We start from the raw sequence: 122,799 nt of genomic DNA, 5'->3' as shown, positions 1-122,799 counted from the left end.
AAAACCATAGAGTTTGGGGGACATCCTAAAGAATTGTGACTGACTTCAATAGATGCTTACGGTGCCCTGCCCCCAGAAGCTCCCAGGATAGACAGCAGAGGTCTGGCAACTCCTACATGTACATCAGACTCTGCAATCCTAAGCAGAATTGCACCCTTCTAAGGCTATTGAAGTCAATTGACTTAGAAGGGGGTAACTCTGGTTAGGATTGCACCTTTAGTCTATCATGATAGGGTCTTAAAAACAGCTACCCATTTCCAATTCCCTTTGATTATTTGATGCCACAGTTAGGATTGCCATTTATCTGCTGCTGGTGGGGAGAGCCCTTATGGCACCCCCCAGCTCACCCGCTGACACTCAGTGGGGCAGCAAAGCAAAATGGGGGTACGAAACAGCAACCTTTTGACACCATGACATCACTTCTGGCTACATAACTGGACTGGAAGTGACATCACTGAATCCTAGGAGTCACCCTAGGATTGCCAGGTTAATAGAGCTCTTGGGCAGGGGGTGAGGGGAAGTTATTAGGAGCCAGGATAATGTGGCATGCCTATGTCACCGTGAGAGCTGGAAATAAACATGATGCCTCTAAGTCACCCGGAAATGATGCAAGCATGTCAATGACATCGGGGTGGAGAACATTCTGATTTGAGGGCTAAACTCTATGGTTTGAAGCTAATTCTACCATAGAGTTTTGCCCAATAACCAGAGCATCGCTCCCCAATGTCACCAACATGCCTGCATCACTTCTGGGTGACGTAGGCATGTCGTGTTTATTTCCTGCTCCTTGCCTGTTGCGGGGTGGGGGGGACATTCTTCTCTGCTGGCCATCTGGCTGGTGCTGGAAACCGGAAGACCCTCCACATGCCGGGGGGGATCTGGGAATCTAATTTACCCAAAGCTCTATGGTTTTTAGCATAGAGTTTGGAGTAAAGCCTAGAGCACCACATGCTGCTGTGACATTGCTTCTGTAGCTATGAGCAACATCACAGCAATGGAAGGTCACCATTTGGATAAGTCTCATTCCTCCCACAATGAAGCTATCAACTAAAACAAAAGGTATCTAATGGCAAGGGCTTCTCCAATACTGTATTATATAAACAACTGTTATTAAGCAGGATTGCCTTGGCTGAATTTTTGCACAGGTCATATTTGTTTTTTTGTTGAAAAACTTTTAGGCCTCTAAAAATGTGAAGTCTAGTCTGCCAATTGGTAAATCCAGTCTAGAAAAGTGGGGGGTTGCCATAGATATAATTTTAATTTACATTAAATCACAGGGGAAATAGCATGAATAGGTCAAGTCACGTGAAATTTAGTTATTTCGTTTTCGAGTTACTTAGTTTTTTTAGGTTGATTTTTGAAATTTTCGTAATTGAGTTCTGTTTCCTCCTCTCGGTTGCCATTCTGAAACCTAACAGCTTTTCTGTTGCTTGCCTTATCGCTGATTATCTTGAAAAATAAATTGAACCTGAATGTTCCCTGTGTCACTGCGATCAGTGTTCACCTCCGCTCTCTGTTACATCTTTATTCCGAGCTCTACATTTTCATGTGCGCTGGACTAGAACTAAAACTGGAAAGAACTTCATGTGAAAGAAAAACTGGCCTGCTATTCAGATACCAAAATAATGCTAATGTTACAGTAACATAGGCATGGAATCTGCCATTGGGCTCTCTGCCTGGGATGAGAAATGAGTGTTTTTTAGGCAAGCAGATGCTTGCATCCCACAGATTTCTGACCCAGCAGCTTCTCTCACCCTAATGAGGAAGGAGATGACTGCTTTGATACTTTATGAAAACTATTTAGGACAGGGGCGGCCAAACTGAGGCTCAGGAGCCATATGTGGCTCTTCGTGTGACTCTCAAAACCCACGCCACCCTTTTGGCATTTCTCTCTTTAAATCATTTCTCCAAACCAGCCAGCAGCTTGGAAAATGCATTTAAAGTTAAGGTTGCTTTCTTTCCACCTCTCCCTCCTCCCTCTCCCATCTATTTGCCTTCCTTCCTTCCTTGCAGCTCTCCAACATCTGACGCTCATGTCTTGCGGCTCTCAAATACCTAACGTTTATTCTGTGTGGCTCTTACATTAAGCAAGTTTGGCCACACCTTATTTAGGAGTACCTTTGAATAACCCATAAAACAGTAACCATCCATTGGTTATGTTCAAACATCATGAGAAACCAGGGTTTAGAAACCAACATTTGATCATATTCTGGTTTATTGGCATCCAGAGGCGGGCTGTACAATAAATTGTGGTTTGTGGTGGGTACTCAATCCACAGTTTGTACCCCACTCATTAACTCTGGTTGTTATTAACTGACTTCTTGTGTCTGAATGCAGAATTCCTTTTTGTTCATCATTGCCAGTTTCCTGGATACAGAGTAAATCTAACTGCTCTAACAGCATTCAGTGGTTTATGGTGCCCTGACACATTTAGGGGTTTAGATAAAAATATGGAGCACATTGGGGCCAAGAATCCATCATTAGCCACAGTGTGTGTGTATATATAAAAATTTTTGCCACTGTGTGACACAGAGTATTGGACTGGATGGGCCGTTGGCCTGATCCAACATGGCTTCTCTTATGATCTTATACTCTCTCCCTGCTAGTGACGACTCAATCAACGACTGTAGCTCCACCATCATTCCAAGGGAAATATTAAGACAGGGGTATAAAAGGGTCCTACTTAGTCATATGTTTTTATTCAGCATGACAATGTGCATAACAGAAATTGCTCCATGCAAAACATTGCTGCACTCAACAACAATTATAACTGAGCTACAATCGCACCCCATAAAGAGCACTCACCCTCCTTTTTTATTTTTTAAATAACATGAGCAATACATAACAAATTATATAACAGTAATATTCCAGGGGTAATAAAAGAATAACTAACCAGTACAACAATTAGTAGTAGAATGCACCATTCATTCCTCATACACCAAGAGACGGTGATTGCATGTTTCTTCCCATGCATTTGTTTTATTTGTGAGAGAATGCAAGGTTAAGGAATTCAGTGAGACAGCAAAAAAGAACAGGAAAGGGAAGATGCGGGAAAGACTTGTTTGGTTTTTCAGAGCAAAAAAAAAAAAACATTAGGGAATGTGGTGAAGTGGCTAGATAGAAAGGTGAAGAGGTGGAAACGAGAATAATCAATTTAGTGAAGAGCAGGCTGAAGATCTCCAAAGTGACTTGACTTCCTGGTGGCTTTAACCTTTCCCAGCCCAGTTATTATAGCCAACAGGCAAGCAGGCTAGGCTTGCCAATCCCCAGGTCCCAGCGGGGGTTCTTCCACTTTCCCAGGCTCCTTCCCGCTCCAGTCAGCTGGCCGGTGGGAGGAAGCCCCGCCCCCAGAGGACCATGTGCCTTTCCACCTCCGGAGGCTTCAGTCTCCGAGTGAAAGGCTTCCTCTTGGGATGGTGTGTCTATGTGTACTTTGAAGAAGTTGGCAGCAACACGTGAGTAGAGTGGCCAATCCCTCGCTTCAGAATCGCCAGAAACGGGGTGGGGGGGAGAGGGAAACGTCTGCTGAGCACTTCATTATTCCCTAGGTGGAGATCGATTCTCATAGGGTATAATGGGGAATTGATCTGAAGGTTTCGGGGGCTCTGGGGGAGCTGTTTTTTGAGATAGAGGCACCAAATTTTCAGTATAGTATCTAGTGCCTCTCCCCAAAGTACCCTCTAAGTTTCAAAACGATTGGACCATGGGGTCCAATTCTATGAGCCCCAAAAGAAGGTGCCCCTATCCATTATTTCCTATGGAAGGAAGACATTTAAAAAAGTGTGCTGTCCCTTTAAATGTGATGGCCAGAACTTCCTTGGAGTTCAATTATGCTTGTCACACCCTTGTTCCTGGCTCCACCCCCAAAGTCCCCAGATATTTCTTGAATTGGACTTGGCAACCCTAAAGCAGGCTCATTGTGTAGCTGTGTTTTGCTAGCAGCAGGGCAGTACAGGAGAACTCAGGATGGTATCTAGTTGTACTCAGGGCTTTTTATGTAGCAGGGACTCCTTTGCATATTAAGCCACACACCCCTGATATAGCCTATCCTCCTGGAGCTTACAGTAGGCCCTGTACGAAGAGCCCTATAAGCTCTTGCAGGATTGGCTACATCAGGGGTGTGTGACCTAATATGCAAAGGAGTTCCTGCTACAAAGAAAAGCCCTGGTGGTACTTCTCAAACATGGGGAAGGAGGCAAGGCTCTCTAACTGGAGGTTCTGTGTACAGCAAACAGTGACACGGTACCAAAGTAAAAGCTAGAAATTTCCTCTAATCAAGATAAACTGACATTTGGTAGTATTGACAGGACCAGAGGCGTCACTAGGGTGGGTTGCACCCTGGGGTGTAACTGATTCAAGTCACCCCCCCCCCATTGGGCATCACCCCTTTTGGAGGGCTGCGTCACCCCCTCCGCACACAACCCCGCCCACTTCACATGGCCCCTCCCTCATCCACCCTCTGGTCACATGACCAGCCCCCGTACTCCAAGATACCAGTTTTGCAGCATTTAAGTTTCCCCCACTCACCCACACGCTTTTAGCTGAGCCGGCGGCAGCGCAGCCCCGGTTTCAGAATCCCGGCCAGCCCACACACAGCAGCAGCGTTCTAGTCCCAGGGCCAGCCCCTTCCTGTTGGGGGGGGGGTCATGGGTCAGTGCCTGGGGCCAATGAGAATGCTCTGGGGGAGGGCCGATGGCCCCCTTGGCCCCGCCCTAATGACGCCGCTGGACAGGACACTGTGATTGTCAGCAATGTTCCTGCCTGGCTTACTGGAAACATGAGAACGGAGCTAGGGGACTGGGGAACAAGCTCAAGTCTAGTACCCTAGTGAGAACTATAATACATAACAGAAGCCAAGCTTCCACCTTGCACTGCTTGGTTTTTTAAGGACACATTAGTCTCTCTTCACAAAAATGGCAGAGTTAGTTGCAGGGCTTTTTCTCTAGCAGGAGCTCCTCTGCATATTAGGTCACGCCCCCCCTGACGTAGCCAATCCTCCAAGAGCTTAGAGGGCTCTGATTACAGGGCCTACTCTAAGCTCCGGGAGGATTGGCCACATCAGAAGGGCGTGGTCTAATATGCACAGGAGCTAGTCAGTATCAAGTTCTTGTCCTCAAGGGATGTAGCGATAGGGCTGCCAGCCTCCATGTAGAACCTGGGGATCCCTTAAAACTACAGCTCATCTCTAGACTGCAGAGACGAGTTTCCCTGGAGAAAATGGCTGCTTTGGAGGGTGGACTCTAAGGTATCGTACCTCACTGAGGTCCCTGTCTTCCCCAGGCTCCATCCTCAACTCTCTAGGAGGTTTCCAACCTGGTTCTGGAAACCTTACCCACCACTACCTGCTGGTGGCCAGAGGGGTACGGGCAACCATACATAGCAAGGTGCAAAAAATCTCAAGAGCTGTTTCAGTTTTCCCGCAAAACTGGATTCAGATGTCCAATTTAAACCAACGTCAGCACTTCCCCCAGGTAGGTTAAAAAGGCAAGGTCAGACAGGCGCAGCTGCCGCCCGCTCCGCTCTCGCACTAGGGCTGCCAATCCCCAAAGACAAAACGAAAAAGGGACTAGCAACGGAAGATTGCAGACTAGGAGGTAACCGTGCTAACGGACCACAGATATCACAACAATAAGGCTGCTTAAATGCACTTCTAAGTAAGCATTTATATAATAGAGTCAAGCAATTGCTGATACTTCTTTATGAACATACATTAGATAACAAAAGTGATGTACGAAATCAATTTATATACATCAACTCATACAAAAAAGCCTGGCCCACTGACTAACACAGACCCAAAAGTCCATATTTTGCTAAGGTGCCAAAGTTCATAACTCCAGAATTAGTAGTACTGTGACACGATTCTGGTAAAGTCGTGTTTCGATGGCAACTCTTCTTCTGACAAAAATTACTCTTTCTGGAACCGCAACTCAAGACATTCAAAATGCAAGTCAGTATCCAAGGTAGCCGTTCTCTTAAGTGGCCATAGCCGCAAATAGTAATTCAAACCTGGAAGCAGTGCTCAGAAATAGGGTTGCCAAGTCCAATTCAAGAAATATCTGGGGACTTTGGGGGTGGAGCCAGGAGACATTAGGGGTGGAGCCAAGATCAAGGCTGTGACAAGCATAATTGAACTCCAAAGGGAGTTCCGGCCATCACATTTAAAAGGACGGCACACCTTTTCAATTCCTTCCTTCCATAGGAAATAATGAAGGATAGGGGCACCTTCCTTTGGGGCTCATAGAATTGGACCCCCTGGTCCAATCTTTTTGAAACATGGGGGATATTTTGGGGAGAGGCACTAGATGCTATACTGAAAATCTGGTGCCTCTATCCCAAAAAACAGCCTTCCCCCAGAGCCCCAGATACCCGTGGATCAATTCTCCATGATTTTCTATGGGAATACATCTCCATAGGGAATAATAGAGTTCCCAGCAGACATTTCCCTCCCCTCTCCCTGCTTTTTGATGACCCTGAAGTGGGGGGAGGGCCTCCAAACTGGGGGATCCCCTGCCCCCACCTGGGGATTGGCAACCGTACTCAGAAACTAGATGCCAAGTTGCTGGTTACTTACAAACCACACCGACAGTCTGTGCTAGTCTTTTTTGTTTGAGTTGATGTATAGAAATTGATTTTGTACATTTAAGCAGCCTTATTGCATTTAAGTGCATTTAAGCAGCCATATTGTTGTGATATTTGTGGTTCGTTAGCATGGTTACCTCCTAGTCTGCAATCCCCGGATGGGGGCAGGCCCCCCCCTGGTTTGGAGGCCCTCCCCCGCTTCAGGGTCATCAGAAAGCGGGGGTGGGGGTGGGGGAGGGAAATGTCTGCCGGGCACTCCATTATACCCTATGGAGACCGATTCCCATAGGGCAGGGGTGTCGAACTCATTTGTCATAGGGACGGATATGACATAAATGAGACTTTGTTGGGCCGAGTATGTGTGTAGCTATTTAAGATTAGGTAGCAGAGGTATAAATTTTATACAGGGCAGAAACACAAAGATTTAAAAAAAAAAAAAACTTAAAACATGCTTAATACATTAGTACTCGTCGGTCTTAAAGATGCTTTCTTTGTATCTCTCCCATGGGATCCAGGGAACTGGGCAAAGGAAGCTCTGGCTCTTTCCTTCCTTCCCCAGGGGACCAGGAGGGGGAGGAGACTCAGTCAATGGAGAAGAAGATGATGAAGAAGAAGATATTGGATTTATATCCCGCCCTCCACTCCGAAGAGTCTCAGAGCGGCTCGCAATCTCCTTTACCTTCCTCCCCCACAACAGACACCCTGTGAGGTGGGTGGGGCTGGAGAGGGCTCTCACAGCAGCTGCCCTTTCAAGGACAACCTCTGCCAGAGCTATGGCGGACCCAAGGCCATTCCAGCAGGTGCAAGTGGAGGAGTGGGGAATCAAACCCGGTTCTCCCAGATAAGAGTCTGCACATTTAACCACTACACCAAACTCGGGTAAAAACAGAGACTTTGCTCTGTAGCTCCTGTGTGATTGAGCAAGACTTGCAAAGCAAGCTTTTACGTAAAGGAAGCAAGAGAGAGGGAGAAGGAAGCAGATGACAGCCAGTTGCTCGGGGGCCTGATAGGAGCCCTCCAAGAGCCTGATTTGACCCCCCAGGCCGCATGTTTGACACCCCTGCCATGGGGTATAATGGAGAATTGATCTGCGGGTGTCTGGGGCTCTGGAGGGGCTGTTTTTTTGAGGTAGAGGCACTACATTTGCTGCATAGCATCCAGTGCCTCTCCTTAAAACACCCTCCAAGTTTCAAAAGGATTGGGCCAGGGGGTCCAATTATGTGAGCCCCCAAATAAGGTGCCCCTATTCATTATTTCCAACGGAGGGAAGGCATTTAAGAGGTGTGTGGTCCCTTTAAACGTGATGGCCAGAACTCCCTCTGGAGTTCAATTATGCTTGTCACCCCCTTTATCTTGGCTCCACCCCCAATGTCTCCTGGCTCGATCCCCAAAGTCTCCTGGCTCCACCCCCAAAGTCCCCAAGATATTTCTTGAGTCAGACATGGCAACCCTATCTCTCACTCACCCCATCTTCCAATGTCTCTGAGACGGATCAAATAGCTACCAGTAGGGAGGTGATAACAAAACCTTCTGCTGCACCCCTCCCCTACGTTTTCTGGCGTCTGAGCATGGGAGCACACAAGCAAGGCCGATTGGCGGTGTGAATCCACCAGTCCAATCTAGGTACTCATTTTTTTTTTTAATTACTGCCACAAAGCGCGTGAACGCATAAGCACATGAGCTCATGGCCACTAAAAATGTAAGGGAGAGATACTCAAACTGTTCTAAGGGGACGGTGCACAACAACCCTGCAAACATGCCAAAGCAAACACCGTGCAATATACAGTCGCCTTGCTCAGGAGTGTGTGAATGGGATTTGTCCACTCCATTTTGGGGCAACGCAATTTGAGACAACTCCCACGTTCACGGAACTGCCTGCCTGTACCCAGCCAAGAGTCTGATTCAGCACAAGGCAGCTTCATATGTGCTCATATGAGGTAAAGGTAAATGTAGTCCCCTGTGCAAGCACCAGTCATTTCTGACTCTGGGGTGATGTTGTATCATGACGTTTTCACAGAAGACTTTTTATGGGGTGGTTTTGCCATTGCCTTCCCCAGTCATCTACACTTTCCCCCCAGCAAGCTGGGGACTCATTTTACCAACCTCGGAAGGATGGAAAGCTGAGTCAACCTTGAACTGGCTACCTGAACCCAGCTTCCGCCGGGATCGAACTCATAAACAGAGATCTTGGACTGTAGTACTGCAGCTTTACCACTCTGCGCCACAGGGGTCCCTATGTGAGTCTCAGGGGTTATTTCATAGAAAAAGAGATGTCAGAGCTCATTAGCACAACTCATTTGCATATGCCATCCACCCCTGACATCACTGGAAGATGTTCTAAATTATATCAGCTCAGCATTTACCTTAAAATGCATCTTGAATTATAATTCTCATAATAAAACCTTACTCCCATCAAACTTTTAAAATTACTTTCCCCTATGTGGTCACAGTGACAGGATGAAGATTTCCATCTGTGGGCTTTATGTTTTGGTTCTTTTCCCATTTTTGTTGGGGGAAATATTAGAAAGTTTATCTTATCTTAGAATTCAGCAAAATTCTCACAAGGGGTTTGAACAATGGAGTCCAGAAGCAGGGGGTTTTGTTTTTGTTTTTGGTTTTTTTTGGGGGGGGGAGGTAAGAAAGAAAGAGCACAACAAAATTTAGAGGTTTTGGAGCTCCGCTCCTGTGAGCTCTTGCCCAAAATGAAGCCTGGAGAGTCTATTGACTATTTCATACCTACCTCACTACCTTAGCTAGCTATCTACTCTAACCAATTCTTCATTCTTTCTTTTAATTCACTTCATTCTTCATCCATTCACCGACCTTCGTCGCTCACTCCTCACTTACTCACCAACCTGTCTAACTCATCTTTCTAACTACATAGCTATTTAACAGAAAATTTCTATTTTTCCCCCCCTTAAACTTCAACATACAACCACAAAACAGCTTGATACAATTCGGGTAACCGACTGAATATCAATAAAATGTTACATCACTAAAATTGTATTCTCGGTTAACACAGCCTTTAGTCTATATAAAGATAATTTATCTGTTGCATTTTCAAAGTATTAACTTCTACATCAAATATCTATAATTAGATTAACCAGCTCGTTTTCAAGAAACTGCAATATGGGTAACATTGTGAGTGCCCTTTCTGTCCAAGGGTATCTTCTAATTTTTCCAATACTGGGAACCATCTTTCAAAATAATAGCTCATCTCTCACAGCATGCTATTTGTCAAAACTTAATTCATATCCACTTTCCTTCTGGCCTCAGTTCAAGGTGCACACTCTCACCTGTCACGTCCTTCATAACCTGAAAATTTCATACTTCTTTTATAAGCTCACATGCCAATATAAGCTTGTTCGGCAGGGACAGCCCGGTCAGCTGGTGCAGGCATCTGGAACAAGGGCATGTACTTTCTTGGTGGAAGCTCCAGTTCCTTGAAATTGACTGTCTGAAGATACACAGAAACCTACTTCATTACTGGCTTTTCATGGAGTCTGCAAAACTGTCCTTTAAAAAGAAAAAGGAATGGTTGGTAGCACTGTAGCAGGGGGGCTGGGCTGAGCAGGAATGCACAAGAACGCCATTCCAGCTGGCTCGGTGTCAGGGGTTGGGGCCTAATATGCAAATGCATTCCTGCTATGGTTGCCAATTCCCCAGGTGGAATGAAATAGTCAAGAGCAAAAGCTACTGTGAAATCCAGCCTCTATATAAATAATGCAAAATTAGTCCAAATTTCAAGAAACAGATCACATATTAATTTTTAGACAAGTACATAGATCAATTCTCTGAACGGATTGAAATTATTCCATTTCACCGGAACGTTCCCAAGAGAGCTATGACTTCGTATTGTGAGACAGAAAGGGACTGGTATTCTGGTGCTACCGTTCCTTATATTCTACCAAAAGTCTTATACTTGTCTAAAAAAATAATATAATGAACTATATCTTGAAATTTGGACAAATTTTGTATTATTTGTATAGAGGCTGGATTTCACAGTAGCTTTTGCTCATTATTTCATTCCGGTTTGCCGTGATTCTCTTTTTTGGTTATACAACCCTCAAGTGGAGGCAGAGGAGGCCCCCCCCCCCACTTCAGGGTCATCAGAAAGCTGCGGAGGGGGCAAAATGTCTGCTGGAAACTCTATTATTTCTTATGGAGACATTCCCATAGGAAATAAAGGAGAATTGATCTGCGAGTATCTGGGGATCGGGTGGAGGGGGGCTGCTTTTGAGGTAGAGGCACTAAATTTTCAGTATAGCATCCAGTGTCTCTTCCCAAAATACCCCCCCCCCCAAGTTCCAAAAAGAGTGGACCAATTCTATGAGCCCCAAAAGAAGGTGCCCCTATCCTTCATTATTTCCAATGGAAGGAAGGCATTTAAAAGGTGTGCAGTCCCTTTAAATGTGATGGCCAGAATTCCCTTTGGAGTTCAGTTATGCTTGTCACAACTTTGATCCTGGCTCCATCCCCAAAATCTCCTGGCTCCACCCCCAAAGTCCCAGATATTTCTTGAATTGGACTTGGCAACCCTAGTTCCATCTGGGCTTTTTCTACAAAAAGAAAGCACTGGTTGGTAGCATTATTAAGAGAAATTCTCTTCATTCTTCTTTCCCCACTTCCACCCTGAAATCTAACAAACCATTTATGTTCCTCTTTTTAGGAATCTGGAATCAGCTGCTAATCCATTTCATTTTTATCAAGGAAAATCTGAAGAGAGAGCAATCTAACCATAGTTACAAAGAGTAAATACTATATATATATGAAGGTAATATATTTTCAAAAGGAAGCATGATAACAGACTAGCAGACATCATGGTAGATACTTTATTGAGAACTTGTTGTATGAAAAGAGAGTGTTGTAATAGTAAAAATGTTTATGGATGTTATTTTAAATTTATTTTTTATTCGCTTTTCCTTCTTTTCCTACCCTTCCCCCTTATACTTTATCCTGAAAACCCAATAAATTATGATAGTAAAAAGAAAAATTTGAAGAGAGAAGGGGCAGGAAGGGAGGTTTTGCAACGTTTTAGAATTTTACTCTGTACATGCTCAGAGGCAGGCAATATCTTCCCAAGCTTTCTTACCCCTTTGCCAGAGCACCACCCTCTGGTATGTAACATAAAACAATTGTGCAGGCTGAAGTTTAAAAAGGTGCGTTGATTTCAAAGAGAAATAAATCCCTTTATAAAGCAAAAAAAAAAGAGGACATGAATCAATGGCTTTATCTTAAAAAGTGGGTTTTGGGAAAATAAATTCCCCTCCCCATAACACCACTAATCACTAGCCGTTTTATGTAATGTGTGGATGTTCTGAATATTTAACCTGAGGACTGAGATGCAGGAAGCCATCACTGAGCAATGTTCAACTTTGTGACAATTTGACATTCCCTAATAAAAAGGTATTATGTACAGGGGTGGAATTCTAGCAGGAGCTCCTTTGCCTATTAGGCCACACAGCCCTGATGTAGCCAGTCCTCCAAGAGCTTACAAAAAAAAGAGCCTTGTAAGCTCTTGGAGGATTGGCTACATCAGGGGTGTGTGGCCTAATAGGCAAAGGAGCTCCTGCTAGAATTCCACCCCTTATTTTGCAGCTGCTGTTTTGAGAGAAACTTTCCCTAATAGACCATCACAGCTACAAAACTGGAGGTAATGATCAGTCACAAGAGACAGCACATTTCAAACATGCATCCCCCCCCCCCTCACCCGCCCCGCATTTGGTTAGCAGGTCTCAAGATAGTTGGCACACAGACAATTAACACAGCTGATCCCTTCAATTAAAAAATAATAGTGGAGAAATGGTAATCCGGTAAATAAAGCTAATGAGGCATTTGCTTCCTATTACAAAACTCTCTGCCTATCAGCCAATGCAAAATTAAACATAAAATGTTATTTATAGAAAGTAGCCCTTAAAAATAACCAGGAGCCCTAGAGTTCCCAAGTGGAGGTAGAAATTATCATATAAGAAGATGAACGTCTAAAATCCAATAAAGCTTCAGGCATCGATAGATTTCATCTTGAGTTTTATTGGGGGGGAAGTCTAAGTTAGTCCCTTAGCTCACTGCTGCCTTTAATGAGATTTCCACCAGAATGCTGCTAACATCTTGGTATTTGTTTTTAATTCCTAAACAGAGAAGAGACAGAGTATTCAGAAAACAGGCTCGCAGAGCATTCCTAAATCAAGATGCAAAGACATTCACATCTATTCTAACTTAGTAGCTCTTATTTATTCATTTAAGTAATTTTTTTTCCCTACCGCCCCAGATAGATCATTAAGGTAATTTACAACGGTATCAATATACAATTAAGATCGACATAAAACCATAGGGCTGACAATCCCCAGCTGGGGGCAGGGGATCCCCTGGTTTGGAGGCCCTCCCCCCACTTCAGGGTCATCAGAAAGCTGATGGAGGGGAGGGAAATGTCTGCTGGGCATTCCATTATTCCCTGTGGAGACCCATTCCCATAGGATATAATAGAGAATTGATCTGTGAGTATCTGGGGCGGGGGGGGGGGCTGTTTTTTGAAGACGACGACGATGATGATGATGATGATGATGATGATGATGATGATGATGATGATGATGATGATGATCTTGGGTTTATATTCCACCCTCCACTCCAAATCTCAGAGTGGCTCACAATCTCCTTTACCTTCCTCCCCCACAACAGACATCCTGTGAGGTGGGTGGGGCTGAGAGGGCTCTCACAGCAACTACCCTTTCAAGGACAACCTCTGCCAGAGATATGGCTGACCTAAAGCCATTTCAGCAGGTACAAGCGGAGGAATGGGGAATCAAATTTCAAAATTGCACCAAATTTGCAGCATAGCATCCGATGCCTCTCCTCAAAACACCCTCCAAGTTTCAAAAGGATTGGACCAGGGGGTCCAATTCTATGAGCTCCCAAAGAAGGTGCCCCTATCCATTATTAACAATGGAGGGAAGGCATTTAAAAGGTGTGCAGTCCCTTTAAATGTGATGGCCAGACCTCCCTTTGAAGTTCAGTTGTGCTTGGCACACCCTTGCTCCAGGCTCCAACCCCAAAGACTCCTGGCTCCACCCCCAAAGTCCCCAAATATTTCTTGAATTGGACTTGGCAACCCTAAACCATTATGATGGTGCACTTTGTATATCTGGCTGCCATTATAAGAACATAAGAGAAGCCATGTTGGATCAGGCCCATCCAGTCCAACACTCTGTCACACAGTGGCCAATATATGTGTATACACACACACACATATATATATATATATATACTGTGGCTAATAGCCACTGATGGACCTCTGCTCCATATTTTTATCCAATCCCCTCTTAAAGCTGGCTATGCTTATAGCCGCCACCACCTCCTGTGGCAGTGAATTCCACATGTTAATCACCCTTTGGGTGAAGAAGTACTTCCTTTTATCCATTTTAACCTGACTGCTCAGCAATTTCATTGAATGCCCATGAGTTCTTGTATTGTGAGAAAGGGAGAAAAGTACTTCTTTCTCTACTTTCTCCATCCCATGCATAATCTTGTAAACCTCTATCATGTCACCCCGCAGTCGACATTTCTCCAAGCTAAAGAGCCCCAAGCGTTTTAACCTTTCTTCATAGGGAAAGTTTTCCAAACCTTTAAACATTCTAGTTGCCCTTTTCTGCACTTTTTTCCAATGCTATAATATCCTTTTTGAGGTGCGGTGACCAGAATTGCACACAGTATTCCAAATGAGACCGCACCATCGATTTATACAAGGGCATTATGATACTGGCTGATTTGTTTTCAATTCCCTTCCTAATAATTTCCAGCATGGCATTGGCCTTTTTTATTGCAATTGCACACTGTCTTGACATTTTCAGAGAGTTATCTGCCACGTTGATTTCCACTCACCCATTCTCAACAGATCCCTTTGGAGTGTCTCACAATCCTCTCTGGTTCTCACCACCCTGAACAATTTAGTGTCATCTGCAGACTTGGCCACTTCACTGCTTACTCCGAACTCCAAATCATTAATGAACAAGTTAAAGAGCATCGGACCCAGTACTGAGCCCTGCGGCACCCAAAGCATTTCTAGAAGGGAATCTAATTCTCTGACCTCAGTCTTACTGGACTGTATACTCTCTCTGACATACAGAGCCACCCCACCTTCAACCCTTCCCTCCCTATCCTTCCGATATAACTTATATCCAGGAATCACCATGTCCCACTGATTCTCCTCATTCCACCAAGTTTCTGAAATTCCCACAACGTCTATGTTTTCCCTCAACACTAAACATTCCAACTCACCAATTTTACTTCGAACACTTCTAGCATTTACATACAAACATCTATAATTTCCCAGTTGGGCCCGCAACCTTCCTCCTGCTGCCTTGAGACTTTGGCAGACACTCCATACTGTTTGTCACCATCTCAGTGGACAACTCTGATCCGTTACCCAGTAGAAAAGTAACAGCTAACCCTTCATCTCTTTGAGATGAGTCCTCCCAAACCAGAGGCTTTTCATCTCCTGTCGGCTTTCCCCCAAGATTTAGTTTAAAAATTCTCGCCATCTTTTTTATTTTAAGCGTCAGCAGCTTGGTTCCATCTGGGGACAAGTGGAGACCGTCTCTTTTGTACAGCTCCAGCTTGTTCCAGAAAGCATCCCAGTGCCTAACAAACTTAAACCCTTCCTCCCTACACCATAGTCTCATCCACACATTGAGACTTCTAATTTGTGCCTGTCTCTCCAGCCCTGCATGTGGAACAGGTAGCACTTCTGAGAAGGCTACCTTGGAGGTCCTGGCCTTAAGTCTCCCGCCTAGCAGCCTAATTTTTTCCTCCAGGACCTCACAACTGCATTTCCCCACATTGTTGGTGCCAACATGCACCACGACCACTGGCTCTTCCCCAGCACTGTCTATCAGCCTATCTACAACACGTGTAATGTCCGCTACCTTCACACCAGGCAGGCAAGTCACCATACGGTCAATACACTGTTTTGCCACCCAGCTGTCTACTTGTCTAAGGATCGAATCACCGACTACCAAGACCCCCCCCCCTCTCCCCCTGCCCAGGGATGGCTCCTTGGTGTGAAAGGATACCCGCTCACCAACTGAAGAAGAGGTCCCTTCTGAGGGAGCATTTCCCTTATCCTCAGCATGGTGCCCTGTTTCCTCTTGATCCTCAAGCTCCCTGGCAGCAATGGGGCTGCCACGTTCAGAGTGGGGCTCATCTAATACGTCCCCGAGAGTCTTCTCCGAGTGCTTAAATGACTGTCTCTACTTCTCCAGGTCAGTCACCTTGGCCTCAAGGGTACGAACTTGTTCCCTGAATACCAGTTGCTCCTTGCATCAAGCACACACCCAAGACTTCTGTCCTGTGGGCAGATAGCCATACATGTGACACTCAGTGCAAAACACTGGAAATCCCCCACCCCCCTTTTAAATCCTGTTTGTTTATGTGGTGCTCCTTCTGGATACTTACCTTATTGGGAACACAAGGAAAATAGGGATCTGGGTTCCTGGTCCTTACACAGTCCCCAGGCTAAGAGCCACAGGCCAAGAGCCCTTTAGCTCTTGCCCTTCGGCTCACGCCAAATGTTCGCGCCTCTGGCAAGGCGCAGCTTAATAATGCAAAGAGGGTGGGGCCTCAGTCTGCCCCAGGAACACAGCCACTCCTAATCAATCAGCAACAATCACCTTCAGCCCACTCAAACCAAACAAACAGCAGTTTCCCAGCAACTACAAAGTCAGAATTTTCAGCAATCGCACAGTCACACAAACTCAGAAATTCTCAGCAACTTCCCCAGCTGTTTAGAAAGCCAAACCTCACCCTTAGAGCACTTCTTATCTGCTCTTTCTCAGAGCTCTCTGAAATTATAAATATGTTGCAATTATTGGTTTGCTATTGAAGTGATTATGGGGTCCTTGTGCACCGGGCATATGTGGGCATACATGTTAGTAGAGAATGCACTTTTGCCGCTGATGAATTCTACAGTTTAGGCTTGTCAACCGTCCCAACAGTCTCTTGTTCCTGTTTAACTGAGCATGAAATGAGAGAACAAACTTGATTTCTCATGAGCATCATGGCTCCAACCAAACCCACACTCGCAGCAATAAAACCTCTTCTGCTTTGTATTCTTTAGCCCTGTTCATAAATTACAGTGAATACATACACCAGGGGTGTCAAACTCATGTGTTATGAGAACTGGATCTGACATAAATGAGACTTTGCTGGGCTGGGCCATGTGTGGCATAAAATGTAATGGCAGGTAGCGGAGATAGAAACGTTATAAAGGACACAGACAAACACAATTAAAGATCTTTAAAAACTTAAAATATGCTTACAAGATTAGCAGTCTTGCGATATTTTATTTAACAGTTGATAACTGACACCTCTTGCTCTGAATTATTGCAACAAAATCTGGAGACATTGTGCTGTAGCAATCTTGATGGGCTGTTCAGGTGTTTTTCAGGTGTGCATCTGTAAGTTGAAAGCCTACTTTTGATTTATTTATTTATTTCCTTAAATTTCTATCCCACCCTCTCCGCAAGTGGACTCAGGGTGGCTAACAGGCATTTATATTTACAATTTTAAATCAATAAACTACAGTTACAATTAAAACCATTCCATGGTGCTGTACCATTTCAATATAGGCGGGTTTTTCTTTCCTGATGGTGATAGGGTTGCCAAGTCCAATTCAAGAAATATCTGGGGACATTGGGGGCGGAGCCAGGAACAAGGGTGTGACAAGCATAATTGAACTCCAAGGAAGTTCTGGCCATCACGTTTAAAGGGACAGCACACTTTTTTAAATTTCTTCCTTCCATAGGAAATAATGAAGGATAGGGGCACCTTCTTTTGGGGCTCACAGAATTGGACATCCTGGTCCAATCGTTTTGAAACTTGGGCGGGTACTTTGGGGAGAGGCACTAGATACTATACTGAAAATTTGGTGCCTCTACCTCAAAAAACAGCTCCCCCACAGCCCGAAAAACCTCCAGATCAATTCCCCATTATACCCTGTGAGAATCGATCTCCACATAGGGAATAATGAAGTGCTCAGCAGACGTTTCCATCCCACCCTCCCCCCCTTTCTGGCGACTCTGAAGTGAGGGATTGGCCTCTCTACTCACAAGTTGCTGCCAACTTCTTCAAAGTAGCACAGACACACCATCCCAAGAGGAAGCCTTTCCAATCAGGGACTGAAGCCTCCGGAGGTGGAAAGGCACATTGTCCTCTGGGGCGGGGCTTCCCCCCGCTGGTCAGCTGACTGGGGGCGGGAAGGAGTATGGGAAAGCAGAAGAACCCCCGCTGGGACCTGGGGATTGGCAAGCCTGATGGTGATCATATGGTATCGTAGCTCTATATTGATGTGGGGTAGCAGTCCTCTCCCGGTTAGATATTAAAGGCCTGTCAGAACAGTTCAGTTTTGCAGGCCCTACGGAAAGTAGGGAGTTCCCGCAGAGCCCTTATGGCCTCCAGGAGAGCATTCCACATTTCTGATGCTGCCACTGAGAAGGCCCTAGCTAGCCTGTGTGAAGCATAGCCTGGCCTCCTTTGGTCCGGGGATGGACAGTAGATTTTGTGTCCCTGAATGCAGTGGTCTCTGGGGAACATGATTTATTGTCATTCATTACAGAAATCTCCTGGTCAATGCTTTGAGCCTAAGCCCCAGGGTGAAACATGAAATGGCTGGGCATTGAGAGCTTTTGTACATAAATTGCTCTGTGTGCTGGTCAGCCAATAGAGAAAATACAGGCTTTGCTCTGTAGCACCTGTGCGATTGAGCAAGCCTGGCAAAGCAAGCTGTGAATGCAGAAGGAAGCAAGAGAGAGAGAAGGAAGCAGATGACAGTGAGTTGCTAGCAGGCCTGATAGGAGCCCTCTAGGGGCCTGATCCAGCCCTCGGGCTGCGCCCATGACATATACTATCTGAACACTGATATTTTCTTTTTATGCATATTGAGTAATTTTCACATTATACTCAGTGCAAGTACAGCTGAACTTATGATTGAAACCCCACATTTATCCAAGTACTGCCCTCCCAATTTCAATTGCAGAGTGAATTTTCATTGGCTCTTTCTTAGAGTTACCATATTTTGAAAAACAAAAAAGAGGACATATTTCCTAGCTGACTACTTCAAATAAGTGATCACTGACATATCTCAGTTTAAATACTCCTAAACTGTGATCATTGCTATTAACAAGGAATATTTCTAACCTTCCAACCCAAAAAAGAGGACATTTCATCAGGGTTTGTTTGTTTTTTTAGGAGCTGGAATAGGGTTGCTAATCCCCAGTTGGGTTACAAACCAAAAGACAACGTGTTCTTTGCAACTGACAAGAAACGCTTGAAGAACCTAATAAACCTCTAATTCATTTCTATAGAAAAAGTTTACTATAGAACATAATTCATATTCTCAAAGGAGCTTATAGAAACATTTAGCAAGCAGTTGAAAAACTATTTAGAAATAAGCTAACAATCTTAAACTAATATAGAGTAGAAAAGTCCATCATACGACAGTCCTCAAAGATGCACTTCTCCAAAGTAGTGGAGAACCGCTAATGCCGCTGTAAGAAATTGAGTCACTGTGTGTAAATTATTTTTGAGCATTGGTTCCAGAGTATGGAAGTATATTAAACAAAGGAAGCCCTGAATCGAAACACGAATTTTTTACCTGGGAATCGTGTAAATCAATAATACTTCTCTTCAACATCTGAATCCTTTCATCAAATGAGATAAAATTGATTTAAAAGTCTTCGCATTGCTGCTTTGGAGTAGCGCATCTTTGAGGTCTGTTGTATGACAGACTTTTCTACTCTATATTCGTTTAAAATTGTTAGTTTATTTCTAAATAGTTTTTCAACTGCTTGCTAAATGTTTCTGTAAGCTCCTTTGAGAATATGAATTAGGTTCTATAGTAAACTTTTTCTATAGCAATGAATTAGAGGTTTACTAGGTTCTTCAAGCGTTTCTTGTCAATTTCAAAGAACACGTTGTCTCTTGGTTTGTAACCCTCCGGTGTTCTTCCCTTTGTGGTTTACACAATCCCCAGTTGGGGGCAGGGGATCCCCTGGCTTACCCCCCCCCCCACTTCAGGGTTATCAAAAAGCCAGCAGGGGGGAGGGAAATGTGTGCTGGATGCTTTGTACCCTATGGAGATCAGTTCCCATAGAATATAATGGAGAATTGATCCATGGGTCTCTGGGTCTCTGGGGGGCAGTTTTTTTGAGGTAGATACACCAGATTTTCAAAATAGCATTGAGTGCCTCTCCTCAAAATATCCCCCAAAGTTTAAAAAAAAAATTGGACCAGGGGGTCCAATTCTATGAGCCCTAAAACAAGGTGCCCCTATCCATTATTTCCAATGGAGGGAAGGAAGGCATTTAAAAGTCGTCCAGTCCCTTTAAGTGTGATGGCCAGAACTCCCTTTTTAGTTCAATTGTGCTTGCCACAGGCTTGCTCCTGGCTCCACCCCAAAGTCCCAAGATATTTATTGAGTCAGACTTGGCAACCCAAAAGAGGACGGACACCGAAAAAAGAGGACATGTCCTCTAAAAACAGGACCTCTCTTTACCCTACTCTTTCTTGCAAACAAGTGATGTGTGCTCATTGTAACATGTGAGCAGAACTATCAAACAGGGTTGCCAGGTCTGTGTTGGAAAATACCTGGAGATTTTGGGGGTGGGTCAGGGAGAGGGTGGGGATTGGGAAGGGGAGGGGAGGTGCCCCAGGATGGCACAATGCCACAGAGTCCACCCTTCAAAGCAGCCATTTTCTCCAGGGGAGCTGATCTCTGCCGGCAGGAGATCCATTGTAAAAGCAGGAGATCTCCAGGTGCCACCTGGAGGCTGGCAACCCTAGACCAGAAAGGGAAATGGTTCCCAGAGAGCCAGAGAATGCTGCAGTAAACAAAAGATCCCACATTCTACCTGATGATTGTTTTGGAATCAAGATAGCTATTACTGAGATTGCAAGCATTTTTTGGATTTATACACACACAATTAAAAAGGCTGGTTCCTCTGGGAGAAATTCTGCCAACAGTTCCTTCAAAATAAACTTGATTGAGCATGTTGAATGAAATACCTGGGCCCTAATTTTGTTTCTAATTAAATATTTATTCAGTACAATAAAAAGTTATACATAATGAAAAGAATATCTATAATAAGTAGAAGGCCAGCTTGTCTACACAACCCATCAAAGCCCTGTGAAATTAAAAACTCTGTCATGTTTTACTGCAAGAGCTGTTCTTTACTCAGTCATCAACCGTAATAAATCTAATCTGGAAGTTTCTTTGGTTTGCTGGTAGGCCATTAATTTCCCCAGGGCTTTTTTTGTAGAAAAAGGTCAGCAGGAATTCATTTGCATATTAGGCCACACCCCCTGATGCCAAGCCAGCCAGAACTGCATTCCTGTTAAAAAAAAAAAAAAAAGCTCTAAATTTCCCCAACATGTAGGTCTTTTACTTTGGTCAGTCATTCATGAATTTCAGGCTTTTTCTTTCCCAGTACATAACACTGGTGAAGAGCCCCATGGCGCAGAGTGGTAAAGCTGCAGTACTGCAGTCTGAACTCTTTGCTCACGATCTGAGTTCGATCCTGGCGGAAGCTGGGTTAAGGTAGCCAGCTCCAGGTTGACTCAGCCTTCCATCCTTCCGAGGTCGGTAAAATGAGTACCCAGCTTGCTGGGGAAGGCAATGGCAAACCACCCCATTAAAAAGTCTGCCATGAAAACATGATGCGACATCGCTCCAGAGTCAAAAACAACTGGTGCTTGCAGTTTTTTAACATTGGTGACCATGTGTAAAACCAGGCTAACCAGGTTTTGGTAACTATACGTAAAACTACTACTTGAAGATTTTTGGGCATATCCACTACATCAAGGGTCACCAGCCTTGTTAAGCCTGTAGTCACTTTTGGAATTCTGACACAGGGTGTTCAGTGCAACACAAAATGGCTACCACAAGTGACAGAATCAACTATAAAATGGCTACCACAGGAGGTGTAGCCAACTACCAAATGTTAGATCTATGCATAGCACAAAATGTTATGCATAAACCAATAGTAACTCTTCAACATTGCAAACAGTAGCTCTATTTACCAGAATGCCTTTGAAAACAAATGTTATTTTAAAATATTTTCTTGATTACTTTCAGTCAAGCAGTGAACATCCTTGTATGTGGTGGCAGGTGCTGCCACAGCAACATTGTTAAAAATCTGCACAATCAACTCTCCAATGGCCAATCAGAAGTCTTGCTGAGTAAAAGCCTCATCTGACTCCACCCACTTTCTAAAGAAATTCTTGGATGGCATGTAGAAAGGTGTCAGCAGGTACAATTTGGGGACCCCTGAGCTAACACAGCAAATAAAATGGACCATCCTTCCACCCCACACATGACTCCAACAGAAGAAAAATGTTCTAACATATGAACTTTGAGCCTCAGGGTGTTGACCCACAGTACAGAGGACTTCTCCTCACAGGATTCTCCCCCTCACCCATGAAGCCACAATAAACCAATAAGAGACACAGCCACATAGGTCCACACAAAACACACACACACAAACCCATACTTTTTATTTGGGCCAAACAAATTAACATGAAGTGTTTTACAAGCTTTCTAGCTCACCTGAAATCCCTCTCATGGATTGCTGCCTTGTAATGGCGAGAGGGCTTGCACGGTTCAATGAGGCTGTGGGCTATGCCATGCAGGGCCACCCAAGATGCACAGGCCACAGCTGAGAACCCAGACTAAATGTGATCCACTGGAGAAGGAAATGGCAATCCACTCCAGTATCCTTGCCAAGAAAACCCCATGAACAGAAACAAAAGGCTAAAAGACATGGCACTGGAAGATGAGCCCCTCAGGTCAGAAGGTGCCCAATATGCTACTGGGGAAGAGCGTTCAAGTAACCACAGAAAGAGTGAAGTGGCTGGACCAAAGCCGAAAGGATGCTCAGCTGTGGATGTGTCTGCTGGTGAAAGAACAGTCCGATGCTGCAAAGAACAATACTGCATTGGAACGTGGAATGTAAGATCTATGAATCAAGGTAAGCTAGATGTGGTCAAATAAGAGATGGCAAGACTGAACATTGACATCTTGGGAATCAGTGAACTAAAGTGGATGGGAATGGGTGAATTTAACTCGGAGGATCACTACATCTATTATTGTGGCCAAGAGTCCTGTAGAAGAAATGGTGTGGCCTTTATAGTTAACAAGAGAGTGAGGAAGGCAGTAATGGGATACAATCTCAAAAATGACAGAATGATCTCGGTCCGTATCCAAGGCAAACCATTCAATATCACAGTAATCCAAGTCTATGCCCCAAGCACAGTGTCAGGCTCTGTAACTCTATTATATTGCAAATATAGAATACTAACCAAATGAACTCTTTGAACTAACCCCAAGTCTTTCATTATGTTGTAACCATTTGATGTGTAAACTTTGTTTATGTTGCCAAAGAACAAAGGAATGCGACCGTTAGTAGATACCCCTCCTCAATAATTATTTTTAAAGACGAAAAAAGGCTGGTGGCCCGCAACCCTAAAGAAGCAAGAGATCTCCTCACTCGCCTGGGCATCGCCACAGACGACCTGAGAGACCCGAGAGAGGAAGAAGAAGAAGAAGAAACAGTGGAGCTCGGTGTGGACCCGGGAGAAGGAAGCTCAAGTAGACAAGAGAAAAGGCCAAGAACGGACTATTAAAGGGAAGTATAAAATATTTTGAGCTAAATTTAGCTATAAGCTAGAAGGGGAGGGCGGGATGCGTGCCCCCTGGAAGGTGGAAGACAGGATGATGGTTTCATCCAGGAAGTTGTCTGTGCCACAGGGGAAGGGAATGGGGGGGGGGGGGGGGGTTCAGTAAGAAGTTTGATGTAGATTCTTTAAGACTAGGAAATGCCTATGCTGAGGCATTAATCTCAACTTTTGTATCCAGCTATGAGTTTCCAATAAAGTATACATTGTTTCCAATGAATGCTGCCTTGAGATTCCATAGCCTGACACACTGATGCAGAAGAGACTGAAGTGGACCAGTTCTATGAAGATCTACAACACCTTCTAGAACACCAAAAAAGATGTCCTCCTCATCATAGGGGACTGGAATGCCAAAGTAGGAAGTCAAAAGGTAACTGGAACAACTGACAAGTTTGGCCTTGGAGAACAAAATGAAGCCGGGCAAAGGCTAATAGAGTTTTGTCAGGAGAACAATCTGGTCATAGCGAACACCCTCTTCCAACAACCTAAAAGGCGACTCTACACGTGGACATCACTTGATGGGCAACACAGAAATCAGATTGATTACATACTCTGCAGTCAAAGATGGAGAAGTTCCTTACAGTCAGTAAAAACAAGACCTGGAGCTGACTGCGGCTCAAATCATGAGCTACTCATTGCAAAATTCAGGCTTAAACCGAAGAAAACTGGGGAGACCATTAGGCCATTCAGGTTTGACCTTGATCACATCCCTTAGGAATATACAGTGGAGGTGAAGAATAGGTTTAAGGAACTAAGAGTTGATAGACAGAGTGCCTGAAGAACTATGGACGGAGGTTCGTGACATTGTACAGAAGGCAGCAATCAGCACCATCCAAAACAACAACAACAACAACAACAACAACAAATTTTATTTATATCCCGCCCTCCCCGCCGGAGCAGGCTCAGGGCGGCTAACAACACAGTTCAGGGTTAAATTATACAAATGAATAAAATTACATTAAACATTATAAACATTTAATTAAAATCTGGTTAAGTTTTAAAATTAAATTGATTAAATTTTTAAAAGTGCTAATGCTATGTTTACAAAAGAAAAAGAAATGCAAGAAAGCAAAGTGGCTGTCTAATGAGGCTTTACAAATAGCAGAGGAAAGAAGGAAAGCGAAAGGCAAAGGAGAAAAGGAAAGATTCACCCATCTGAATGCAGATTTCCACAGAACAGCAAGGAGAGATAAGGAGATCTTCCTGAAGGAACAATGCAAAGCAATAGAGGAAAATAATAGAATGGGAAGGACAAGAGATCTATTCAAGAAAATTGGAGAAATCAAGGGAACGTTTCGCGCAAAGATGGCCATGATAAAGGACAAAAATGATAGGGACCCAACAGAAGCAGAAGAGATCAGGAAGAGGTGGCAAGAAGAATTATACAGGAAGGATCTCAATGTTCCAGACAACCGTGACGGTGAAATCAATGACCTTGAGCCAGACATCCTGGAGTGTAAAGTCAAATGGGCTTTAGAAAGCATTACTAACAACAAAGCAAGTGGAGATGATAGCATCCCAGTTGAGTTATTCAAAGTCCTAAAAGATGATGCTGTTAAAGTGATGCACACATTATGTCAACAAATTTGGAAAACACAACATTGGCCACAGGATTGGAAAAGATCCGTTTATATTCCAATCTCAAAGAAGGGTAATGCCAAGGAATGTTCAAACTATCGCACCATTGCACTCATTTCACATGCCAGCAAGGTCATGTTAAAGATCCTGTAAGCTAGGCTTCAGCAGTATGTCGATCGGGAACTACCAGAAGTTCAAGCTGAGTTTCGGAGAGGTAGAGGAACTTGAGATCAAATTGCCAACATTCAGTGGATTATGGAGAAAGCACAGGAGTATCAGAAAAACGTATATTTCTGCTTCATTGAGTATGCCAGGGGTGGCCAACGGTAACTCTCCAGATGTTTTTTGCCTACAACTCCCATCAGCCCCAGCCAGCACAGCCAATGGCTGGGGCTGATGGGAGATGTAGGCAAAAAACATCTGGAGAGCTACCGTTGGCCACCCCTGGACTATGCTAAAGCTTTTGATTGTATGGATCATAACAAACTGTGGCAAGTCCTTAAAGAAATGGGAGTACCAGACCACCTCACATGCCTCCTGAGAAACCTGTATAAGGGTCAAGAAGCAACTGTCAGAATGGGATATGGAATAACTAATTGGTTTAGAATAGGAAAAGGAGTTTGGCAAGGATGTATATTGTCACCCTGCTTATTTAATTTATATGCAGAGTACATCATGCGGAATGCTGGCCTGGATGAAGCCGGGAAAAACATCAACAACCTCAGATATGCAGATGACACCACTCTAATGGCAGAAAGTGAGGAGGACCTAAAGAACCTCTTGTTGAGGGTGAAAGAGGAGAGCACAAAAGTAGGCTTGAAACTCAACATCAAAAAAAACTAAGATCATGGCATCTGGCCCCATCACACCTTGGCAAATAGAAGGGGAAGACATGGAAGTAGTGACAGATTTCACATTTCTGGGATCCAAGATCACTGCAGATGGTGACTGTAGCCATGAAATCAAAAGACGTTTGCTCCTTGGGAGGACAGCTATAGAGAACCTGGGCAGTATAATAAAAAGTAGAGACATCAGCCTGCCAACAAAAGTCTTTATAGTCAAAGCGATGGTATTCCCAGTAGTAATGTATGGCTGTGAGAGCTGGATGATAAGGAAGGCTGAGGGCAGAAGAATAGATGCTTTTGAGATGTGGTGCTGGAGAAGACTCTTGAGAGTCTCTTGGACTGCAAGAAGATCAAATCAGTCAGTCCTAAGGGAAATCAACCCACACTGTTCAGATGCTGAAGCTGAAGCTCAAATAGTTTGGCCACCAAATGAGAAGGGAGCACTCCCTGGAGAAGACCCTGATGCTAGGAAAGACAGAAGGCAAAAGAAGAAAGGGACAGCAAAATATGAGATGGCTGGACAGTTTTACTGATGTAACAAACACGAATTTGAGCAGACTTCGGAGGATGATGGAAGACAGGAGGGCCTGGCGTGACTTTGTCCATGGGGTCATAAAGAGTCGTAATCGGCTGTGCGACCGAACAACAAAAGCTCGCCTGAACTCTTTGTCAGACTGGATGTTACCAGACTGAGATTTTGGATGAGCTCGCAGGCTTGAAAAATACCACCATCAAAACCACAAGAATTCTGGGGAAATGTACCTAGTCACTGACATATGAACAATCATAAAGCTATCATCAGGGCAAGTCTCCAGAGTTCCTGCTGATCTATCTGATTCACTCCACGGGGCTTCTCCATCTACACAATTGATCTGTCATTTATATGTGGACAGCTGCCAAGAAAGGCAACCACGGCCTACTGTGGGAAAAGATTTACGGGAGAGTGTCGCTGGAGAAATTCACACTCCAGATGAGGTCGGCAGCAAGACCACCGAAGAACAAACACATTTCTCTCTTTCTCCCACACAGTCTGTCTACAGAATTAAACACGCCTAGAGTTAAAATGAAAGAAGGCACTTGTTAAAGTGTTCGACAGATGATACTCTTTTCTCTTATCCCCAGCTTTATTTTTAATTTATCACTCCCCCCCCCATTGTAAATGATGAACATTATCCATGACCTGGAATACTGCGATATCAGTTAAAAAGTGAATATTTTATTCTTTCTAGAACTGAAAAACATTTTAATGAAAAGGAATTTGAGGAGGAAGAAGCAATTAATTATCTCAACTGCCTGGGTCATTTCTACATTCCAGAGGTCAACCAAGGTTTAGAAAGAACCACCAAACTTCCCAGCAGAACTACTTACTCTTCTCACCTCATTCAGCTACCTAGCTCATTCTCATTGTAACCTACTCTTCATTAGCCTGTCATTCATTCCACCTACCTGTCCAACATACTTACCTACTCACACTGCCTGCTTGCCTCACTCATCTAACTTAATTCTCTCTCTTATTTCCCTACTTAGCCCATTCTATGGATCTACTAATCCAGGAGTATCAAACTCATTTGTTATGGGGGCTGGATCTGACATAAATGAGACCTTGGCAGGCCAGTCCATATGTATCATAAAATGTAATGCCAGTTAGCGGAAATATAAACTTTATAAAGGACACAGAAAAACACAATTACAAATATTTTAAAACATAAACTATTCCTAAAAGATTAGCACTCTTGTAATATTTTTATTTAACAGTTTCTGATAACTGACACCTCTTCCGCTGAATTATTGCTTCAAAATCTGGAGACAATGTCTGTGCTGTAGCAATCGTAAGTATGCTGTGCAGGTGGTGTTCAGGTATGTGTCTGAAAGTTGCAAACCTACTTTTGATTTATTGACATTAATTACAGAAATCTCATGGTCGATACTTTGAGCCTAAGACCCAGGGGGAAACATGGGCATTGCGCACTTTTGTACATAAATTGCTTCATGTGCTGGTCAGCCAATGGAGAAAATAGAGGCTTTGCTCTATAGCTCCTGTGCGATTGAGCAAGCCTGGCAAAGCAAGCTGTGATGCAGAAGGAAGCAAGAGAGAGGGAAGGCAGCAGATGACAGTGAGTTGCTTGCGGGCCTGATAGGAGCCCTCTGGAGGCCTGATCTGGCCCTCGAGCCGCATGTTTGACACCCCTGCATGAATCCATAAATCTGTCTCAGTTCTCTCACCTCTCTACCCAACTAACTGCACCTTCTTCCTTCAGTTTGTTCATTACTGACCTGCCCTCTTAGATACCTGACTCAAGTACCCAACTATAACCATCCATCTCTCACTACATCTGCCTCACACAGCCACCTCATTTAACTCATACTTAACTCTCTGCCTCAGCTCACTTACCAGATATACTTATCTCTCATCCCCCCCATCTCACCCACCTACCTCCTTACCCTATTTTCCTTCCTCACTCATCTATCATATCAATTCCATCTTTACACTTACCTGTAATCTTCCTTAGTCTCCTCTGTATTCCATTAAGTGCCTGTTTCTCTCTCCCTCGCATTTTGATTTACATACAGTGTATGTCATACACCGCCTCATCTATGTACATCACTTCTTACCTTCCTCACCAACAGTGCAAATCAATGCAGAGTTACTCTCATTCAGGGGTGGCCAAACTGCAGCTATGTGGCTATTTCACACATATTGTGTGGCTCGCAAAGCCCCACCACCATATTGGCCAGCTTGGACGAGGCAATTGTCTCTTTAAATCACTTCGCCAAGCCAGCCGGTAGCTTGGAGAATGCATTTAAAGTTGTTTTCTTTCTACCTTTTCCTCCCCTCTCTCCATCTATTGGCCTTTCTGCCTTCCTTCCTTCTCTCAGACATCTGACATTCATGTCTTGTGGCTCTCAAACATTTGACATTTATTCTTTGTGGCTCTTACATTAAGCAATTTTGGCCACCCCTGCTCTAGTCTAAGCCCAGTGAAGCCAAGCTCCTCTACATAGGATCACCTACTTATCTCACTGGCTTAGTCTCCTCCACTCCCACCATTCTCTGTCATCCAACATCCCTCACCATACTTTATCTGCTTACCTACTTTCCCCAGCTATCTCCCTCCCCTCATTTTATTCACCTTCCTCCCCATACAATTATCTCATCTTCCCCCCTCCCTTTTACCTCAGCTTTTCCATTTCACTTATTTTTCTCCCTTCCTGCTTCACTTCTCCCTACCTGATATAATTTATCTCACCTTCCTCTCACATCCTATTTCTATTCCTACCTACACCTCCTACCTACCTGCCCTCTCCTCCAAAGAATCTTCTTTCTGGGGACAAGGCAAATAGTTTAAGCCATGACATAGTCCATAAATGCAAGCCACATTTCAGTATACCATATTTACTCGAAAGGAAGACACACAAAAATGTATTATTGGACATTATGGTAACTTGTATGCAAATATACATTGCCGCTTCTTTTTTATGGCATATCCACTGGGGGAGGAAAGCCCAGTCCTCTATTTGAGTAAATACTGTAACTCCTTAAATGACAGAAGAGAAGAAAGAAAAAGGAGAAGGAAAAAGGAGAAGGAGGAGAAGAGGAGGAAGAGGAGGAGGAGACTGGATTTATACCCCGCCCTTCAGAGTGGTTCACAATCTCTTTCCCTTCCCCTCCCCCAGAACAGACAGCTTGAGAGAGCTCTGACAGAAACTGATCTTGAGAGAAGCAGCTCTGTGAGAACTTGTGACTGACTCAAGGTCACATCAGCAGATGCATGTGAGAATCAAACCTCCCAGATAAGAGTCTGCTCTCTTAACCACTAAACCAAACTGGGTCTCAGTTGAGCCTCAGGGTACAGTACATTTCCAGTTCAGGGAAGGGGCATTCTTATTATTCAATTCAGACATTACTGGAAAGTGACAACTGATTGGGAAGACACAGGATTAACCTCTCCCTCACGAACAGCCTATTCGCTGACTTTGTACTTCACCAGACTAGCTGCTAGCAGCCAAGAGGACCGGTGTGCCGCCTCGGCCATTCCTTGTGGGGGAGGGCACTGCTCCCGCTCTGGCAGCTGGCAGATCAATGAAGGCCTCTGCCCTGGAGGCCAATTAGAATCCAAGCGTCTGAGTCGGCTCCTTCCTCAGGTAATAAGGGGGGGAATCTATGCTCTTTCCGAAATGTCACCTGGTAAGAAGCCAGCTGAACAGCTGGATGCTCCAAGCTGGATTAATTCACAAAACCTTCAGGCATGTGCTCTGTCCGTAAGTTTTCAGCATTAATTCTGCTCTCTGCTCTCAAATATTTGAACAAAATATTTATGTCTGTCTGTCTGTCTGTCTGTCTGTCTGTCTGTCTGTCTCTCTCTCTCTCTCTCTCTCTCTCTCTCTCTCTCTCTCTCTCTCTCTCTCTATATATATATATATATATATATATATATATAGAGAGAGAGAGAGAGAGAGAGAGAGAGAGAGAGAGAGAGGCATAAAACAGAGTATTTTACAATGTACCATCTAGGAGTCATACAGGTACATACTAACATCAAGTTGCACAGGGGACAACTATTAATTCTGGGGGCTTGCTGTCTCTCACACAGGAGAAAGATTTACCTTCTCTAAAAGTTAGTATTTGAATGGGAAACTCTCAAGGAAGTCCAGGGTCTCTATGAAGCAGTCAATGGCAAACTGTCGCTAGTCTTGCTTTGGAAACCCTACGGGTCGCTATAAGAAAACTGTGGCCTGGTGGCACTTTAGACGCACACAGAAGAATGCTGGGAGGAGGGGAAGTCTGGCTTTGGGGTTTTATTCCAGTCAGGAGGAGATTTCAAGTGTCACACACCCATCTGGGATCGGCCAATGTGAGCAGGCTTCCCACCTGGCTGTGAGAAATCAGCAGAAAATTCTCACAACACAATTCTTTCACAATATTTTTATCCCATCCTCTCAGCCTGAAACACTCCTAAAACAGCTTACAAAATTTACAAATACTTAAAGGTGCACACAAACAATGGGCAGCTACAAACATTTATATTAGAAGAAACAACCTTTATACAGAACCTAAAATCAGAGCGATAGAAGCAATCACGAAAAAGCAGAGACTTGGTAGCAGGGGTGGAATTCTAGCAGGAGCTCCTTTGCATATTAGGCCACACACCCCTGATGCAGCCAGTCCTCCAAGAGCTTACAAAAAAGAACCTTGTAAACTCTTGAACGATTGGCTACATCAGGGAGGTGTGGCCTAATATGCAAAGGAGCTCCTGCTAGAATTCCACCCTTGCTTGCTTGAGAGTTCAGCAGCATCACCCCTGAACTAACCCCTCCCCCGTTTTGGCAACATAGCTTAGGACCAAAACAGATCCTGCAGTTGAAGGTGGAGAAAATCCCATTCCAGTAGGAACTCTTGAACTCAATACAGTTCTTGTGAGCCTCCTTTCTAATGCAGATAGATTCAGAGGGTAGCTGTGCTGGTCTGGAGAGAAGGGTCAGATTCGAGTTCAGTAGTTCAACTGAAAAGTCAACTGCGTCAATCCAGACATACAATAATTGTGCTCAAGTTTTAGCATTAAAAGCCTTAAGTGCTCCTGGCACACAATGATGACCTCTTTCAGAGAAATAAAAGCCAGATATTGCTGCAGCACTAACTTTAGCTACGTTAATAGCCATTTTGCGATGGTAGGCCCAAGTAGCGTTGGATTGAAAATAGACGCCCAGGTATTTGAAGCGCTTAATCTGTTCAGTAGCGCTTCAGAAACCAACAAGATTGGGGAGGAGGGTTTGGTATGAGCTTTTTTTGAGTCAACATTCCCTTTGCCAGATACCCAATGAAGGGAGTTTTCTCTCTCAAAAGTTAGTATGTGGATGGGAGACCCTCACGGAAGTCCGGGGTTGCTCTGCAGAGGCAGTCAATGACAAACCATCACTGTTAGTCTTGCCTTGAAAACCTTATGGGGTCACCATAAAATAACAGTGACCTGACGGCACTCTAGATATACACAGAAGAATGCTGGGAGGAGGGGAAGTCTGACTTATACCTGAAAATCTTGTTCTCTAAGACAGGGGTGTCGAACTCTTGAGGGCCAGATCTGACATAAATGAGACCGTGTCGGGCAGGGCCATGTCTGTACCTATTTAAGATCAGGTAGCAGAGATATAAACTTTTAAAAGGACACAGGCAAATAGAACTGAATTTTTTAAAAAAAAAAACCTTAAAATAAACGTGCTTAAAACTTGTTGGTCTTAAAGGTGCTTCCTTTGTATTTCTCTCGTGGGATCCAGGGAATTGTGCAAAAGAAGCTCTGGCTCTTTCCCTCCCTCCCCAAAGGACCAGGACAGGGAGGAGCCTCATCCAATGGAGAAAATTGAGGTTTTTTTTCTATACCTCCTGTGGGATTGAGCAAGCCTTGCAAAGCAAGTTGAGATGCAGAAGGAAGCAAGAGAAAGGGTGAAGGAAGCAGACAAGAGCCAGTTGCTCAGGGGCCTGATAGGAGCTCCATGGGGACCTGATTCGGCCCCCGGGCTACATATTTGACACCCCTGCTGTAAGGCAAATCTTATCTTTTCTAATGCTATCTTGAACGCAGGGTCATATTCATAAACTCTAATCCCAACACTTATCTTCCCCAGTTAACTTTATACACAAGCTGTCATATGTACAGCTACTTTCCCCACAGAGAATTGCAATTTTAACAAAAAAATTGATAGCTTATTTCACTGAAACAGGCAGGGCTCTTTTTCTAGCAGGAGCTCCTCTGCATATTAGGCCACGCCCCCTGAAGTAGCCAATCCTCCAAGAGCTTAGAGGGCTCTTAGTACAGGGCCTACTGTAAGCTCCAGGAGGACTGGCTACATCTGGGGGGAGGTGGCCTAACATGCAGAGGAGCTCCTGCTAGAAAAAGAGCCCTGGAAACAGGGTAAGGTACAATACTGACCATGACGGTTCAATACAAAGTGGCTTCATGGGGGCGGAGCATCGCCGGAGATCATGGCAGATGCGTGAAGGGAGAGCTCCGACTCCCACGGCCCCGTTTCCTTCCTTCTTAACTGCCGGACCAATTTAAAACTGCCCTAAATAATGAGCAAGCCTGAGGAAAAGAGCTCACCATCTCCCAAGAACCTAGAACAGCCGGCTAGGGCTTCTCTTCGGGGTGAAAAACCTCGCTGAGTATCGTCAGCGGCACAAATTGGGGAAAAAACGGTGGCTTCCCAGGACAATGAAGATTGGAACGAAGCTCACAATGAAGCTTCCATGGAAGAATTTTTTCAAGCGACTTTGAAATCATCTCTCCAAGCCATGGAAGCATCAATGTTAGAAAATGTGACTGCACAAATGGCTGTTTTACTGAACCCTATAACTGAACAGCTTCAGGACATTACAAAATCTCTCTCACAAACAGCACAAACTGCAGATATGGCCCTGAACTTGGGCATGGCTCTACAGGATGAAAATCACCAGCAAAACGACGGTATTCTTCAGCTTGAAGCCACAGTAAAACAGAATAACCTTAAATTACGAGGCTTTAGAGAGGAAGTGGAAGCTTCCATGGACTTAATCAATCTCCTAACACCATGGCTGACTCAGGAGCTAAATCTAGCTGAAGACTCTCCTTTAATCATACACAAAGCCTATCGCATTGGAAATGCTAAATCTTCTAACAGAAAGCTTCCTAGAGATATTTTGATCACATTGCCTGACCCATGTTTTAAAACTCTATTATTGAACACAGCCAGAGAGAGAGGATATCTAAAATACCAAGAATGCAAAATTACCATTTTTTCCAGATCTTCCTCAAGATGTGCTGTCCCTTAGGAGGACTTTGAAACCTATCACCACCAAACGACAACAGGCTAATATAAGGTACCGATGGATAATGCTTTATAAACTACAAGTAAAATACTCTGGCAAACAATACATAGCTACAGATCTGATTTCTGGAATGACTCTGCTTAAAGCTTTAAACTTGGAAGTTCCTACAGAACTATTGAAGAGGACGCTCCCACTTACTCCTGAGAAGCCAAGTAAGATCCCTGTCCTGGACAAGACCTAAAAACTTTGACTCATATACCTCAAGAGAACTCTTTAAGAATGAACACGGAATGCTGCCAGACCCACTGCTTGAAGAAGATTTTCTGAAGATGGACTTTATGATTATAAAAGAGGGAGGGAGGGGGGTAACGTTCTTCTTTCCTTGCCTCCAGTACAATAGTAAAGGTTTTGTATTTGGCATCTAGGAGCGAGTATATGTGGAACATTTGTCTCTTTTGTTTGGCCCTCCATGCTAAAAATTTTATTGATCTAGGGGATTTTTTCCCATATCTATGTTTAGTATACATTAATTGTCAGTGGATTGTTTCAGTTTCCTTATCTTGCAAAAGTTTCCGTTCCACTTCTAATTTTTTATAGGTACTTGGATTGCCAGTTTGTTTGTGAAGCAGTTCCAATTGTTTAATTTTTTCCTGTGTTTCCAAAATCAGGGGTTTTTTAAGTGTATTGCAAAAGAAGATACCAGACCTCTAACGACCGCTTTGGATGCATCCCAGATTGTGTTTAAAGAGATGTCATCTATGCTATTTTCCTTAAAGTAATTCTGTATACCGTGGGCAATTTGTTCTTTTGTAGAGTCATCCAGTAAAATGATTTTCTCAAATTTCCATCTTTCCTTGATTGTATTTGTCTGAATGGTTTTAGTGTACAGAGTATTGGTGTGTGATCAGACCATATTTTGATTCCAATTTGTATGTCGAAAAGAAGTTTCATTAAAGTCTGGGATAGAATTACATAGACAATATGTGTGTATATGTTGTGCCTTGTGGAGTAAAAAGTATAGTCTCTCTTGTTGTGGTAAAAATGACGCCAGGCATCATAAAGATAGGGGTCCCAACCCTCCCGCCCTGGCGGGGGAAACCAGGGTTTCCAGCCTCTTCCCCCGCTCCCCCCAAAAATGGAAGCGGGGGGGGGGAGGGGGGAAGGGCGCCAAAAAGCATGGCGAGCCGCCCCATCTAGGAGCCGCTTCTCTGCTTGGGAAGCGAAGAAGAGGCGGCAGCGCAGCGGCATCGCCCGCTCCGTCTCGCCCTCAGCAGCGTTGCCCGCTCAGAGAAGGGAAGGGTGGAGGGAGGCCAGGAGCGCGGCAAGCCTGCAGCAGCCGCCGCAGCACCCCCTCTACGGCCGGCGAGCCCGTCTTCAGCGCCCCCGCCCGCCTACGGGAGCATGCCGGCCAGGGACGGGAGTGTGAGCCCCTCGCGGGCTGCCGGCCGCTGAGCCCTCCCTGACTGCCCGGGGATCAGAGAGCTGGCCCGGGAGGCGGTCCGGCGTTGCTTTCTGCCAGATGGGCGATGGGGGCTGTGCCTAGCTGCAGGGGGGGGGGTTGGCGGAGCGAAAGCGGGGGGGGGGCGTGCAGTGCCGCGCTCAGGGGTGCAGGGGTGGGTGGCCTGCTGTGGAGGGCAGGGGGCTGCAAGGGCGGGCGGAGATGCCCGCGGTTTGGGGTGCTTAGTTTTCAGCCGCGCAAAGACGCGCCACTTGGCTCTGCGGGGGATGAGGAGGCAAGGAGCAGGGCGGCCCGTGAGCCGGGGAAGGGCTCGTGCTTGGCAGCTGGGGAGCGGGAGGAGGCTCTGGGGCATGTGCAGAGTGCGGTCTCGGACCAAGGGTCTGATTCAGTATAAGGCAGCATCATATGTTCATAAGCAGCTGGCCGCCTCCTGTCACCCCCAGCTGCCGCTGCCGCGCCTCCGCCAGCCCAGCCTGCAGCAGCTCGGCCACCACCCCCACCATGCCGAGGCCGCCGCTTTCGAGGCCCAGGAGAGCGCCTGGTGGAGGGAATGAAGACATTTAAAAAGGTGTGCCGTCCCTTTAGATATAATGGCCAGAACTCCCTTTGGAGTTCAATTATGCTTGTCACACCCTTGTTCCTGGCTCCGCCCCAGTGTCTCCTGGCTCCACCCCCCAAAGTCTCCTGGCTCCACCCCCAAAGTCCCCAGATATTTCTGGAATTGGACTTGGCAACCCTACATAAAGACCATATTTTCCCAAGAGGGATGAGATACCTGTGTCTGTGTTATGTGATTTCCTATGGATAGGTTGTACATATGTTCTATCTAGAGCCTTATTGGCTATCAAGTTAAAGTCCCCTCCCAAAATAACATTCTCATTTCGGAAAGCTTGTAGTTGCATTAAAGATTGATTCAAGAAGTCTAGCTGATTCAAGTTGGGAGCATATACTGTTGCTAATGTTAGGGGAAAGCTTTCCAAGCAACCTTTAACATAGAGAAATCTACCTTGAGTGTCAGACATGGTATCCTGCAATTCAAGGCAAAGGTGTTCAGCAATTAAGATGGCCACCCCTCTCAACTTTGAGTTCCCAGGGGCAAGGAGATTTCAAAACAGGGTGATATTTGGATTTCAGGAGAGTTTCCTGAAGAAACAAAATATCAGGTTTATCTTTCATAATCTGAGAAAGCACACGTTTCTGTTTGTTTTTGTTGTTTATACCACATACATTATAAGTCATAATTTTTAAAGGATTCATGTTGTTAATCAAGCGTCCTAAAACTTCGTTAAACTTCTACTAAGATCTACAAGTGTTCTCTCTTACTCTATAAATCCTATAAACTCTAAGCGCTCAGCTTAAATTTCTATGACAAGCCTATAATGTTTACGTTCGAAATACCTAACTATTTCTTACAGCTACAACTTTAAATTTTAAGTTTCTATAGTAAACTAAACTTTTATGAAATGTTACTATCTATTTTAACTAATCTGATTACACAGCAAATTCTACAAGAAACAAAACAAACACAGAAAGAATACACGTATTAATTTCGACTGCACGTACTACGTTAGCTGCACATTGGATAGACAAAAATCCCCCATCTACCCTAGCATGGCAACAAAGAATTTGGGAATACTTCATAATGTCTAAGATTTCTATACAGACCCAAAACGCTATGACAGAAAATTATGAAACTTTTTTTGTTGCCATTTGGTATCCAGTGATAAACTATTTATCTGAACAAAATATCTTGCTACGCAGAATGCTCTGCAGTAAGATGTTATATTTTTAATTTCTGCTGGTCCAAACTTACAAAGAAAACTGTTTATTTTGGCAATTCTTTGTAAAATGGAAATACCTACTTTATCTTAGTTTTTCATTAAATGTAGGGTTTTTTTTGCTATTCTCTTTGTTTATATTGAACTTGATATGTAAATTTTACTCAATGGAGAACACATCTGGAATAATGTTTATTGTATTTGAGCGATAATATCCAAATAAAGTTTGTAATTTTGAAAAAAAAAAAGCAGTTTCATTTGTTCCTCTCCCAGCTTTTTCAGAAATCCTTAGACTGTTAGACGTTGCCTGAAACCATTTTGAGCAAAATTTACATTGCTTTACTGTCCATTTTGACCTATACGCTACCATCTTCAAATCCAGTCAGTTTAGAATTTACATCTACCCTGGGCAAAACATCCACAGCAATTCTCTGTGCAGGTTTCCAGCTTCCCCAAACTGTATGCCATTTCTTTTTGTGAATTTACATCCATGGCAAATTTATAATTGTATGAGGTCATTCTTGCTTTTTTATAAGACTATATCAGAACATGATTCAGGAATGTGGTTTTGTAAAAGGAACAGGACTACAGTGTGCTGTTGTGTATGGTATTTTAAAAAGGTAGTCTCCTGTGCAAGCAGCAGTCATTTCCGACTCTGGAGTGACATTGCATCACGACATTTTCACGGCAGACTTTTTACAGGGTGTTTTGCCATTGCCTTCCCCAGTCCTCTACGCTTTCCCCCCAACAAGCTGGGGACTCATCTTACCAACCTCAGAAGGATGGAAGGCTGAGTCAACCTTAAGCCGGCTACCTGAACCAGCTTCCGCCGGGATCGAACTCAGGTCATGAGCAGAGCTTGGACTACAGTACTGCAGCTTTAACACTCTACACCACGGGAAAAACATGCACATTCCTGAATCATGTTCTGATATAGTCCTATTACATACTTTTGCCTTTTATTAAAAAAAAGCAAGAATCAATCAATCAATTTTATTTGTATCCCGCCCTCCCCGCCGAAGCAGGCTCAGGGCAGCTAACAACATAATCAATACAATAGTTTTACAGGTATTTAAACATAACTAATTAACACATTAATTAAAATTCTACTAAAACTCTAAAATCAATAAAAACATTAAAATTAACATATTGGTGCTATTATATAGATTCCACTAGCAGTTTCCCTTTAGTCGGTGAAGGCCAATCAAAAAAGGGTGGTCTTGCAGGCCCTGCGGAACTGTTCGAATTCCCGCAGGGCCCGCAGATCCTCCGGAAGCTGGTTCCATAGGCGTGGAGCCATAACCGAGAAAGCCCGATCACGGGTACTCTGAAGCTTTACCTCTCTTGGCCCGGGGATAGTCAGCAAGTTCTTCCCAGCTGACCTCAGCGCTCTCTGGGGTTCGTATGGGGAAAGACGGTCCCTAAGGTAGGCAGGTCCTCGGCCATATAGGGCTTTAAAGGTAATAACCAGCACTTTGTAACGAATCCGGGATATAACTGGCAGCCAGTGCAGTTCACGCAGCCCCGGCTGTATGTGCTCCCACTTTGGGAGCCCCAACAGCAGTCTAGCAGCCGCGTTCTGCACTAGCCGCAGCTTCCGGGTTCGGCACAGAGGCAGCCGCATGTAGAGGGCATTACAGTAATCCAGTCTCGAGGTGACCGTTGCATGAATCACTGTTGCCAGATCCCGACGCTCTAGGAAGGGAGCCAACTGCCTTGCCCGCCTCAAGTGAAAAAAGGCTGACTTGGCAGTGGCTGCTATCTGGGCCTCCATAGATAATGAAGGCTCCAGTAAAACTCCCAGGCTCCTGACCCGGCACGTGGCTTTCAGCAGCGCCCCGTCGAAGACCGGGAGACCCCATACAATTATAAATTTGCCATTGAAGTGAATTCAAACCCTGCTGTTTATACTTATGTAATACCATGTGCTTGGCTGATGTATTTCTAATTCTTTATGCTGTTTCAGGCTGCTGTAACCTTAGTGCTATTACATTGCTCATAAGAGGTCCCATCCTGTTGACGCAGTGTGTAATTCCAATGCCCTTAGAGACATTGAGAAATGTGGACTGTAAAGTCATAACACTGGTCATCTTCACCTAGCAATTGGGGGCAAGTTTACATGGCTCCCCTTCTCTCATACTGCAGATTCCATCATTGGAGATCTGCTGACAGTGCGTTGGATTTAACCCATTATGCCTCACCTAGACAAACTCATGGGCAGTTTCCAACATTTTTAAAACCTTTACAAAGAGCCAGTTTGGTGTAGTGGTTAAGTGCTCTTATCTGGGAGAACCAGGTTTGATTCCCCACTCCTCCACATGCAGCTGCTGGAATGGCCTTGGGTCAGTCATAGATCTCAGAGTTGTCTTTTGAAAGGGCAGCTTCTGGGAGAGCTCTCTCAGCCCCACCCACCTCACAGGGTGTCTCATGAGATTCAGAGTATAGGGCAGAATATAAATCCAATATCTTCTTTAAAAAACAGGCAAAAGAATTGTCCACAATAGTGAGAAAATTGTGAAATGAGCTTCCGTTAGAGATCAAGGCCCTGAGGGACCTATTACAATTTCGCAGGGCCTGTAAAATGGCGCTCTTCCACCAGGCCTTGAGTTGAGGCGGTGGGCATCTCTTTCCATCAGGCCCCTTCCCCACCCCCCACCAAGTGGCCCTGTATGACTACCAGTATTTCTCGGCTATAGCTGCTTATGGGTTCTGAATTTTAGATGTCTTTTAATTTGTAAATTTTAATGCTGTGGTTTTAAACATTGACTTGCGATGGAACCCATTCTGAGCCTGCTTGTGGGAAGGGAGGGATATAAATCCAATAAAATGAAATAAAAAAATAAAGGACTATAGGATGTCCTTCCCATTTTTGACATTGAAACTAAGAGGGATCACAGGAAACCTTTAATGAAATGATTAATCTTTCAGAAACTGCTTCTGAAAGCTCTGTGATGGGCTGCAGACTCCTACAGTATTAGATTTATGCAACATCCAAATAAATCCCCCAAAGACTTAAGATCCCAGCTTAGCTACAAAGACATTCCTTAAATCTCAATTATTAACGGCTATCCCAATCAGAAATGTTCAAGTAGTTGTGGATAATGTGGGAGTTTTGACTTCAGAAGGTATCTTTAGGCAAGGGAACACCGCAACTACTAAAAACACAACTGTACTAAGATTGCCAACCTCCAGGTACAGCCTGAAGATCTGGAATTATAGCTGATCCCCAAATGACAGATCAGTTTCTCTGAAGAAAATGCCTGTTTTGGAGGCATTACACCCACAGAGGTCCTTCTCCTCCCCCAAATTCTGCCCTCTAGGCTCCACCCCCAAATATCCAGGAATTTCCCAAGCTGGAGTTGGCCGCCCTAAATTATACATTATCCTTGTTCAAAACAGCCGCTGTTGGTGTAAACTGAAGAGCTGTCACATCACTGCTTCGAAAGAGCACTTCTACATTGTGTGTTCGCTGCAAACACATCTACAAAGACATCTGCCATCTAAGAGGGAGAATGATACAGATAATGCATCCACAAATCTTAAGACGACCCAATATGTGTATCCAGAACTCTTAGTGGGCCAGAGAATGAAACTTTGGACTAACCTGGAAGGTTTCTTCTCTTCAGTGGAGGCGAAGTTATCCCCTACTGAAGGAGAAACAAACATATATCTACATGTGACATCCACTCTTTATGCCTTTTGGGTAGGAAACACTGCTGGATATGCCGCAATAGCCTTTGTGTTGTAAAGTCGGGATCCTCTTCTAGAAATCTAACGAAGGAAGCTTTAGCTCTCAAAAGCTAAACCCTGAAAATCATGCTGGTATCTAAGGTGCTACTGGACTTGATTATAGCCAGGGGTGGAATTCTAGCAGGAGCTCCTTTGCATATTAGGCCACACACCCTTGATGTAGCCAATCCTCCAAGAGCTTACAAAAAAAGAGCCTTGCAAGCTCTTGGAGGATTGGCTACATCAGGGAGGTGTGGCCTAATATGCAAAGGAGCTCATGCTAGAATCCCACCCCTGATTATAGCTCTTCCAGAAATGCCACCAAAGTGGAATGGATCAGTTGGATCCAACCCATAGGATCTGCCTAGGTATTCCGAACAGGATCTGTGCCTGTTTTGCCGTACCAGATAGCAGTCTGTTTATACTCTCCTGGGATAAAGCCATTACTGAGAATGGATGCAACATACCTTGTACTCTCTAAATAAATGCTAAAATTGCTGTATTAAACATTACAAGTCTTTTCATCCTTACAACCTGCCCAGCACTGCTTAACTTACATATTATTTAAACAATCAGACTTGATGAAATAAAGAGAAGCAGGCCTGATTTCTTTTAAAGACATTTTATTAACTGCTTTAAGAAGAGTTTTAGTACGTCTGCTCCAGCACTAAAGAAATAAGCTTTATTTTGTTCATGTACAAAACTACATAGTACTTTTAAAGGTACCCAAAATCATGAAGCCTTTTAAAGGCCACAGTAACATCGTTTTGTAGTGATTTAAATTACGACGGCTCAAATCACGTTTTGCTTCCAAAGTGTTGGGGGTGGAGCCGAAGGACAGAGAGCACCGCTCTGCTCATGGGATGGAGTTCCGCTGCTTCCTCCCATCCCCTGAAAAAGCCGCTCCCGAGGAGACCCTGCTGGTCACAACACAACACAGTCTCGGATCCATTCCATGGAGTGAAGAAATACATTGTTCATAAATAGCGAGTGATATGCTCGACTTCATTGTACTGCAGAATATAAATATTTATTTTTCAATATACAATGTTATTTAGATACATTCCTCTGTTACCAAGCAGTAGTATTCTCTACGGTTCACAAACGGTTTTTGAATGGCCTGTGGGCGCCACGCTGTGGGGACTTTTGTGCAGGTGCGCTCTAGCAAGTAGAGTCATTATTGGGACAAATACAAAAATCCTTGTGGACTTCAGATTTTTTTTTTATTTGGAAGAAATACATTTTCAATGTCAAGCTCCTTTTGGACAATGAACAAGCATTACTGAGAGTAACTGTTTCTGTAGCTGTGAGCTGGAGAGGCAGGCCTTTAAAGAGTCAATCATACCCCCATACGATAGATGAATGGTAAAACATTCTGAATATTAACAGTAAATATCAAGGGATTAAAACCTCTGCACAGACACACATATATAAAGGGAGGGGGGAGGGGAAAGAGAACAGAACAGTATTGGAGAACCTCCCATCAGATGGGCAACTGGAACTTAACATCCACCTGAGCTTGTTTTGCTAGGGTTACTATTTCGGAGAGCTTCACAACCTAGAAGACAAAACACAAGCAGAAGTGACTTTATATTATTATATTCAAGCAGGCCCCCCCTTTCTTTTTTTTAGCAGGAATGCAGTTCCGGCTTGCTTGGCATCAGGGGGTGTGGTCTAGTATGCAAATGAGTCCCTACTGGGCATTTTCTACAAAAAAATGGTGACGTCAGGGGTGTGTGGCCTAATATGCAAACGAGTTCCTGCTGGGCTTTTTCCTACAAACCCCCCCCTGTGGAAACAATGGTGACATCAGGGGTGTGTGGCCTAATATGCAAACGAGTTCCTGCTGGGATTTTTCTACAAAAAAAACCCCAGTGTGAAACAATGGTGACATCAGGGGTGTGTGGCCTAATATGCAAATGAATTCATGCTGGGATTTTTCTACAAAAAACACCCCTGTGTGAAACAATGGTGACATCAGGGGTGTGTTGCCTAATATGCAAATGAGTTCCTGCTGGGCTTTTTCTAGAAAAAAAGTCCTGTATTCAAGTACGTATCAGGAGCATCTTCAGCTTTACAAGAATCATCCAAAAAAGGAGGTGAGTCTATAAAAGGGAATTCTTTGTTCACTCGTTTAGGAAACCAGCTGTAGAGAACTGCTATGACATGCTGTGAGGAAACCACTCGACAATTAGCAATAAGCCCACAGGGAACTGGGCTAGTTTGCTGGAACACATTTAGGCAGGGCTTTTTTTCTTGAAAAAAGAGGTGCCGGAACTCTCAAGAGGGAAATGAAGGAGACACACGGGTGCCCTTCATGAACTTTTAAACATTTTCTGAACATTTTGTTCCCACAAAGAGGTTCCGGAACTCAGTTCCACCAGTTCCCCAGGAGAAAAGCCCTTGCTCGGCTTTTTATATATATAAAAAACCCCTACGTGAAACAAGGGTGATGTCAGAGGGTGTAGCCTAATATGCAAAAGGATTTTCAATGGCTGCAGCCCACTTAAGATGATCTCCGTAAGACCCTACATAGCCCCACAGGCTATGGTAATCAGCATGTCAAACTAGATAATCAGCATGTCAAACTAGGGGTGGAATTCTAGCAGGAGCTCCTTTGTATATCAGGCCACACACCCCTGATGTAGCCAATCCTCCAAGAGCTTACGAGGCTCTTTTTTTTTGTAAGCACTTGGAGGATTGGCTACATCAGGGGGTGTGGCCTAATATACAAAGGAGCACCTGCTAGAATTCCACCCCTGATGTCAACTAACACCTGGCAGCTGAAACTTAACATCCATTTGATGTTGTTTTGCTAAGGCTACTATTGAAGAGTTTCACAGCCTAAAAGACTGACAAACGCAAGCGGAAGTATAAAGAGTGAGCGCATCTTCCGCTTTATAGTGATCATCCGCAAAAGCAGGCTGGTCTACGAAAGGGAATCATTGGTTCGTTGGTTCATTCAAGGAACCAGCAATAGGAACTTGGCTACCATTCCAGAGTCAGCACATCAACTTAATACTATGGGAAGGAACTTTGCAGACACTGACTGCCATTTTGCAACCAGCGATATCATCTGGGATCAGGCCAATAAAACACTTTACTGTAAATTACTATATTTCAGGGTTCCTGGAAGACATAAAACCTGTTGAGTATCAAACTAGTGTCTTTGATTATCTGGACTGAAACATACCGGTAGTTTGATTTGTGAATAAAATGATACCTGGATTGAAATGCAGTTTGATTTATAGATAAAATGATCTCTTCCCAAAAAGGTTATTGCCGGTTTCCTACTTATTAGAAACACTTCCAATAGACATCACGTGAGTTCCTAACAGCAAACTTAATGGTGTTGAACGTGTCAATAGGGGATTGAATGGGGCCACCTAAAGACAAAGGAAGGTTTCTTGCACACCCCATCTACAGATATGCAGAATCAGAGGTGGAATTCTAGCAGGAGCACCTTTGCATATTAGGCCACACACCCCAGATGTAGCCAATCCTCCGGGAGATTACAAAAAAGAGCCCTGAAAGCTCTTGGAAGATTGGCTACATCAGGGGTGTGTGGCCTAATATGTAAAGGAGCTCCTGCTAGAATTCCACCCCTGTGCAGAATAATAAATATACGAGAGGCCCCTGTGAACACACCCACTGAAAAACCTAGAAGAGTCCCAGGGCTTTTTTTGTAGCAGGAACTCCTTTGCATATTAGGCTACGCACCCCTGATGTAGCCAATCCGCCAAGAGCTTACTAACACTCCCCCTTCCAAAAAAAAGAAAGCAGCAGCAAAGGATTTTTTTCAAGAACTTTAGAGCTCACCATTTTAGCAGCTTCATCCAAGTCATCACAGGCCAGGATTTTCAGACCGCTGTCTGTTATTAAAGCTTTGGCATCATCCACTCGTGTACCTGCAGAGTTAAGATTTCATATTTTATGATCCCAGAGCAAAGTCCATCGATGGTAGATGCTAAGCTTCACTCACAATGCAGAGCACAACTGTGCTGTAGCACTATATTGTCGTTCTAGCCATCATTACGTGGCCTTGATAAAGCAGCTGCTGTGCTAACTTTCCTCCTAAATGGGGGACAAGCCACACTGAGACGTATTTTGAGACTGGAATTCATTTACTGCACTTATATCCCTCTGCCTTTCATTCCAGCAGGGGCCCAAAGCAGCTTACATCATTCAGTCCTCTATTTTATCCTCTGAACAACCCTGCAAGGTAGGTTAGGCTTAGATTGGGCGACTGGCTGAAGGTCGCCCAGCAATGTCCAATAGCAGAGTGGGGATTTGAACCCAGGAGTCCCAGATTCTAGTCTGACCCTCTAACCACTACCCCCCATTGGCGCTCACCGGATAAAAATTACCTTTGTGCCCAGGAGGCCCAAGTCTTTGTCACCAGCAGAGTCTTCAATCAGTGTCATGACTGTGATTCATTTAGAGTCACCAAGCCGACATTAGGGATAGGCATGAACCGCATTTTGGAGGTTCGGTCCATGCTCCATGACTGAACCACGAACGAATATGCTGGTTCACAAACCAAACCAGTTCATATTGGTTTGTGAACCATTTAAAGTGTAAACCCTTGCTTTCTGCACCCTGCGAAAAGTGGCGGGGAGCAGAAAGCAGGGGGTTTAAATGACCACAGCTGAGCCTGAAGCCATTTAAACCCCTGCTTTCTGCTCTTTGCGAACCACCGCAAACTGTATCAAAATGTGTGAAAGTTCAGGGCAGTTCTTCAGTTTGCAAACACTGCTCCACCAACCAGCCAAAATTCATGGCAAACTTTGGATTGTGAGATGGTTTATACCCACCCCTAGCTAAAGTCTCTGTAATCCGTGCTCAGGTTTGGTGGATCACAGCAGAAGATAGCAAGTGACTGCCATAAGCAGAAACCTTGATTCGAGAAGCCCACCATTGTCCTTTTAGAAATATGGTTTAAGGCAATAAGATACTCTCCAATGCCCAAGGATTTCATGATTGGATGGACTCATGACCCTCATCTCCTGTAGGCTTATTTAAACCATTAAAATCCTTGGGGGGGGGGGAGATAAAAAAGCTACATATAATCTATACAGATCAGCATGAAAGCAGAAGCAAAGAATTAGACCCAGCAAATGGAGAAGGAGGGGCTCACCTTGTAACCGTACGACAATAGGTATTCTTAGCTCCAAATCTTTTACCGCCACAATGATACCTTGCGCAATCACATCACATCGCATAATCCCTCCAAAAATATTTACTAGAATAGCTTGCACCTGTGCAGAGAAGCATCACATAGGAACAGACGATTAATAAAAAAAAATCAGAGAAGATTCCTCCCATACTTTCTTCGTACCAATAAAAAGGATAATCTCTTTGTTTGACAGAGCATCTCTGATGTTCCAAAAGATCACAGCGTCAATAACTGTTAATGCCTCCATTTTTACGCTTGACGCAACCAGGCAGAGCAGGACTCGGCTTAAGGCAAAACCTACCCAGATTCTTACGCTGCCTCATTCTCTCGCTCACACAAAATGGATGAAGAACTGGGTTGGTCTCTAGAAAAAAGGTGACCCTGACCTGGATGGCCACCAGAGAGAGAGCCTTCTCCATCGCGGCCCCCGATTGGTGGAACCAACTTCCAGAAGTAAGAGCCTTGCGGGACCTCGCCCAACATTATTTCAGCTCGCCTTCAACTGAACTTATAGTAGTATAAGAGGATACCCAAGAGGGCTGAATGACACCGGATATTAACAACACTAGCACCAAAGCTGTTTTAATTGTTTATTGTTTAATTTGTTTTAACTGTCAAATTCTAGAACTGGTGAATTGTTGAAACGGTTATTTATTGTTCCTATTGTTTTAGTGCTGTGAGCCGCCCTGAGCCTGCTTCGGTGGGGAGGGCGGGATATAAATCCAAAGATAAATAAATGGTATGGGCCAGACTGAGGCCCAGCTCTTGGAGGCCCTGGTTAGCACTTGGATGCGATTCCTCCAAGGAAGTACAGGGTTGCTATGCAGAGGCAGGCAAAGGCAAATCACCACTGAACATTGTTTGCCTTGAAAACCCTATTGTTTACTGAGTTAATTACAAGGTGCTGGTTATTACCTTTAAAGCCCTATATGGCCAAGGACCTGCCTACCTTAGGGACCGCCTCTCTCCATATGTTCCCCAGAGAGCACTACGATCCAGTTCACAAAACCTTCTGGAAGTACCTGGGCCAAAGGAGGCCAAATTAAAAACAACTAGAGAACAGGCCTTCTCCATAAAAGCACCCCAATGGTGGAACCAGCTGCCAGAAGAGGTGCGGGCCCTGCAGGATCTTAGCCAATTCCGTAGGGCGTGCAAAACCACCCTCTTCCGGCTAGCTTTCTAAGATGGAGCTTGGAATAAACACTACGTCATCATTAATATAACTGAGATAGCAGCATTATTAGATTATATTTAGACTGTTTTTAGATTATTTAAAATTTAATTGTAAATTGTATTGAAATGTATAATCTTTTTTTATTGTTTAACACGGCTTTTGCCATGTCCTGTAAGCCGCCCTGAGCCTGCCTCGGTGGGGAGGGCAGGGTATAAATAAAAAAATTATTTATTTATTTATTATTTATGGGGTTGCCCTAAGCCAGCTGCAACACAACAGCACTGAAAACCTGCAGACTTTTATCTTTTCTTGGGAGAAGGAACTGTTCTCTTCAGGGCTTCTTTTGTAGAAAAGGCCCTGCAGGAACTCATTTGCGTATTAGACCACACCCCCTGACACCACCATTGTTTCACACAAGGCTTTTTGTGGGAAAAGCCCAGCAGGAATTTATTTGCATATTAGGCCACGCACCCCTGGTACCAAGCCAGCCGGAACTGCGTTCCTGTGCATCCCTGATCATAAAAAGCCCTGAATGTCTTTATTATGCAAGACAACAGGGAGGAAAAGCATGTAAATACTCACCCTATAATGACTGTAAAATTATGTGCTAAAATTATCAAAGTTCAAAGCACTGCTCCATCATATTATAATAATAATTTTTAAAGCAAATCAGGTTTTGGGGGTTTGTCTCGCTGCTTTTAGGGATTATTAAACAGCCCATTACACACATCCAGAAATCTCAATTTATGTTCTTCTGCTACTTCCATGCAGAGAAATCTTATTTGCTTATCATCTGTCCTGTCCTAACCTTGTGATTATTATCTAGATAAGTGATTGGTTCTTAACCAAATAGGAGATAATCGCACTTGGTTCTTAACCAAATAGGAGATAATCAACACACGTGCAAATATACCATCCAGCACATTCGTATGAGTTACATCTGATATAGCAAAATAAGGCCAATCTCTTTACCTCAATTTAAAAAGCAATTAAATCTAACTTTTGCTGTAACTATAGAACCAAATTGGAGTGCAGTAGCACCTTTAAGACCAACAGAGTTTTAATCAGAGTGTAAGCTTTTGTGTGCTAAAGGCACACTTCGTGCTCACCTGGATTTTTCTGTAAGTGTTCCAATTTACAGTCCAAGATTAAAGTAACTGAGCAGAGTCCACTGACATCTGAACGGTGTCTGAACAGTTAGTTTGCAAACTCAGCATGAAAAAGTTATAGGGAAAGGAATGGTCTTGAGAGATCTAGTCCAACTGTCAGCTTGTTACTTATTCACTCCAATTATGGCTTGGGAGTGGAATCTTCCCGTAACTGTCATCTTTTAAGAAACTGCCTGGCACTTGGTGCATAGATTTAATGGAACGGTGGAACAGGCAAGGACTGAATGCATATAAATGACTGTATATTTTCCAAAGCTAGAACTGGCTATGTGATTGAGGGGGTGTCTTTTTTCAACTCTGGAAGCCAGGAGTGGCAAAGTTACATTTTCTTTCCCATGTACAGCATGCACGGGGCCCTTTAAGGCAGGGGTGTCAAATATGCAGCCCAGGGGTCGAATCAGGCCCCCAAGCAACTGGCTGTCATCTGCTTCCTTCTCCCTCTCTCTTGCTTCCTTTTGCATCACAGGTTGCTTTGCAAGGCTTGCTCAATTGCACAGGAGCTACAGAGCAAAACCTCTGCTTTCTTCATTGGCTGAGGCTCCTCCCTTGGGGAGGAAGGGGGGGGAGAGATTGCTTTGCCAGGCTCTCTCAATCACACAGCAGAGCTACTGAGCCAAGCCTCTCTTCCTTCTATTGGCTGAGGCTCCTCCCCCTCTTGGTGTCCTGTGGAAGGAAGGCAAAAGCCAGAGCTTCCTTTGCCCAGTTTCCTGGATCCCATGGAAGAAATATAAAGAAAGCTAATGTTTTAAACATGTTTTATTTTAAGGTTTTTTTAAAAAAATCTTTTTGTTTGTCTGTGTCCTTTAGAAGTTTATATCTCTGCTACCTCTCTCTGCGTAGAGGAACGCAGTTCCAGCTGGTTTGGTGTCAGGGGGTGTGGCCTAACATGCAAAGATGTTCCTGCTGGGCTTTTCCCACAAAACCCCCCTGTGCAAAACAATGGTGACATTGGGGGTGGCCTAACAGGCAAATGAGTTCCTGCTGGGCTTTCTCTACAAAAAAAAGCCTTGCTGCTACCTAATCTTAAATAGGTACACACACGGCCCAGCCTGACATGGCTCGGCCCAACAAGGTCTCATTTATGTCAGATCTGGCCCTCGTAACAAATGAGTTCAACACCCCTGCTATAAGGTTTACACTGGAACCCTCAAGTTAAATTCATGTCTGAGCATGTGTGCTCTTTTCAGAAGCAGTGCTGCAACAGAGGAAGCAAAGCCTAATCCTGCAAAGTTCAGCAAAGGGAAACAGTAATGTGAACAAAATATTATAATCTGGTAAACGGCCTTTTTTTGTAGCAGGAACTCCTTTGCATATTAGGCTACACCCCCCTGATGTAGCCAATCCTCCAAGAGCTTACAGGGCTCTTCTTACAAGGCCAACTGTAAGCTCTTGGAGGATTGGCTACATCAGGGGGTGTAGCCTAATATGCAAAGGAGTTCCTGCTACACAAAAAACGCCTGCTGGTAAATCTTCAAGACCCAAGGTAAAAGTGGTGAGTTGGCCCTAATCACTGCTTTGGCTGATGGCAGACATTATGTAGGGATGGACTAGGCCAGGGGTCCCCGACACAATGCCTGTTAGCACCATGACACCCGCCAAGTGCTTTTAGAAAGTGGGAGGGACTGAGTGGGGCTTTTGTCCAGCAGTGCTCCTGATTGGCTGTGTAGATTAAAAGGCATCCTGTTAAACAGAGCTTTTGCCAGAAATGCTGAAGAGTCACATAAGAGTTAAATATAACCGTGCTTCTTGACATTTTACAGTTGGCTCAGCCTCTTGCAGCAGCTACTTTGTGACTGGCTCCACCTATGGTGGCAGCCATTTTGCGATCGTGCCCACCGACCCATGTCAGAATTCTGAAGGTGCTCGCGGACTCAAAAAGGTTGGGGACCCCAAGACTAGGCAGTGGCAACAAAAAAGAACATTACTGTCTTTCCCTAATGTGCCATCAATCGCCTGCTCCTATACAATGAATTGAACTGGGGGGGGGGGGGATACAATGAAATATTCACTACATCTAAAGGACTTCAGTGTTTCTCCCACTTTAATACATGAGTATGAAAACAACAGAATCTAGACAGCTTTAATCTTGTTTCCCTGCTTACTCAATACTGAAAGCTTTCAGTGGCCAATGCACACATGTTTCTAGGGAAACTGTGTCCCCAGATTTAAAAAAGGTAAAGTTAGTCCCATGTGCAAGCACCAGTCGTTTTTGACTCTGGGGTGACGCTGCTTTCACAACGTTTTCATGGCAGACTTTTTACGGGGTGGTTTGCCATTGCCTTCCCCAGTCATCTACACTTCCCCCCCAGCAAGCTGGGGACTCATTTTACCGACCTTGGAAAGATGGGAGTCTGAAACAACCTGGAACCGGCTACCTGAACCCAGCTTCCGCCGAGATTGAACTCAGGTTGTGAGCAGAGAGTTCGGACTGCAGTACTGCAGCTTTACCACTCTGCGCCATGGGGGTCCCCATATTTACTCAACTTTGAATGCCCGATCCCGCCTTTCATCTCCACAGGTGCCCCAAAGGCATAAACATGAAGTCACATGGAAGACGGCCTTTATGCAGCCAAGATGGCCTCACCTTTTTATCAGAATTGATAAGCCTAAAGGCCTCTGTTACTTGCTGTGCTGTAGCACCGCCTCCAACATCCAGGAAGTTTGCTGGAGTGCCTCCATGAAGTTTAATTATATCCATGGTGGCCATTGCCAGACCAGCCCCGTTCACTGAAAGGGGGGGAAAGGAGGGAAGGGGGAGGGGAGAGAGAGAGAGACAAAGTTCTGAGAATTAGTCTCCCAGACATCCACCACACTCTTCAAGCTCTCTGAAGAAGGAGATATTGGATTTATATCCCACCCTACACTCTGAATCTCAGAGCAGCTTACAATCTCCTTGATCTTTCCCCCCCGCAACAGATACCCTGTGAGGTAGGTGGGAGAGCTCTCCCAGAAGCTGCTCTTTCAAGGACAGCTCTGCCAGAGCTATGGCTGACCCAAGGCCATTCCAGCAGGTGCAAGTGGAGGAGTGGGGAATCAAACCCGGTTCTCCCAGATAAGAGTCCGTGCACTTAACCACCATGCAAAATTGGTTCTGCTTCAAGGTCCCCCAGCCTACATACCCAGACAGCCAATGTTTCCATCCAGCCCGATGTAGTTGATGTCTGATTTGGCTGCCTCCCTGTCCCTTGCATCCTCCTGGCTCCAATCCCGCAAGCAGAAGATTTCCTTCTGACGATAAGCCGCATTGGTGTCAAAATTGATCTTTGCATCCATGCACATCACTTTGGAAGGAGAAACAAACTGAGTTTAGACTCTTAACATTAAGAATAGTATTAATTCTTCCGCTGAGAAAAGAAAATCTGGCTTATTTGAACTCTTTTATATTGTCTTTCTTACAGCAAAGGGTGGTTAATTTTGAGAGCTAAAAAGAATATAGTTATAGAACACACAAAGCTGCCATATACTGAGGCCCTGTTCAGACGCACAGTATAATCAGTTGTCGCTGCTGTTTCATACCGGATTAAAAGTGGCTGCTCATACAGCAACGTCTGCCTCCCGGTATTAACTCGTGGTAGCCCCCCCCCCCCAAAAAAAAAAATCCTTCTCAGAACCGGAGTATTTTGTTACCTGCTCCTTTGCGGTGTTTTTTGAGTTCTCCAGTTTCACCTCATAGTTTCTCCGTCTGGATAGTTCTCGACCAACTTCCAGATGTCTGAAGGCTGTCCCGGAGCAAAAGGAGCCTCAGACATCCGGTTTACGGTCGGCATTTTTTTTTACTACTTAGCAATATGCGCGCAACCGCATAACCACATAATGTTTTAACCTATGCACATGTGCGCATAATGCACGCATGTGCATAATAGTGGAGAAAAAAGAACTGCATGGTGCTGTCGTGTGGACTGCAGAAGACGGTTTCACCGCGGAGTGATTTGAATTGCAGTCCAATGGATAATATCCAGAACAAAGATATTCGGAACAGAACTGGGTCAGTTTAACACGGTCTCAACACGCTGTGTGAACAGGGCCTGAATCAGACAACTGGTCCATCAAGGTCAGCAGGGCTCACTTTGTAGCAGGAGCTCTTTTGCATATTAGGCCACACCCCTCTGATGTAGCCAATCCTCCAGGAGCTTACAATAGGCCCTGTAAAGCTCTTGGAGGATTGGCTACATCAGAGGGGTGTGGCCTAATATGCAAAGGAGCTCCTGCTACAAAGTGAGCCCTGAAGGTCAGTATCGTCTGTGAGACTGGCATCAGCACTCCAGGGTCTCAGACCCTTCACAGTTTTTTAAAATTAGAGATGTAGTAGCTTGAACATGGGACCTTCTGCATGCCAAGCGGAGACCCTTTCCCTGAGCCATGGTGTCTCCCTCAAGAAGTCGCCAAATCCTGAAGTCAGCACACTTCCATGTGTTGATAAAATGGCGGCATGCGGGAGTCACAGTGAGTGGCCACATCCCATGGGACCTCAACGAAGACGCCAATGGCAGCATGAACCAGTAAGGGGCCCAGCAAAGAAGGAGAAGAGATTGTACCCATTTCAGACAGCAGAGGGAGGAATCAAACAGAGAATAGCAGGAGCTGGGCTGGAAGCAAACCTTTCTGGGTTAATGCACAATTTGGAAAAAGAGTGGCAGGAAGAATTCTTTTTAATGGCATTCCCCCCACTTGCTCCCTAAACTGGCACTGTTCTGCAGTTATGACCCAATTGTACATTTTTTTCTAGCATGTTTTTAGATGCTTAGTTGTAATCTGCTCAAGTAATCTGCTCTCATTTAATCAGGCTAATTCCTCCACATCACAAGACCACCCCATATTCGCAATGAAAGGAGGGGGGCGGGAGCAAAACCCTAAAGGGGCAAGATTAGGAAAGTGACATTGATTTGACTAGATCTTTTAGGATTTAAAGCCCAATATGCATGAAGAACGAGGACCAAAACTGAATCTGTAAGATGTTGCCGGTCCCCTACCCTAATTAGAGGCCAAACTATGTCCAACATTCAGAGGAAGACATCAACAGAGAGCTAATATGCGAAAGCCCACTCACGTAACTGAAATCATACAACTTCACATCATTCATTATTGACATGCTTGTTAATAATCTATAAAGTTTCTGCATGCCGCTTGTTGAGAGCCCTTCATTAAGAATTTCTCACAATTCAGGGGTGCAGTTCTAGCAGGAGCTCCTTTGCATATTAGGCCACACACCCCTGATGTAGCCAATCCTCCAAGAGCTTAGAAAAAAGCCTTGTAAGCTCGTGGCGGATTGGCTGCATCAGGGGTGTGTGGCCTAATATGCAAAGGAGCTCCTGTTAGAATTCCACCCGAGTGTAGTCACAGCGAGATAGGCGTAGTCACAGTGTAGCTGACGTGCTTCAACTCACCACTTGCAATATAGAGGCACTTACAGAGCAATTCTAAGCAGGTCTACTCAGAAACCTACTACAGTCTTCGTAAGGGGGCTTAACTCCCAGGAGAGTGTCCTGAGGATTGCGCTGTTAGAAGATTATTTTGTGAAAACATCAAACCAGAAATGATTGGGATTCAGAATTGCTCAAATCCTCCACCCCTGCTCACAATAAGTAATAAATCCAGGAGTACAGCTGTTTTAGTGCGCTGACATAAATCTGCACATCATTTGCATATATCTGCACATGATATGCACTTGGGTATTGGCAAATGACCACCTCTAACTTTTCCCTTCTTGTAAAGAATCTCTAAGAAGCCCTTTAGCCCTCCCAGAATCTCTGCTTGCCATTTGTGCCGCTTACTGGTTGTTCTAGCATCCCACCTACCCCTCCAATATAACCTTAACTTAAAAGATTTCATTTTCTTTTTAGAACAACCGCATTTGGTTCCGCACTGAGCCACAGGCTGCAGACCTCTAATGTAGGGAGACACGGTCTGAGCGACTCTGAAGCCTCAATCCTTAGGGCTGCATTTGGTCTCGCGTGTGCCTTCCACCCCACACATACTGCCCATAGATGGAAGATTTCTTGGAAAAACAAACCGCAATTGGTTGTGGCTGCGAAACGGACAAACTAATGCATTGCAGTCTGATTCTTGTTAATAAGTGAGGACTGAGCAGGGACTGGGAATGCCAGTTTGCAAGCAAGAAATAAAACCACAACTGGTCGCTCATCCATTCTGGGCGTCCCAGAAAATGGAGGTTTCTTACCGACCAAGAACCTTGGATAGCCCAAGCTAGCCTTAGGATGCTGGAAGCTAAGCAGGGTCAGCCCTGGTTAGTACCTGGATGGGAGACCACAAAGGGAGTCTAGGATTACTACGCAAAGGCAGGCAATGGCAAAACACCTCTGTTTATCTCCTGGCTGGGACACCCTACAGCAGTGGTGGCCACACTTACTTAATTTAAGAGCCACATAGAATAAAGGACAAGAGGTTTGAGAGCCATAAGACATGAATAGCAGATGTTTTTGAGCAGGCAGGCAAGCAGGCAGGAAGGCAAATAGATGGGGGAGGAAGAGGTGGAAAGAAAGCATCTTTAAACGCATTCTCCAAGCCACCGGCTGGCTCGACTTGGAGAAGTGATTTAAAGAGAGAACTGCCTTCTCCAAGCCTGCTTGATGGGGCAGTGGGTGCTTTGAGAGCCTATGATGTGTGTGAAAGAGCCACATGTGGCTCCTGAGCCACAGTTTGGCCACCCCTGCCCCACAGGGTTGTTGTAAGTTAGCTGCAACTTAAATGGCACTTTCCACCATCATAAGCCAAGAACTGCAATTACTGCCAGCAACCCAAAACACATTCAGTTGGTTGCACAACAATAAAACTGCCTCTCCAGGCCAGACGATAATATGGTTAGTACATTTTTCAAGACAGATTTTCATTGAGGATTTAGCCCTGCACTGGAAGAATTATTGCACTCAGTGACAAGCCAGCCCACAATTCAGTTTTCAAAGCCCCCAGGTCTGTCACTAAAATACCTTACCAATTCCTGTCGAATCTTCAACCATGGGGTTAATTTCTACCATTGTGGCATCAAATTTAATAAAGAGGTTGTATATCTTAATCATATTTTCCGCCGCTTCATCTATTAAGTTTGCAGGAAATCCCATTTTCTCAGCCACCTAACAACGGGGGAGGGGAGGAAAAGGTAGCAAAATCTCAGGAGTCATTCTCAGGTTATATACAACAAAGGTACAGCTTGTGATTTAAACCCCACATCTATCCAGTTTAACTTACAGATGAAGCCTGCGATGGCTGTTTCTTACATTCTTAGGAGGAGGAGGAAGAGGAAGGAAGAGGAAGGAGGAAGAGGAGGGGAGAGGGAGAATGAGAAGAAGAATGAGAAGAACGAGAAGAAAGAAGAAGAAAATTGGATTTATATACTGCCCTTCACTCTGAATCTCAGAGAGGCTCACAATCTCCTTTACCTTCCTCCCCCACAACAGATACCCTGTGTGGTGGGTGGGGCTGAGAGGACTCTCACAGCAACTATCCTTTCAAGGACAACCTCTGTCAGAGCTATGGCTGACCCAGGGCCATTCCAGCAGCAGCACGTGGAGGAGTGGGGAATCAAACCCAGTTCTCTCAGATAAGAGTCCGCGCACTTAACCACTACACCAAACTGGCTCTCTGCATGGGCACGCAGGTTGTATGTGCATTCACCGTAACATATGAACAAAGCTACGGTAGCAAACCAAATGCAGAGACCCTAAAATCATGGCCATTTCTAATAATACAGCAGTTGGGCTGTGCTAACTGCAGAAGCAGGAGAACCAGCCCCCTGCAGTAAAGGCTGGGGGTTACGACTCTACGCCACTGCTACACCAAAGACTAGGGATTTTTTACTTCAAGTGCTTTTGTAGGTGAGGACTGGGCATCTGGAGGACACCAAACCAAATGTCCAAAAGCCGCAAGTCTTTCCTTAGGTACTTTAAAGGGACAGTTTCCTGCTGCTAGAGAGGAAAGGAAGGAGCAGCCCCTGACAGCCCCCTCCCCTTCTTCATAAAAGCAGCCCCGGGGATGGGAAACATGTCCTTTTTAAAGATCGTTCAGCTGAAGCTTGACAGGACAGCTGCTTTCCCAATCAGATGCATAATTAACAGGGGGTAAGCTCCACTGAACACAGATTAAAACATGCGCAGGATTGCGTAACACTTGGCAACACTTGGTGGCGGGTCTCCTTTGAACGTTCCGTTTGCATTTTTGCTTGTTCTGTCACATCGCACAATACGGCTGGTGCACGCTAACCTGCTACGATTTCTGCAGAGAGGGAACACTGCTCAAAGGCAAGCCACCTGGAGTTGGCAACCCTAGGGGGGGGGTCTGGCTAGACCCAAGGGGGTCTGGCTAGGGTTGCCAACTCCAGGTGGGAAAATTCCTGGAGATTTGGAGTGAACTTCTGGGGAGGAGAAAGGCCTCAGCTAGGTAAAGTACAGTAGAAACTGGTCTTTAGAGTGCTCTTTTCCCCCAGGGAGACTTATCTTCATTATCAGCGGAAGAGCTCTAATTCTGGGGGATGGCAACTTTCTAACCTGTCACTTTCCAATCCTGCAGGTCTCCCCACCACCCAAAAGGACCATTCCTGGAAAGGACACAGTTTGGTGTGAACACAAGCCTGCTTATGCTATTTGTCTGGTTTATCATTAAGCTTTTTGGAAGAACCCAGAGACAAGGGCACACTTTTTCGGTACCTTTACTGCTTGCTGCTTTTTGATACCTTCCACAATATCAACTGGTTCCTTAACTATTGCATCGGGGTTCTCTGCAGCAACGTCTTCGATATTGACACCGCCTTGAGAACTGCCAATGAGCACAGGGCCCTAGAAAAGACAAAAGTTGCAGTAATTACACTTCTACGCTTCAAAAGAAATACTAAAATAGTGATGCACTAGACCGGAAGTCCCTAATGCCATGCCCATGCGCACCGTGGCACCTGCAGTCACCTTTTCTGCTCCCCACCAAGTGTTTTTAGAAACTGGCTAGGACCAGGTGGGGCTTTTTGCCCAGCAAGGCTTCTGATTGGAGATGTGACTGGTTCTGCAGATTTTGAAAAATGTTGCTTCGGCAGCAGCTGCCACCACAGAACAAGGATCTTCACTGTGTGACTGAAGGTAAGCTGTAGCAGCCATTTTGTGGCTGGCTCCACCTCCCGTGGCAGCCATTTTGCAGCAAATTAAAAAACGAAAAGGTTAATAACCACAAATATAAGGACCAAATAATATCAATTAAAAACATACAATAATAAAAATACAATAAAAATGTACAGTATTAGCAAATATACCAAAATACATGTTATACACAACAAATGAGATAAAAACAGATAATAGGCCCGATGGTAGCCTCAGAACAGGACAAAATCATATATAGGTATCAAGCAGAAAACATATCTGATCAAGACCATATGCATTTCTGTCAATGTGGCCTTCCTCAGTGGTCAAACATATATATTGCACATTTAACTCAAGATAATACAATGAATACTGAAAACAGGACCAATTAAAATGGTATCCTGCCCATTTTTGTACTGTTTTAATAGTAGCTTATATCTTTCGATATGCCAATAAAGGTTGTCTGTCTGTCTGGTTTTAAAAGAAACCTCAATGACTTAAGGCAGGGATAAAATACAGAGGCCTGGTAGTATACTTGTGTCTTCAATTTTGTCTCTCAGTCTAAGGAAAGTATATTCTCTGAATGTAATTTGGAGCCAATAGCAAGTAAAAGTGTGTCAATTAAAAACATACAACATAAATACTATTAAATATACCAAAATACAGGCATTCACGACAAATTAGATAAAAAATCAAATATAGGCCCAATAGTAGCCTCAGAACAGGATAAAATCATACAGATATCAAACAGAAAACATATTTTGAGAACATACTTTCCTTGAACCAAGAGAGAAAGACACACAACTGAAGACAGATATAGCACTTCAGTGCTATACTGATTTAGAGTTATAGCACTCAAATTTAGAACGTTAGAAAAAAGTCTGCAAAAGATCATGTGGCAAAAAGGGCAGTGGGAAAGCGGCACTGTAAGGAGCTCTACGAACATTTTAAACAGCACACCACCAGCATTTCCTCTAAGCTGAGGTGGTGTGAGCTAGCTCACAGTTTTTTAGCCTCTGATTCACACATTTTTGTATTAGCTCAGGAAAAATGGCCCCAGAGCAAACTAATTTCTGCAGTAGCTCACAACTTTAATGCCAGGAGCTCACAAAGCAGATTTCTTGCTCACAAGACTCCGCAGCTTAGAGGGAGCACTACACACCACAGTGATTGAGAAGCGCCACGAAGGGGTAGTAAACAGAAGAAAGCAATTTCCCTCAAAAGTGGCTCAACCACGCTTTGCCACCCCAATGTAAATGGGGTTGTATGAACAGGAAAATAAATTCTGCTAGCAGCCGGTTACTAAAACAGGTCTGCCTGAAATGACAGAAAATGCATTCGCAACAGAATATAAACGCAGTTTGAAAATGGCCGCAAACTAGGTCTATAGCGCCATCTAGTGATATATTACAAAAAAGAATGTTTCTTCATCTTCAGACTGTCCAGATTAATGAAAATTTGCACTGAAATCTGAGTTTGTAGTGCACAGGCTGACTAGAGTGCAGGAGGGGTTGCGCAATATGTGGGTATTTGGGTTTGTGACAAGAAAAATGAATTCAGCAGCTTCAAAAGAAGATGACCGCAGATTTATACCCTGCCCTTCTCTCCGAATCAGTGTCTCAGAGCAGCTTACAATCTCCTTTATCTCCTTCCCCCACAACAGACACCCTGTGAGATGGGTGGGGCTGAGAGAGCTCTCACAGCAGCTGCCCTTTCAAGGACAACTCCTATGGGTGACCCCAGGCCATCCCAGCAGCTGCAAGTGGAGGAGTGGGGACTCAAACCCAGTTCTCTCAGAAAAGAGTCCGCACACTTAACCACTACACCAAACTTGCTGACCTGAACTTAAAGAACTGCTTAGCAACAACACCACAATTGATGCATTCCACGTATTTTTCCTTCTGCTTTTACAAAACTCTTCTGGAGTCCCCAAATTGCTTTTTTTACATTTGTGTGAGTTTGAAAAGAACTGGGGAGGGGAGGAGGTTTCCTTTGGTAGCTCCTGCTGAGAAACAAGCCTCTTAAGCCAGTTATCCACGACGAGATTTCTTTCCAAGAGTCTTTCCTCTCTCACTGCAACGACTAAAGATTCCCAGAACTGTGAAGGGTGCTTAGAATAAACACAGAAAGTACTGTTGGTAGCACCTCTCAGGCTGTGATTCTATATTTATGACTCCTACCAGACACTTTGCATCGTATTTAATACTGCTTTCATCTAACTATACATTCAGCTGTACCATACCGTAGTATAACAGCACAGACAGCATTTGATACATCACATTCCAATTGCATTCCAACAACAAACAAGATGTAATGCAAGTGAGCTAGCACTGCGCATCACAAACAAGCAGTGTTTTCTTTAAGCTAAGCTAGTGTGAGCTAACTCACAGGTTTTTTTAGCCTCCGGCTCACACATGGTTGTCTCAGCTCAGGGAAAATGGCCCCAGAGCAAACTAATTTATGCAGCAGCTCACAACTTTAATGGCAGTAGCTCACCAAGTGGAATTTTTGCTCACAAGACTCTGCAGCTTAGGAGGAGTATTGCAAACAAGCGCCTTGAAGAATGCCAAGCACCGATCAATACCAGTGCATTATAAAAGCCGTGTTTCTCACAACAGATTACTCACTTGATATGATCTTTCCATTGTTATAGCAAAATAATATTCCCTCCTGGGATATCTGCGCTCACAAATAAATACTTGATTGCATATCCTTCCCTTTTCTCCCGTCTGCTTTGTGTACAGCTTTTTCCCAATCATTTTGGAGGAAACGTCTTTTGCTTCTTCTGGACTAAAATGAGAGAGAGCGAGAGAGCGCTATGTTCAAAATAGGAAAACAGCAATGCTAGATTTTTACAAAAATCCATGTCTGCAACTGATGCTGGTGAAAAGCGCCGTCAAGTCGCAGCTGACGTATGGTGACCTCCCCCCAGGGTTTCCAAGGCAACAGATGTTCAGATGTCCTTGCCTCTCTCTGCGCAGCGGCTCTGGACTTCCCTGGTGGTTTCCCATCCAAGGACCAGGGTTGACCCTGCTTAGCTTACAAGATGTGACAAGATTCAGCTAGCCTGGGCCCCCCCAGGTGGGAGCAACCTCTACAACTAGAGATGTAAAATTTCCAGATGCTGCGAAGCAATGAAAACCATGTTCTCTGATTTCTGGCTACAACAGGATTGTCCTTTAAATTTGTACGCTCCGGGTAAAATTTCAGTTCATGCGTTGAAAACTTTAAAAGACATATCTCCAATCAAGATAAGCTCGTGCAACCAGTGCACAGGGCAAAAATCAACACACTGGGAGGCTCATATATTAAATACAAAACCATTTATTTACAAATATGTAATAAAACTGAAAATATGATGCAATCTTGACTATCTAAACAAAAAATTCATTGCTTTTCAAAAAGTGGACAGCGCTCTTTTCACAAGTCTGCACAAAGTCCTGGTATTTTATCAGTTGTTGTAGGTTTTACAGGCTGCATGGTCTTGGTCTTGGCACAGTAGCACCTGACGTTTCACCAGCAGCTGGTCTTGCCATAGTGGTACCTGACCAGCAGCCGTGACCGGCATCCTCAAAGGAATAACACAGAACTCTCTCTTTCTGTGTTATACCTCTGAGGATGCTGGTCATGGCTGCTGGCAAAACGTCAGGTACTACTATGCCAAGGCCGCAGCCATACAGCCCAGAAAATCTATAACAACTAATGAAACTCCGGCCACTGAAAGCCTTCGACGACATATTTTCTATTTTACTTCCAACATCTCTCTAAAGTAACTTCATGAAACCACAGACAGATTTCACTTTTACAAGACAAGCAGATCACATGTAGCAAAATTTAAACTTTCAGGTCCTCTTCAGTCTAGGGTAGATGTTTTCAAACATAACTGATAGACTACGGGAAGGGGGGGGGACCCTACTACCAGGAATCAAGTGTCTCCAGACTCAGGACAAAATCCATGTTTATTCAATCCAAATACAGTATCACGGTCTTTGAAAGAATAGTCATAAAATGGAGAGTAAAGCCAACTAAATCAGATCCAGGGGTGGAATTCTAGCAGGAGTTCCTTTGCATATTAGGCCACACACCCCTGATGAAGCCAATCCTCCAAGGCTCTTTTTTGTAAGCTCTTGGAGGACTGGCTACATCAGGGGTGTGTGGCCTAATATGCAAAGGAGCTCCTGCTAGAATTCTACCCCTGAGATTCGGCTCCAGAGCACCACCAAAGGAGTGAGGAATCCCTGCTTAAGGCATCCCCCTTAACTTCGACTACTGGGGCTCAAGGGATGCCCAGGAACAGCAGAGGTGGAGATTTGCAGTATGAGTAGGAAAATCAGCAAGTTGCCCTCTGCTCTGCCAACAAGGGAAGCGGCGTTTTGAACAGCATTTCTGGATCCTGCCTGATGAGCTGATTCTAAGTCTTCCAGAAGAGGCAGTGCCATTCCTCAAGGTAAATGCTCCACTGGCCAGCATTTATGGAAAACTGATGCTTAACCAAGTTCTGCACTGTCCCTTTTCCAGCTGAATCTGCAACGGCCAAACCCCATTCCATTGGGAATGTCATGGCAACAACTCCATGCCTGGTGAGACCCACCCAACTACCTGAGCCACTACGCAGTCCTAAGCAGCAGGCCAACTAGCAAGCCAGCTAAGCAGGGGCCCAGGGGCAGAGATTGCTCTCAACAGCTTGAGAAAGGCTAAAGAAAAAGAGGCACGCAAGAAGGATATCAGTTGATAGCACTGGCTGTCAGACAGACAGCAACAGACACAGGCATCCAGTTGGATTGCTGGAGGGGCAGCAGTGGGGCCCAAAGTTACATAGGTGTGGTGATGGAATGGGGTGTGGTGATTGACCTCTTGATAACACCAGTTAACTGACCATTCTGGATAACTGTGCCAAAAAACAAGCTTTGCATATTAGTTTTACAGAGTGATACTCCCTAAAACTAGCCAATGAAGGCTGTTCAGAAAAAAAAAAACAACCCACCAACCTTGATGCAGCTGAGGGAGATCAAAACTATTACAGACATTTAAAGTAATGGTAATACAAATCATGCTTTGTCTGTTATTAGAATGATTGAATTTGGTGCCCAAGCTATAGGGTCATTAGGATACCAGAGCAACACGACACATTTAAATGATTTTTTTTTCATTCCAATCAAATACTCACTGTCTAAAATCCATGACAGAGCCCACCCATCTAACTGGGGTCACCCAACTATTTGAAGATGAAGATACTGGATTTATATCCTGCCCTCCACTTGGAATCTCAGAGAGGCTCACAATCTCCTTGACCTTCCTCCCCCACAACAGACACCCTGTGAGGTGGGTGGGGCTGAGAAGGCTCTCACAGCAGCTGCCCTTTCAAGGACAACCTCTGCCAGAGCTATGGCTGACCCAAGGCCATTCCAGCAGCCGCAAGTGGAGGAGTGGGGAATCAAACCCGGTTCTCCCAGATAAGAGTCTGCACACTTAACCACTACACCAAACTGGCTCTCTGGATTAAGAGCAAGATGACACCTTTGTCCGTTTTTCATTGGCTTTTATGTAAATCCCTGTGCATCACATCTGGGATAATATGTAATTGATGCACCTGACTTGGGCATCGCATGTGGGATTGCTGATGTACCTGACTTATTTTCCAACAAAGAGGGCTGAAGAATATTAGAATCTTAACATGTTGGTCACACTAGGTATCTTTCTTACATAACAGTCAACAGGTTGTGGGAAATTCGTTTTATACATGTCCGCCTGTATTCCTTGATTAAACTTAACGAGTACGAAACTTAGCGAGTGCTCAAGCGGATCTTATTGAAGATCGCTATGAAATTATCACTTTAAGTATTTAAACATAACGAAGATGACTCCCAACAATTCATGCATGCCCATGGCTAAACAATTATGTTTAATCGTCAATTAAAAGTACAACTTACGAAAAGACTATTTTCACTCCTCCTTTAAGGCCACCTTCAAATGTTCCTTTCCCTCTGCCACCAGCTAATACTTGTGCCTTTACAACAAGGTCCTTTGTTCCTAGAACACAGGGAAAGGGGGAGGGGGGGAGGTTAAAAGTTTTTAAAAGTTAAATCTTGTACAAATACTGTGCGAAGCCTTCTACCTATACAACAAAGCAGTTCTAGTTTTCAAACAGGAAGCAAACGCATGCAACAATAGAGGTAGAAGGCCTGGTGAAAACAGAGTCAGAATTACTCAGGCGTTGTTTTGCAGAAAAATAGATGGTGGAGCTCATTAGTATAACTCCTGTGGCAGTGAGTTCTATGTGTTAATCACCCTTTGGGTGAAGAAGGACTTCCTTTTATCAGTTCTAACCTGACTGCTCAGCAATTTCATTGAATGTTCACAAGTTCTTGTATTGTGAGAAAGGAAGAAAAGTACTTGCTGAGCAGTCAGGTTAAAACAGATAAAAGGAAGTCCTTCTTCACCCAAAGAGTGATTAACACGTGGAATTCACTGCCACGGGAGCTGGCGACGGCTACAAGCATAGACAGCTTCAAGAGGGGATTGGATAAACCCATGGAGTAGAAGTCTATCAGCAGCTATTAGCCACAGGGTATTGTTGGAACTCCCTGTCTGGGGCAGTGATGCTCTGTATTCTTGGTGCTTGGGGGGGCACAGTGGGAGGGCTTCTGGCCCCTCTGATGGACCTCCTGATGGCACCTGGGTTTTCTGGCCACTGTGTGACACAGAGTGTTGGCCTGGATGGGCCACTGGCCTGATCCAACATGGCTTCTCTTATGTTCTTAGGTGGTGGTGGAAAGAGCAGAAGTCACAGCTGACTTCTGGCACCCCTGTCGGGTTTTCAAGGCAAGAGATGTTCAGAGGTGGTTTGCCATTGCCTGCCTCTGCAAGTGACCTTCGTGTTCCTTGGAGGTCTCCCATCCAAACTAGTAGCCAGGGCCGAACCTGCTTAGCTTAAGAGAACTGACTAGATTAGACTGTTCAAGTTAGGGCTAATTGTTTAGTTACAGAACAATTATTTTTCCAAAACAGTTCCTGGAAGGGGAGCTGCAGGTGGAGAGAAGCATTACCTCCTTTACCTGCAGGCCATCTTTAACATTCAAAAAAACCTGCTTTCTCCAAGTTTGCCAAATGGGACAAAAGCCTTCAGCCCCTCCCCTTGCCCAGAGGGCAACAAAGCAGCTGCTGGGTGAAATTTTGATGACAAGGCTGTCTGCAGAGCACCTCTGCCAAACTGCTGTTTCCCGCAACTGTTCCGGAGGAATTAAAACCCCCTCCAAGGAAAAACATTCGTGCCACTAAGCATCCTGTGTGCAGTTGTTTGACCTGAAAAACCAAGCCAGGTCATGCAGAAACCTCTTTGGTCAGCAACAAAAGAACGCTGAAAATCTTAAAAAGACAAGGACAGCCAGCTGGTTTCGTTCAAGAACATGAAGGAGGTAACACAACTAGACCTATAACAGCAGACCCCCCCCCTTAGCACGCCCTCTCTCTGTTCTGGCTCTAACCTTCTCCCGTTGCAGCCTGAGAGACATGGAGCTCAGGGCAGGATGTCTATGCCACTTTGTTTGTTTGAGGCAATTTATAGTCCGCCCTTTCCCAAGGATGGACTCAGTGCGGATAACAACATTCTACAAACCGTATAAAAACATTAGGGTTTGTAGAATCTTTCGGGATCAAGTGCCGTGTTCTACTGGAGAAAGTTTTCCTTCCAGACGTTTCGTTCTCAGCTGCGGAGAACATCCTCAGTGGCGTTGCAGCCGGAGCAGGCGCTCAGACCTTCTTGGCTGCTGTGCATTGAGTGGGGCCAGGGCTGCTGGAGAGCTGCTATTTGTAGGCTGGAGGGGGTGTGATGAAAGGGCAATTGTTTTGTGGATGTGCCCATTGTTTGGTGGGGCTTCCTGGAAGGGTAGTGATAAGGAAACTGGCTGTTGAATGTGACCATTGTTCTGTGTTAATTGCTGGGAAGGTTGGAAGGGGTTTGAAGATAAGGAAGATGGTTGTTGACTGTGCTGATTGTTCTGTGGAATGTGCTGGTTGTTCTGAGACTTTCTGCAATTTATAGTCTGTAGGGTGTTTTGCAGAGCTGGGTACCAAGATTGGTGGATAAAAATGCCTTCTTCCTTTCTGTTAAAATTGTGCTGGTGTTTGTAAATCTCAATAGCTTCTCTGTTCAGGCGAGTATGATAATGTGAGACTGTAGAAAGGACTTCAGTTCTTTCAAAGTGGATGACGTATAAAAACAACAGTTAAAACCAGAGTGATGTGGGCAGTACAGTTTGAAGATCATACGAATTATAAATGGCAGCTCAGTTGGGCACATATTATATGAACCAAAGACAGTAAATAAAATAAATTTATGTTAGAGCAGAGATGGATCGCCACATAGGGCCAGCCGGTGGAATAGGACACCCACTGCCTCAACCAAAGGCCTGGCGGAATAGCTCTCTTTTACCAACCCTACAGAAAGATAACAATTCGGTGAGGGCCCGGATCTCTAGAGGGAGCTGATTCCACCCGGCTGGGGCCAAGGCTGAAAAGGCCCTGGCCCAGGCAAGACGGACGTCCTTCAGGCCAGGGACAGTCAGCAAATGTTGCGTGCCGGATCGTAGTGATCTCCAGGGCACATATGGGGAGAGGTGGTCCCATAGATATGTCAGTCCGTGTAAGGCTTTAAAAGTCGAAACTAAAACCTTGAAACTGATGCCCATTTGACAGCTATGTGCTTCAAAACGTAGTAGACTTCTTTGCTTTAAGTGAAAGACCAACCAGCCCCAAAGCACTGAGGGCTCATTTACTTATTCTAGAAAGGGTGTGGCCTACTCCCCTATTACGTCAATGCAGACAGCATACAGTGACATACATTCTTCAGGTTCAGCTCAGAGGAGTCGAACTCCTTTTGTTACGAGGGCATGAATGAGACCTTGGTGGGCTGGGCCACATGTGTCATAAAATGTAATGCCAGGTAGTGGATATGTAAACTTTACAAAGGACGCAAACACAATTAAAGATTTTTTAAAAGAAACCTTAAAACATGCTTAAAAGACTAGCACTCTTGCAATATTTTATTTAATCTTGCTCTGAATTATTGCATCAAAATCTGGAGGCAATGTCTGTGCTGTAGCAAACTTGAGTAGGCTGTTCAGGTGTTGTTCAGGGGTGTATCTGTAAGTTGCCAACCTACTTTTGATTTATTGACATTAATTACAGAAATCTCGTGGTCAATGCTTTGAGCCTAAGAGCAGGCCCAGAGGAAAATATGAAATGGCTGGGCCTGCAAGTTTTTGTATGCAAGTTGCTTCATGTGCTGGTCAGCCAATGGAGAAAATAGAGGCTTTGCTCTGTAGCTTCTGTGCAACGGAGCAAGCCTGGCAAAGAAAGCTATCATGCAGACAGAAGCAACAGAGAGAAGGAAGCAGATGACAGGGAGCTGCTCGCATGCAATCCAGCCCTCAGGCCACATGTTTGACATCCCTGCTTAACTGTTCTGTGCCAGCTCCCTTGTCTATTTTGCAGAAGCTGGGGTCCATGGACAATAGAGGCATACTGGGTTTCAGCACATAAAGGCTGCCACAGGTCATATGGTGGGGAAGAAAAATAGAAGGCTACCAAGCTGCGTGTAAGAGATCTTATGGGGGAAACTGCCTACAGAGTAAATTATCAAGACCACATCTGAATGGCTGCACTAAGTCCATGCACAGAAGGGCATATGCCCTAAAGAACAAATTGAGAGTGCATAAGCAGATGAAGTACCTGAGAAGTGAACCTAATATAAAGCCTGACTATCACAACGTTGTGTATTAAACACAACAGACCCTGGAGGTGGCAAGCTCTCAGGACCCCAGTCCTACTCCACCGTAACCTTTAAGACAGGGTGTCAAACAGGCGGTCTGGGGGCCAAATCAGGCCCCCAGAGGGCTGCTGTCAGGGCCCCAAGCAACTGGCTGTCATTTGCTTCCTTCTCCCTCTCTCTTGTTCCCTTCTGCATCACAGCTTGCTTTGCCAGGCTTGCTCAATCACACAGGAGCTACAGAGCAAAACCTCTATTTTCTCCATTGGCTGAGGCTACTGCCTTGGGGAGGAAAGGGGGGGAGGGAGAGCTTGTTTTGCCAGGCTCTCTCAATCACACAGCAGAGTTCCTGAGCCAAGCCTCTCTCCCTTCTATTGGCTCTCTTCCTTCTATATAGCTTGCTTTGCAAGGCTTGTTCAATTGCACAGCAAAGCTACTGAGCCATGCCCTTCTTCCTTCTATTGGCTGAGGCTCCTCTCCCTCCTGGTCCCCTGGGGAAGGAAGGAAAGAGCCACAGCTTCCTTTGCCCAGTCCCCTGGATCCCATGGGAGAAATACAAAGAAAGCACCTTTAAGACCAACGACTGCTAACATTTTAAGCACGTTTTAAGGTTTTAAAAAATATGTATTTAATTGTGTTTGCATCCTTTACAAAGTTTATATCTCTGCTACCTAATCTTAAATATGTACACACATGGCCCGCCCCAACATGGCCCAGCCCAACAAGGTCTCATTTATGTCAGATCCGGCCCTCATTACAAATGACTTCGACACCCCTGCTTTAAGAACTGTTCAGACCTAACAGAAACCAGAAGAACCAAAACCTGCACACGGGTCACCAGCCCTACTTATGTGCATTGTTCCAAGCAAAGCTAACAGGAATGCACAGTGCAAGCGGAGAAGAGTCAACTGTGCCCACAAACTGTAAACAATACAATTTCTTACAAACTTGTCATTCTGTATTTCATTGTTCAACACAATTGGAAATTACATCAAATTATTCTTGTGCCCAGAGAGAGTGAGAGATCAAGTTGAGAACTGGATTCTGCATATTGGATTGTGAATGTTCTAGATATCTTTTTAGTACATGCTGGAACGACTCTTGAAGAAACTTGGCAGTGAAACACTATCATGAGCTGGCAAAAGTGAGTGAACAGTCCCTGCATGGTGAAGATCATTGTTCCTGGAATCATTGAGATGATTACTATTGGAAGTTCATCCATAACCCTATGGGAAAGTGTTAGATGGACCTTGAGTGTCTATTAAAAATAATTTGATGTAATTTCCAAATGTGCTTTTTCAGCATCTATGAGCAGTTCCATGTACCGGTATATTTCAGGATGCTTCTATGGTGTTTTTTTTTATTTAGTACTGCTTTCATGAATTGGATATAGTGCTTTGATGACTGTGTTGAACAATGAAATATAGAATGACAAGTTTGTAAGAAATTTTATTGTTTACAGTTTGTGGGCACAGTTGTTTGACTCTTCTCTCTATGCGCATCGTTCCGGCTGAATCTCCTCCCATGCAGACATTACATGGAAAGTATCAGCACAGCATAAAAAAGAAGCCTCATAACTTTCACACACAATCTATTTTAATGGAAACAGCGACAACTTCCCCAGGAATAGTTCAGATTTAATGAGGCAACTGAAAAGGCAGACAGAAATACTCAGGGTATTTTAGCCACAGCACGGTACACACAACTTTTAACTGAAAAAGGGGGAAATTGCTGTAACTAGACCGAAATGAGTGCAGGCTGTCAAGCAGACTCTCCTTGCCAGGCTTCCAGATAAGCTGCCTGGATTTTAGGAAAAATAGAATTTTGGGTTGTCATAATGAGTGACGTTTTTCCTATGCAGTTCTCACTGCTCCATAAATGATCTTATACGCACACCACTGATAAAAAAAAATTATGCGCACAAAATGCTGACGGGAAAGGGATATTCCAGCAAGAGAAGGAATAGAAACAGATTGGACGGAAGTGCCATTCAGGCCAAACACCCACACTGCTACATCAGCTGGCAAAATGGAAATTGATTTTATGAGAACTGGCAGTCACCGATTGCCAGCTAGAACAAAGCACACACTTTAACACACGCTATTGATTTATTATAGGGTTTAAGAAGTCCAGGATATTCTGCGTTTTATGCCTCATTTGCACATGCTATTATTTTCAAGGATACCCTTACTGAGCCGGAGTGGAATTAAATGTAATAAAACAGATGACTGTTGTAAGAGGTAACAAAGCAAACCCCCTATTTTCTCCATTGACTGAGGCCTCTCCCTTGGGGAGGGAGAGCTTGCTTTGCCAGGCTCTCTCAATCGCACAGCAGAGTTACTGAGCCAAGCCTCTCTTCCTTCTATTGGCTGAGGCTCCTCCCCCTCCTGGTCCCCTGGAGAAAAAAGGAAAGAGCCAGAGGTTTCTTCACCCAGTTTCCTTGATTGCACAGTAGTGATACCAAGAAAGCACCTTTAAGACCAATGAGTGCTAATGTTTTAAGCATGTTTTATGATTTTTTTTTAAACTTTAATTCCGTTTGTCTGTATCCTTTATAAAATTTATCTCTCTACTACCTAATTTTAAATAAATACGCACATGGCCCAGCCCAACATGGCCTAGCCCAGGGGTGGCCAAACTTGCTTAATGTAAGAGCCACATAGATTAAATGCCAGAGAGCAACAAGACATGAACGTCAGATGTCTGAGAGCTGCAGGACAGGAAGGAAGAGAGGGAGGGAGGAAAGCAAATAGATGGAGGAGACAGAGGTAGAAAGAAAGCAACTTTAACTTGAAATGCATTCTCCTAGCTGCCAGCTGGCTTGGCTTGGACAAGCTGGCCGACGGGGCAGTGGGGGCTTCAAGAGCCAAAAAATATCTGTGAAAGAGCCACATTTGGCTCCCGAGCCACAGTTTGGCCTAGTCCAACAAGGTCTCATTTATGTCAGAGCTGGCCCTCATAATAAATGAGTTTGACACCCCTGGTCTATGTTAGTTTCTGTTTCTGCTGGATACAACATGCCTCCCCTTTCTGCTCATCCAAGGAAAGGGTTTGCACTGATTCCTTCTTCCTCGGTGCAGCCCCATACAAAATGGTCCCCATCATTCATAAGCCCCACCCGCCCCCTAGCCTCTGGCTTCTCCATGGGGACAGAAGGCTGTAGCAAAAAGAGCTGAGTGGCAGAGCTGAGTTCAATTTCTAGATTCGTTGTTGTTTCTAGAGACAGAAAATAAGAACTTCCTTGATTTGCTCCAACCTTGACAATGTTATGTTTGAACAAAGCAAAGGTACTTATGCCTTTTAACTTTATTAAACCCAAAGGTTTTATGTACTAAGTTATGCATAATATTTTGTATTCTTAAAAGCAAAGAAAACCCAAGTTTTGAAGCTATTTTGTGCTCCAAGCTTGAAAATGTTTGGAATAAAGCAAAGGTATTTCTGAGAGTTTCTTGGACTGTAAGATGAAATCAGTCAATCTTAAGGGAGATTAACCCAGACTGTTCCCTGGAAGGTCAGATGCTGAAGTTGAAGCTCAAATACTTTGGCCACCAAATGAGAAGGGAGCACTCATTGGAGAAGATCCTGACGCTGGGAAAGACAGAAGGCAAAAGAAGAAAGGGACAGCAAAAGAGGAGATGGCTGGACAGCGTTACTGATGTAACACAAATTCGAGCAGACTTCGGAGGATGGCGGAAGACAGGAGGGCCTGGCGTGACTTCGTCCATGGGGTCGCAAAGAGTCGGACTTGACTGTGCGACTGAACTACAGCAAAAATTTCTGCCTTTTAATGTTATTAAATCCAAAGCTACCGTTTTATGCACTAAGTCAGGGGTCCCCAATCCCCGGGCCGCGGTCTGTGGCCTGTTAGCAACTGGGCCGCCGAGTGAGGCAGAGACTTTTGCCTACTCCTCATTTAAAGAATATTTCATATTCTTAAACAGGGCTTTTTTGTAGCAGGAAATCCTCTGCATATTAGGCCACACCCCCTGATGCAGTCAATCCTCCAAGATCTTACAAGGCTTTTAGTATAGGGTCTACTGTAAGCTCCAGGAGGACTGGCGACATCAGGGTGTGTGGTCTAATCTGCTACAAAAAAAACACCCTTGAACAAAGCAGGAGTCAAGTTACACCTTTAAGACCAAACAAGTTTTATTTAGAACGTAAGCTTTCGTGTGCTCTCTAAGCACACGTCATCAGACGAGGGGATCAGGTATTGTTGGCTGAAATACAAGCAGTTTGTCAATTAAGAGTGCAGACTGGTCACATGGTAAACCAGTGTGGCTTGGCCATTTGGTCTGGATAGCCATAAAAGGTAATGAAGTCCTCTGCCAATTGGTGTTTCAGTAAATCTAGATGAATCACAAAAGGATGCGTGTTTCCTAGTTGTAGTCCACCTAATTTACTCCCGGCCCAACAAGGTCTCATTTATGTCAGATCCCGCCCTCCTAACAAATGAGTTCGACTAGAGGGTTTCCACAGAAGTGCAGGAAACAGTGATTTTCAGTGACTTCCCCCCTTCCACTGCAGACCTCTAACTCCTCCTCCATGTTTTTCCTGACAGCATTTGGAGGAATTTTGGAATGCATTGTGGGGGGGGGGGGGGGGAGTTGCCGTCTGGTGACAAAATTATCTTCTGTTACCGAAAATCCTCCAGCGGACCCAGGCTGATAGGCTTCCGGTAGAAGAAACATAATTAACAACATGTTTTACCAAAAGCAATAATGCATGCACGATAGAAAGTATTAAGTAATAAAGTAATAATTATGTACTAATTAAATGCTTCCAGCTTTCACAGCTTGAGAACCTCTCTCAGCACCATTGGCACAAGGCAAACGCAATGGACAAATCATGCGGCCATTAGGGTACATAGCCAGGGAGATGAAGAGAGCAATCCTAAATAGATCTACTCTGAATTCTACTATGGTCTATTCAACGGGGCTTACTCCCAGAAAAGTGTCCTTAGGATTGCACTGTTATTGGGCTTGCATAATCCCCTGACAAGCAGCAAGCTCAAATCTTCTACTCTTCCCTTCAGATTAGTACCCACCCCTTCCATTTTGAACCCAGATTTCCATGGTTTAAAGCAGGGGTGGCCAAACTGGCTCTTTCACCCATATTGTGTGGCTCTTGAAGCCCCCACTGCCCATTGGCTAGCTTGGAGAAGGCATTTGTCTCTTTAAATCATTTCTCCAAGCCAAGCCAGACTTTAACTTTACGCATGTAGAATAGCCAGGCGATTTTATGACTGGCACCCAGAAGTTCTCTCTTTAAAGTTAAAATCTCTTTCTTTCCACACCTCTCTCCCTCTCCTCATCTATTTGCCTTCCTTCCTTGCGGCTCTCCAACCTCTGACATTCATGTGTTGTGGCTCTCAAACATCTGGCATTTATTCTATGTGGCTCTTACATCAAGCAAGTTTGGCCACCCCTGGTTTAAAGTGTAGATGACTGGGGAAGGGAACGGCAAACCACCCCATAAAACGTCATAATGCGACATTACCCCAGAGTCGGAAACGACTGGTGCTTGCACAGGGCACCACCTTTACTTTTTTCCCATGGTTTGCGCTCTCCCATAGTTTGGGGTTCAGACTCAGTGGTCCCTGATTCTGGAAGTTTTTTATTAGACAAGACCAGTGCAATTGAGTAACAGTCAGTTTAGTGTGGTGGTTAAGTGTGCGGACTCTTATCTAGGAAAACCGGGTTTGATTCCCCACTCCACCACTTGCATCTGCTGGAATGGCCTTGGGTCAGCCATGGCTCTCACAGAATTGTCCTTGAAAGGGCAGCTGCTTTAAGAGCTCTCCCAGCCCCACCTACCTCACAGGGTGTTTGTTGTGGGGGAGGAAGATAAAGGAGATTGTGAGCCGCTCTGAGACTCTGAGTGGAGGGTGGAATATAAATCCAATGTCGTCTTCTTCTTCTGCAATTGGAGAATGGAGGGGGAAGAAAGAGCATACAAGCCTAGGGACTTAACAGCCACACCACCTTCTGCCACTGCATCAAAATGAAGCCATTATCTTTTGCTTTATCAAGCCATGAAACTGTGGGGTTATCAGCCCCTGAAATAGGAGCAGAATTGTTTTTTAAGCACAAGCATTTGCTTCTGCACACCAAGTGACATCCTTTTTTCAATTTATCACAAAGAATACGGCATATAATAGATACAATGACCACACGCACGCACACATGCTCTTCAGTTTTATACCTATTTCTTTTGCAATCTGGAAAGCTTCCTCCGGAGTCTTGGCGACTAATCCGTGCGGAACGGCAATGCCGGCGTCCTTCAGGAGTCCCATGCTCATGTATTCATGCAGTGACAAGTTCCTTCGCTGCTGCACTTGAAGCCCATGGCTACTCAACAAGCCTGTACTTCCACCAAGCACCTGGGGGGGAAGGAACACATTGCTTCTTGTAAGAGCAAGACTGGAGGTAGCCGTGTAGCGTTTTCACTACTGTGCAAACGTATTGACCTGTATAAAGAGTGTCCACACACTGAAGAAGATGATATTGGATTTATATCCCGCCCTATGCTCTGAATCTCAGAGCAGTCACAATCTCCTTTACCTTCCCCACCCCCCACAACAGATATCCTATGACAGGGGTGGCCAACGGTAGCTCTCCAGATGTTTTTTTTTTGCCTACAACTCCCATCAGCCCCAGACATTGGCCACGCTGACTGGGGCTGATGGGAGTTGTAGGCAAAAACATCTGGTGTAAAGTGCTGCCAAGTTGTAACCTGTAGGGTTTTCAAGGCAAGAGATATTCAGAGGTGATTTGCCACTGCCTTCCTCTGGAATTCCTTGGTGGTCTTCCATACGAATGCTAACCAAGGCTGCCCTGCTCAGCTTCTCAGATATGATGAGACGAGGCTAGCCTGGCCCATCCGGTTCAGGGCCCACAAGTTAATAGCCTAAGGCAACTGAAGCTAAGACCCAGCTCTGTTTTCAGTAGGCTAAGGAATATCTGGGAGATCCCATCATCTCATACCCACACTCTCCTTAGCTATGGGGAGAGGAGTGTTAATTGTTCCCACAATTTCAGAAGGGCGCTGCGCAGGTTCTCCATGACTGGCAACAGGATCCCTGTTCGGCAAAGAGAATGGGAGAGGACTGTTTATGGTTTTGACTTTATAGCCCGTCTGTATCAACAAGACTCAAATTGGATTACGCAGTGCAGATCAAAGCAATCAAAAGGATATGACACTGCATGAGCAATGTAATTGCACTAGGATTACGGGAATTTAAAACAAAGCAAAAAAATTAAATGTGATATGTTAAACAATACAGAAAATGGCATTATACAAGCAGAAAATGATGCAGTGCAAACAGAATACAAGCAGCTAATACATACTATACACCGTGGTCTAGGCCACAGTCCCATTCTTTTATAAAACCATTCTGTTGTAGTATGCATAATGCCAAGGCTTTTTCTGAGCAGGAACGCACAAGAACGGAGTTCTGGCTGGCTTGGTGTCAGGGTGTGTGGCCTAATATGCAAATGAGTTCCTGCTGGGCTTTTTCTACTGTTTTATACAGTTCACAGAAAGACTGACACATGGGAACCTTCCTGACCTCTTCAGGCAGCCTATACCGTTATCTTCCCCCTACCATTTCATCTGGTATGCCCAATAAAAAGGATCAGATAGCAGGTGATGTCAAAGACCTCTGCCTGAGACCCTGGAAATCCACTGTCCATCAGACAGTACCCACTTTTGATGGGCCAAGGGTCTGATTCAGTAGAAGGCAGCTTCCTGTGTTCAAAATAGGGGCAAGACCATTAGACAGACTGCTTCCACATCAAACGGCACTGCCAGCTTAGCCAACCGGTTCATTTGTTCTTAATTCCAAATAAAGGGGCGGGGCGACGACAATGGCCGCTTAAACCTTTATCTCCGATCTCCCTCTCCACCAGAACTGTCTAATCTTAGCAATCACCCGATTTGCAAACTGAAACCTCACACCTCAGCTCCGCACACACAGCGATTTCTAAAGGAATCCCTGACTTCTTTCCCAAATTACAGCCTCCTCTAGCCCTGAGGGACAGACTGACTGAAACAGTAAAAAACGACAACGGAGGGCTCTACTGGTTTCCCGCCTTCTCCCTCAACATCGGATAGTGCATTGGAGGCAATATTTCTCAGATTTGAAGCTAAAATTGTAGACAATATGAAATCTCTGATGGCTCCACTGATTTGGTGTAGTGGTTAAGTGTCTGGACTCTTATCTGGGAGAACCGGGTTTGATTCCCCACTCCTCCACTTGCACCTGCTGGCATGGCCTTGGATCAGCCTTAGCTCTGGCAGAGGTTGTCCTTGAAAGGGCAGCTGCTGTGAGAGCCCTCTCCAGCCCCACCTACCTCACAGGGTGTCTGTTGTGGGGGAGGAAGGTAAAGGAGATTGTGAGCCGCTCTGAGACTCTTCGGAGTGGAGGGCGGGATATAAATCCAATATCTTCTTCTTCTTCTTCTTCCTTACAACTCTCTCTTGACACAGTGAGTAAAACAGCTGACAGCATGAGAGATCTTAGTCTCCATTTACAACAAGATGTTAAATCACTGCAGTCTGACAATAGTAGCCTCCGTGAGAGGGTGCTTAGCCTAGAAGCCTCTACCCGAAGCCCTAATTTGACATTTTGTGGTTTTAAAGGGGACATTGCCTTTTCTCCAGATCTCATCAGTTTTCTAGCAGAATGGCTTGCAAGAGAGCTTAATTTAGAACTTGATATTCTGCCTTATATAGCAGCAGCATACCGGTTGGGCTCTCCCAAATCGAAGTTTAATAAATAATGGCCCTAGAGACATACTAGCTGTAATTCCAGATCAACGCACCAGGAACAAGATCTTAGAGACAGCCAGAATTCAAGGCTCCCTTAAATACAAAAGAGATCATATCCATGTATTCCCAGATCTGCCTCGTGATGTTTTAACTAAACGCAAGGAGCTGAAACCAGTGACTGAGGCTCTTCAGGCAGCGCATATTCGTTGCAAATGGGCTAATCTGGTCGTTGTTCAGTTCTCTTTTAAAGACAAAACTCATCAGATTGAGGAGACAGATGCCGGTCTGAATCTACTACAAGCCATCCACGTCCCGGTTCCTATGGACACAAGCAAAGCTTCACAGAAGCGGAAGAAATCCTTGTCTCTTGCTGTAGATCGAAAACTGCTAATTAGGCAGACTTAAAATTGTTGCTCACACTAACGTTCCTTAATGCCAAACAAATAGCAACATGACAGGTCTGGGAAACAAAAGCCTCCCAACTGAGAGATCTATTTTAAAGTACTTATACCCGCCTTTCCTCCTGCAGTTGCAAAGACAAGACGAAAAAGAGGAACAGGTGGAGACTGAACAAACCCAAGGTCAACATCCAATTGTAGGAATAGGCATATACCACAGATTTTTCTGGAGTGCAAAAATTTTATGTAATTTAAAGTCCAACGAGTTGCAAAGACATTCTGCAACAGACTTAAATGATGCAATTTGCAGCTCCTTTGCTAGATTTACATTTGTGGTGAAATCACAGAATCACAGAGTTGGAAGGGGCCTCCAGGTTCATCTAGCCCAACCCCTGGACTATGCAGGAAACTCACAAATACCTCCCCCTAAACAGGATCTTCATTGCTGTCAGATGGCCATCCAGCCTCTGTTGAAAAACTTCCAAGGAAGGAGAGCCCACCATCTCCTGAGGAAGCCTGTTCCACTGAGGAATCGCTGTAACCGTCAGGAAGTTCTTCCTAATGTTGAGCCGGAAACTCTTTTGATTTAATTTCAACCTATTGGTTCTGGTCCTACCTTCTGGGACCACAGAAAACAATTCCACACCATCCTCTAGATGACAGCCCTTCAAGTACTTGAAGATGGTGATCATATCATCATCTTCAAATGCCATCCCCCATGTGATTCTGGGGTGCACAATCACCCGTGAAAACCACTGCATAATCTTAACAGGCTGATGATTGTCCAGATCCAGTTGTTGGCACTGTTTCGGGGGTATCCCAGCATGTGGAAACAATGCATATATATAGTCAGGGCTTTTTTATAGCAGGAAGTCCTTTGCATATTAGGCCACCCACCCCTGATGTAACGAATCCTCCAAGAGTTTACAGGGCTCTTCTTACAGGGCCTACTGTAAACTCCAGGAGGATTGGCTACATCAGGGGTGGTGTGGCCTAATATGCAAAGGAGTTCCTGCTACAAAAAAGCCCTGTATACAGTATATACAAAGAGGTGTGGAGGTCCAAGGATCCAGAGACAGTGCCATCACAGAACTATTATTCAGTGGCAACTGCAGTCATTGCAGAAAGTATTTATATGCATTTGTTGGAATATGAGAACATCAAGCCTCGAACAATAGCAAGCCTTCTTCCAGAATACGTACGAGGTGGTTGAGACAGCACTGCAGTTTAACCAAATGCTACTGAGAGAGCCGTATACAACATATTGAGCTGCCTTACAGACTCAGACCACTGATCTAAGTAGCTCGGTATTTTCTGCTCCCAACAGCTCTTCAGACTGTCAGACAAAACATGGTCTTCCCCTGTACCTGTTATCAAAGATCTGTTTTTCAACTGGAGATGAAAAATCTTCAGACTTGAGAGCTTTGTAGCAAAAACACAGCTCCCCTCTCAAAGCTGCAGCCCCCTCCCCCTTCTTCCAGAGAAGAAGTTGGGTCAGGGGATCAAATTCCTCAACGCAGAGAGAAGCGTGACATGCAGGAAAGCATTTTCTGGACCACTGGTAACGGATAGGGTTTCCTCAGAGCTCTGAGTCTTGCAGAATTGTACACTACAGAGCTGTAACCCACTTGGGAATAGACAAAAGGTCACAAACTTGGGTTGATTATGTCCTTGTCCTTTGTATATATCACCTCTTGCTACTGCAGACTGGATGGTTTAGTGAGATCCTCGGATCTGTCAACCAGAGTCATCCAAAGACTCAGTGCAGAGTTCATCAGACAGAATTGACTCTCTAGAGCTCCGCTACATGAGTTACAGCTGCCCACAAAGGTCCTGTCCTCTTCCTGTTCTGGGAGCCAGTTTGGTGTAGTGGTTAAGTGTGCGGACTCTTATCTGGGAGAACCGGGTTTGATTTCCCATTGCTCCACTCGCACCTGCTGGAATGGCCCTGGGTCAGCCATAGTTCTGGCAGAGGTTGTCCTTGAAAGGGGAGCTTCTGGGAGAGCTCTCTCAGCCCCACCCACCTCACAGGGTGTCTGTTGTGGGGGAGGAAGGTAAAGGAGATTGTGAGCCGCTCTGAGACTCTTCGGAGTGGAGGGCGGGATATAAATCCAATATCTTCTTCTTCTTCTTCTTCTTCTTCTTCTTCTTCTTCTTCTTCTTCTTCTTCTTCTTCCTTCAGTGAGCTACATGAATCAAGTTCTTCAGCACAGAAAGGTGTGGCATGCATTGGCCCTCTGGTAACCAAAAGAGTTTTTTCAGAGCCCAGAGCCTTGCAGAATCATGCACTACAAAGCTATAATCCATTTCAGAATGGACAAAAGTGGGAGGGATGGTGGCTCAGTGGTAGAGCATCTGCTTGGTATGCAGAAGGTCCCAGGTTCAGTCCCTGGCATCTCCAGTTTAAAAGGGTCCAGGCAAAAAGGCATGAAAAACCTCATGAGACCCTGGAGAGCTGTTGCCAGTCTGATCAGACAATACTGACTTTGATGGACCAAGGAACTGATTCAGTATAAGGCAGCTTCATATGTTCAAAAGTTATACAGCTCAGACGTACAGCCTCTCTACAATTAAGGTCAAAGAAAGAACTCAGAATATTTAACGGGATTATACGTTTCATTTCTAGCAGGTTTGTGCATGGTAGCTATAAGCACTTCCTTGCCCAGCACCAACCAAGAATTTGGTCTCAAAGAAAGATGCAAAACTTCCAAAAGTTCTGCTGACCTCACACTCCGCTACAGACCTCCAATTGCCACTCATGCAGAGCCTGTTTCAGAAGGCATTTGGGACTACATTGGGGAGATGGGAGAAAGTCATGCCCTGCGGACAGAAATCCCTTCTGACCCTGGTAACCCTCCACTAGATCTATTTCCATATTTGCAAAAAGAAGCAGTTAAAGAGCAGGGGTGTTACAAAATAAATCTGCAATGGTTGTATACTCCTGAAAGGCGATTTCTTAACAGATAATAAACTTCAAAAGTACAGAATACCTTGAAATAAAAAAGTACGATCACCTGGTTTACATACTGTTAGTCTATATTTGTCTCAGGTGGGTAGCCGGTTGAATGCATAAGAAAGCTTATACCCAGAATTAAACTTTGTTGGTCCTAAAGGTGCCACTGGATTCAAAGTATATTTGTTTGCAGATCCAGGCAGCACACTTAACCACTGCCTGCCAGCTATATGTAGCACTGTCCATTGTACCCCATTTCATTGCCTGAAGAAGTGTGCATGCACATGAAAGCTTACATTCTGAATAAAACTTGGTTGGTCTTAAAGGTGCCCCTGGGCTCCATCTATGTTTGTTTGCATTTCTTAGTATGACATTTCAGAACTCCAAACAGTACTATTTTGCAATTATGAATATTTATACCAGGGGTGGCCAAACTGTGGCTCTTTCATACATACTGTATAACTCTTGAAGCCCCCACCACCCCATTGGCTGGCTTGGAGAAGGCATTTCTTTCTTTAAGTCACTTCTCTAAGCCAAGCCAGCCAATGGCTTGGAGAATGCATTTAAATGCATTTTCTTGCCATCTCTCTCTTCCCCATCTATTTGCCTGCCTGCCTGCCTGCCTGCCTTCCTTCCTTCCGTCTTGTGGCTCTCAAACATCTGACATTCATGTCTTGCGGCTCTCAAACGTTTATTCTATGTGGCTCTTACATTAAGCAAGTTTGGCCACACCTGATTTATACATTCAAAAACAGTAATGTCTCATGATGCTCACACCGTTCCGCCAGCTCAGTCACTGATTAATCCAGTGAGTAAATTAACACTACTTGGATCTCAAAGAAGCTCATATGTTAGAACCCAAATTTCATGTGCATTATATGAGTGAGTCAAGTTCAAGGACAACTCTGGTTCTTGTGCATTCAACAAGTAATGATTTATTGTAGAGTGAGCCTGCTTCTAAAAAGCTACAAGTTACAGAATGTGTATTTGCAAGCCACAGATAAGCTGTTTTTTTTTGGGGGGGGTACGATTTAGTGTTTCTGTTTGGCACCAATCAGTGAAAATCAGCCTTAGCTCATAGACTGAACAGGGCAGCTAACAAGGCAGAAGCATCGTAAATCAACAGAATTGATTGGCTATATTTATGCTGTGCCCCCCTCCCCCAAAGGTAGATCTCTCAAGCCTGAGGACTGACACACACATACCCCTCTCCGTGATATCCTAAAAACTAACAAGCCTGCAACAAAGAAAAGTTTCAACCAGCTTCAAGTCAAATATTATTCAAAATATATGATTATCCTAAAACGTTCGCAACAGAATCATCTGCCTAAAGAGGGAGATGAACGGCTCACAATGTAGTCCCAAACAGAGTTACACCCCTGCAAGTCCACTGAAATCAATGAGGGTGAGAAGGGTGCAACTCTGGAGAGCCAGTTTGGTGTAGTGGTGAAGTGTGCGGACTCTTATCTGGGAGAACCGGGTTTGATTCACCGCTCCTCCACTTGCACCTGCTGGAATGGCCTTGGGTCAGCCATAGCTCTGGCAGAGGTTGTCCTTGAAAGGGCAGCTGCTGTGAGAGCCCTCTAAGCCCCACCCACCTCACAGGGGGTCTGTTGTGGGGGAGGAAGGGAAAGGAGATTGTGAGCCGCTCTGAGACTCTTCGGAGTGGAGGGCGGGATATAAATCCAATATCTTCATCTACCTCACAGGGTGTCTGTTGTGGGGGAGGAAGGGAAAGGAGATTGTGAGCCGCTCTGAGACTCTTCGGAGTGGAGGGAGGGATATAAATCCAATATCTTTATCTACCTCACAGGGTGTCTGTTGTGGGGGAGGAAGGGAAAGGAGATTGTGAGCCGCTCTGAGACTCTTCGGAGTGGAGGAAGGGATATAAATCCAATATCTTCATCTACCTCACAGGGTGTCTGTTGTGGGGGAGGAAGGGAAAGGAGATTGTGAGCAGCTCTGAGACTCTTCGAAGTGGAGGGCGGGATATAAATCCAATACATCTTCTTTTTAAGATGGCACTGCTCAGGTCTTAAATCACTAGAGTATGTTGTAAAGTGGAACGCATTTCACTTATAAGTGCTCCCTTCCTACACACATAGCAACAGGTATTAGAAACTGGTTCATCTACAAACTTGTTAAACCAGAATTTGGGTCTATGGCAGCAAGCCGAGAATACCTTTCTCAACTATCCCACAGGTATGCTGTTTATCAACGACAAAGACGCACAAAAAGACACTATCAGAGGCCAGGCCACAGCAGCCGATTTTCCTTCTCCAGCAAGTGATCAAACCACTATCCAGAACTACCCTTCAGGAGCATTCTCAGACTTTTTTTTTATTAAGGCTAAACTGCTTTTAATGGCAGTACTCATGGGTCTCTTTATTGATTTTTGTTTTGGCACAGTTTTTTCCTCCGCTTGTAATATTTGATATCTATGCAAAGGTTTTCAATTATAACCCATCATGGGGATGAGGACAGGCTGCCTAAACAAAACGCTGAAAGATCCGGCTCAAAGGGCTACTTAATTCAACGCCCCGTCGCCTACAGTGGCCATGCAGCTGTTTCCAGAGGCTCCACAAGCAACAGCCTTCCCTCACCGTCTGCCCCACAGTAAATGGAAGTCAGAAGCGTCCTGCCTCTGAACCCAGAGGTTCCCTTCTGCTAATTATGAGTATAGAATCATAGAGTTGGAAGGGAGCTTCAGGGTCATCTAGTCCAACCCCCTGCACAATGCAAGAAACCCACAAATACCACCCCTAAATCAGGGCTAGGGAACCTCCATCCCGAAGCCTATATATGGTCCTCAAGGTCACTTGGTGTGGCCCTCGGGGATTGCTGGGCAGAACATAGGGCCCAGATGTACTGTAAAGCAGCCTCCCTGGGCCTGGCTGGTTGGCTAGCCAGAATTGCTGCATGGCCTGGAAAAGTTACTGCCACGGTTCAGTTTGAACCTGATGGTGTGGCCTAATATGCTAATGAGTATGTGACCTAATATGCAAATATTAGGGGATGTGGTCTAATATGCTACTGAGTTCCTGCTGGGCTTTTTCTTCAAAAAAGCCCTGGACCTATGCATTTGCCTAGGGCGGCGGGCCAGGTGTGTGTGTGCCAGATTAGGCTCTCCCCACATGACTTCAAATAGAAAAACAATTATTTGCATTAATTTTGCTGTCCTGAATCATTCTCCCACGGCAGAGCACTGTTTTTTAAGTTGATAATTTTGTATGGCCTGTGAATGATGTTATAAATATCCATATGGCCCTAAATCCACAGGATCTTTATTGCTGTCAGATGGCCATCTAGCCTCTGTTTAAAAACCTCCAAGGAAATAGAATCATATATTCTCTATTAAAGCCATTGGCTATTTCTGCGTGTTGTAGCTGCATGCTCCATTTATTTATTTGTTTGTTTTATTTTTATTTACATTATATTTATATCTTGCCCATTCCATACAGACTCAAGGCAGCCTACAGCATAAAACAGAGAATAAAAAAACAACATTAAAACAATAAAACATTCAGCGAAATAACAATGGTGCTACTTCAGGCAGATCATATAATATTTTTTCTCACGCACACAGATCCCGGGCTGTTAATAATCAAAGTGCTATGGATCCAGATGTGGTGGCAGCCTCTCCCATTAGATGTTATATGCCATCCGAAACAGTTCAGTCTTGCAGGACCTGCGATAAATCCCACAGGGCCCTGATGGCTTCTGGAAGGGTGTTCCAAAGTATTGGGGCCGCAACCGAGAAGGCTCTTGCTCTGGTGGAGTTGAGCCTAGCCTCCTTTAGCCCAGGGGCAGCCAAAAGATTTTGAGAACTTGATTGCAGTGCGGAACCGTGAGAAGAACATTCTGTACAGAATCTACCGACAATCAGTCTTTCTTCTAAACTGAGTTAGCATAAGCTAACTCACAGTTTTTTAGCCTACAGCTCATTTGTCTCTTAACTCAGGAAAAATGCCCCCAGAGCAAACTAAGTTATGCAGAAGCTCACAACTTTAATGCCAGCAAATCACAAAGTAGAATTTTTGCTCCCAAGACTTCACAACTTAAGAGTATTGCTAACAATCCGTTTCAATCTCTAGCACAAACTTGCATTTTTCCACTGACATCGCATACCAGCTTAACGCTTTCCCTCCAAGATCTTTTTTCCCACTTAGTCAATGCCAAATGGCACCACAGCAGTCAATAGATATGAAATTAGGGAGTGTTTTTATTCCAACATATGTTATTTCACACTTGCACTGTGTTAAGCCTCAACAGCTACATGACTTGCTCTGGTTTGAAAAAAACATCTATTTTCTGCACAGACTGCTTGGAATGTTCTGCATTCAAGTGTTAACCACAAACTTGGTCACACACCCCTCCTTCAGCTGACTCCATATCACTGATTATTTGAACAAAAAGCAAGGCTCCCTAATTTTAAAAAGTCCTTTAAGAAAAGGGCTCTCAACCTGTTAACTTCATTTATATACCACCTTTCTCTTGAAGAGCCCCGTGGTGCAGAGTGTTAAAGCTGCAGTATTACAGTCCTAAACTCTGCTCACAACCTGAGTTTGATCCCTGGCAGAAACTGGGTTTTCAGGTAGCCGGTTCGAGATTGACAGCCTCCCATCCTTCTGAGGTGGGTAAAATGAGTCCCCAGCTTGCTGGGGGAGTGGGGGGAAGTGTAGATGACTGGGGAAGGCAATGGCAAACCACCCCATAAAACGTCTGCTGTGAAAACATTGTGAAAGCAGCGTCACCCCAGTCAGAAATGACAGGTGCTTGCACAGGGGACCTTTCCTTTCTTTCTCCCTAAAGTGGCTGACTTCATTCTCCTCTCCTTCATTTTGTCCTCACAACAACCTTATGAGGTAGGTTATGAGGAGTGTGCGATTGGCCCAAGATCACCAAGGAAGTTTCCATGGCAGAGTGGGGATTCGAACATGGATCTCCCAGAAACTGCAGGCCTCAGAAGTCCAGAGGGAAACACGTTATTGCAAGGGGTCCACAAATCCATACGCACACCCAGTGTTATTGTTTTGATCTTTTATTGTTGTGCACTTTTTCAGTCAGCAGACACATATGGTGAAACTACTATCATGTGGAGGTCTACAAAAAACTTTGATGTTAAAAAGCGGTCCTCATACTCAAAAAAGTTGGTATCCACTGCTTTAAGGTAGCTTCAGCAGATCCCCATGCTGGTCTGACAGAGAAAGGCCAGATCTGAATTCAGAAGCACCTTAAGAGACCAAGAATCAATCTAAGCTTTGCTTGGTGTAGGGCTAGGATCTGGAAGACCCAGGTTCGAATCCCCACTTTGCCACAAAAGCTTACTGGGTGACCTTGGGCCAGCCACAAAACTCTCAACCTAACCTACCTCATAGGGTTGTTGTGACGACAAAATGGAGAATGAAGTTAAGAGGAGAATGAAGTTGGCCACTTTGAGGAGAAAGGTGGCATAAAAATGAAGTAAACAGGTCGGGAGCCATTTTCTTTAAGGAAGCGAGAAGAATGACGCAAGCTACTGAGAGTCCCCACTGGGGAGAAAGGCAGGATATAAATAAAAGTAAATACCCTGAAAATCTTGCTGGTGTCTAAGACATTTCTGCCTTAGACTTCTGGACTCCTCTGTTGCTTTAAAGGACTTCACAACTGACTCTCCCCTACTTCTATTCTAAGAACAAGCAATTTCTACCAGTGTTCCCTCTGAGTTAGCATGAGCTAGCTAACAAATTTTTAGCCTCCAGATGACACACTTTTTAGCCTCCAGCTGACACCTCAGGAAGGATGACCCCAGAGCACACTAATTTATGCAATAACACACAACTTTAAAGTTAGTAGATCACAAAGTAGAATTTTTGCTCAGAAGACTCTGCAGCTTACAGGGAACATTGATGGCTACCCTTCATTCTCTGTTCTAAGAATAGGATTTTCTCAAGAAGCAAAGTGGTGGGGGGGGGCAGCAGGAGGGACGGCAGCCACGACTTCTCAGAGACAGGTGCTGCCTGGCAAATACCCAATTTAAAGTGCACTAAGGATTAGCAAAAGCAGCTCCGGCAAGGGCTCCTGCCAACAGGTTTTGGACCCTCAGTGCCTCTTCCCTAACACTCATCTTAAGCAGAGGGAAAGGATAGGGCCAGTGTGTCCCTCTAAGCCAGGGGTGGCCAAACTGTGGCTCTTTCACACATACTGTGTGGCTCTTGAAGCCCCTACCGCCCCATCAGCCAGCTTGGAGACGGCATTTGTCTCTTGGGAGTCTCTTGAAGTCACTTCTCCAAGCCAAGCCAGTCAGTGAATGCATTTAAAGTTAAAGTTGCTTTCTTTCTGCCTCTCCCTCCCTCCCTCCCCTATCCCATCTATTTTCCTTCCTGCCTGCCTGTCTTGCGGCTCTCAAACATCTAACATTTATTCTATGTGGCTCTAACATTAAGCAAGTTTGGCCACACCTGCTCTAAGCTGAGTTAGTGTGAGCTAGCTCACAGTTTTTTAGCCTCCACCTCACACATTTTTGTCTTAGCTCAGGAAAAATGAGCAAACTAATTGATGCAGTGGCTCACAGCTTTAATGCTAGTAGCTCACAAAGTAGAATTTTTGCTCGCAAGACTCCACAGCTTAGAGGGAACACTGGAGAGGCCCTTGGGGTGGGCACCGAGGAGGACTCCAGGAAAAGCTCTATCATGCGGAGGTGGAGGGCAAGGAAAGGGAGAAGACGTCGCCCCGTCCTCACCTTGGCAGCGGTGTTCAGGGCCCCAAGGCGGCCTCCGCCGCTGTCCCTCAGCCGCTTGGCAGCTGCCAGCGCTGCCCGGCCGCAGATCATGGAGGCGGCCATGGTTGACCTCCTTCCTCCGTGAGGAGCCGCTTCCCCCCTCCCCCGCCGCAGGGCGCCTGCGCAGAAGTCGCTGCGCCACAGAGAGGGAGGCGGCCAGAGAGGCGCTTTCGGAGAGGTTCTTCTTCTTCTTCTTCTCCCGGCGGCTTCCGCATTTTGGACCGAGCGGCTTTCCGTACTCCCTCCCCGGGCAAAGCACGGAGGTACAACAATCATAGACAAGTTGGAAGACGGAGCGGCGTCTTTCAATCCATTTTCAGTGCACCTTTCCAACTGGATTGCACTGTGTGAATTGGCCAGATCCAGTCGGGAAGTGCATTGGAAGTGGATTTGAAAGTGCATTATTGTGTGTGACCACAGCCCAAGGTGGGCAAGCACAGTGAAGAGGGCTTTTCTACTTTACAGGAGGTTGTGTTGTTCCCCCCCCCTTCAATGAATACAGTTAGAGTCCAGTGGCACCTTTAAGACCAACAGTTTTATTCAAGGTATAATCTTTCGTGTGCAGGCACACTTCTTCAGATATAATGAAATATATTATACCTAGAATAAAATATATTACAAAATATATTATATTATGAAATATAATATATAAGAACATAAGTGAAGCCATGTTGGATCAGGCCAATGGCACATCCAGTCCAACACTCTGTATCACACAGTGGCCAAAAAAAGCCCCCAAGTGCCATCCGGAGGTTCACAAGTGGGGCTAGAAGCCCTTCCACTTTGCCCCCACTCCACCCCAAGCACCAAGAATACAGAGCATCACTGCCCCAGACAGTTCCAATAAAATGCTGTGCCTAATAGCCACTGATGGACCTCTGCTCCATATTTTTATCCAATCCCCTCTTGAAGCTGGCTATGTTTGTAGCCGCCACCACATCCTGTGGCAGTGAATTTCACATGTTAATCACCCTTTGGGTGAAGAAGTACTTCCTTTTATGTTCTAACCCGACTGCTCAGCAATTTCATTGAATGCCCACGAGTTCTTGTATTGCGAGAAAGGGAGAAAAGTACTCCCATCAGAAGAGGTGATGAATGGGCTGGGGAAAGTACGGCGGTAGGAACAGGCATAGATCTAAGGCAGTGATGGCGAACCTTTTAGAGACCGAGTGGCCAAACTGCAACCCAAAACCCACTTATTTATCGCAAAGTGCCAACACGGCAATTTAACCTGAATACTGAGGTTTTAGTTTAGAAAAAACAACTCATAGTGAAATTAACAAACGGAAAGAACATTTGGTCTGGATAGCATTTGCTTTGGAAACCAGCAAAATAGTGGCATGTCAGAATGGGAGAATGATGGTGAGAGTGTCATAAGGCAATAAATGGAGGCTGTTCATTGCTCTGTTGCTTGCAAGTCTGGGTTAAACTAAGAACATGCCTTTCCCAGAGGTGTTTCTGTCCACCTAATCTACTTTTGAACATGTAACATACATTGTAAACATCATTCTAGTTTGCCATTAGGAAAAAAGAATACATTAAAATATAGTGTGTTTAGTAGGAGCTGGTGCTTAGGGTGTCCAAATCAGATCTGGGATGTCCTGATTCATATGCCCATTCTGCCCTGGCAGCTTGCTGGGAAACCTTGGACTAGTAATATACTCTGAGTTAACCCGCCTCATAGGTTCATTGTGAGGATAAAAGAGAAGGGGAAAGTGTGTCAAATAACTTCAGTGTCCTTTTGGGGGAGGAAGGCAGGGGATACACGATGTTAGTTAATAAATTAAGTTGATGAAAGGAACCCACTGATTTATATGGCTAAATCTGAGTCCAGCAGCACCTTAGGGAACAAGATTTTAGAGAGTCAAAGCTCCTTTTATCTAATCGAGGTAGCTCTAATGCTGGAAAGCTTGTGCCCTCTCCCCCAAATCTTGTTGGTCTCTAAGGTGCTCCTGGGCTCAAATCTAGTTGTTCTATTATGGACCAGCACAGATACCCTTGGAAACTTCAGGGACAGTCTGAATTGTATTAACTTGAAAGGAGGGCCAGTTTGGTATAGTTAAGTGCGTGTACTCTTATCTGGGAGAACCCACTCCTCCACTTTCAGCTACTGGAATGGCCTTGGGTCAGCCATAGCTATCACAGAGCTGTCCTTGAAAGGGCAGCTTCTGGGAGAGCTTCTCTCAGCCCCACCTACCTCACAGAGTATCTGTTGTGGGGGAGGAAGATAAAGGAGACTGTGAGCTGCTCTGAGACCCTGAGATTCAGAGTGAAGGGTGGGATATAAATCCAATATCTTCTTTCTTTAAACTAAAACTGCAATCCTGTGCATGTGTAGAGAGTAGGTGCCACAGTGCATGTGTAGAGAGTAGGTGCCACAGTGCTCACAGTGCTTACTTCCAAGTAACCATGGAGAGCAAGCCCAATGAGGAAAGGCTACGGGACTTGGGGACATTCAGTCTGGAGAAGAGGAGGTTGAGGGGAGAGACATGATTGCTCTTTTGAAGTATTAGAAGGGCTGTCACTTAGAGGAGGGCAGGGAGCTGTTCCTGCTGGCAGCAAAGGAGAGGACTGGCATAGGAAAAACTTTTTGACAGTAAGAGTTGTTCAACAGTGCAATCAAACCCCTCACTGGCAGTCTTTAAGCAGCGGCTGGACAAATACTTGTTGGATGCTTTGAGAAACAAGAACAGCAGTGTAACAGTTCAAAAACAGCTTATCAACAATTTGCCTTATGGTCCCTGTAGCTTGAAAGAGCTCTGCTCAGATACTGCTATCAGAAGCATCGTATTTGAAAGCGAGGAAGCCTGCAGTTCCTTCCTTTCCACTCCTAAACCAGAGACGATCCTGTTCGCTGTTTCTGCCAGATTAGTGGGATCCAACATTTCCTGTCATAAACCCACATCCCTTCAAAAAAACATGCTTGATTCAAGGTCCTGATCTCCTCCCCCCCACCACCACCCATCCCCACACAGCCATGCTCTCTTCTTCCCTTCAGCTTGGACCATGCCACAATTTTGAAATATGACACACAACCAGGTCTTGGCCATATGAAAATATGAAGCTGCCTTATACCCAGGGGTGGCCAAACTATGGCTCGGGAGCCGCATGTGGCTCTTTCACACACATTGAAGCCCCCATCAGAGAAGGCATTTGTCTCTTTAAGCCACTTCTTCAAGTCAAGCCAGCCAGTAGCTTGGAGAATGCATTTAAAGTTCAAGTTGCTTTCCTTCCACCTCTCTCTCTCCCTCCCCTCCTTCCTTCCTTCCCTTCTTCTCTCAGACATCTGATGTTCATGTCTGGTGGTTCTCACACATCTGGCCTTTTATTCTATGTGGCTGTTATGTTAAGCAAGTTTGGCCACCCCTGCCCTAGTGGGTCCCATCTAACCCCCTCCCTAAAACTGCAGGAACACCTGCAAGGAATTTTCCTGTGTAACAGTTCAAAAACAGCTTATCAACAATTTGCCTTATGGTCCCTTCACGCACCAGGCTGGCCACATGCTGGAGTTGGCCCTTGTGGCGGGAGTGACAGTGGACCCAATTACTGCTGATGCAGTGCCATGGTCGGACCACTATGCCTTGAAGGCCCGTGTGAATGTTCCACTCAAACCCTGTTTGGGTGGCGAGCGTATTTTAGCTCGCTCGCGGAGCCAAATGGACCCCATGCAGCTTCAGATGGCTTTGTAAGACCCTTGGGCCCCTAGCGATTCTCTCAATGAACTGGTGGAGACGTGGCATAACCGGCTTTCCACGGCCATCGAGGAGATCACTCCCAGGCGCCCTCTCCGCCCCCGTTCAAGGCTGGCACCGTGGTATACCCCGCAGCTACGGCTGATGAAACAGGGGCTGAGACGGCTAGAGAGGCAATGGCAGCGTGCCCACGACAAAGTGACAAGAACATCCTATAGGTCGTTTATGAGAACCTATGAGATGGCAGTCAAGGCTGCTAAGAGAACTTTCAGCATTCAGTGGGTGACCTCAAAGTAGCTGTTTTACTGCAAAAGGAACTTCAAGAACAGAATGGAGAGAGAAATTGCTGAATTACAAATTATCATGAAACTTGGAACAAACACCTCCCCAGGACTGAACAGGCATATTGTTTTTTTATCTCATTACATATGCTAAACCAACTCTCACTGAGTATAGCTATGCATTCACAGTGTTCCAATGTATCTCTTTTTTAGAACAGTATTAGAAGGGTTTTTTGTGTGTTGAAATACTCAAGTGAGGGATGTGGGCTATTTGTCTCATTATATATACTAACCCGCTATACTTTAATGCACCCTGTTTTTCTAATGGCTAACATATTATTTCTCCTTTAGAACAGTGTATCAGAATATTTGGGGGGGGGGGTTGTGTATTGACATACTCAAATGGGGGATAATGGCTGTTTGTCTTATTGCACATACTTATTGCATATTGCATACACCCATCCTCTGCTGTATTTTAATGTCTTCCTTTTTTTCTAATGGCAAACTATAAGAGATGTTATAACCTCTTGAGAAACCAGGCCCTCTATTCAAACTAACAAAGCCAGAACGTTACCTAGATTTATGGCACTTTGCACCTACAACAGCAGTCTGCTTTTTATCACCCTCCAGTGTTTTTTCAGCCCTGCCTTGTCCTAACTCTAACAAACACAGATCTCTATTTGCGATTCTTTTAATCTGCTAAAAACATTCCCATGATTCTACACTGCCCACTTATATTAAGAATTGCTGCTTCCATTCCCATTTGGTCTGATGAAGTCTGCCTAAGAGCATAGGAAAGCTTACATTCTGAATAAAACTTAGTTGGTCTTAAGGATGCACTTATCTACTGCTTTGTTCTATTGCTTCAGACCAAGACCGTTGCCTACTGGGATCCCCCTAAAGCCTTGTAATAACCGAACTGCATTTGCTCAGCATTTGGAGGCTGTTTGGAGGCAAGCCAAAGTCTTCCAAAGCTGCTTTAGGAAAGATCTCCTGCTCCTTTTCACAGGGGCTTCGGGGGGGGGGGGGGACAGCGGCTCAATGGCCCGGCGGTAAACAACATCCAGTCAAGCCTCTGGGCAAGGATCGGTGCATTTTTCTCCAGGCCGGTTGGCAGCCCTTTGCCAGACACCGGAAGGCATTTCAAGGGTTCAGCAATCGGACTAAAAAATCCGCCTTTGCTGGGCCTCCCTGGTAGAGTCTGCAAGCGCGGGCACCGGCTGGGGCCAATGGGAACGAGGCCGGTCCTTCCTCCCCTGTCGCGCAAGGCAAGCGCTGTTCCGGCGCTCGCCTCCCTCCCAGGGCAGCATGGCTTGCCGGCAGCGGCCCGGGGTCGGCGTCGGGGTAGTGGTCATCAGCCGAGCCCACCCAGACTGCGTTCTCTTGGGCCGGAGGAAAGGCGCCGTCGGCGCTGGCGCCTTCCAGCTTCCCGGAGGACATCTGGAGTTCGGGTAGGTAGGGTTGCCAATCCCCAGGTGGGGGCAGGGGATCCCCGTTTGGAGGCCCTCCTCCCGCTTCTGGGTCATCAGAAAGCAAGGGAGGGGGGAAGGGAAATGTCTGCTGGGCACTCATTATTCCCTCTGGAGACCGATTCCCATAGGGTTCCATTGAGAATTGATCCATAGGTATCTGGGACTCTGGGGGGGAGGGCTGTTTTTTGAGGTAGAAACAACACATTTTCAGCATAACATCTAGTCTCTTTCCTCAAAACAGTTTCCAAGTTTCAAAAGGATTGGACCAGGGGGTCGAATTCTATGAGCCCCCAAAGAAGGTGCCCCTATCTTTCATTATTCCCAATGAAGGGAAGGCATTTAAAAACTGTGAGGTCCTTTTAAATGTGCAGGCCGGAACTCCTTTGGAGTTGTTATGCTTGTCACTACCTTGCTCCTGGCTCCACCCCCAAAGTCCCCGGGGTATTTATTTAATTGGACTTGGCAACCCTATGGGTAGGAGAGCACTGCAGCCTCTGGCAGAGACTGGCGCCTAGGCTTGCTGGCCTCCAGGTGGGGCCTGGAGATCTCCCACTTTTGCAACTGTTTTCCAGCTGGCAGAGATCAGCTCCCCTGGAGAAAATGGCTGCTTTGAAGGGTGGACTCTATGGCATTGTGCCATGCTGGGGCACCTCCCCTCCCCAAACCCTACCCTCTCCCAGATCCACCCTCAAAGTCTCCGGGTATTTTCCAACACAGATCTGGCAGCCCTGGGTGCCACTGTAGTTCGCTTTTCTAATGCTTCAAGCTGCTAACCCCACCCCCCTTCCTGCTTTTTACATAGCACCAGTCTTTCAGGTTTAACTTTTATACCAGGGATGGTAGCTCGGGAGCCATGTGGCTCTTCCACACCTATTATGTGGCTCTTGAAGCCCCCACTGTCCTGTTGGCCATCTTAGAAAAGGTATTTGTCTCTTTAAATCACTTCTCCAAGCCAAGCCAGCTGGCACCTTAGAGAATGCATTTAAAGTTAAAGTTGCTTTATTTCCACCTCTCTCCCTCCTCCCTATTTGCTTTCCTCCCTTCCTGTCTTGCGGCTCTCAAACATCCGATGGTCATGTCTTGTGGCTCTCAAACGTCTGGCTCTTAAGTTAAGAAAGTTTGGCCACCCCTGTTTTATACTCTTTTCTTACCTGTCTAAGAGAAAGCTTGGCAGAATGTGCGGAAAGAGAAACCCTGGAAGAAACCGCTCTTCATCTAACGAACGTCCGCTTTGCATCGACCGTAAATGCTTTTAGCGTGAAGGATAACTACCACTATGTCACTATCCTAATGAAAGGAGAGGTGGATTTCAGTTATGAATCGGAACCAAGGAATTTGGAACCTGATAAAAATGAAAGTAGGATACTATATTAATTTTCTGTGAACATTGTGCACTAGTTTTCCATTTCTTCTGTGAGGGGCATAATTTCCAAGATACATAAAAGCAAGGCTTTTTTTTAGCTGGAACGCAGTTCCGGCTGGCTTGGTGTCAGGGGGTGTGGCCTAATATGCAAATAGGCCCTGCAAAACAATGGTGACATCTTGAGGTGTGACCTAATATGCAAATGAGTTTCTTCTGGGCTTTTTCTACAAAAAAAGCCCTTCATAAAAGGGTACACATTTTATGCACTTGTACATCATTTCTAGTGTGACTAAATGTGCCTCTTGACCTCTTGTGTGTTTTCTGTTTAATCAGTCTTTTCTTATGGTCACGGAACAGCAGAAACTTTTCTTTGGGGGATACTTGATCATCCTAACCTCAGTTCTACATTTCTTTCAGATTTCATTGTGCAAATATAAGCACTGAATGCGTTCAGCATTGTCCAAAGGCCTGTAAAATTACTGGGGTTTGGGGGGAGAGGTGTGTCAAAATATATGTTTTATGTTAACTTAAACTGAAACCTGCCTGGTCACCCTCAAACCAGAAGTCCAGATCGATCTCTTTGGCTATGGCTGCACAGACATTTCTTGTGGAAACTGCTGATAAAAGCAGCTGAATTAAGTTTACAGCTACAGCAAGGGTATCTTTTTCATTCTTTTAGTGAGAGGATTGAGGTGTTTGGAACTCTTGCTAGAGAGCCAGTTTGGTGTAGTGGTTAAGTTTGATTCCCCACTCCTCCACTTGCACCTGCTGGAATGGCCTTGGGTCAGCCGTAGCTCTGGCAGAGGTTGTCCTTGAAAGGGCAGCTGCTGTGAGAGTCCTCTCTGCCCCACCCACCTCATAGGGTGTCTGTTGTGGGGGGGAAGGTAAAGGAGATTGTGAGCCGCTCTGAGAAACGGAGTGGAGGGCGGGATATAAATCCAATATCTTCATCTACCTCACAGGGTGTCTGTTGTGGAGGAGGAAGGTAAAGGAGATTGTGAGCCGCTCTGAGACTCTTCTGAGTGGAGGGTGGGATATAAATCCAATGTCGTCGTCTTCTTCTTCTATAGAGTCAGCTGCCTTTTTATTACAAAGGAGAATTAGACATGCCACCAACCTGGTGAAGGGTAGGCCAAGCCCTACAAACCAGTGGTTTTCTGAAGGCGCAGGGCAAGAGGGATGGTAAAATAGCCCCTTCCTTCTCCACATTATTATGTGTTTGTTGTAAAAGTCTCCATTTTACCAATGCCCCGAGAACACTTCATTCTTCATCCTTTGCTCTGCTGATGGTGCCCGGCCAAAAGGTGGCTCAGCGGTCCTCAATGAGGGCAAGTTTTCCAACAGTGGCTGTTGCCTGGTGAAACTCTCTGCCAGATGACATTCAGGCCCTTCTAGATTCTGTGCGGCCTGTAATGGGAGCTCTGCCTGGCTTTCCACGGAGGACAGTGAAGGCCAGTTTTCTACCACATATTAGCAGTGCTGTTTTTGACAGTAGTCTGGGATGTCGATTGTCAAATGATCATGTTCTATTCTAATACCTGAGCGAGGATGCTATTTTATGCTTAGTAATTTAACATTTTGTAAATCTGTTTTATCTCTGTTTATGGGCTGTTTTATTGAAAGCTGTGAGACACCACAAACCTGGTGACTCAGGGGAGGGAGAAGCTAGAAGTCTAAAAACAGATTAAACAGTTTTTAAATCTGTCAGAATATCCATAGAGCGATGGTAAACCTGAAACTAACTGGCATTTCTCTGCCATGTAGGTTGGAAGTGGGTGAAATGGGAAGAGTTCCCTTCCGCGGATCAGCTGTTTTGGCCTTTACGCAGCTTGAAGGAACAAGGCTACAGTCCTTTCAAGGAAGACTTAAGTCACCTGGTGGGCTACACGGGAAGTCACCTTTACATGACAAAAGAGAACTCACTCTAATATGAACTGTTTTGTTTACAGAGAAAACTTCTAAAATATATAATAAAAAGCTCTAGTCCATCCCTGCAGGCCTAAACTTTTTCTAGGCAAAGGCTGGCTTCCATCTGTGCGCAGTCGGAGAATTCAGCAGTGATATGCCATCAGAAAGCAGTTAGAGTAGGGGTGTCGAACTTAGGGAACTGGTGGGGGCGGAGCCTCAGCAAATAGAATGAAGAGAGGCTTGGCTCAGAAGCTTTGCTGTGTGATTGAGAGAGCCGGGGAAAACAAGTTTTGCCTTCCTCCCCAAGGAGCCTCAGCCAATGCAGAATACAGAGGCTCTGCTCTGTAGCGCCTGTGCAATTGAGCAGTTTTGCAAAGCAAACTGTTATGTAGAAGGAAGCAAGAGAAAGGGAGAAGGAAGCAGATGACAGCCAGTTGCCTGGGGGCTTGATAGGAGCCCTCCAAGAGCCTGATCCGGCCCCCGGATTGCATGTTTGACACCCCTGAGTTAGAGCAATCTTTCTGCTCAGTGCATTATAACATAGGTCACCAGCAGCAATCACCTGTTTCACGTTGTGGGAGACTGGAAGGAGAAACATCAGAATATTGCAATCATGTTCTGCTTCCATGGATGTTTTTTAAGTGGACGTACCGTCTCTCAGGACAAGGCTTACCATTTATGTCACACTTGCTTGCTGACCCAATCCCGCAATACCATCAGACGGCAGAAAGGCAGAGCCTGCAACTGTTAATCAAGAGAAAACTCCTCAGTTCCCCAAGTTTGGTGTAGTGGTTAAGCGCACAGGTTCTTATCTGGGAGAACCGGGTTTGATTCCCCGCTGCTCCACCTGCAGCTGCTGGAATGGCCTTGGGTCAGCCATAGCTATCGTAGGAGTTGTCCTTGAAAGGGCAGCTGCTGGGAGAGCTCTCTCAGTCCCACCCACCTCACAGGGTGCTTGTTGTGGAGGAAGAAAGTAAAGGCAATTGGAAGCCACTCTGAGACTCTGAAATTCAGAGTGAAGGGCAGGATATAAATCCAATATCATCATCATCATCATCATCTTTGGAACTGCAGTTGAACCACGATGCTTCAATGAGGGTCACAAGCTTCTGCTCTCCACTCACCCACTTCTGCTCCTACCTGTTTGCATGACTAGAAAACCTCAATCATTTTGTCTGCATAGAAATGAAATGAAGATCCCATGGCAAGGAGGTAGGGTCGTCCAAGAAAGAGACCGGCTGAACCCACACACACACCCTCAACTGTCATTGCACTTCTGTACATATTCTCACCACTGGAAGGCATCACTTCTCTGTTTTCAGAGCTGACTCTGGCCCGGTGGAACTCTCCACCTGGTGATATCCACACCCTTTGAGACCGGGCTCAGTTCCTCAGGGTGTGTGAAACAGAGAAGTTCTGCCAGGCCTATGGCTGAGGACAGCAACGGCTCACACTGTGGCTCTCATTATGACCTCCTTGGTGACCAGTCCCTGATCTGCCCGAGGGAGTGAAATGCAATTTTACCCCATCGCTAAGTTCTGTGTTTTTACTGTAAACTGAAACCACCTGTTGCACACTGCCTCGAGGCCTTCGGGGAAGGGCGGTCCATAAATTTAATAAATAATAGTAACCTCACTACCTGACGTTTTGTGGTTGACTTCACAGTCTGCAGCAGCCATTTTGTGGCTGGCTCCGCCTCCTGAGGCAGCCATTTTGGGGTTGTGCCCACCACCATCGGCCGCAGTTACAAATGTGTCCACAGCCTCAAAAAGTCAGAGGACCCCCTTCTCTACGAACACACTCGAACTGGCCAGCGCTTAAAATCATAACAAGTAATCATTACAGAAAACTTCAACAACTTTAATATTTAACTCCTCCTTTCATGTGCTGTCAAGGAAAATGTAACGGTAGTTCATTCAAGGTAACTTCCAGTTGATTCTCCTTACATTTCACATTCTAGAGATTTTATCAAACGTACAATAAAATAAAAGCACTCTGTTACCTCCGCTCCTCAGACACCAACCATGATTAGGGTGTTTCTGGTGAGTACCCGTTCAAATATCCACAAAAAATCACCACTGTCCTTTCCTGCTTCTCGCTGTGTAATGTGTCTCTCATCCGTGGGCAGAACAAACAATGTGATGCAGCTCCAAGTACAGTCTGCTTTTGCTAGTCCAAAAACGGGGAGCCTGCTAATCTGAGTCGCTGCTGCTGCTGGAGGAATCCGTCGACATGACCTCCACGTCATCTTCATTCTCCTTATTGTGCCCGGGAGGTTCTAGCATGAAATCGTTGCTGTGATTAGGAGGCAGCATGTTCATGGACATGTCGGTCGACTGCCAAGGATACTGAGGTGCAAGCACATCTGAGGCGGGGGAAAGAGAACACAGTGTGACTTTCAGTCAGGCCTATCGCTGACCCGCAGCACGATCCTCGGTATACTTCGTTTCACTGACTAATACGGGACTTTACTTCCAACAAAGCGTTCACAGAAGCAGGGCTTTTTTTGGGGGGGGGAGTCGGAATGCACAGGAATGCTGCTCTGGCTGGCTTGGCATCAGGGGCCATGGCCTAATATGCAAATGAGTTCTGCAGAAAAGCCCTGCACGAAACAATGGTGATATCAGGGGGTGTGGGCTAATATGCAAATGAGCTCCTGCTGGGCTTCTTTCTACCAAAAAAAGCCCTGCACAGAAGTATGCTGAAACAGCATAGGGCATTTTGGCCTAAGCCAAGTCAAGCCCAAGCCAGGAAAAAACTGAAGCACGGCCAGATCTCTCTGACTTCAGAGGAAGATCTGCATAACTTTCTTGTTACAATTAATGGGGAGTACCAGGGCTTTTTTTGTAGTAGGAACTCCTTTGCATATCAGGCCACACACCCCTGCTGTAGCCAATCCTCCAAGAGCTGACAGGACTCTTAGTACAGGGCCTACTGTAAGCTCTAGAAGGATTGGCTACATCAGGGGTGTGTGGCCTAATATGCAAAGGAGTCCCTGCTACAAAAAAAAAAGCCCTGGGAAGTACACACACTTTGCTTAGGCTGGATTGCATCCTAAATGTTTAATCTGAATGCGATGCTTCATTGGATAAATCAAAGCAAGCATCGAAATCCATAATCTGACAGTATGGGAGGAGGGAGCATTCTCAATTAGGAAATCATGGTTTGGCTTACAAATAGTACTTCTCCCGCACCCAGTATGTTTAGCACTGTATTGCCGCTGACTGTAGTTTGTTCAAACCAGTTTGCTAGCTGATGGCTCACCGTGATTTGGTGCTAACTGAATGAAGGGGGAAACATCAGTGGAGAAGCAATGTTAACTTTATCCAAAGGCAAAAGGTAACAGTATGAGAGCATATAAAGCAGTCCCAGTTGCCAAGTTATGTTATGGAGACTGGGCCAATATCTATGCCAGGGTGGCCAAACTGTGGCTTGGGAACCACATGTGGGTCTTTCACATATATTGTGTGGCTCTCTAAGCCCCACAGCTCCATCGGCCAGCCTGGAGAAGCATTTAAATCACTTCTCCAAGCCAAGCCAGTCGGCAGCTTGAAGAATGCATTCAAAGTTGCCTTCTTTTCACCTCTCCCTCCCTCCTCCCCACCTATGTCCCTTCCTTCCTTCCTTGCGGCTCTCAAACATCTGATGTTCATGTCTCGCAGCTCTTAAACATCTGGCGGTTATTCTATGTGGCTCTTACATTAAGCAAGTTTGGCCATCCCTGATCTATGCCAAGCCAGTACCTGGCCTGGAGTTACCAGGAGACAGCAGGTGAGGGATTCCTGAAAACCTGCTCCCCTGTCTCTAATTCCTGGCTCTCTTTAGGGGCCTCAGGTGGGAGACGGCCCGAAAGAGACATACCCCTTTGTAGTGCATAATGCCTCTGCAAAGTGATCTTCAAGCACTTCAGCACCATTTACTCCGTTCATTCAATTACTACTAAGGACAGAGGAGACTGATGTTTGTTCTTGTTGCCCATTACCTGGTAATCTGCCCGCTGCAAGCGCATCCCCTGGTAGGTGTCCGTTGACTCCATTCGCTGATGGGTTGTTCATCTGACCCAGGAGACCGCTTCTCATCTCCAAATCGGTCGGGTATGGCCTTCGGGGATCCCCTTAAAAATATACGTTCGTGCATGAAAAAACATGCGTAATTTAAATATGTCTACCGATGACTTTTCATTTTAACTCCTGTCCATGCTTGACGGAAAATGAAACTAGACACCATTTTTACAGCCTGACCTTAAATATTTGCCAAAATACATCTTACTGGGGCAGAGGCAAAACCTCACACCTTGCAACACCTTGCAACCAAAACTCCCTCTAAGCTGCGAGCAAAAATTCTACTTTATGAGCTACTGGCATTAAAGTTGTGAGCTACTGCACAAATCAGTTTGTTCTAGGGCCATTTTTTCTGTGCGAAGATAAAAATGTGTGAGCCAGAGGCTAAAAAACTGTGAGCTAGCTCACACAAACTCAGCTAGAGGAAACAGTGCCTGCAACCCCGCATAGGAATGACACGTTTAGAAACTCTTGTTTATGGGCGTCATGCACTTAAGTTATGCAACACACATTCTGTACGAGTCAAGAAGCAAATATATCTCATCAATAAGATTGATCCATGACATTTATTGTTTACCTGGCACCCATGTGAGCGGAGCGCAGACTGCATTACTGGCACTAATTCTGTGAGCATATTTAATTATTTCTTCAGAGGAAACAGAGCCTGGGGGGGGGGAGAGAAAAAAGGCTGCATGATTATACACATCAGCTTTGCAGTGCACAGTTCTCTAGCAGAGGTTGTTCTCGCAGGAGACTAGTAATGTAAGAGCTGAGATGTGACAGCGATGCCACTTTGGCTTTGGTCAGCTTCCCAAGTCACCGATTCCCCTCTCGTTTTCCAATTCTGATGCAGTGATTCTCAAACCTTCTAACACTGCTGACCACCATCCTAGCAAGCTTGATGAACTGCCACATTTTTCAGTGTAATGGCCTCCAGGTCAGAGACTGCCTGAAAGGTTTCCAAGTGGATGCCATCCCTTCCTGAAGCTAATCTTTTTTTCACTGGCAGTTCTGTGCACATGTACTGAACTACATTTGAGGCAAAGTTTGTCCATGCAGAGACAGTGACATGCTTGGCAAAGGGTGGCCAAACGGCAGCTCGGGAACCACATGTGGGTCTTTCACACATATTGTGTGGCTCTCAAAGCCCCCACCAGGGATTTCTCTCTTTAGAAGAAGATGATGATAATGTTGGATTTATATCCCACCCTCCACTCCGAAGAGTCTCAGAGCGGCTCACAATCTCCTTTACCTTCCTCCCCCACAACAGACACCCTGTGAGGTAGATGAAGATATTGGATTTATATCCCCCCCTCCACTCCAAAGAGTCTCAGAGCGGCTCACAATGTCCTTTCCCTTCCTCCCCCACAACAGACACCCTGTGAGGTAGATGAAGATATTGGATTTATATCCCACCCTCCACTCCGAAGAGTCTCAGAGCGGCTCACAATCTCCTTTACCTTCCTCCCCACAACAGACACCCTGTGAGGTAGATGAAGATATTGGATTTATATCCCACCCTCCACTCTGAAGAGTCTCAGAGCGGCTCACAATCTCCTTTACCTTCCTCCCCCACAACAGACACTCTGTGAGGTGGGTGGGGCTGGAGAGGGCTCTCACAGCAGCTGCCCTTTCAAGAAGAAGAGGATATTGGATTTATATCCCCGCCCTCCACTCCGAAGAGTCTCAGAGTGGCTCACAATCTCCTTTGCCTTACTCCCCCACAACAGACACCCTGTGAGGTGGGTGGGGCTGGAGAGGGCTCTCACAGCAGCTGCCCTTTCAAGAAGAAGAGGATATTGGATTTATATCCCCGCCCTCCACTCCGAAGAGTCTCAGAGCGGCTCACAATCTCCTTTACCTTCCTCCCCCACAACAGACACCCTGTGAGGTGGGTGGGGCTGGAGAGGGCTCTCACAGCAGCTGCCCTTTCAAGGACAACCTCTGCCAGAGCTATGGCTGACCCAAGGCCATGCTAGCAGATGCAAGTGGAGGAGTGGGGAATCACACCCGGTTCTCCCAGATAAGAGTCCGCACACTTCACCACTACACCAAACTGGCTCTCCTTAAAACACTTCTCCAAGCCAAGCCAGCTGGTGGCTTGAAGAATGCATTTAAAGTTGCTTTCTTTCCACCACCCCCTCCCCCCCAATCTGTTTGTTTTCCTTCCTTCCGGCTCTCAAACCACTGATGTTCGTGTCTTCCAGCTCTCAAACATCTGAACTTTATTCTACGTGGCTCTTAGGACAAGCAAGTTTGGCCACCCCTGTGCTAGGCCACGCTATTCATCCGACACACACAACGCAGTGCCACAATGCATGCACGGCCCTAGCGACACTGCCATTTCCTTTGTTCTGTGCATTCAGTACAATTATATCCAACGAAACAAGTTTTTAAAATGGTGTTCTCACTACTACAGAGCACCTGACAGATCCGCAGTATTGTACAAGAGCTGGAGAAAGTGCAAAAGAAAGCAACCAAGATGCTTAAGGGATTGGGGCACCTTTCCTACAAAAAGAAAAGGCTAAAGAGTCTAGGACTTTTCAGTTTTGGAAAAAAGATGACTGGGGAGGGCACATGGCAGCGGCTTATTTATTTATTTATTTTATTTGGGATTTATATCCCGCCCTTCCCACGAATGGCTCAGGGCGGCTTCCAACAATTAAAAGTATGCACAGCGCAGAGAAAGCAGATGGAGCACTTTTCCTCTCGCATAACACTGGAGCTTGGGGGCACCTAACAAAGCCGACAAGCAATAGATTCAGAATGGACAAAGGAAGTACTTCGGTACTCAACAAGCAATTTAATAGTGGGCATCAGTGCCAGCGTATTTGGTGACGGACGTGAGCACAAACGGTTTTAAAAGAAAAACTCAAGTGATCCCTCGATAGCTGCAAGCTGCAGCGATCAAAGGGAACCTCCACATCCATAGACAGTAAACGTCTAAATACCAATGCTAGAAGACAACATGAGGGGAAGACCCTAGCCTCTATTCCCTTTTCGCTGGCCTCTGCTCGAGCCAGGATGCTGGACTAGATGGCTTACTGGTCTAATCCAGCAGGGCACCTTTTGTGTTCTATACATATGGCCCCATGCGGACCACCTAGAAAAATACAATGGAGCCATTCACCAAAAGAGGCAGATGCAGGTATGCTGAAAATGCAGCTCTGCTCCCAAAAAGAGGCAGCCCTCTCCCCTGCCCCAAATCAGTAAGGTTCGATTTCTATGCACATATGCTGTCCCTGTACTAGGGAACCACAGCAAGCCTTCACTCTGCCATTAAACTGAAAGCAACAAGCCTTGTTCTTGGTTGCCCGGACTCTGAAAAGAAGCATTCCCATCATGGTAGAGAGATAAAAGCCAACACTGTTATGTGCCCCTTTGTATGCATTCTAAATACCACGCACTCTAGTTGTGTTTCGGGCGTAACTCATTTTAAAATCATTTTTAGGAAGAATAGTGTGCCTGGTGCAATATGTCAGGCTTGCAATCCTGGGCACATTTACTTAGAAGTAGGATCCTCTGAATTCACAGGGATAACTCAAAGTAAATCTGTACAAAACCAGACTGCTGACTTTAGATGCTTCTGATGCATGTACGCAACTGAAGAGGAAATCACAATGTATTCTAAAAGACATTGTCTTTAAGTCATGCCATTAAGATGTGCTAATAACGTGAGTGCCTTTCCTTGCCCAGGTAGCACTTGAAGTAACAGATGATTAAAGATACTGGATTTATACCCCGCCCTCCACTCTGAATCTCAGAGTGGCTCACAATCTCCTTTACCTTCCTCCTACATAAGAGTCACCCTGTGAGGTGGGTGGGGCTGAGAGAGTTCTCCCAGAAGATGCCCTTTCAAGGACAACTTCTACGAGAGCTATGGCCCAAGGCAATTCCCGCAGCTGCAAGTGGAGGAGTGGGGAATCAAACCCGGTTCTCCCTGATAAGAGTCCACACACTTCACCACTACACCAAACTGGCTGGATGGTGGAAAAACAGTCTTGAGTATTTCGGCTACAATCTAAAAGATGCTGCATGTACACTAGCTCCTTCATTATCAGGTCACATGACAGTTTAAGCAGCAGTCACAAGGATGCAAACACACCTATAACCAAAGAAGTCCCCCTTCTAACTGGTGACATTTAAATATTTTCTTAGCATGTAAGTGATTTAACAGAACAAAGCTTCAACACAAAAGGTATGCTGATCACATGAGAAACTGGGCCACGGCTATACAATTTCATGAACTAGAAATACTCACCCCTCCTTGCTTTTTCTATTGATTTCAGCTTTTCTTTTGCTTGATAAACAGCTGTGGCCTAATTATAAAATAATATTTTTGGTGAATTAGCTGGCCAAGTAAGGCTTATTAATTAGACTCTACAACATCTGTTTGCAATTAAAAGGAGCTTAGCGCAAGGGAATTCCCAGGTTTCTGATCATTGTAGCTGACTATAACTTCTGCCTGAAAGGCCGGGAAAAGGAGCAAGGACTTTTAAAAAGTCATCATCCCTTTGTTAACAAAGTGAATGTCTAGCCCTTATGGTTGGAGAGAATCTTTAATAATAGTCACCACAACAATGAAGGTAGCACTGCTGTAGTAACACCCATTTGTTCAGAAGACTATTCTTCTTCCCCACCTTCCCCCCAATGTCCAAAGGGTAAGGCCAAATAAAAGAAACTTTAGTTCTGCATTGGAGGAGGCAGGTATATGGAAGCCAGCCCTAACTGTAGGGAGGAGACATGAGCCAGTGTGATGTAAAGGTTAGTATTGGTAGGATGCGGGAGACCCAGGCTCGGATCCTCACTCTGCCATGGAAGTTTGCTGGGTGACCTTGAGCCAGTCACACACTTTCTCAGCCTGACCTACCTCTCAGGATCGTTGTGATGATAAAATGCAGGAGAACAGAATGATGTAAGCCACTCTTGTGTCCCCATCAAGGAAAAAGGCAGGGTATAGATGAAGTAAATATCTAACTAAATAAATGACAAGATGAGTGAAGTATCCTTTGACTAAAGTGTAACAGAGATTCAGAAAGGCAGATGGGAAAGGGAGCAGACATTGAAATGAAAGAGCTCTCTCAAGAGATTCAAGGGAAAGGTTGAGCTCCAGGTGCTAGCACATGGGTCAAATGGGGAGGGCATTTACATGGGTAATCTGTGACACAGGCGACTGTGATGGATACGTGTTAACAGGGCTTCTTTTTTGTAGCAGGAACTCCATTGCATATTAAGTCACACAGCCCTCTTATGTAGCTTACAGGGCTCTTATTACAGGGCCTACCATAAGGTCTTGGAGGACTGGCGACAACAGGGGTGTGTGGCCCATTTCACACAGGAGTTCCTGCTACAAAAAAATGTCCTGCGTGTGAACCACTACAGGCATTCAAGAACCTAGCAAAATCTTCATTTATTCATCTATTTAAAGCATTTGTAAGCCTGCCTTTCTTTTCGGTGGACTGTTTTATCACCTTTGCACGGCTGACACTATGAAGAAGAAGAAGAATTACAGATTTATACCCTGCCCTTCTCCCTGAATCAGAGACTCAGAGTGGCTTACAATCTCCTACATCTTCTCCCCCCACAACAGACACCCTGTGAGGTGGGTGGGACTGAGAGGGCTCTCACAGCAGCTGCCCTCTCAAGGACAGCTCCTGCAAGAGCTATGGCTAACCCAAGGCCATTCCAGCAGGTGCAAGTGGAGGAGTGCAGAATCAAACCCGGTTCTCCCAGATAAGAGTCCACACACTTAACCACTACACCAAATTGGCTCTTAGGATGCTTGCAAGCATCCTGAGATGTTAGCAGCTTAAGAGGTGGGCTCACCAGAATGTGCTCTGCTTCTTTCAGTTGTTTTTGAAGCTGCTGGATATCGCTATCCCTCTTCTCCACCACTTTTTCTAAATGTTGCATCTCCTGGTGGATCTTCCCTTGCTCAAGGGCCAGTTTCATTAATTCCTGGAACTCTTTATCTCTCTGAATCAGCAGGTCCAGTATCTGTCCAGTGACAAAAGATTACACGTGTCATTTTACTTGATTAGCAGGAATTGAAAGCTATATGGGGACATTAGCTGCTGTTACTTTAAGATCTGGTCCACATACCAAGTAAGGGATAAGATAGTGAACAGATGTTATGTATCCTTTAAAATAGGGTCCCCCATTCTTTTTTTGAGCCTGTGGACACCTCTGAGATTATATGTTGTTGAAGGCTTGATGTAAATTACTTGCCTATCAACTTCTTCTCAATTTGACCCAGAGAGAACTCCAGTTTTCTGGGTTACACCTCTGAGGATGCCAGTCACAGTTGCTGGTGAAACGTCAGGTCTCACAATGCCAAGACCACGGCCACACAGTTCAGAAAATCTATAACAACCAACCTCTGAAATTCTTACACAATATGTTGGGTGCAGTCAAAAAACGGCTTCCACAGGTGGATCCAGCCACAGAACAGCTGCTGCAGCCTACCTTTAGTCACACACTGAAGATTATTGTATTGTGGTAGCAGCTGCTGCCAAAGCAACATTTCTCATAATCTACAGCCAATCAAATCTCCAATGGCCAATCCAAAGCCTTGCTGAGTAAAAGCCATACTGGGCCACACCCACTTTCTAAAAACACTCCAGTGTATCCCAGTGACTATATAAAAGAGACCAGACATTTAATGGCACATATTAACACTGCAGCGAGGATTTTGTTTGCTCGGAAGCTTCAAGAGCTACCTACGAAACAGGAACTGATTGGTAAAATACTGGAAGACGCAGAGATGGACTACTTGTCGTTATTGCTTGCTGGGAAATCCAAGGAAAAAGCAAGAGAATACTGGGAGAGGTTATATGTATGGTTAGACTCTTAAATTGGTTTGGTGTGAATCGTAGTTAATATTCTTCAATTTAACCTTAACTGATAACTTAAGTGAGACAATATAATTCTAGATGTCTATTGTGATGAGAGGTTAAGAGTGTAACAATATGATGAAACTTTTTTTATATGAATGATATGGCAACATGCAGAATGTATTCTATTTTTCACAACAGTTGTATTATTACTTTTCTATTTCCTTTCCCCCTTTTTCTTATCTTCAAAAATAAAAATCTATTGAAACTCTAAAAACACTCCAGGAAAGGTATCAGCAGGTGCCACAGTACAGATGGCAATCATGCTGCTTTAAGATTTTTATAAAGTTTGCTTACCTGGGCCTCGTCTCCAGGTTGTGCAAGTTTCTGGTTCCTTGAAATTGCCAACATTTCAATCAGCTCCCTGAAGCAAAGCAGTAACAGGAAAAGGGGTCAGTTCTCCAAAAATAAACAACTTCATGGGATCCTGCTTAACGCTACCCACGATTCAAGGGCAAGCTGCACATTCATGATGCCAAATGCCCTTTTATTGCTCTCAAGGCTTAACAAAACTCCTAACTTCAATTTCCAGAGACAACACAAGAGCACTGGTTTAAAATGGTAAACTTTAAATTGTAGCCAAATCTAAACTGGCTACACAATATGTATAACCAGATTTCCAAGGGTTTTTATTGAACAGATAAACACAGTTAGCTCTTTGAAGCTCAATTATCTCATCATTTTCCTTTTGTTTTTAAAAAATCACTCACCGCTCAAGTTCAAATGTAAATTAATTCAAATCTGGCAGTTCAGCTTGACTTAAGTATAGCTAAATGGTGTCCCCTGCACTGCTTCTCAACCTTCAGATCAGGATTCTAAAGCGGATCCTGGTTTTCTTGCAGGTAAATCAGAAGTATGAGAGAGGAGGAACAGAGGCTGTATGGCAAACCTGTGTTTGCCTCTGCATAATGCAGCTACTTTTGGCCACCACTGGGGAGAAAAGTGGGATATAAACAGTGCTTTTTTTGGTAGAAAAAGCCCAGCACAAGCACATTTACATATTAGGTCACACCACATGGCCTGGGAGCTGTGGCTATTGTGGGGAAGGTTGGGCCAGCTGGAGTCCTGGCCCGCCCAGGCGGAGCTCCACTCCTGTAGGCTTCAGCAGGGGGGAAAAAAACCCTGGATATAAATGAAGTAAATTAAAAAACGTGCAAACAACCATAAAATACTTGTTGCTCAGTAAAACTATATACATTTGCAAATACTAAACATCAAAAATAAAAATCTATACTTGCTTAGTATCATGGACTGGCAACCTTTAAACTGACCATTAAAGCCACTTTGATCAGGCAGCAATTAGTTGTTGAGGTTGTTTAACTTTGTGCTGTGAAAAGTTCCAATGGCCCATTTCCACTCATTAAACCACTATTAAAAGGGCAACACATTTTCCCTCATGAACTAGGCTACCTTATGGAGAAGGAAGGAGAAAGGGTCCAGGGTTCAAAAGGAGCCCATACTACTAAGTTTATTTTTCACAAGGTTACCACCAATCATTTTTTATATTAGCTAACCGAATACTACTTCCTTAACATGGAGACTGCACACACGTTCTTTCCGAACTAAACAGCCCCTCCCCAACATTTTGTAAGACATAACATGGTTGCGGGGGGCTTCCATTGGTCTTTTTAAAGTCCCACTTCAACTCTCATAAGGCGAGCTTCACAAAGGCTTGCCAACATCTAAATGAGGACAGGGGCTCTCCCAGCGTTACAACTGGCCTAAACACTACAAAGTTCAGTTCATGGTCTCTATGGCATAGGGTTGCCAGGTCTGTGTTGGAAAATACCTGGAGGCTTTGGGGGTGGATCCAGAAGAGGGTGCGGTATGGGGAGGGGCCTCAGCATGGGACAATGCCATAGAGTTCACCCCATCCAAGCATTCATTTTCTCCAGGGGAGCTGATCTCTGCCAGATGGAGATCAGCTGTAAAAGCGGGAGGTCTCCAGCCCCCACCTGGAGGCTGGCAATCCTATGGCATTATATCCCACTGAAATCCCTCCTTCTCCAGCACCCCGCCCCAACTCACGAGTCAGCAATCCCAGCACAACACCATGCGCTGCAAGAGCAACATAAACCAGTTGCATTTTGTCCATGGACCACTCTGGAGGTCGAAAGCAAAGCGCCAACGTGCGCCTCTCCGCCAGCGCTGAGCATGCGCAGAGTGCAGCCGAATCTCCCTGAGCTTCACCAAACGGCCCCGGAGCTGCTGATGACGCGCCTCTGGAGCTTGACTTCGCCCTGCCCCTCAGAGGGAACCCACCGAGCTAGAAGCTCCAGGTCGTCCAAGGCGGCCAAAAGGCGGTCCCGGGTGCTGCTCCGCTCCCCGCCTCCGCCTGAGGCTATTGTCGCCGGAGCTCCTGCTGCAGCCATGACTACCCCTCGCCCAGGACAATGCGAGCCTATACCGGAAAGAGAAAAGGCTGGACAGGAAGCTACAGAAAGCGGCAGCGCCCTCTAATGCTCGGCGGAGTCAGCTGCAGCAGGATACATCTCTTCAGTAGATAGATCCAAGTGGGCAGCCGTGTTGGTCTCTAAGCTTTTGTACGCATGCACACTTCTTCAGACAATGGAATGAGGTACAGTGAGCAGAGCTACATATAGCTGGTGGGCAGTGGTTTAAAATACAAAGTGGAACAAAGTTAAAATCCAATAGCAGAATAGTAAAATTAACAAATCCAGAAAACCTTTGATCTGGGTAGCATTAGCGTGGGAAACCAAGAAAACAGTAACATGTCAGAATGTGAGAATGTCTGTTAATTATTCTATTGCTAGTAAGCCTGAGCCAAAATGAGGGCATTTCTTTCTCAGAAGTTTTCCCAGTCCAACTAATTTACCTTTTAACATGTAGCATACATATAAACATCATTCTAGTTTGCCATTAGAAAAAATATATATTAAAATATAGTGGAAGATAGGTTTAGTATATGTAATGAGATAAACAGCGAATGTCCCTATGCTGAAGGACAAGTGGACACACATCTGACAACAGGAATTACAAAGCTGAGGAAGAACCTGGGGAAGAACACTTTAACCTTCCAGAACATTCAATGGTGACCTCAAAGTTGCCTTTTTAATGCAAAGGAACGTCAAGAACAGAATGGAGAGGGAAATTGCTGAATTACAAATTATTATGAAACTTGGAAGAAACCCAGGACTGAACAGGGATATTGGTTTTTTTTATCTCATTACAGATGCTGAACCCACTTTCACCAAGTATGGCTATATAGCCACAGTATTCCTATGTATTTCTCTTTTAGAATAGTGAATTGGAATAATGTTTTTTGTATTGACGTACTCAAATAAGGGATACTGGCTGTTTTCTGAATTCGTTAATTTTACTATTCTGCCATTGGATTTTAACTTTGTACCACTTTGCATTCTAAACCTCTGCTCACTGTACCTCATTCCTTGTCTGAAGAAGTGTGCATGTATATGAAAGCTTAGATTCTGAATAAAACTTTGTTGGTCTTAAAAGTGCTACTCGGGTTTTTTTGAGCAGGAACACACAGGAACGCAGTTTCAGCTGCCTTAGTGTCAAGGGGTGTAGCCTAATGTGCAAATAAGTTCCTGCTAGGCCTTTTCGACATAAAAAGCCCTGGTGCTGGACTCTTACTTTGTTCTACATCTCGCCAGTGGCAGTGAACGTTGTGTGAGGATTTGGGGACGTGAGTCTGTTGAAGAAAAGGTGGCTCAGGTTGCATAGGCTTTAAAATAAAAATAAATAAATAAAAATAAAGATGTTGTTATTTGTGGGAGCAACTTTGGGAGCAAAAAACGCCCGGCGGGGGAGAGGGGAGATTAGTTATCCTTCCTCTGTAGTTCACACATTTTTTAAAGCTGCAAGCAACACCAGATGGATCTCAGGTCCCCCAGCACATTTGCAGTCTTTAGTCTGCTGTCACACGCACTAACTAATGCACTTTCAATGGACTTTCCAACTGGATTTTATTGTACGAATTGGCAAAATCTAGTTCAAAAGTGCATTGAAAGTGCATTAGTTAGTGTGTGTAATCACAGCCTGAGCCTCGGGAGTCTTAAACAGAGCTTTTAAAATGTTCAAGCAGAAGTTGTTATTCCAGCAGGAGCACCCAGTCCTTTCTGTCAGAGCGTTTTTTGGATTTACAGAGGGGAAACACACCCACAAAACATTCTTCAAATTCTAGGAGAAAGGTCATGCTAAAGTCACAAGCTAGGTTAGTTCTAAGTGAAAAGTACTTCTGTGCTTCATTAAATAGACACCATCTGCTCTATTGACCTATTTACGGATGTGCTTGGCCCGTGTAAAGCATGAAATGAAGATCCTAAGCAAAGTCAGAAGCTGGCCGGTGTGTGATGTGAGCCCTTTCTTTGTGTCTGTGGCTAGGGCTGAGAGAGCGTGATTGGCCCAAGGTCACCCAATGAGCTTCCATGCCACAGGTAGAGATTTGAACCCTGGTCTCAGTCCTGGATACTTGTCTGACATCGTTAACCAACCAGCCCACACTGGCTCTCAGATACACATTGCACTTGGTCAGCAGCATCCCTCAGACCATTAATTACAACTAGGGGTGGAATTCTAGCAGGAGCTCCTTTGCATATTAGGCCACACCTCCCTGATGTAGCCAATCCTCCAAGAGCCTTGTAAGCTCTTGGAGGACTGGCTCCATCAGGGGTGTGTGGCCTAATATGCAAAGGAGCTCCTGCTAGAATTCCACGCCTGATCACAACATACCAGAGGGGAATCTTGCCGTCACCACAGTCTATATTTAATTGTGTTTGTGTCCATTATAAAATGTATCTCCACTACTTGGCATTACATTTTATGACATGATGGCCTGGCCCCATAAAGTTCCATTTATGTCAGCTCTGACCTTCGTAACTAATGCGTTCGACACCCCTTCCCTACACCATACTTTGGAATTCGGAGACTGGACTTAAAAGTCGATTTGCCATCTGCAGCTCAAAAAAAGAGGGGGTATCTCTTGGCTTCTCCACTAGAGGGAGGCAGAACAGCAAGGATTTAAGCCCAAGGAAGGCTCTCTCCACCTCTAAGAAGCAGGTTTCAAAGTTCTCTTGAAGTTTAATGTGAAAGACAGGAAGTAGCTGTACAGCTGTTACTTCATTCTTTTATTCTGGACTCCTCCCACCCTCACATTAACCATCACTCAGTCTTTGTTGCTGCACTTCAATTCTCAGAGTTTGGTAGATGTGCCCCACCTCGTAAGCCACTTTCTCACAGAAGTGAGAATGTTGTTCCTCTAGAGTTGACAGGTCTGAATCAAGAAATATCTGGGGACTTTGAGGGTGGAGCCAGGAGCAAGGGTGTGACAAGCACAATTGAACTCCAAAGGGAGTTCTGGCCATAATATTTAAGGGGACCACACAAGCCTTTTAAATGCCTTCCCTTCATTTGGAAATAATGAATGATAGGGGCACCTTCTTTCGGGGCTCAAAGAATTGGACGCCCTGGTCCAATCTTTTTGAAACTTGGGGAGTGTTTTGAGAAGACACACCAGATGCTATGCTAAACATTTGGTGCTTCTACCTCAAAAAACAGCCCCCCCCCCCAGAGCTCCAGATACCTGTGGATCAATTCTTCATTATACCTTATGGGAATCAGTCTCCGTAGGGTATAATGGAGTGCCCAGCATTTCCCTCCACCACCCTGCTTTCTGATAACCCTGAAAGCAGGGGGAGGGCCTCCAAACCAAGGAATCCTCTGCCACCAACTGGGGATTGGCAACCCTATGTTCTTCTATGGCCAGGATCAATTTTGGCCGAGTGTCCTTAGTATCCAACAATGGATAAAGTTAATGACATGGATAATGTTAACCAAGACTGGGAGGTCTACAAGGTACCATTCCAGCTCTAGCTGCCTGTGGCATAGCTTTATTACCTCCTTTAAATTGCTATGGGACTTGAACTTAACTACCTCCCTATGTGTTCTGTAAAAGATTCCACCCTTCACCTTCTGTAGAACAGTGGCAAGGCAAACCGTATTTTTGTACACACATCACAGGATCTACAAAGAAAGACCAAAATTTGGTAGATGTGCCTCTATGGTACCATAGAATTTTCCTCCAAATTGCTAGAGTGTCCGGGAAAACCATAGAGCTTTCCCCAAAATGCCCAGAACTGCAGGCGCATGGCATCGGTGGCATGATGACGTCACCGTGCAGGCGACATCGCATGGGGCTCCCACCGCTGGCCCACTGCAGGCCAGTGGGTTGGGAACCCCCAAACCAGAACTCCCACCTAGGGTTGCCAAGTCCAATTCAAGAAATGTCTGGGGACTTTGGGGGTGGAGCCAGGAGACATTAGGGATGGAGCCAAGATCAAGGCTGTGACAAGCATAATTGAAATCCAAAGGGAGTTCTGGCTGTCATATTTAAAAGGACGGCACACCTTTTCAATGCCTTCCTTCCATAGCAAATAATGAAGGATAGCGGCACCTTCTTTTGGGGTTCATAGAATTGGACCCCCTGATCCAATCTTTTTGAAACTTGGAGGGTATTTTGGGGAGAGGCACTAGATGCTATACTGAAATTTTGGTGCCTCTACCCCCCAAAACAGCCCCCCCAGAGCCCCAGATACCCGCGGATCAATTCTCCATTATTTTCTATGGGAATAAATCACCATAGGGAATACTGCCACCTTGCCTCAGTCTGGTGGAGAAACGAAAAGGAGGACTTCAAGGCCACACGGAGAACTCTGGGCCCCTTTTCCCTCAGCCCACCAGGGGACTCCTTCACTCCCATTCCCACGCCCTGGAAGAGTAGAGCGTAGGGATAGGGAGAGATCTCCTAAATCCACAGAAAACTTCCTAGTCCAGTGGATTGCAGCTCTCTCCTCCCCCTTTTTTGCAAAATGCATCAAGAGTCTTCCTCCTCTTCTTCTTGTTTTATGAACAGAAGACTCCCCTCAAAAAGCGGAATCAAACTTGATCACAGTCGCAAACCCCTCCCCCCCCCTTTTTGCAAATAGAAACCCACCCCTCAGAAGGAGGAGGAGAAGGGTGCTTGCGCGTAGGGTTGCCAATGAATAAGAAGCCAGATTAGGCAAACGCAGTCCTCAAAAAAACCTCTTCCAGCTGCCTCTTAAAAGTTGAAAACGAGGGGGTGAGACACACCTTCATGGAGAGGACATTCCCTAACCTTGGCGGCTGCTGCCCGAAAGGTCCTCTCTAGTGTTCCCAGCGGATGAAGTCGCTTGCTTAGAGGGACAGGCCAAAAGTCAGTCTTGTGGCTGGCTGTTTTCAAATAATATGCCCATTTGTACACAGGCAGATCTTCAAGGCTTGGCATGCCTGTCAAGTCAGCTGAATTCAATAACGAGTCCTTGGTTGGAACAAAGCTTCTAGTTTATTGAAAGCAGAAACGAAGACCATGATAACAATTGAAGGACTGAGGTACATGGACATTAACCAAGCATTTAAGGTGTAGATCAAAGGATTCCTACGGGTGGGGTACTCTAGGCAGTATATTTTCACACTAGAACGTTACTCCCTCGTTCCCATGCCAAGGCCTTGGCGCTTCGCACTCCCACAGATACCCAGCTTGAGAAGGCTCCACAATCGTGTTCCCATATCAGCATTTCAAAGCAGACTACACAACAAAGGCATAGCTAAGGGGGGGGGAGGAGAGTTAGCTAGCAGCATTCGGTGTTCAATATGGAACCAGAATCCCTTGCTTCTGAACCAGAGTTAGAAAACATATTAATAAAAATACAGCAGACTTGACATACTGCCCCCCCTAAGCCCCCCCTACGGTGCGGGCTCGAGGTTGCTCTTGATCATGGCTTTGTGCTTGGGAGCTTGGGAGGACTCTACACTCCCCTTTGCCCGAGATGGGCATTGATTCTGATTGATGCCAATCGGTCGAGGTCGGGCTCCGACGTAGCAGGCTGCAATGAAACACAGGGTGGACTTTACCAAGGGCCGGAGGCAAATCTAATTCCACAGTTACTGGGTTAATCACTCGCTTGATCTTAAAAGGACCTATGAACTTAAAAGCCAACTTTCTGGATGGTTGGGAGAGAGGTAGATTTTTCGTTGACAGGTAAACTGAGTCCCCAACTTTCAGTTCCCAGACTGGCACATGAGACTTGTCGTATTGTTTCTTGTAAGCTTCCTTTGCTGCTTTTAAGTTCTCCTGGATGGAGGGCCAGCATTGACTAGGTCCCTGCCACCACTGCTCGAAGGCAGAACCCGTTTCTGGACCCTCCCCCCCCCGGCAGCATCGGGATTGGTTTTCCCTCATATCCAAACACCGTGGAGAAGGGGGAGGCTTTGGTGGAACTATGGGCACTGTTGTTGTAGGCATATTCTGCAAACGGGAGGAGGTCTACCCAGTCAGACTGGCGTTGACCCACAAAGCATCGTAAATACTGCTCTAGCACCCCGTTCACTCTCTCCGTCTGTCCGTCCGTCTGGGGGTGGTACGCTGAACTTAACCCCTGCTCCATCCCTAACAGTTTGCAGAACTCCTGCCAGAAGGTGGCAACGAACTGAGGCCCCCGGTCACTAATCACTTTATCTGGGATTGAGTGGTGTTTGGCCACGTGATCGAAGAATAGGGTGGCCAGCTTCTTGGCTGTGGGTAGCTGGGCACAGGGGATGAAATGGGCTTGCCTGGAAAACGTGTCCACTACCACCAAAATGACCGTCTTCCCCCGTGAAGAGGGGAGCTCTACTATGAAATCCATAGACACAATGGCCCAGGGGCGTTTGGCTGTTTCTAGCGGTTGCAGCAGACCGGGGGGCTTCCCCCCTCTCTTTTTCGCCATTATGCACACCGGGCAGCTGGTTACGAATTCCGACATGTCCCTTCGAAGGGACGGCCACCAGAATTGCCGGTTTACTAGGTGCAAGGTTTTCACATAGCCAAAGTGCCCGGCCAATTTAGACGAATGGCAAAGCTGCAAAATTTCTTTTCTCAGAGTCATTGGGATGTACAGTTTCTCCCCTTTATACCACAGTCCATCCTTTCCCTTCTGCACCCCCTCAGGCCGCCCACCTCCCTCCCTTTCGGCCTCTAAGGCGATGCGCTCCTGGCTGAGCCCGTCCAGCTCTCTCCTCTTCTGCGAGCGGGTGGTGACCATGGCCGCCACTTGCGTGGGGGATATTAAGGAGTCGACCACCTCTTCCCTCTGGCTTTTGTGTTGCGGGAGCCTGGACAGGGCATCGGCCAAGAAGTTACGGGTCCCCGGGATGTGTTTCAGAGTGAAATCGAACTTGGAAAAGAACCCCGCCCATCTGATCTGTTTCTCACTTAGCTTTCTTTTCCCCGTGAGTGCCTCGAGGTTTTTGTGATCCGTCCATATCTCAAATGGCACTCTAGCCCCCTCTAGCCACGATCTCCAGGTTTTTAGCGCAAACATGACTGCGAAGGCTTCTTTGTCCCACACTGACCAATTCCTCTGCTCATCTGAGAACTTTCTTGAGATATAGGCACAGGGTCGCAGTTTCCCTCCCCCATCCCTCTGCATGAGAATGGCTCCTACGGCGACATCGGAGGCGTCGCATTGGACCACGAAGCCCTTGAGCTCGTCTGGGTGACTCAGGACTGGCTCGCTAGTGAACAGTTGCTTGAGCCGGTCGAAAGCCGCCTGGCAAGCGGGCGTCCAGTTAAGCTTCGCCCCGGGTCGCTTCGCGTCCTCCCCCTTCCCTTTTGTCAGGGGCAGGGCAATTTGAGCGAACCCCTCAATGAACCCTCTGTAAAAATTTGCGAATCCGATGAAAGATTGGAGCTGTCTACGTGTCCTCGGGGGGGCCCATTCTACGACCGCTTGCACCTTCGCGGGGTCCATGGCTAGGCCATCTTTGGACACTCGGAACCCGAGGCAGTCTAATTCTGTGTGGTGAAACTCGCATTTAGACAGCTTGGCATACAGTTGGTGCTCCAGCAGGGTGGTTAGCACCTCCCTCACTAATTTCACATGGGACTGCTCATCCTGGGAATAAATAATGATGTCATCCAGGTACACCACCACCCCCTTGTACAGAAATTTTCTCAACACATCATTTATAAAATTCATGAATACCCCAGGCGCCCCCTGCAACCCGAATGGCATGACTAGGTACTCAAATTGTCCCATCTGGGTGTTGAACGCCATCTTCCACTCATCCTCCTCTTTGATGCGCACTCGGAAGTACGCGTCTCTCAAATCAAGCTTTGTGAAGATCTTCCCACCCGCCACCGTGCTCAGCAAGTCTTTAATTAGGGGGATGGGGTAAGCGTTGGACATCGAAATCGCATTTATCCCGCGAAAATCAGTGCAAAGTCTAAGCGTGTTGTCCTTCTTCTTTCTAAACAGCACCAGGGCGCCGTTGCGGGCCTGATGAAACCCCTCTCCAAGTTCAGGTCTAGGAACTTGCGCAGCTCCTTCTTCTCGGCCCACCCCATCTGGTAGAGTTTGGCCCGGGGGAGGTTTTCCCCGGGGATCAGTTCTATGTCACGGTCCATGTTCCGATGGGGGGGGTAATTGGTTGGCTTCCCGTTCACTAAACACTTCCATTAGGTCCCGATAGGCACTCGGGACCTGGTGCACCTCCTCTACCAGGACGCATGCCCTCTCTCGGGCGGCGGGCGCTCGCAGCCCCCATGCCGGGTCCCACGAGTGCCCGCTACAATCAGGGTCGGGGAACCGAATGGTTTGCGCTTTCCAGCGGATGAGGGGCTCGTGTTTCTCCAACCACCCCACTCCCAACACCACGGGGTAGCCGCAAGCCGGGGTGATGACAAAAGTTTCCAAGTCCCAATGGCTCTCAATCCCCATGGGGCATGGTTTTGTTTCCTGCGTGCAGGGCTCCCCCCCCCCATCACTGACTCGTCCATTTGCTCAAACAACATGGGGTGGGGAAGCTGCGAGCGCTCTAGTCCCAAGGCCTCAACCACCTTGGGGGAAATTAGTTCCCGGTTACACCCCGAGTCTACGAGGGCTCGGATCTGTAGGAACCTTTTCAGTTTTGGGTTCAGCAGCTTCACTATTACAAAGTACAGTCTTCCCGTGGTTTTTACCGTTAGTGGTGCCTTCTCCCGATCGACCTGCTGGTTGACACCGTTCAAAGCAGGTCGGCGTCGTTTCCCGCCGGCTCCTCTTCCCACGCGAGGTCGGCCAACTCGGCGGAGAGACGGACCTCTTCCTCCTGTAGCTCCTCTTGCACCATCAGAGTGCTGCTTTTCGCCGCATCCTTAGGGCGGCCAGTGGGTTTCTTCGGACCCGGGGTGCTTTGCCTGTTCGACCCCGGCGTCGGGGCGGCTCCTGCGGGTGGCTGGGGGCAGTTGGAGGCGAGGTGGTTAGGGTCGCCGCAACGGAAGCAGCGGCGGGGCCCCGCCGGGGCGGCCGCTGCCGGTTTCTTGGTTTTGGGAGGCTCGACCTTCCCGGGGGTGGTTTTGGGTGCGCCTCTGCCAGCCGTTAGTGCTTGTCGCAGCATTGCCACCCTCTTCAAGTTGGTTTCCACCTCTCCCGCAAGCTGGATCCACCCCACTAGCGTGTCTGGGTGGGCCTGGGTGAGCGCCCGGTCCAGGATGCTAGGGTTCAGCCCGTTGGTGAAGTGTTCAATCTTCATTACTTCGTTCCAATTCCGGGCCCGGGCAACATTAGCTTGGAAATCCGCAGCATACTCCCGGATGGATCGGATCCCCTGCTTCATATTCCGCAGCGCCGAAAGCGCTCTGTGTCAAGTCTGCTGTATTTTTTATTTGTACCTCAGTCCTTCAAAATGTCAAGTCAGCTGAATTCAATAACGAGTCCTTGGTTGGAACAAAGCTTCTAGTTTATTGAAAGCAGAAACGAAGACCATGATAACAATTGAAGGACTGAGGTACATGGACATTAACCAAGCATTTAAGGTGTAGATCAAAGGATTCCTACGGGCGGGGTACTCTAGGCAGTATATTTTCACACTAGGACGTTACTCCCTCGTTCCCATGCCAAGGCCTTGGCGCTTCGCACTCCCACAGACATCCGGCTTGAGAAGGCTCCACAATCGTGTTCCCATATAAGCATTTCAATGCAGACTACACAATAAAGGCATAGCTAAGAGGAGGGGGGGAAGGAGAGTTAGCTAGCAACATTCGGTGTTCAATGTGGGACCAGAATCCCTTGCTTCTGAACCAGAGTTAGAAAACATATTAATAAAAATACAGCAGACTTGAAAATGCCCACCAAATGCAACCCAAAACGGTTCCCGGGGAGCGGTGTGCGAGTGAGGGGGAGAGGAGAGATCCATTTTCATTGGAACTTCAGAGGGTCCAACCGCTTCCATTCTAGTCTGAGCGGATTTTGAAGGCAAGGGCCAGGGTTTCAAAGGAACTAATTGCTAAAGAACCCAGGAATCCCGAAAGAATCTTTGGAATTGAACCCCAAATTTAGCCCAGCCGGAGGAAGGCGCAAGGACACAGGATGGCATCTGACTAGAAGGAAATAGCCAAAGAAGAGACTCCTAAGGAGAAGGTCCATGGATTGGTGCTGCCGGTGCGAGATCAAGAGAAGATGAACTGTTTGGAAGGGGAAAAGCTAGGGGCCTACTGGGCTACCGTTTGGCGGACCACTTAATACACCTCCAGCTCCCTGGATAAGGGGAAGCATTCGCAGCTCTCTAACGAGGCTTGTTCCTTCCTCCTCCTTCTCTTTGTCTGACCAGTCCAGCTTGCCGGAATGCCCCTCATGCGGCCATCCTCTCCAGCCGGCAGGTCACAAGGCCTCCTTGGCTGAGTGGCAGAATGGCGAGAGAAAGAAGGGAAGGGAGGGCGGGACTTTGCTCACCTGCCTGAAACGCCGTGACTCTGTCGATGGCTTGCCTGCGCACCTCACCCAAAATCCTCCCTGGGAGGCAAACCTGCAAGGTAAACACCGGGTAAGCAGGGACGGCTCCTGAGCTTCCCTCCGCCGGCAGCCTCCAGCCTCCTCCGCTGCCTCCAGTCGGCCAACATCAACCGGCGGCTGTCAGCCCGCATCCACCTGCTTCGATCTATGAACCTCCACTAGTTCCCGATTCGACCCATCGCATTCACACACGCATTCACTGCTCCATTCAGCCCACCCCCTACAGATGGGCACGAACCAGGGAAACGTGGCCCTGTCTGTGGCTGACCTATGAACTCAACCACAGATAGAATGGTCCGTCGGGAGCAGAAGGCAGGGTTTTAATAGAGGAAGGGGAGAGGGAGGAGGAGAAAGAGGAGAAGGTGAAGTAAGAAGAAGAGGAGGAGGAGGAAAAGGGGGTGGAGGAGAAAGAGGGGGGAGAAGTAGAAAGAGGAGGAGGACAAGGAGAAGGAGATTGGATTCACTACCCGAAGGAGTCTCCGAGCGGCTCACAATCTCCTTCTCCTCCCCACATCAGACACCCTGTGAGGTAGGTGGAGCTGAGAGAGCTCTAACAGGAACTGCTCTTGAGAGGAACAGCTCTGCGAGAACTTGTGACTGTCGGAGCGGGAGTAGCAGAGTGAGGGAGGTGACTTGCCCGACACAGGGCTTCAGGAAAGAAAATCAGGCAGACACGTGCAACTAGTGCCAAAAGGTGTATTAACATATATACACAACAAGTGCTCTCTTGTGCAGTCTATACAATATCACCTCCACGGACAAAGTGCTTCGCCTAACCACCATCTCACAGGGAGAGACCTGTGTGATGCACACACAGATCATATATAGTCCAAGCAGCCAATCCTGGCCGTGCTGACTCAGCAGATTGCATCACTTGGCTTCTGCCGGCTCAAGCCGGTCTGCTGATCAGGTCACTGTGACCTAGCCTGGCAGCTAGATCACCAGCTGTCATACTGTAGCTGTCAGACTGGGTTTATGTAGATTCTTGCTCCAACACACCTCCTAATCTATTTAAACCCAGTGCACCAAAACACTTTACACAGTTTACATACATGTCCACCAGCAACATTACAGTTCATATTTACGTGGCTCGGAACCCTTTCCGGAATTCGTTCAGGAACTCATCATGATTGTAAAACACATCATCGTGTTCCTGTTCAGCCAGCTCTTTCAGACGCTTGGCTTCAGCCTCCTTCTCCCTTGCCTCGCACTCTGCCACCCAGGCTTTCCATTTCTTAGCCTTTTCTTTTAACATTTCCTCAAATCCGGGTGGGTCTGGATTGACAGTCAGAGTGACATAGGGACACTTGTACCTAGCGGGACGTTGGCCTTTGGTGGACCTGGCAGACACCCGTGGCCCTGTGCTTGGACCAGCTTTGTCTTCTTCGGGTTGCTCTGTTCCCACCTCCTGGGCTGGTTGCTCTGCCCCTGTAATTGGGTGTTGAACCTCCTGACTCTCACACTTTACCTCCAGTTCCTGCATTTGAGGCTCTGCCTCCTGACTCTGCTCGTCAGGCTCTGTGCCAGCATTCGGCTCACCTTCTCCAGCCCCACTGGGTGCCACCTCCTGGGCTGGAGTTCTGGGCTGCGCTCCAACATCGTTATCAGTACTTGGCAGCATTCCCAGGTCTCTTTCCGTAGAGTGCAATCTTGCCCAGCTGGACTCACTAAATCCAGCGGACCTACTAAAGGTTAGCTTCGCCCGCTTATCACAAAAGCGATATGATTTGGTTTCTGGCTGGTAGCCCAGAAAGGTTAGGCTCACTGCCCGGTCACCTCCTTTCCTTCTATGTTTCAGAGGAATATTCACCCAGGCTTGGGTTCCAAATACCCTCAGAAAGCTCAAATCTGGGCAGTGGTTATATAGCCGCTTATAAGGCAAATCATTTACAGGCTTACACCAAACCCTATTATGTACGTATGCCGAGCAATGCATCGCTTCCGCCCAATAACGAATTGGCAGCTTTGCATCCTCGAGCATGCTGTGCATTAATGTTTGTAACACGGCGCCTGTTCGCTCGGATAGCCCATGTTCTTGGGGCGTTGCTGGGTTCGTCAGACGGTGGGCGATGCCCTTGTTCTCCAGCCAACGTTTCATCTGGTTAGATAAGAATTCCCCCCCTCTGTCGGTTTGTACAGCCAGGAGATTAACCCCTAATTGTCTCTCCACTGCTTTGACCCACTTGGTGAATGTCTTATACACCTCAGACTTATGCACCATGGTGAAAACCCACGCGTACCTCGTGTGGTCGTCGGTGGCCACCAAGCAGTATCTCCTCCCCGACAGACTCTTTGGCAATGGGCCAATAACGTCTAAATGGACTAGTTCCAGGGCTCGTGTGCTTTCCCTTGAGCTTTCTTTAGCAACAGCACACGCCTTGCTTTTGGTCTTCTTGCAGACCTGGCAATCCAAGTAACATTTGCAAGGATTTACTTTCAAACTAGGCACAAGCTCCAGGGTTTTCTTTAACGCCCTAAATCCGCAGTGCCCAAGTCTCCTATGGAGCAAATGTATACAATTATTGTGCACAGGCTCATTCGACACCTGAGCCACCTGGGCACAATCACTCTGGACCACATACAGTTTACCTTCCCTCTTTCCTGTCACAAGCAACTTTCCCCCACCTCCCAGGATTTTGCAGCAGGTTTTCTCAAATCTCACCTGGTATCCCTGGTCAAACAGTGTGCTAACACTCAACAGGTTAGACTGCAGTGAGGGTACATACAACACATTTTGCAACATACATTTCAGTGCAGGAAATTCCACATTGCCTGAGCAAACAGAATTGGCAGTGGTCCCATCAGCCAATCTCACATACTTATGCTCAGGACTGTCAATGTTTTTCAACAACTCCTTCTCGCAGCAGAGATGGCTCGTTGCCCCGGAGTCTAAAATCCAAGCAGACCCTGTGCTCTCTACTGCAGACGTGACCAGCCGGGTTGCTTCCTCACACGGGCTGGCGGTCCTCCGCTCTCGCCGCACACGCCCCCGCCTCTTCTCCCTCTCAGGGCAAGCTCGGAGCAGGTGCTGCGACGACCCGCATCCATAGCAGCGACGGACTGCAAACGCAGTCGGCTCCACTTCCTCCACCTTCGGACGCCTGCCAGCAGCAAAAGCTGGCTCATTCTTGGCTGTCTTCCCGGACACACCGATAACAGCACGCTGCCCGGCCGACACCCCCGGACAGCTCACGGCCGCAATTCTCTCTTGGAAGTCAAGCAGGTGGGCACAGACGTATTCCATGGTCAGGGTCGCTACGTCCACCGTCTCCAGAGAAGTTATCAGGGGAGTGTACTCAGGTGGCAACGACGACAGCAAAATGTACACTCTGTCGTCTGGAGCTACAGTCTTGCCTCTTGCCTCCAGCTCAACGAAACAGTCCGTTAGCCGTTTGATGTGATCTTTCACACACCCTCCAGCCGGCATAACGGTGCGGAACATCCTCCTTGTCAAGGCCATGAGGGAACCAGCAGTGGTGCTAACATGCACCGCACTCAACGCGTCCCAGGCAGCCTTGGGAGTGTCCTTCCCTCGCACATAAACCAGCTGGTCATCTCCTATAGATAGCACTATGTTGGCCAGTGCCTTATCCGATAACACAGTCTCGGCAGGAGATAAGTCAGCAGGGGGGTTACTCACGAACAGCCATTGCCCTTCACGCTTGAGGTAGTGTTGCATTCTCAGGCTCCACACCGCGTAGTTGGCTGAGGTGAGCTTCTCAACGGCTACTCCAAGCTGTTGCTGAGCCATCGTGCCGACTCCTCCTCACAGCTGGCTGCCGACGTCCCTCTGGCTCTCAAACAGAGAACGGTGGTGCTTCTGTGTCCTTCACCGGCGTTCCTCGCCTCCGGCTCTTTCCAAACTCACAGTCAGCTCAACTCTCAACTCTCTCCTCCGCGCAGCGGAACCGCCCTGGGCCCATAACCCTGTCGGAGCGGGAGTAGCAGAGTGAGGGAGGTGACTTGCCCGACACAGGGCTTCAGGAAAGAAAATCAGGCAGACACGTGCAACTAGTGCCAAAAGGTGTATTAACATATATACACAACAAGTGCTCTCTTGTGCAGTCTATACAATATCACCTCCACGGACAAAGTGCTTCGCCTAACCACCATCTCACAGGGAGAGACCTGTGTGATGCACACACAGATCATATATAGTCCAAGCAGCCAATCCTGGCCGTGCTGACTCAGCAGATTGCATCACTTGGCTTCTGCCGGCTCAAGCCGGTCTGCTGATCAGGTCACTGTGACCTAGCCTGGCAGCTAGATCACCAGCTGTCATACTGTAGCTGTCAGACTGGGTTTATGTAGATTCTTGCTCCAACAGTGACTGACTCAAGGTCACATCAGCAGGTGCGTGTGCAAGAGTGGGGAATCAAACCCGGTTTTCCCAGAGAAGAGTCCGCGCACTCATCGCTACACCAAACTGGCTCTCCGACTCGGAGTACTTTTCACGCCGTGCCTTCTGGTCCCTGCCAAAGCCGAAGGGCAGGGAGCAGACTGAAGAGCCTCGGAGTTGCATTAAACCCCTGCTTTCTGCTCTAAAGACAAACCGCCACAGACTCTGGAAAGTTCCTGAAAGCTGGTGACGGC

At 45.8% G+C, this 122,799-nt stretch overlaps 3 protein-coding genes across 3 annotated transcripts; 1 reads left to right on the top strand and 2 right to left on the bottom strand.

Annotated features, from left to right (window-relative positions):
• Positions 1-41,091: 41,091 nt before the first annotated feature.
• On the bottom strand, positions 41,092-85,885 carry SUCLA2 (succinate-CoA ligase ADP-forming subunit beta). The gene is made up of 11 exons (XM_060231722.1): positions 85,689-85,885; positions 73,049-73,226; positions 63,009-63,108; positions 59,706-59,868; positions 56,662-56,790; positions 54,954-55,092; positions 51,124-51,285; positions 50,589-50,731; positions 45,623-45,743; positions 44,305-44,393; positions 41,092-42,043 (listed from the first exon to the last, which is right to left on the bottom strand). Exons 1-11 carry the CDS (start codon positions 85,788-85,790, stop codon positions 41,969-41,971), a joined length of 1,401 nt encoding a protein of 466 aa, XP_060087705.1. The 5' UTR covers positions 85,791-85,885; the 3' UTR covers positions 41,092-41,968.
• A 5,003-nt stretch (positions 85,886-90,888) lies between these two features.
• Positions 90,889-94,525, top strand: NUDT15 (nudix hydrolase 15). Its single transcript, XM_060257845.1, has 3 exons — positions 90,889-91,151; positions 92,333-92,529; positions 94,300-94,525. The coding sequence occupies exons 1-3, from the start codon at positions 91,009-91,011 to the stop codon at positions 94,461-94,463; spliced, it is 504 nt and encodes a 167-aa protein (XP_060113828.1). The 5' UTR covers positions 90,889-91,008; the 3' UTR covers positions 94,464-94,525.
• Positions 94,526-96,282: 1,757 nt separating this feature from the next.
• MED4 (mediator complex subunit 4) lies at positions 96,283-107,912 on the bottom strand. Its single transcript, XM_060231710.1, has 7 exons — positions 107,660-107,912; positions 105,695-105,761; positions 104,331-104,501; positions 102,766-102,823; positions 99,082-99,168; positions 98,426-98,557; positions 96,283-96,808 (listed from the first exon to the last, which is right to left on the bottom strand). Exons 1-7 carry the CDS (start codon positions 107,767-107,769, stop codon positions 96,636-96,638), a joined length of 798 nt encoding a protein of 265 aa, XP_060087693.1. The 5' UTR covers positions 107,770-107,912; the 3' UTR covers positions 96,283-96,635.
• Between the last annotated feature and the right edge of the window lie 14,887 nt (positions 107,913-122,799).

Source organism: Heteronotia binoei, chromosome 1, assembly GCF_032191835.1.
Source record: "Heteronotia binoei isolate CCM8104 ecotype False Entrance Well chromosome 1, APGP_CSIRO_Hbin_v1, whole genome shotgun sequence".
NCBI lineage: Eukaryota > Metazoa > Chordata > Lepidosauria > Squamata > Gekkonidae > Heteronotia > Heteronotia binoei.
The sequence above is the reverse complement of the archived record's forward strand: the minus strand, read 5'-3'. Positions and strand labels throughout refer to the sequence as shown.

Excerpts from the sequence above, each read along its gene's own strand:
- SUCLA2 (XM_060231722.1), bottom strand. The coding sequence starts at position 85,790 with ATGGCCGCCTCCATGATCTGCGGCCGGGCAGCGCTGGCAGCTGCCAAG. Across the intron at positions 63,109-73,048 it reads CCAGATTGCAAAAGAAATAG|GAACAAAGGACCTTGTTGTA; the intron begins GTATAAAACTGA and ends CCTGTGTTCTAG. Across the intron at positions 55,093-56,661 it reads AAAAGCAGCAAGCAGTAAAG|GTGGCTGAGAAAATGGGATT; the intron begins GTACCGAAAAAG and ends CCCCGTTGTTAG.
- NUDT15 (XM_060257845.1), top strand. The coding sequence starts at position 91,009 with ATGGCTTGCCGGCAGCGGCCCGGGGTCGGCGTCGGGGTAGTGGTCATC. Across the intron at positions 91,152-92,332 it reads GGAGGACATCTGGAGTTCGG|AGAAAGCTTGGCAGAATGTG; the intron begins GTAGGTAGGGTT and ends TACCTGTCTAAG. Across the intron at positions 92,530-94,299 it reads GGAACCTGATAAAAATGAAA|GTTGGAAGTGGGTGAAATGG; the intron begins GTAGGATACTAT and ends TCTGCCATGTAG.
- MED4 (XM_060231710.1), bottom strand. The coding sequence starts at position 107,769 with ATGGCTGCAGCAGGAGCTCCGGCGACAATAGCCTCAGGCGGAGGCGGG. Across the intron at positions 99,169-102,765 it reads AATAGAAAAAGCAAGGAGGG|GCTCTGTTTCCTCTGAAGAA; the intron begins GTGAGTATTTCT and ends CCCCCCCCCCAG. Across the intron at positions 98,558-99,081 it reads TCCGCTCACATGGGTGCCAG|GGGATCCCCGAAGGCCATAC; the intron begins GTAAACAATAAA and ends TATATTTTTAAG.